The sequence below is a fragment of the Tasmannia lanceolata genome, unplaced genomic scaffold (assembly GCF_043159265.1).
Source record: "Tasmannia lanceolata isolate RefF3 unplaced genomic scaffold, GAP_Taslan_0.1 ptg000013l, whole genome shotgun sequence".
Taxonomy (NCBI): Eukaryota; Viridiplantae; Streptophyta; class Magnoliopsida; order Canellales; family Winteraceae; genus Tasmannia; species Tasmannia lanceolata.
This window is the reverse complement of record NW_027518690.1, coordinates 46,230,976-46,375,154: the sequence shown is the minus strand read 5'-3', so window position 1 is coordinate 46,375,154 and position 144,179 is coordinate 46,230,976. Positions and strand designations below refer to the sequence as shown.

The window sequence follows — 144,179 nt, the reverse complement described above, 5'->3', positions numbered from 1 at the left end:
CGTCGATCGTACGATGGAGATCAGGACACGTTTCGGCATTATTTTCTTGTGGCAGGAAGCTTTTTCCTTGCTTTTCTCATCCACACGACTGTTTTACCTTCGGAGAGGTGATTTATGAGTTCAATTTTTCTTTAGGGTTTTGATACGTGTCTTAACTCTTTTTCTACCCTTGATCTTTTAGATTCAGTAGTTACTTATGGATACGTATTTATCTCTTTATTTCTTTATGTGTTAGATTTAGTTGGTTAGAATGAGATAGCTATTAGTTAGGATGAGATAGCTATCACAAGTGATTGAGTTGTTATGGGAATCTCTTGGGTGTTGGTGATTTCCTTATTAATTTTGTAACAGACGTTGGGGTGGAAGAAGAACAGACAACTTTGTTTCGTATTGTATTTGGAGGTTGGGTTCCCCTCGAAGTGAACCACACTATCAATCTTTTATTTTATCTTCTACTTAAGCTCGGTATCAGTGGAATCAGAGCCGGTTCTGTCACCATGTCCGACCGAGCAGACAAGGATGACCGCTTTCAGGAGATGATGGCTCGTCAGGAAGAGATTCTCGAGAAGCTCTCTGCGTTGGATGTTAAGTATGAGCAACTGTCTCAGTCAATCCAGAAAGAGAAGGGAGAACAATCCGAGATTCGTTCCGATTTTCGTCAAGCTCGCACAGATGGTGGAGATCCATCCCATACGGGATCTGTTGGGTCCATCCAATCGAGGACGATCAAGCTAAACTTTCCAGCCTTTGATGGAGGGGATCCGTCTGGCTGGATCTATTGTGCGGAACAATTCTTTTCCTACCACAGAACACCCCGAAATGAATGGCTAACCGTTGCATCCTTCCACTTACAGGGCGAAGCTTTGCAGTGGTATCGTTGGTTCTAGAAGACATCGGTTTGCATATCTTGGGGAGGAATAAGGAGCTTTGGCTTGGTCGAATGATGCCGTCCTGCAGCATGGTTCGGACTATCTTCTCGATTTCATTCTTTTGATAGTGTTGGTACCGATAAGGCCGTAGAAACGCGGGCTTGCTATCTTTATGAAGTGGGATTCGATGATGCTGTGTCCGAACTAGCGGTAACCCCTGGGGCTCTGAAAAGACATCCTTGAATTGATCAAGCAAACTCTTCATATTTGGTTCCATCACAGGTTCTTCGCGGGTTGTCTCTAATCCAATTAGTTGAAGTAGAAATCCTTGCTTGCCTTTTCTCATGCTATGACCAACTTCCTCTTTTCCAATCCCTTTCATATCAGTAACCTTCTTGCTTTGTAGTGTGTATCTCTTTCCGTCATGAGAAAACTCCATAGATAATTTGGAGAAGTCCCACATAATCGGTCCTAGAGTTCTCAACCAATATGCTCCGAGAACCACATCGCAACCCCCTAAGGGAAGGATGAAGAAGTCAGTACAAGCCTTAAAACCTTGGACACAAAGAATCAGGTTGGAACACTTCCCTTTGCTCATCAGCCGTTCTCCATTGGCCACCATAACCTCCAGATTCCCTCTGTTTTTTGGGTTCAGTCCAGTCTTCATGAGCACCCGTGGGTCTAAGAAATTATGGGTACTACCCGAGTCTATGAGTATAGTGATTCGGGCCTTACCAATAACACCTTGGCCACGCATGGTTTGGGTGCTTCTGCTCCAGCAATAGCACATACAGAAATCTCTGGCGTTGGGCCACCACCTTCTTCGATCGGGTTCGACTCGTCATCCCCAAGCTCATGGTCTAATTCGTCTTCATCTCCACGTTCAATAAGAAATAATTTTTGTACTTTGCAGCGATGCCCTGGGTAGTACTTCTCATCGCAATTGTAACAAAGTCCTCGATCACGCCTTTCCTTTGCCTCTGCAGGTGTTAACCTTTTAATAGGAGGCAAAGTAGTCCTTGTATCTGAAGGGCCTTGCATGGGCATGGGTTTAATGGGCTCTTCCCGATTCTGCCAACGCCGTGCGACTATTTTTTCGTCTTGCAATCGGGCTAAGCCGATTGCTGCTGTTAACGTTGTGGGCTTGAACATTTGGACATCCAAGCAAATCTCCTCACGTAGACCCCATACGAAACAACTAGTAAGGAAACCTTCAGTCTACTTGTCAAGAAACGTGATGGAAGTTGGCGTTTCTGTGTCGATTCTCGATCCCTCAATCGAGACACCATTAAAGATAAGTACCCTATCCCCGTTATTGATGAATTCATTGATGAATTACACGGGGCTGGTTGGTTCTCTAAGTTAGATTTACGATCTGGTTATCATCAGATCCGGATGAATCCCTTAGATATTCACAAAACAGCTTTTCGAACCCATGAGGGTCATTATGAGTTTTTGGTAATGCCCTTTGGGCTTACTAATGCACCCTCCACTTTTCAATGCCTCATGAATGATATATTTCGACCTTTTCTTAGAAGGTTCATACTTGTCTTCTTTGATGATATACTGGTCTATAGTAAGACACATGAGGAGCATTTGGACCATCTTAAAATAGCTCTTGACACTCTACGAGATCATCATCTTTTGCTAAGAGGTCGAAATGCAGGTTTGGACAGACAAGTGTTGACTATCTTGGGCATATCATTTCAATCGAAGGTGTTGCACCAGATCCTGATAAAATTTCTTGTATTCAGTCATGGCCCAAGCCAACAACACCCAAGGCCCTACGAGGTTTCCTAGGTCTCACCGGATATTATCAGAAATTTATAAAGAAATATGGTGAGATCGCAGCCCCCCTTACAAGCCCTTTTGCGTAAGAACGCATTTTCTTGGAGTGCTGCAGCTGACGTTGCCTTCACACGACTACAGCAAGTCATGATTTCTCCCCCTGTTCTTGCTCTGCCAGATTTCAATAAAGAGTTCGTGGTAGAATGTGATGCTTCTGGAAATGGGCTTGGAGGTGTGCTCATGCAAGAGGAGAAGCCCATAGCCTTTATAAGCCAAGCTCTTAAAGGAAAAAGCCGCTCATTATCGACGTACAAAAAGGAATTATTGGCCCTTGTGGTTTGTGTTCAGAAGTGGCGTCCCTACTTGAGAGGATAGCGCTTCATTGTTCGTACCGATCAGCGTAGTTTGAAATTCCTTTTGGAGCAGCGGATCACCACCCCAGCACAAGAGAAATGGCTTGTTAAGCTACTTGGCTATAACTACGAGGTCGTGTACAAGAGGGGCCGCGAAAATATGGTTGCCGATTCCGTATCCCGGCGTGAAGAAGAGGTCCAATCTCATGCCATGTCAGTCGCTATTCCGATTTGGTTGGACCAAGTCCGATTGGAATATGAAACAGATGGATATCTTCAAGAAAAGCTTAAACAATGGCAGCAAGGAGAGTTAGATTCAAATCGCTATCAACTTCTTCAAGGAGTGCTTATTATAAAGATTGGCTACTTATTGGACCATCTTCTGCTCTTATAGATGCTATTCTCAAGGACTTTCACACGACTCCTACAGGGGGTCATTCGGGCTTCCACCCCACCCTACAAAGGATTAGAGCCGCATTCTACTGGCCTAAAATGCATTCTCAGGTTCGTCGTTACATACGGGAGTGCGATATTTGCCAAATGACCAAGAACGAGAATACGGCCCCAGCCGGTTTGCTACAACCATTGCCCATTCCTAACCGCATTTGGATCGACATTTCTATGGATTTCGTGGAGGGTCTTCCTACCTCACAAGGTAAAAATGCTATCTTTGTGGTGGTTGATCGATTGTCCAAATATGCCCATTTTATTACATTGTCACATCCTTACACTACAACAACAGTTGCTCAACTCTTCATCGAGCATGTTTTTAAGTTGCATGGAATGCCACGAACCATTGTGAGTGATCGTGGAGCCACTTTCATCAGTACTTTCTGGCAAGAGCTCTTCAGGAGCCCATCTCAACATGAGCACCGCCTACCATCCCCAAACTGATGGCCAGACGGAGGTAGTAAATCGGTGTCTTGAAAATTATTTAAGGTGCTTCACGGGTTTCAAGCCTAAGGACTGGGTGAAATGGATTCCATGGGCCGAGTGGTGGTACAATACATCTTACCATTCGGCTATACGAATGAGCCCTTTCGAAGCCGTATACGGAATCACGACTCCAAACATCCTCACCTATGTGCCAGGCACCACAAAGGTCGAAGCCGTCGACAAATTATTACGTGAAAGGGATACTGTTTTGAGTATGTTAAAGGAGAATCTGTTAATGGCACAAGAACGGATGAAGCGTAATGCTGACCGCCATCACACGGAACGCGAGTTTAAAGTGGGGGACTGGGTTTACCTGCGGCTCCAACCTTGTCGCCAAATGTCTGTTGCAACTCGACAATCCTTGAAATTATCCCCAAGGTACTATGGGCCTTTTCAAGTTATTGAAAAAGTCAGTCCAGTTGCATACAAGCTCGATTTGCCGGCATCTTCGCTTATTCACCCGGTGTTTCATGTCTCAAACATGAAGCCAAAGCTAGGGTCGCACATTCAATCAAACCGTGACCTACCCCCTGTCAAGGATGATGGAGTCATTCAGCCCCCGCTACATGCCATACTTGATCGTCGGATGGTTCGCCGAGGTAACCGCGCTGGCACTGAAGTTTTGATTCAATGGGAAGGCGCCAATACAGACGATGCAACGTGGGAGCGATTTGATAATCTGGTGGCCAAATTTCCAAATGGCCAAATTTCCAAAGGTGAACCTTGTGGACAAGGTTCCTCATTAAGGGGGAAGGAGTGATACATGTCTTAACTCTTTTTCTACCCTTGATCTTTTAGATTCAGCAGTTATGGATACGTATTTATCTCTTTATTTCTTTTTCTGTTAGATTTAGTTGGTTAGGATGAGACAGCTATTAGTTAGGATGACTTTTTTTGTTTGTTTTTTTAATGGTACTAGTTATGACTTGTTACTTCTGATAAAACAAGGAGCCAAGAATTGGAAGAAAAAAAATGAACACTACTTTGGCACTTCTGATAAAACAAGGAACCAAGAATGAAAAAAATGGACAAGTGATGACTTGTTACTTCTTTTGGTTTATTTTTATTTGGAAAATTCATTGTATTTTGAATGTCAACTGCTTATGTTTGCATCCACTACTTTGGCACTTCAATTTCCAGTAGTATAGCTGTTGTTTCTATCATAGCCCTTTTCTTCTATCGTAGGTAAGGTGGGTTTTGGAGGACCAATTTCAATTTATTAATGAAAAATGAATAATCAATTAATCATTACATCCTTGTGTTTTCTTTACCTAGGCTGGGTTTTGGCAGACCCATTTCGGTTTTTTAATGAAAATGAATAAGAAATTAATATTACATCCTTGTGTTTTGTTTTCTATCACAACCATCTACAACAAGCAATTTAAAATCACCAGGAAAAGGACTAGGGTCAACACTAGAAGAATAATAAAGAAAATCTTGCTTACAGAGTCGAAGCTGAAGTCGCCTGTCTCCATGTGGGTGATTCTCTATGAATAATATTTCCTATTTTCCTTTAAACATTTTGAAATCAAGCATAACTAAGGCCTGCAATTCGAGTCAATTTTTCAGAATGCGGCTTGAGCTTTTACCTTAAAATGGGGTCTGGTTTGGGTTGATTCCAATTCATTTTTTACCAAAAGCGCAACCCGACCCGACCCAAGTTGCACGTAAGTCCTCCAGGTTTTCAGGGGCTGTGGGTGGCACCTGACACCCTGTCATTGCTGCTTTTCCAGCTGTTGAATACCGTGGCTGAGCCATTTGTATGATATACAATCTGTTAAATAGAAAAGATAGCTCTTTCTCACACTCTAGTCTCTAACATCACTCTGTTAACCCCAGTCCCAATGTAGGATTTTTAATGCAATTCGCATTTAAGGTTGTATGACATAAATCAAGTAACCAACCTAGAACTACTAGATTCAAACAAAAGGATTCTTTTTTTTTGAAGCATGAATCGATGGATCGAAGTTGAATTCACAAAATTTTTGGATTTTTTGTTCAAGGTTAACTCTATTTCTTCCTCTTTTTGTCGCTTTCTCTCTCCCCCTTTGATGGATTACTTGTAGTACACTAGAAACATGCATGATTTGTTGGATATACATGTTCGCAACATGATTTGAGGGGGGGATTTAGATGTTATTTAAGAAGATCTTGTTGTTATGTCTATTCTTTTATTTTATTTTTCCTTTTTATAATATTTCATTTTCTCTTCCTCTTTTATGGATTAGTTTTGATACATACAAAACATGCATGATTCGTTGGATATTCTTTTTTGAAACAAGATTTGTGAAAATTTCGGTGTTACGGTCTTTTCTTCTTCTTTTTTTGAAAAAAAGGTAACAGGTTGTATTGAAAAAATAAAGATTACAAGTGCCTGTCAACTTGGCAAGGCCCAGAATAAAATGAAGATTACAAGTGCACGTCAATGGGCAAGGGACGGCCCGGAATACAAAAGTGGTCTTGTGGAACCCGACTTGGAAAGGCAATTGACCAATTATTTTTTTTGCAAGGGATATGAGAAAAGAAAAATTCTCTCCCGGTAATCAAGTTGTTTATGTTTTCAATGTACTTGCCCAATTTCCAGAGACCTCCCTCTTTGCCCTTTATCCAGGAGATAACATTGGAAGAGTCACTTTCGAAATATAAAGTCCTTCAATGTTATCTCTGCCTCCATCGAGTGCACTGGTGTCAATGGGGCCAGAAAAGGAATGGATGATGGTGCCACTACTATTCTTGAAAACTCTTACAATATCAACTAGATTGGGGTCACCGAGGGAGCTACCATTGGCATTACGCTTAAGAACATCAGGTGGAGGGGTTTGGTAGCGGGGGCAAGCTTTCAATTTCTGAATTCTTCCCATCATAACAATTTTCCAATTTCTGAGGATGTTGTCAATAGACTAATCCAGTAATCTTTTGTAGCTAAAGTCCAATTTGCAATATTAACTCGAATGCTCCATGAAACCCAATAGAATGAACATGCATTCAAGTTTTCCGTTGGACGATTATGTTAAGGAAAACTGGAAAAGCAATACTCATCACATGTCTGGAAAAGCTCCAAATTCCACGATCCAGTCGCAACTGCGAAATGTTCCACCCCTCCAAAATAGATATTATATTAATAAAACACAGGATTTTTACTCTGGGTTTTATATAAAAAGTACCCCCAAAAAATAAAAAATAAAAATAAAAATAATAATAGCACACACTCTCTCTCTCTTTCTCACACACACACACACAAATCTATTCGTAGCATTAAAAAACATTGGCATTCTTATACCTATCTGGTAACTAACCAACTTCTCCAAAAGCTTAAGCTGTTGGAGAAAGGCGTTATTTATCTTTTATACTTTAACACTCCCTTGCACGTGTGGCCCACTTGGCAAACACGTGGCACATGTGGTCCCACTTTGGGCCGACTATCACATGTGGATTTTTGCTATCCGGGAGGTTTGAACTCGAGACCTTTAGCTCTGATATCATCTTAACCATTACATCGAAGAGAGAGAGAGAGAGAGAGAGAGAGAGAGAGAGAGAGAGAGAGAGAGAGAGAGAGAGAGAAGTTGGAGAAAGACTTGCGTGAATGAGTGAATGCCTCATTCACCGAACACAATTTGTATATTTATGTATAAGTAGGTTATACATAGTAAAAGACTGAAATACCCCTATGGAGGGGTGTGCACATATAAACCATATATACTCAACACTCCCCCTCAAGCTGGAGTATGTATATCATACATTCCCAGCTTGTTACATAGATCGTTCAATCTAGCCCTGCTCAATGGCTTTGTAAACATGACCGCTAGTTGATCATTTGATATTGTAAACACTGTGCAAATCTCCTTTCCTTGAATCTGATGACGAATAAAATGGCAATTATCCGCTCATGAAAGACTGGATTCATGGCTATATGAATGACAGACTTGTTGTCACAATGAAGCAATGCAGGTGACGAGTAGGGTAGCCCAATCTCTGACATGAATGACCTTAACCAGATCAACTCACAACCTGTATACGCCATGGCTCTATACTCAACTTCTGCACTTGATCTTGATACAACTTCACGCTTCTTGCTTTTCCAAGACACTAAGTTACCTCCAACAAACGTACAATAGCCATTTATAGACCTCCTGTCTCCTGGAGATCCTGCCCAGTCTGCATATGAATATCCCCCAATCCTCACGTGATTCTATTTTCTGAAGAGAAGTCCTTTACCAGGAGCTTTCTTTAGATATTTTACAATCCTAATAACTGCCGACCAATGAGATGTTCGTGGTGTACTCATATACTGACTAGCCACACCAACTGCATAAGCGATATCCAGACGTGTGACAGTGAGGTAAATTAGCCTCCCAACCAAACGCCTGTACCTGCTCGGATCCTCATGTAACTCCCCCTGATCAGGTGAAAGCTTGACATTTGGGTCCATGAGAGTCTCAGCTGGCTTTGCTCCTAGAAGACCAGTCCCCTCTAATATATCCAGTGCATACTTCCATTGTGATAGGGATATCCCTATACTACAATATGCTACTTATATCCCTAAAATGTATCTCAGACGGCCAAGATCTTTTGTGCAGAATTCCTTCTGAAGAAAGTCCTTCAACCTTTGGTTCCCTACACTGTCACTCCCTATAATGATGATATCGTCGACATATACAATCAAAAAGATCCTACCGTCTTTGCCTTGGGAGCTGAACACTGAATGATCTACAACATACTGTTTCATTCCAAAACGTATCACTGCCTCATTAAATTTGCCAAACCAAGCACGAGGAGATTGCTTAAGACCATATATTGCCTTGTGTAACTTGCAAACTCTTCATCTCCCCCTGAGCAACAAAGCCCGGAGGTTGCTCCATATACACCTCTTCTTGCAGATCACCATGCAAGAAGGCATTCTTGACATCGAACTGATAGAGAGGCCACGAGCTGTTGACTGCAAGAGATAAAAACTCTGATGGAAGGAATCTTTGCCACAGGAGAAAATGTATCTGTGTAATCGATGCCATATGTATGTGTATATCCCTTTGCAACCAATCGAGCTTTCAAACTTTCTATTGTCCCATCTGGTAGATATTTCATTGTGAATACCCTCTTACAGCCAACAACCTGAGTACCTGGAGGAAGAGGGACCAACTGCCATGTGTGATTCTCCTTCATAGCCACTATTTCTGCATCCACAGCTGCTCGCCAACCTGGATTAGCCAAAGCCTCGAGTGTTTGGGTGCATCTGCTTTGTCCATGATCTTACTCCTGGACTCGATAACTTGGAGCCTCGAGCGATTAAGTGTATTTTTCTAAGCTATTCTCGCACACAAAAGGGCTATCGGTGTTATAGTCCTCAGCTTCGTCGTGCTTATGTGTCTGCTGATGTTTCTTTTTTTGAGGATAAGCCTTATTATATTGGACCTATTTCTACGCAGGTTCCAGACCCTGAGGTTTCGTTACCTGTCCCAGTCCCTATCTCAGTACCGATTTCATCACCTGTCCTCCAACCCAAACCTTCACAGGTTTATTCTCGTCGTCATTGTCAACCTACAGGTCAAGGTGCCACTTTATGTCCTCCACCTCCCTCACAGCTCGTTGGACCACCCACTACTCCTTAGGTAAGTGATTCTCCTGTTGAAGCTCCAATTGCATCTCGTACCCAATCTCGTACCACTCATCATCCTATCTCTGATGTTGTTTCTTATGCTCATATGTCACCTTCGTATAGTTCCTTTTTATCATCTCTATCTTCCGTTTCTATTCGTCACTCTATTGTCAAGACCTATGGCTCTGATACCATCTTAACCATTATATCGAAGAGAGAGAGAGAGAGAGAGAGAGAGAGAGAGAGAGAGAGAGAGAGAGAGACTTGCGTGAATGAGTGAATGCCCCATTCACCGAACACAATTTGTATATATATGTATAAGTAGGTTATACATAGTAAAAGACTGAAATACCCCTATCGAAGGGTGTGCACATATAAACCATATATACTCCCCTGCACGTGTGTCCCACTTAGCAAACACGTGGCACATGTGGTCCCACTTTGGGCGGACTATCGCATGTGGATTTTTGCTATCCGGGATGCTTGAACTCGAGACCTTCGGCTTTGATACCATGTTAACTGACCAACTTCTCCAAAAGCTTAAGTTGTTGGAGAGGGGCGTTATTTATCTTTTATACTTTAACACTTTAACACTATCAATCCCATGGAGGCTCAAAAAGGTATGTGACAAAGGACCTCACCAAAATAAAGTAAATGAATTTCCATTTTCCTAGCCTTGACCGCCTAATCTACCAATATTTCACCCTGGTGGATGAGAGGACCATGTCAGCTTTGGTGGTGGAAGGGGACTCCATCAATGTCATTAGGTGGCTACTAAGGAACCACTCCTCCCCGTCGAGGTTTGCGCATCTGATGGACAAGATCCAGGACCAAGTAGGGTCTCACCTCGTCTCCTTTTGTCATGTCAAAAGGTCGGGTAATAGTGAGGCAGATGCTCGTGTCCAAGTGAGGGTGAGTATTTCCCGCTTGGAGGTTTTTATTTGTTCATATTTTCTCCTTTTAGTATATTCCTTTTACCATTCAAAAAACAAGGTCCTCGACACTTTTGTGGACAACACATTGGTTTGGAATTTGATTTTCTTCTTTTAGAGGATTGGAGAGGATTGATACACATCTCAACTTTATAAAATCTTTGAATCTAGGGACATTTGCTTTTTTTTTTTGTGTAAAATGAGAAGCAATATTTATCTCTTCCTTGGGAATTATGTCTTTCACTGGTTCTATTTTTTCATCATCATAGATTTCTGGCATACATAGAAAGGGGCATGCCATGTTTTTTTGTAGGTAAAGGGGCATACTATCTTGCAGACAAGTTTCTTGATTTTGGTGTTTCCATTGTCACCACTGATGATGCTATTCTTGGAGATTTCATCAGGGATGCTACTCTTGGAGATTGCTCTTCTATGCAGATCATTGTTTATGGGAAATTGATTTTTTTTCCTGAATCCCTCAATTTAAATCAATTTGTTACCTTGCCTATGAAAAAGATATCTCGTAAAAAGTATTATTCCATAACCCTTTAGGAGACTGGGAACCATTTTATGAGAATTAATTTTATTTTCTTGTCTTTTGATGAAGTACTTGGATTTACAAGCGAATGTGAAACTCATTTGTGGTTGTTGTAATTCATTATCTTCGAGATCTTTTGGGCATTTTCTATATACCTGGAGGCAGTGGCAATTCTTCCCCAGTTAGTTTTGCTGCAAAGAAGCGGAAATGTTGGCAATCTAACCTGACAATATGTTTTATTTCTTGGATATGATATGTCCTATCGTGTCTCACTCTACCAACTTGATAATTTGTTTCAGTATCTATGTTTCTTGTAGGGAGAAATGATGTGGATAGACAAGGATGAGATGTTAGTAATTTTGTCCCACTCCTTAAAATGGAGATGCACTGCGAGTGTTACTTGGTATCCTAACATCCAATGTTATGACTGTAATGAAGCTTGAACTTCATCAATTAATTTTTGGAGTCTGTTAGATTGCAGTAACCTGGTTCAATGATCTCAATACGCATACGACGCTGAAGTAACCCATGCCATACTCCTAGGAAAAGCTTGAACGACCTTGAACAATAGGGTATCTGTACTCGAAATCGACACAGATGGGTAGGTAGAGAATACCTAGGGGCACGAGACAACTCTCTCTCCTAACATCCAATGTTCTCTCCTAACATCCAATGTTGTGACTGTAATGAAGCTTGAGCTTTGTCAATTAATTTTTGGAGTCTGTTAGATTGCAATAACCTGGTTCAATGATCTCAATACGCATGCGGCACTGAAGTAACCCATGCCATACTCCCAGGAAAAGCTTGAATGACTTTGAACAAAAGGGTATCTGTACTCGAAACCGACACAGATGGGTAGGTAGAGAATACCTAGGGGCACGAGACAACTCTTTCTAAGGAACTCGGTAAACGCATGGTTGTCCACATGTAACAAATGGAAACTTGTGGACTCACACCAATATGTGGGGTTAGGTCTTGCTGGTTTAGTTTTTGGAATATTTGCATTCACTTGGTTTGCTCTGGTTAATATTTTATACTATAGTTTGTTAACCTAAAAAAAAACTTCGTGACTATTATATTTTCCTGTGTTATGCCGTATTAAGTGGTCCATGTGGCATTGTGTGTCCCATAGCATTGAGAGAATACTCAATTCAACAAAGGCTTGGTAGCATTGAGAGAATGTGATTGAAAGATATAGTTCTTACAATTTGGGGAAAGCATCGTTGCAAGTGACAACGAAGAGATGGGTCTAGTGGAGGTGTACAATGATGAGATCGAGATGAAGAAGCATAAGAAATTTGCCCACCTAATGTTGGTGTGGGAAATGGTGAGTGAGGATGGTGACAATGCTTTGGATTTTGATCGGCATGGTAATGGCGGGGATGGGACTTTCCTAGATGATGATAGGGGACCCTCTTGCTTGTGGGGTGTGGACAACGGTCCGAGAGCCGCGCTGGGGGAAGAACGAATTCCAGCGGCCTATGGACCTCCACGTGTGAAGGAGAGCTCTACCAAGAAACTCTCGAAATAAAAAACAGCCGTATGATGATATAAATGAGATACCTCTTGATCCGAAGCCAGTGCTCGAAACCAAGACGTACCTAAATATAACTCAGAGTCGCTATTCATGGTATACAGCCATGGATCCATATACAAATATGCTCTGTATACCATGGATAATCAGAAATAAATGGGCTCGTGCCTGATTACGAAGGGAGAAGGTCTGAAGAGCACCCCCCATTCGCCCGAGTGCAAGCACCTGGACTCTTATGCCATTTGTTATTATTTTCAAATAATTTTGGGCAAAATCATATGAAATGGGAACAGATATCCCCGAGAAGACGTCTACCTAAGCATGCATGCCCCGGGGATGGGCAAAAGAAAATAAACATCCAAGTCCTAAAGAGATTCAATATCAGTGTCATCTAATATTAGAAAAGACACTAGAGTCCATCGTCTCTCAGGGAGGCAACGAAGACTAATGCTAATCCAATACCGGATAACCCTGCTACTCATCTCCATACATCATATCTAACATCCACACCTAAAGAGAGCTGGTACCAGTGTCATCTGTCATTAGAAAAGACACTAGAATCCATCGTCTCTCAGGGAGGCGAAGAAGACTAGTGCTGATCCAATAACAGATAACCCTGTTACCAATATCTAAATATACATCTAATCCTAACTTAACACATCTACGAAAGCGGATAATACCGGCCCCTTCATCATCTGGCAAATTTTAAGAGAAAAGTCTTTCTTACCACTCACCTTTTTAATTTAAAAAAAAAAAATCATCAGGCAAATTTTAATGTTTTGCCAAGAGAAGCTAAAATGTCGACTTATGTAGAAACGTATCTTACCGATGGTGTCCCCGTTGGGCATGTGAATATGACCATGTATGGCATCTAATGGTTTCCACTAAATCAAGTATCCCAATATTGTTTAGGATTAGTTGAATGATACTAGAATGTTGATCAACGAGGGATGTTATGGGTCCCGCCAAGAGAAGCTAACACTGTTGATTTTTCTTTATATGCATTGATTTTATGGATGGGGGGATCCATGTGGAATGGGACTAGGGCCATGACAAATGATTTCAAGTTTTATAAAAGCACATTATTTTTTACTGAATCGTGTTCACGCATAGCACTTACTATTACAAAGTTAAAAATTAGATGGATATGTATCTTCTTGCTGCCTTTTGTTATTCATTATCTTTCCATTTGTTTGGTCATCATTATGTGGTCCATTTTTGTTCTATCATTTCTACTCATATTTTTACTCGAGAGGATTTCGGTATGATGAATATTTGTGCTTGTTTTCCTATGCAGCTGCTGTCCCAAATCTTGATATGGTCGAAAGTGTGGACAATGAGAAGGTAAAATTTCATGTAATGAAATATCTGCCCATACAGTAACTAGGTACATTTCATGGTCTTTATGCATATAATGTATTTCAACAACAGACATTACAAAAGTAAATCCATTCCACGCTTTCCACAGGGGATTATGTAGTAGAATACTACCTGTAGTCAATCCATTTTCATCTCACACTGGTAATTCTGAATGGGCATTCTTAATTTGGCTTTTAACCTCTTTTTACCGAGTCTCTTTGGCAGCGTGATTTTATCCTGGTATATCTGCTGTTATCTATGTGTAGCTTGCGGTTTCCAATCTGTAATTGCTATTCATTGACTATCTGGGCATGCTTGAGTCATTATTAATAAAAAGGAGCATCTACTAAAACGAAAATCCCACTGGCATTTCAACATTGTGCCCATTTTTTTTATCTTCCATTTGTCATCACTCACCGTGGTAATTTTCCATTCCTTGTGTGCTGTACAGATTGCAAATCGTCTTGATCGTGCAGTTGCAAGCATTGGAAGAAACCCTCTGAAGGTTTTGGTCCAAGTTAATACTAGTGGGGAAGAATGTGAGTAGAAAAATAAAATGCTTAGATAAATAATAAACTGCACAAAAAAGATAAAAAAATAAAAATAATTCAGTAACTTTTTTCATTTTAGATAGATCCACAGAGATGTTCAGTTGATATTAAAACAATAATAAACATAGAATTTATTGTAAAGACAGGTAGTCAGTGCGGAGTTTTAGTTTGCCCACTCCCATTGGTGAAAGAGATGGGATCTTCGAGAAATTGTGCAGGGTCCCCTGTTTGCTGGCATTATTACCAGTGACAGCACCAATAGGAGTGGTGGATGCCTAATCTTTTCCACCCCTTTCTCTATTTGCTCTTGACTCTTTCCGTTCTTATGTTTCAAACTCATTTAGCTTCTTTTTTGTGCTCCTTACCTTTTTACTTGCTTTATTTCAACATGATTACTCTATCAGTCTGGTTTATCAACTGAGCACAAGTTTCCCTTAATTTGTGGACAGAGTAATGATTAAACTAGTTTAGACATAATTTTTCATATGAACTAGAGTGAGAGTTCAACTCTAAGGTGGTTCCTGTTTGAGTGAGTTGATTTAATAGCTCCAATAACATTGTTACAATTAAATTAGGGTTGTTGCCTTACATCCGCACCATGCCACAGATGTGCAGATTGATCAATTAATAAACCTATGTCCTTCCATTGCAGCAAAAGCTGGTGTTGAGCCCTCAGGTTGTGTAGAACTGGCTAAGCATGTTAAGCTGTGTTGTCCAAATCTCGTGTTTTCTGGCCTAATGACAATAGGGATGCCTGACTACTCATCAACTCCAGAGAATTTCAAGGTGATCGATCTGGAACTGCTATATGTTATTGTTGTTGGTTAACCGATATTTCTATTTTCTAACGGGTCGTGTGTGTTGGAATGAAACAGACATTGTCTAACTGTAGGATGGAGGTCTGCAAGGCACTTGGAATTGCAGAAGACCAGTGTGAGCTATCAATGGGCATGTCTGGTGACTTTGAGCAAGCAGTAAGGAATATAATTACAAGTTCGAATTTAGCTGTAAGGCTGTACAAGTAACAGCAATTGATGTCTAGTGGAATGGGTTTCTGCAGATTGAAATGGGCAGTACAAATGTCAGAATCGGTTCAACCATATTTGGAGCTAGGGAGTACCCTAAGAAATAGTAAAGCTTGTCATCTTCATCTTAGTGCATCTTGGTGCGCACCCCTCTACTTATGTGATGATGCAGAATCTTGCAGATCAATGTTAATATATATATTTTTTCTCACCCTTTCATAGCTTATGACCTTACTAGAGAGAATGATTTCTCCAATGCTTGTGGCTCTAAATCCTAATATCCTGTGATTATTTATGTAATGCATTTTATTTCTTAGCATGATGAGTAATGCATGCAGTGCAAGAGCAGGTAGTAAGCTACAAGTGCTTGACATTTCTTGAACCAATTGATGAACTATATATAGTGTGTAAAGACAAACTTTCTAAAATTTTATTATTACAACCATAGTATGAATGCTTGGACTATTAACTTCTGAAATAATGACTGGTGATGTTGGGCAGAAATCAGAGCTGGGTAGGCCAATCAGTGTTTTATTCAGCTTGAAGTTCCATGGGTGGAACTAGAAGTTGAGTCTTTGGCCTGGTGTTGATGTCCCCTCAAGCGTCTAACATGTAGGTCAGGATCTCATGTTGGCCCCATTGCTTGCACCAGTGAGAGTGGATAATTCTCCAGTGAGACTACAGTTCAAATGCTTCTTTCTGATTGCCAAAATATCTTAGAACCATGCTTTTGCTTCTTTTGCGGCATGATATACAGCAAACTATGTGTATTAAGATGAGGATGGTCAGACCATACCTAAGCCATCCATCACGTTGGCTGTTGAGTGGTGGGGTCCACTGTACAAAACACTCAAATATATTTTATTTTCTTTCTGGTAAGCCATATTTAACAAAAGGGATTGCCACTTAATTAACCTAATGTATGTGGTAAGTTTAGAAATAGGGACATAATACCTGCCCTCAATTGTTTTGATATTGCAACTCTCTTTATTTAGCTTCTCTGTTTAGATGTCGATAGCTTTTAGGAAGGGAAATGATAGTGACACTGCACTGCACTTATATTAAACGCTTTTTTAATTGATTGTGGATATATTCTTTTGCGGAATTATAACAGGCTTTGACAATTAACTAGAGAATTTTTATAAATAAAGGTGAACATGTGTCGTAAAGCCCAAGATGTGACTATGAATCTAATTTTCCATATCAGCCAACTTGGGGTGGGGCCTTTATCAAAAATAAATAAAATAAATAATCCCTTCCCATCCAAAAATACTTGAATTCCTCTCCAATCTCTTAACTCTAAAGCTCTGTTCACTTGCGTTCCCGGGAAAGCAAATCCGTGGAAACATCCTCCTTTTTCCTTGACAAGACCTTGACAAGACATAATTCTGGTGTTCACTTGCTTTCCTGAGAAAGTAACAAGCCTGGGTGGAATATGTCAAATAATGACATGGGAACTGCCAAAAATGATGTAGAAATGTCTCTTTTCTCACTAGTGTGGGAAACCAAATCTCACTATTTTGGTAGGATTTGCTTTCCCGGGAAAACTAGTGATAAAAGGTGGGCAAGCAGTTTCTCGGGAAACATTTTCCTGCACAGATCCTGCGCACGTGAACAGGCGCGGGAAACCTTTTCCTACACAGTTTCCCTGGATTTCTTTTCCTAATGCCACGTCAGAATCCCGGGAAACCTTTCTTTTCCTTTCCCGGGAAAACAAGTGAACAGATCCTAATGGCAGACTTGCACATGTGAGAAATGTAGCTCGCAAGGGACGTCCCCTCAACTTCCATCTGATACTCACCCACTGTTCACTCAAAATATTTCTACAATGGTAATGGTAGCTTACAACTAACACACTGCTAGCTTACAACTACCCATTGCAGATTAGATAATTATGACAGTTCCTCCTTTTGGGGCTCTGTCTCTCAGCTGCGACCCATGTTCAAAGATCCACAGATCAACTGATAGTTAAGGATGGAATTCTCTTTTCATCTCAATTGAGTGTATCCCCTGATGATCTTAAGAAACCAAGCAGAAACTTTCAGGGGATGGAAAGTGATGTCGATTACCAAAATACAGACAGGAAATACCCTCATCAGTAAGAGAAGTTAAGGATGTTTCATGAAATTTTTTCATTCTTAACTTTTTACATGGAACATTTTTATTGGAAATTTTTTTCTTGCTTTTAAGCAGAATTGTTTTTTTTTTTTTTTTTGAGAAGGTAACGAATTAAATTGCAAAAATAGAAACAGTACAAAGGGACCAAAACAAATGCGCAAGGCAAAGAGCCAAGAAAGGAAAGAAAGGAGAAAAATTACAAGAGGAGTTTTTTTTTTTTTTTTGAAAATTAACAGAATCTTATAAATTCAAAAGAGTGGGACAAGATGTCCCATTACATCCACATAGGTTAGCGGTAGGCATAATAAGCAATTACATCCAAGCAGGTATAGAAGCCTATGTTGGATCCAACAAATTACAAAAATTTACAGTTGTTTCTGTTGCAAAGACCTCCTCTTTAGCCGGTGTGTCCGCCTCAGAGTTGGCTGTCTTCCTCCGGTGAATAAGTTGGGGATTAATACTTAATACCAAATCCCAAATCTCATCTAGAACGTGGTGTAATCGCCAGGGCCCACCTCTAGTGTTACAAGCCCAGGATATAACATACAAGATAGGAGTTTCAACCACCATAGAGTCACGGTCCACCCCAAGATTGGCGAGTTCATCAGCAAGGATATTAGCGGTACACCGCCTATGAGTCAGCACAAAGTGGATAATGGAGACGAAATCCCTGTTCTCAACGCGCCATGGGCCACCGCCTTTTGCCATAGCCCAATCCATGATATTTGAGGAATCTCCTTCAATGATGAGAGGCCCCAAATCATGATCAGCATACCACCGTAGCCCAAATAGGAGAGCTGACACCTCCGCCTCATTCGCATCACAAACGCCCATGTTTTAAGTACTTAAATCATGATTACACAGTCGAACATAGTCATGAAAACATGTTTTAAGTACTTAAATCATGATTATAACAAAATTAGCCATTCAATTAGTTTGAAACTTCAACCTCATTTATATCATTTGTACTTTACTAATCCCTGCAATCTTCTTGATTCCTGCCTTCAGCATCACTTCCCTCAACTTAGCAGCATCCCCCCATCTTCCTACATCTGCATACACATTCGACAACACCACATACCGCCCAGAATGTCTCGGTTACAACATAAGCAACTTCCTCCCTACTTCGTCCCCTAATTCGACATTTCCATGAACCTCACAGGCGCCCAAAAGAGCCCCCAAAACCGAACCTTCTGCCTCCACCGGCATCCTCGTAATAAACTCGGCCCTGCCCTGCCCAGCAGATCAACCACACACCCATAGTGTTCCATCCTAGGAACAATGTCAAAATCTCGCTTCATCGACTCAAACCACCTTAACCCCAATTCAACCAGCCCAGCACGAGCGCACGCTGTCAGCACGCCAACATTAGTGAGCTCAGTTGGACGCAGTCCGGTCATTTTGTCAGATGTGTCTAAGGCCTCTATTTCCCTATCATTAGAAGCCTTGGTGCTATTTAGTTATATATACTTCAACGACAACACTCCCTCTCATGTGGCCCCTCTTTTTTGGGGTGCTTGAATTAGCCGCAAATATGTATTTTTAATATCAAGGAGTTATGGGGTTTTGAATGTTGCTAGGCAATAAATTTGATACATGTGAAACAACAATTAGTCAATTACCCTAAAAGTTTAAGAGGAAGTCTAAATTGAAGGGAGCCCTTCCAAAAAAGAAGTGAAAAGGCTCCCCCATTGGCTGCACATCACCATCATGTTTGACTTTTCAGCCGATATTAATGCATGATTGTGATGCGTAGCCAATGGGAGAGGCCTTTCATCTCTTTTTTGCAAGGGCTCCCTTCAGTCTAGAATTCCTCAAAGTGTAATTGGTTAGAGTTAGTGTTATTTAATCATTTATACTTCAACAAAAGCATTTAAGTAAAATACCTCAGGTTCTTGGTGGGTTTCACTTTTCTGAGTCTGCTGTTGCATAAATGAAGCTAGATGCATCTGAAGTGAGTGCCCTCATCTGAAGTGTTGATCCTAACCCTCTATAGATCGAAGGGTTAGGATCAACCTATGGAAATGGGGCACAACCTATTTAGGCTGTGGCCCATCTAATGGACGGTTTGGATCATCGTATGGTGCGGGCCATACCGTACTTTTAATAAAGTGAGAGTGCCCTCATCAAAATACAGTAGTTCTGATAACATTTCCCAAATTGAATCCCAATCAAAACCCAACTCCCAAAATGCAATTTCTTAATTTCATCTTTTTACCTGAGCTTCCCCATCTTTCCCATCCAAATCAGGTGAGATCCCATCGTCGATCGTTGACGTCAAATCACGTTAAACGGGGGGCGAATGCATACTGTAGGGGGTTGAAAATATCATCGCCCTAAAAACAAGGTAAAAACTAAAAAGGTTGCTCCCTCTCGTCCTCAGCACTGGATCGTTTTTCCTGTGGAAGCCCAAAGGTGAGACCATTCTGCTTTGATTTCTGTTTTTATAGATTGTTTTGATTCCATTATATTTATATCCAATGCTTGTAAACTGTAAAAAAATATCATATAGACTAAAGTTCCCATTAGATTTGTATCTAATCCTTCTAAAATGCTCAAGAAAATGATTTTCTGGTTAATTAGTTCATTAATTTTGGGTAATTTATTGTTATTCAAGAACCCTAATTTTTCAAGAATCTTATTCATGAACCCTAATTTCTTGTAATTTACAGTAAATAATTTCATCTATTAATGGTTGCTTTCATCATCATCTAGTGTTATAGTTGGTGATCTGAGATTTTTTCGCCTCCCTGATTAGCAAGTGTACTTTATTGATTATTAGGTTTTGTTAAGTCTTATTTTAAAAAAATCGCTCTTGGTCTTTCTGGAAACATAGAAATTTCTCGTTTATTTTTTAAAGATTCAGACTTGATCAAATTTGTCCTTTAATATCATCAGATTATCTGTATATAAACCCAAAAGTGGCCACATTTTTTTTTTTTTTTGAAAAACAATGGACAAAAGCGAACCTTTTCTCGTGAATTATTTATACTTGTAATGTTTATGTTCACAGTAATGTTGAAGCGTGTGACCAAGCCCACAAAGCCATGGCATGGAGTACAGAAAAATCGAGCCGCAGTTCTTATAGCTCTTGTCCTAATTCTTATGGTGTTGGTATTTCTTTTAAAAAATGAAGTTAAACATGATGCTTCGTTTACTCTTCCACAGCTAAAATGGAATAGTTTTCGTTCTTCTGTTCAATTCCAACCTTCTTTAGAATTCATGAATGCAACAGACGTGATATGGCAAATACCCAAATCTGCTAAGGCGGTTCTTTTTCTAGCTCACGGGTGCAATGGTAGAGCCGCAAACTTTTGGGATAGATCCCCCAGTTGCCCGAATTGTGTTGGGTTGCCTGAAGAAAGGCTCATCGTTCTTCATGCACTTGAGCGAAAATTTGCTGTCCTTACGATATCTAGTACCGGAAAATGCTGGACTTTTGGTAAGGAAAAGAAAAATGTTAAAGGAATTATCAAATGGTGGATTGCGAAACATAAGCTCGAAAAGCTTCCTCTTACGGCTCTAGGGGCATCCTCAGGTGGGCATTTTGTTTCTGCACTTGCCACTGAAATGAGATTTAGTAGCATTGCGCTAATGATTGCAGAAGGGGTTTTTGATGCTATGGATATCCCCAGAGACTACCCACCTACCCTTTTTGTACACATGCCCAAAGATCACTCTAGAATGCGACGGATAGGTGATAATATGAAAGCTCTTAAGGAGAAAGGCATCTCTGTTGCAGAGGTTAAATGTTTGGAGTTCCCCTTGACTCCAAATCTCTTGTCAGACAGAATTCCGGGTTTAGATCAAACCATTTCCATCAAGTTATTTAATTTATTCATTGAAAAAGGGTTCATTGATGAAAAAGGATACATGAAAAATGATGGGCGTGGAACTCGTTGGAAGAAAGCTGTCAAAGAAGGAGAATTATCATATGATAAACTTGAATGGATCAACCATATTCAGGAGGAGCTAAATCTTGCATTTGGGTACCATGAGATGACTAGCTTGCAGTCAGAGCAGATTCTCAACTGGTTTGAATCTCACATGAGTTGAACTGAAGTGCAATTTCATCATCTCCCTTTGGCACATATCAGTTGACATTGTTTCGGTCTATTGTCCACCATAAGAAGGATTCTGAACTGTGACTTTGGAACATATTGAGTCTTTGAATGTGGGAATGCATATTATCTAGAGATTCTCATATGCCATCACAAATAAAAAAGTTCATATGGAAAATATAGAAGAAATGGAATTAAATGTTTAATTGAAATTTTCTAATGTGAATCATGAAGAGATAGCAGGAAGCCCTTGCGAGTAAACAATGCATGAGCTATTCAAACCTACTTTATGGGGAAGGCAAAAAGGGTGTGATGTTCTGGTGTTACAGATGCCGCTTGTGATAATGATGTAAATACTTAAGTTTTCAGGTATGTTTGAAACTTAAAAGTGTTTTATGTTGTTATATTTTGCTCTTTTCAGCATTCATTATGCGCGTGGTAAATTTTGTTAGTTGTTGTGGTAACACAAGTTTACATAAAATCTCAGTGTGCAATTTATATATAAATATGTGGTTCGATGATGCAAAACTATCTCCAGTTAAGAAGTGTGCAATTTACATATAAATATGTGATTCAATGATGCAAAACTATCACTAGTTAGGAAGTGGTTATTTCAAAATGCAACTGTTATTCCCACAGTAATTTCATCAATTTACACTCAAGAACCTTTATGATTCGGGTGATTAAGAGGGAAGAAGAAGAAAGTAGAACACAATAACACAACCTAGAGGAGAAGGAAATGAGAGCAATGCTCAACCAAATCGATATATTATCAATAATATAAGTTTGTCCAAAATCCCCACCTCCATCTCATACAACACATTTTATAGGATTTTTCCATGGGAATCTCTCCACAACGTTAATATACAATATACAATATACAATATACAATAGCAGAACTTACTAAACTTACTTAAAGAAACACAACTTACTAGACTTAATGAAATACAACTTACTAGACACTAGTTAATGAAGAACAACTTACTATACATCTTAATAAAATACAACTTACTCAACTCAACTCAACAAAGTCTTTGTCCCAAACTAGTTGGGGTTGGCTAAATGAATCCCTTATAAAAAATTCATAAAGAAGGTAAAAGGAATCTACCCGGCTCTAATCCTAGTTCTAGTTGGGTTCTTCTGAAATACAACTTACTAGGAATAGTAAATGAGGTAGTTGTAGAAAAAGTCTTCCAAGCATTCATTACAAAGCAACCTTGGGTACCCCACTCAAGCCACATAGGTATGACATGGTTGCCAAGTTGGCATTCGCTCAAACTACTTCTAGGAAGGGGTATTTATCTTTGACAACAGAAATACATTCCCTGCTAATTATGTTATATTGATTCTGTAAAAGCTTCACTATACTTTGATATTTACCCTTCATATCATGGGCAAACATTTGTGTGCCCTTCCTGTGAGTCCATTTTGAGCTGGAGTTCAGGGATCTGAAATTGAGAGGATACTCCATTTTCATTATAAAGCTTATGATCTTTATCAACTATATTCTCCTCCACATAACTTCAAATATCTTCAAGTTTTCCTTGAAAATTTGTGATTTTTATCAACTTTTTCGACGAGTTGGGTGCAATTTGAACCAGCACTAACTGTTGTACCTCCCCCGGGTTACAGTTTGGTCGGCAAGTGGGTGTAGGTACAGCCGCTGAACTTGGGGCCCATGGTTTGGGTTTTGATGCTTGAGTAGGTGTTGTACTATATAAGTTTAGTTTTTAAGTTGCAGTTGGCAAGTTATAAGTTTAGTTTTTCAATTCCAGTTGACGATTTCTGATTTTTTTCTCTCAAGAGTATCGAAATTTATTAATTAAACCACCAATTACACTATGCTCCCGACTGAGGTGATCTGGCTACTGAGTTCAATCAGGCGTGGGACTTCTGAATTTCTTAAACTCTAATTGCAAATTGCATGCGCATGGAGGAATTCATCAATTGGCACTCCAAAGTAGCTGTGGGATACGGGTTTATATGTTTAGGGATAAAAAAAGGCAACAGTAAACATAGTGGTGGAGCACAAAGTTGCAACTACATCTTTTAACTATTGGAAGACGATCCAATGAACAATCTTTCCTTTGTGTTCTATCAGAAATGGGCATAGAGACTCGGCATTCAGAGGTTTACTCAAGGGTCCCCTTCGCTCCTCATCAAACCGCTCATGATCATTGCAATACTGAGCCGAAGCCCCACGAAAATGTAAAGAGACATGCTGAGTAGGAATCAGTGAACTCATCCTCATTGTATGTATTCTCATTATCCGGATCTCCTTCATGGGTGACTCCACCACCACTGTTCGCTGATCCAGTCGTATCACTTGGTATATCACTTCCTCAATGTGGTCAATCCTCTCATGAGGATCAGGTGAAGTCTGCTTGCCATGCTAATGTGCCTTGGATGATCCACATCTCCAGGTCAGGCACTGATGAGCACATTGAACTATCCATGTGGTTGAGAGCCCTTACAGCCCAGGCAGAACGACGCAATTATCAGGCGCACACTCTACCACTGAGCTAATCCGAATTCAAAGAAAAAATTTCGACCCAGGAAGAAACAATTCTAGGCTTATTGATAATCCATGATCAACTTCCTTTCATAGTACCCTATCCCCAGGGAAATCGAATCCCCGCTGCCTCCTTGAAAGAGAGATGTCATGAACCACTAGACGATAGGGGCTTGCTACTAAAGGGGCTTCATTGATATTCCCCAATTTGGAAAATATCCATTTCAGAGTAATTGGATCCTTTTCCTCATTCAAGAATCTCCTCCCTTCTTCTACTCTGCCCCGAAGAGTAACTAGGACCAATTCAGTTACACTTTCCTGTTCCAATTGCACACTTTCCATTTTTTATTATGATCAAAGGAGAAGATTATTCTTTTTATCAAAATATGCGGATCAACCTGCTCTAAAACCAAACTGATTCAAACCAGGGATTGCATATTTACAACCACAAGCTTGCTCTACAACCGCCCAATAAAGTAACAGCACCCTTCGTGTTTTTGCACGCATTTGTGTAGGAGACTCATATTTCTGGATACATGATTGGAATTTACCCAGAAATAGTGGTTGCTGAAATTTCGGAGTCATGAATTCCGGCCACTTGTTATATCCAGCACCAACTAGTTGAAGCCTGCAGAAAAGAGCTACAACTTGAAAACTCCACCACCTTCACAATCAGAAGGTATTAATGGCCAAAGCAAGAGAGGAGAGCTAATGCAGCAAAGCACTCAAACTGTTGAGGAAGAAAGCTGAAAGACAATTCAACTCGGGAAATTCCTGCAGGAAACAGATAAATATCCAATAACATTTGTGTCTTTCTTGGGCAGCCTCCCAGTCGATATTTATAGCTGATTTGCTCCTCTTATGGGAAGGTCGGGAAGTCTACCCACACACACAGCCGCACACTTAAACAAGCGATTGTAATCACACTCTTATTAAACCCAAAAATTGCAAATATCCTTCAAATTAATTCGTATCCAAACAAGACTCCTAAAGCTTATTTGAAACTACCCAAACTCCTAATCAAACTCCAAATTTTTGTGTTACAGCCCAACCCATCCTAAGGAATCTTCAAATATCAGTGAAACACTTGCTTAATTTTCTGGCCACATGGTTGTATTGATTGAGATTCTCTAAATCCCCCTTTTAATAGTGTTTATTGATGATGCGATGGATTTCTCTTGATGCCTCAGGAGTATGCTCTTGGTCATAATGCTATGTAAATGCAAGACGTGACCCCTGGTCCCCAATGTAATTTTCATGGTATAAATATACTTTGTCAACTTTCAAAAAAAAAAAGTGATGATGCGGTGGATGACTTGAAGGCTTTGTTGAGGCCCTATAGAGATGGGTGGGAGGTGACAGGCAGTGGTGATGCTACCGAAAAGTTCTTTGTGTAAGGAACAACAATTGGTGCCTCACAACCCTCCATCTATCATCTCTCGTCTTTGGCATGAGCTTTGGTCGTAAGGAATGACAGCAGCTGGGCTGGTTTTGTTTCAAGTGGCAAAGTAGAAAGGGAGGGAGAATGGAGTGTATAACGAGTTTAAAGCAATAAATCATGATTTTAAAAGCTATAGCAAACAGCAAGTGATGGACAATAGATAACATTTCATTGTAGAATTTAGTTTTTATAATGTGATACTTGATGACTAATTGAAAGATATTTTACAAAATAAGGACGTAATGGCAAAAAAAATCCAATAATAGGGGAAAAATGATAATGGCTTTCTTAGGCCTGATCAAAATTGAGAAGGGTAGGCCTTTCTTTATGGCCTCCAAATTTTCGTAGAACAGACTGGGGGTGGTTTTTTTGTTTTTTGTTTTGGAGGGGGGACTCATCCAATGTTGTTTAATGGCGTGAAGCATAATGGTACGGGACTCTGGCGGATGACTGATATCCTTGGCAGGCTTATAGATTTGGGCAGATGAACGGAATTTTACTTTCCACATCCCTTGCAGTGCTATTGAGATAGTTGACATCCTTGCTTTCAATAAATTTTTAGTTACATCTTCAAAAGAAGTGTTGTATGGTTTGTTGCCTATATGGGTATATCTTGCATTGTAGTCCAGACGTCAATGACGGTGACCAATATCACTGCTAGGTTCCTTCCAGTGTCTTGGCAGATTTGTTGGATGTATTTTTTTGTAGTGCAGGCAGCTTTCCTTAGTTATGCAAGAAAAGTTTGGTGCAATTAGAGCCTCCCAGAGTAGTGCATAACATTATCAATTTCTCACTTAATAGAATTTCCAATTAGTGTCATGAATTAGCAGTTTCATATAGGACTCACATAATAGATTATAAGATTAGACACTTTCAAGTTAATAGAAAGCATTATGGATTAAATGCCCATAGATACCTTTCAAGAACAACCAAAAACAAGTGCCCAGAATGCCGGTCTTGGTGCAAGGGAAATGTTGACATTTTGTCAAACAATATACACAACTCACGGATTTTTCAAGGGGGAATATTGTGAACCCTTAATGAATCACAGTTTCTTATGATATAAATAAATAGGAATAGGGGGGTTCCAATTGAGCTTTGGGAATTTGGCTTGTACTCCGAAGTCCCAACCATGAACAAGGAATGATAAAGAGGGTGCCATGTGGCACCTAATACTTCAAAGAGGAGGTGAAGAAGTATCAGTCAAACCATTGAAAAGAAAACAAAGAAGTATCAGTCAACCCCTTGGAACCCTAGGTTCAACATGGAATCCCTACTAGAATCATACATTTTTGGTATTTGGATTTTTGGATGAAACTATTTTTTTTTTGTGGATGAAACTTAGGAGACAGGAAAAGACAAAAAGAAAGGACACAATCTTCAATTGGACCTTGTTTCTAGGGTCTAAGAGAAACTGATATACAAGTAAGGTTTGGAGAAATTTTGAAATACAGGACTGGAGGCATAAAGGAGTAAATAAGCTTCCTTTTGTAGTTTTTTCACCATTATTGAAAGAAAATCAAGCCTTGATATTGGTGAGATTTGAAAGACAATGTTCTTTTGATATAGAAGTCCATTGCAGGTTTTTGGTTTGGCTTGCTTGAGTGCTGCAACTACTAAGAAATCAAGGTTCCTAGTTTCGTTTATAAAGATTGTGAATTATATATTTCTTGCCGCCTATTTCTAATTCCCAGAAGGAAGGTTTGAAATTTCGGTTTTGGTCCGTGCAAGTATGTGGTTACGGGTATCAGTATTGTCCCGTGTCGCACACAATTCCTTGGGTATTCGGTAGTAGTACTGATATATTTGACTGTCACAGCACATATATAGAACCCATTCGTCTTTCTAGTACTATGTGGTTGAAAAATATCCAAATCTTGCTGGAAGGAAGAAAATGAATCTTTTGTTTAAGTCTTGTGAATTTTCACATCAATTTTTTTCTTTGTTTGAATGATTTGGAGATTCATTAATATAAGTGAATTTTCACATCAATATTCTACACGCGGAAATGAAATGGCTTTGCTGGAAGGGAGACAATGACTTTGGACTTTGCTCTCTTGATTAGAAGTTAATAGCTGAATTGAGCCTTTGCCTTAGTGGGGATGTCCTCAAATGGGTGTTCAAACTTCATACTTACCTATCAATCAAATTACAGCCGAGTTGCTTCTTATGACAGCATTAAACCTCAGTGTTCATTGAAGATTTTAACTGAAGTCATAGATTGGATTATGATGAAATATTTGGCTTCATTTCAACCTGAAACTACAACCTGATATTAACACCTCTCCTGTTGGGCTTTTTAAGAGAATCGTAGTGTTATGTACAAGATTTAATCTCTAAGTGCGCCCATTTGTATTGGTTGCCGAATACATCTTAAAGCAAGGGAGAATCCTATTCCTAAAAAAGCTCAAGTTAAGATTCTTGAGAATGTGACAGCCAGTTTTATAAAAGTTTTGAATTGAGGGATCACCAAAATACCCTATTGCTGTGCCTTGACCCTATTGTTGTGCCATTCTCAAAATTATGGAATTCTGTTAGACAGGAGCATAAAGTGTTGGCTCAGCAACTGTCTTTTAGAAAGGAGCATAAAGTGTTGGCTCAGCAAGTGTCTTTTAGAAAGTAGCATAAAAGTAACTTTCTTTTTGATATTTTCCTTTACTTTATTACAAAGTAATCCTTGTCCTTCCTTTATCGTATCCTTTTCCTTTGTGGAGTGAATGAGTGAGGATACAGAGAAGAAGTTGGGTGTACCCAAAGGCACATCACTTTAGGCTCATAAAGAGACACTAAGGCTCCACTCACTTCTTTTCCCCGGAAAGGAAAGGAAAGGATTTCATTTTCCTTTCCTTTCCAGGTGACATGGCAGAAGGGAAAGGAATGAAGAGGAAAATGCTTCGTTTTCCATTGAAAGCCTCTTTCCGATATATTTAATCGGAAAGCAAATCTCAAGTAACAGGAAAAAAGATAATTTCCACGTCATTTTTAGCCTTTAAATAAGAAATTCCACATCTGAACACAGAAATTCTGTCTTGTCAAGGTCTTGTCAGGGAAAAAAAAGGCTGTTTTCCGGGAAAAACAGCACCAGGGAAAAGAAGTGAACAAAGCCTAAGAAGACATCGACATTAGTTTTAATTTTCAGAGTATACACAATCATCAATCAATAATATAATGACTTGGTAGTTCTTTTTAATCATCAAAGGGCGGCATTAAGTACAAAAAATGGGATCAAATATCCATCTATAATAGTGTCTTATAGTTAAAAGTGTTGTGCATTTTAGGTAAGCATGGTGTAAAAGTTAGGGGTGCAACTCTGGTCGAGCTTTTACCATAAAATCGGATCGGGTTCAGGTTGATTCCTATTCATTTTTTAGCAATAGCTCAACCCGACCGGACCCAAGTTGCACCCGTAGTAAAAGTGTCCTATGGTTGGAATGCTTACTATGTAATGGGTGAAGTATTATACAATATTTAATGGAAATGCAATCCTGATAATCATTGTTAGAACATTAACCATACTATCTTTGCCTTTTTAACTGCATAGATTTAGATCGATCAGTGGCAGGACCCATTTGAATGCATGATGACATTGTAAAGAAAGGTGGTACAATAATCTGTAGTAAGTTTGAGAGATGATATAATACCTAAAACAAGCGGAAATTTTATAATCTAATGAGAGTGCATATCTGGAATAATGAATATAAATCTGGCTAAACAACTGTGAAAGTTATGATTGAAGGGCATTTTAGAGGAAAATGGTTAGGTTTGCAATGATGGATTTAGGGTTGATTTTAATTTCTCTTTATCTATGTGAAACGACCACCATGTGAAACAACCAGTTACTCCAAAAGCTTAAGCTGATGGAGATGGCGTTGTTTAATCTTTTATACTTTAAAAATCTATACTCATATCTAGACCAAGATTTCTCCTTTTTAGGTGGAGAGGGATTGCTTGCTAAAATCCATTTCCTAAGTTGAGGGTGGACTGATGGAAAGAAACTTTAATCAGATACTTTCCATACCAAAAGAAAAAAAGAAGCACCACCCGCAAAACGCCTTTCCCTGATATCAAAAAGAAAAGGACAAAAAAGAGGCTGAATTTTGCACTGCAGATTCAGCCTCTAGGTCACCACTCACCACACACAATGGCACCATAAGTCCACAGTTAGATGCCAAATTTTAAGGGTTTTTTTTCATCCACACAGGTAGGCTCTAGGGGTGCAATTTGGGTTGGGCTCAACCCGAAGCCGGGTTCAACCCGATTTTGGATGAGGTTGGTTCGCATTTCCTCGGGTTGGGTTGGGAAAAGCCAACCTGATTTAATTTCGGGTTGGGCTAGGGTTGAGACCTTGGAAACCCGACCTGAACCTGACCTCCATCCTCTAATTTTATCGTGATTTCTTAGGGTTATGTTTTTACTGTGTTTTTGGTTGGCCCTAGGTTAACCCAACCTGATTTAAGAAAAAAACAAATTAGCTGGGTTGGGTTAGGGTTGAGAGAATTAGAAACGGGTTGGGTTAGGATTGACCATCCTCGACCTGAGGCTCAGGTGGGGTCGGGTTAGGGTTGAGGGAATGCTATCTTATGTTGGGCTAGGGTTTGGCCTCAACCCGAGCAAACCCGACCCGAGTCGCACTCCTAGTAGGTTCTTCAGGGGCAATGTGAAAGACGTTTATTTCCTAAGGTTTTGTTTGGATGCAGGTATCTACCTCGTAGAGTAGACAAGCCTTGGATTTTCTTGGAACTTACCTAATAAAATAGGGGCAAGTAGTGTTTGGTTGCTAATCTCAGAGGGCTTTGGGGTGTGGTTTGCATGCATGGAAAATTTGTCCAAGGAAACCCTTTTTCCATGGCAAATGAATTTCCAGCATTTTGTAATCTCATTTTCCATTGAAATGTTTTCCAAAATAATTTTTTTTCTTGTTTCAAAGGAAAATTACAAAGTTGCTGGACCTTTGAATTTATTTTCATGGAATACTTATTATCCATGGAAGTTTTCCCCTTGACTGTCTAATTTTTTGAGACTTTTGTAACACTAGTAAAAATGCACGTGAACGCACGTGCGAGCCATTTAGATTGTCCTTTAGTATTTAAAGGGCTTGTTAGAGCGTTTTGGGAAATGTGAGAAATCCAAATTACAATGCAAAAAGGGCTTCAAATGTGAGAAATCCAAATCAAAATCTTCTTGGCATCCAAACGGGCCCTAGTAGGATTTCATTTTTTCAAGGATAACTGAAGATTTATTACAGAATCTTTATATTGGTTTGAATTTGGTCTGAGAATCACCCATTTCCATTATTGCGAGTTTTTCCTACTCATAAAGCATCCTTGTCTGTCGTCAAAGCTTCTAATTTCTACAATGTCATTGATGAAATAAACCCATCGAGAAAACTGCACTTAAAACGCCTTTGGGAGAAGCTTCCGCTTGACGCTAGCATTCCTCTTTGATCTTTTCCGGATAAGTGAAATAAAGCTTACTGTCAGAACAAACAAAACAAACATAAGGCAGTGCTATTAAAGCCTACATCTAAAATATGTGCATTCAAAAAATAAGAGAGAGTAAAATGTAAGCTAAGTTTAGGTGATGAAATATTTTAAGAACAAAAATAGGTCATCATGTAGAAGAAATAGAGAGAGTAATTAGTCACAAAAAAGACAAGTTTATGCAACGATGACGTTATTGAATATTTTATTATTTCTCACATCTCTTTTGGCTCAGAACGGCTACGTTATTGAATATTTTATTATTTCTCACGTCTTTTTTGGCTCAGAATGCCGTTGGAATATCAAGTACGCTGTAGAATTTTCTGAGTTCAAACATGTGTTCCAAATGTATCGAGTACGCCGTCGGAATATCAAGTACGCTGTCGGATGTTCTGGGTTCAAACATGTGTTCCAAACGTATCGAGTAAGCCGACGGGATATTGAGAACGACACCGGAATATCAAGTACACTGTTGAATTTTTTAGGTTCAAAGATGTGTTCCAAACATATCGAGTATGCCGCCGGATTCTGGAGTACGCCTAAAAATACTTTCACTTGTCAAGGATCTAACAGTCTCTGCTTATTGTAGACGACAATGATTAAAACGAACCCAACACTTTTTTAGTTTCAAACATATGTTCAAACGAACGAAAACGATGACAGCTAAGATCAAATGCATTAAATCTAACTTTAAGATAATGATTGACGTTATTGTCATCATGTCAGAAGGGTATTGGGGTTTTTTTCCCACCCATTTTTTGAAGAATCATCTTTGCTAAAAAGATCTTGGGTGTGTACAACAACACTTATCATCCTCCCCTATAGAATCGGGTAGAAATGAATCTATGATAATCGAAGTAAGCAACTCCTAGTCGTGCCTCAGATTCTCATCATTTTTTTTAAAAAAAATGGCTTGAATGTCATCCTTTATACATGTTAAAAGTAGAGTTTGGAGAAATGGGCTTGGCGGGTCTAGTTTGCAAATTGCAGAACTACCTTTTTTGGATTTTATTGCGTTGCATTTGAGCACCTACAAAATGGGCAGAAGCCATTTAAATTATGGTTGCGAACACGCCCTTTACTTATTGGAAATTGTTTCCAGTAAGTTATGATGCTACTACAAAAGCAAAAGGTATAATCAAAGAAAAGGATAAACATATCATTTAAGCACTCTATAAAATAATAAATTTAGTTCAAACACTTAGTTTTCATATCGAAACTTTCAACTAATTTTGATGTGAGACGCATTAATATTGAGTTTCATAAGAGAATAAAACTTAGCATTAGATCAATTGTCTCACGGATATGATCGGTTCAGCCAAGCATATCAGCATGCGTTCATAATGTTCAGTGGTTGGTCAATCTTAGAGAATTTTGGCCCTGTTTGGATTATAAGAAAGACATTGTCGACGGGATTTTTTTTTTTAGAATTTTTTTCTTCCCACAATTTTTAGGAAAATGATATGATTATAGTTGATCAAAAGGAAATCATCATACATTGAAACTCTTCCTAATTGAAAATTAGGATCGGTTCGAGTTATCTTTTCTGTGCATACAAAGAAGTCATAGCTTTTATAAATATTTTTCATTTCCAAAAAATTTCCAATAATCCAAAAGCCCCAATAATGAGCTTTCGTGAAAATCAACCTGTGGATTCGGTGTATAACCTGAAATCATCGTTGTCCAAGTGTTTACATTCCAATGAGGGATTTCATAAAACACTGACAGGAATCCGATGAGGAATTTCATAAAACACTAACTCACATTACCTTGAAATGGGTTTGGGAAGGAGATGAAGGGTTGCAGTATGTTTTTTTAGGTTTTGCTTGGTGACAACTGGCAGGGCATAACGAAGAAATTGATGAAAGACTCTAGAGATCTATTTAAATAAAAGACCTTGTTCGGGGAAACTGAAGAAAAGAACATCCAGAACCAAAATTTGTGATAGGAAAAAGCCAAAAAGAACCGAAAAATCGAAATCCTCTTTTAGAAGAGAAAAATGCACAATCAAAATCCTCCTACAACAAAAGAATTAATAATCCCTGTTTGAAGAAATTCCCTAAAATTTGGTCATCCTAAAAACTAAAACAAAACTCAGGATCCCTATTTAAAATCCATCCATTTAAAGGGGAAAAATGTAAAACAAAAAGAAGCAAGAAAACTCATCTTTGGTTCGTTTGCCGGAGGGAGAATAGCCCAGTTCGGAATCTATATATAGTTCTTACCAGTCTCCTTCATTAATGAATGAAAAATAAAAATAAAATATATTTATGTTCAAAGAGAAAACGATACCCAAAGCAGGACATAGAAGAGAAGTAAAAATAAAAACTTGTGACGAGACTTTAAGAGGAGAGGCGGTGAGAAGGAGGCGGTCGAGAGCAGGAAGGGAATCCAGCGAATGCCAAACGGGCAGATAATAGGGTTTCATTTGGAGTCTTTGGACAGACATGTAAGGGTCATTGACATTAGAATTAACAAAAACAGCCATCAGAAATTGGATACACAGGGAACTTTTCCCAAAATAAAATTGGATGTAGAAAGAATTTAAGCAAAAGTTGGGAACGAAAGCGATAACTTTTGGATGTTCTCTAGGGGCAAAGTGACTGAGATGACAAATATACTCCTGCAAAATTGAGCAGGGTGGAGACAAATGTACGGTATGGCCCGTACCATAGGATGATCCAAACTGTCCATTAGATTGGCTACTGCCTATATAGGTTGTGCCCCAAAAATAATTTTCATAGGTTAATCCGAACCCTCCGATCTATAGAGGGTTATAGGTTGATCCAAACCATCCATGTGATGGAACTATGGTTTTAAATTTCGGTCCGAAATTTCGATTAAATGCCATTATTTATTTAAAAAAAATTGTTACAAAATTTCGGCAAAAATTCTGGAATTCGGAATTTCGGTTCAGTCCGAAATTTCGAAAATTCGGTCCAGAATTTCGAACCAAATTACCAAATTTTGGACTGAAATTTCAAATGCCATTATTTATTAAAAAAAAAGTGTTACAAAATTTTGGAATTCAGAATTTCGAACCAAATTACCAAATTTCGGACCAAAATTTTGGATTTCGCCGAAATTTCAGTTTTCGGTGGGATCCGAAACGGTTACCGAAACTAAAATTTTAAACCATGGATGGAACACAACATCAATCAGTTGTGCCCATAAAATCATTTCCATAGGTTGATCGTAGCCCTCCAATCGATACAGCTTTGCATAATTGTTGTTCCTCTTTAGGTGCCCGGAATCCGTCATTATTTTGCAAGTGTCCTTCATGCGTAATAAAACTAGTTCTTTCGTCATTGTCATATGACTTTACCTCTTCTTGGTAGTTTCTCATAGAGATAGATGTTAAATATCAGCAAAGGAGTTAATGGTAAAAAGAAAAGTTAAGGGCATTATTTTTTGACGAATCCTTAAACAAAATCAGAAATGTCAATGCAAAGGGTATTGTGCTGTGCGACATGAACGGAAATAATGAAAAAGTGAGGACGACTTTAACCCCTAATTCACACTTTATATAGTATATAGATTGTCAACAATTTGGGTCGTCTATTTTACTCCCACACAGTAATAAGAATGGCTAGGATGGTCCAATGGAGAAGATGTTTTTATTTTTGGATAGGGCAGAGGCCTATCTACGGCAAAGACCAACAAACGAACGATAGCATTGAAAAAATGTTGTCCACATCTTACTTTCTACGTGATACACGTTGCCTTTGTTTTTTATCCAGAAAGATGTGATACACGTTGCTTCCCTGAATTTCCCATCCGTGGTGGGCCACTATTGGGGTTTGCATATCTCACAAAAAAGCTATTTCTCCTATCAAATGCCTACAAATTCCTAATGAAAAATGAAAAATGAAAAATTTAGCTTCAATGGCCAAAACTTACACCAACTGGATGGTTAGGATTGTCTTGACACTCTGTTTTGAGCTTTGCCAAACATACAAGATGGCCACAAATGGTCCTGCTGTGCCAGCACCCGTGGTGGGGCCATTCAGGGAATGACTCACAATTCAATGGATGGCACGCCCCTTTGATCCGATTTTTTTATTTCCTTAATATTGACTCCTTAGCTACTTCTATCCTGTTTATGATTAAAATGTAGTAGTTTTTAGGGAATAAGTATGTGATATAGGTGGAATGAGATAAACTAATTTAATCCGCACATGAGTCCTTGAGAACAAGATGTTTCCACCCTTAAAAGTTAGCCATTAAAGGGAGGGTGCCCAAATTCTTATAAGCTCAAATTAAGCTTTTGAATTTTTTTCATGGAATATTTATTATCTATGTTTTTTTTTTCCTTACTGCTTTTTGTTGGGACCTGGGTAGAATTACCCTCAAAAGCTAGCCATTAAGGAGAGGCTGCCCAAATCCTTATAAGCCCATCACATCCCTTCACTTCACCGATGTGGGATATTTTGCTTTTGCGTGGAAACCACAACAATCTCCCCCTCCACGCGTAGGGCTGGCAACGGGGCGGGTTGGGGCTGGATGTTGGGGTCCTCTACTCCTTCCCCTCTGTGGGGAATTTCTCCCCTCCCCTTCCCCTCCCCACTGCGGGGATGGTGGGGAATCCCCCTCCCCTCCCCACGGGGAATATCTAATCCCCATCCCCTCCCCTTCCCCGCATCCTTCAGGGACAATCACTTTACTTTCTTTTTTTTTCGGATAGGGAGCAGGCCTATCTACGGCGGAGACCAACAAATGAACAATAGCATTGAAAAAATCGTCCAAACCTTACAGCGTGATCCACGTTGCTTCCCTGAATATCCCATCAGCACCCTCTACAGTGGTGGGCCACCATTGGGATAATGCATTTCTTATAAAAAATCTATTCTCCAATCAAATGCCTACAAATGTCTAATGAAAAAATGAACAAAAATTTAGCTTCAATGGCCAAAATTTACACCAATTGGATTGTCTTGAAAAAAATAGAAACCGTTGAATTAAAAAGAAAAAAACTTAGAATTCAACAAATAAAATGATAATAAAAATTAACAATTAAAATGAATAAAATTCTGTGTTTACAATATTTTTATAGAAAAAGAGACAAAATATCCAAAATTCAGCAATGAAAAAATTTTTTTTTAAGGAAAAGGAAAAATTATGAGTTTTTTTAAAGATGAATTGTGTATGTTTCTAATATTTTTCTATGAAACATGAGAAAAATCAGATTTAAAAGACCAATTAAATAAGGAAAATAATAAAAGAGCAATTTAAATTAAAATGGGAAAAAATTTATTTTTCGATATAAATTGGGTATTTTTCTGGATTTTGTATATGTGACATGTATTTTTTGACATCATGGTCCCACCATAGTTGTACACATCTTGGGATTTTTTTCCAAGCATTGAAGGTGATTTTTCACTAGTATAATAACAATGGTTTACAATTGATATCGATGAGGATCATGTACTCTTCGCCCGTAAAAGTAATATTTAAAACACCTTTTGTATGTGTGATGTTTGCAAATAAGAATTAGAAGGCTTATGCGTAGATGTTTGTGACGTGTTTTTTGTTTCTTTCTCGTTTTGCTCTGGACTATTTGCAAATATGCCTTACCGACATGCTCAAAATACATCCGCTACGTAGATATTTAAATCCAAAAGCTGATTTAAATGTTAGATAATGATAGTGACTGGGTATAATTTGAATTGACATTGCCCCCTACATTTTATTTAAACACTTCCACCAATGTTCTATTAGAATTCTCGCGTTTTACATATGACACAAAGTGGTATGGCTGAAACTGCTAATTTCAAGGGAAACCAACCCAATTCCCACAAGTAAAGAATCTTAATATGTGACATGCTCTATCTATACATCATGATAAACCATTAACCTTTTAGGCCTTGTTTAAGGTTATGTCAAGAGCTAAAGCATCAGTTTTGTAGGCCTTAATCTTACGGGTGAGGTGTGTCTGTTCAGCATGGGACCCATAATTGATGAGTAAGATTGATAACATTAGCTTAGTCACTTAGTCAGACTCTTTTGTAGGGGTCTCAACAATTCTAATTCGAAACGAATCCCAATTGGGCTATGGTCCGTTCCAACCCTTACATGTCGGATCATATTCACTGTGCTCTTTGGTTCTTACTTTAAGTGTATGGGTCACGATCCATTTCGAATCGGACAGCCCATTGGAGTGTGCCAGCCACTACCTACATTGTATGTAGTTAGGATGAGAGAGAGAGAGAGAGAGAGAGAGAGAGAGAGTGAGTGTGTGAGTTTTGATTGGGCTCTACGTTAATGATTTATATGACAAAAATGCACTTTGAATTAATCATACTTGTACAATGCCAGAGGTATCTTCGTACATTAGTAGCCTCAAATGGGACCTATGACAACGAAATGTGTGGCTAGGGTGTGATCCAGCCACTGTGCTCAACTCATGTACAATTTAAGTTCAGACCGTTTGGATTCATCTGACCGTTAGGTCAATTAACACCCCCTACATTCGCCCCTCTTCCTCCTTTTTCTTAGTGTTGACGAGATTTTACGTTAGGCACCCCACCCATTTTCCTACATAGAAAGAAAGAAGGATACCAATTTTCAAATATAGATTGAATATAGGAACACCAATTAATCACCCCGTCTAATAAAAGTAAGAAACTAAATACACATGAACCCAAACTAAATACACATAACCGTTGATGAGTCCTCCGTTCAAAATCAAAAGGTCAGAAGAAAGCTCAGGCATTTCCAAACGGGAAATGATATATTCGCCCCATTTCCTTACTTGGGACAGCCCCCTCTAGTCTATTTATGAATTATGGCTACTCTTTTAGACTAGAGGTGGGTGACCCAAGTGAAAAAAAAAGGGCTTGAATATATCATTTCCCCTTTTACAAAATCGATAAATATGGAAATGAAATGGGCCCTTCACTTGGCTTTTAAACTTTAATGCCTTCTCTTTATCTGAGACACCTGAGTACGGTTACAATTCCCAACGAGCTGTATAAACCAAATAGAAAGGTTCAAAATGAAGAAAATGGGTGGAAGGTACCAATATAGAGGGGAAAAATTCAAACGTTAGGTTCATAAACTTTAACGTCAACATAGAGACTGGCACATTCTAAAAATAACATGAAAAATTATTACACGTATCTGAGTAGGATTCTAATTTCCTCCTTTCTCCTTCCAACGGTAAGATCTTTCATGGATATATAAAGACCAATGTGGCTTTAGTTTTTTCCACTGTACCTTAGCTATCTCAATTCCTCTCTACTTTCTAAAATACTCTGTTTTTTTGTATTCTTCTTTCTTTATCCTCTCTCTTTCTCTAGTCTATTTTCTTAAGTTTCTCACTCCCACAACACTATCTCTTCATCACCCATTCCACATATTTCAATTTTCTTCTTCTTCTACCTTTTGGGCTCTGTATTAAGATGGAATTTAAAGGATTGCTTAGCTTTTTGCTGGTAATATTGATGGGTTTGATGAAAACTCACGCTTATAATTTCTATGTTGGGGGAAAAAATGGTTGGGTGTTAAACCCATCTGAGAATTTCAATAATTGGGCTGAAAGAAATAGATTCCAAGTGAAGGATTCTCTAGGTAAATTTGCTTCTTTCTTAATCATCTATGTCAACAAAAAAAGGGTTTGATTTATTTTAGCTTCATTGATATGATTTTGGGTTCTAATATGAGGTTTTTGGATGCTATTTTGCAGTTTTTAAGTATAAGAAGGGAGAGGACTCTGTTTTGGTTGTGAACAAAGAAGACTATGACAAATGCAATAAAACAAATCCAATCAAGAGCTTCAACGATGGAAACTCAGTATTTGATTTTGATCGATCAGGTCATTTCTATTTCATCAGTGGAGCTCCAGGCAATTGCGAGAAGGGACAAAAACTGATAATAGTTGTCTTGGCAGTGAGAAATAAAACCCCTGTTCAATCTCCCCCACCTTCTTCCTCCCCATCTTTATCTCCAAAATCATCCCCCCCTTTTCCTCCAAAATCCGCCCCCTCCCCATCTTTGTCTCCAAAATCATCCCCATCCCCATCACCTTCTCCATCATCTTTATCTCCTTATTCTCCTCAATTCTCACCTTCTCCATCATCTCTATCTCCTTATTCTCCTCAACTCTCACCTTCTCCATCTTCATCTCCTTCTTATTCTCCAGAATTCTCTCCTTCTCTATCTCCATCTTCAATTGCATCTCCCTCTCCTTCGGCCGAATCGATCTCCCCCTCACCCACCTCTTCTCCTACCTCTGAATCACCTTCTTCTTCCCCTTCATCTAGTTCATCTGGCTTGAATGCACCTGGACCATCTCATCCCTCATCTGCTCCTCTTTCCATTGCCTCAGTTTCAGGGGTTTCTCTTGGAGTAATGACTCTGGTGTTGGGTTTCTTTGGGGCAGCTTTTTAGTTTGATTACTGATATGGGTTTGTGTGAATGAAATGTGTCTTTCAATTCTTTTGGGTTTACTTTTTTTATTTTTGTTTTCCAGTAATGTAAGTAGATAAGAGAACTCTGTACTACTTGATTTTAAGGATGTATTAGTATAGTTATAGAGGTCTCAAATTTTAGACTGATTGTGTTTGGACTTTGGATGGCTTTTTCTTAATAAGAGAACATTATAGTTGTTTTGATTCATTGGGATTTTGAGTGATTCCTAGGTTTTTATGGTTTATTTTAAAGATGTGTGTTACTTTCTTTTATTCTCTTTCTCTCTCATGGATTAATTCCTAAATGGAGGAGTCATGTGGATGATGAATGTAAAGAATGAGTCACTTCTGCTTAGATAAAAAATCAACACAATGATGCCTTCATTCCATGAAAAAAAGTATTCATTGTTCTCGGTCTTTATTTAGAAAGGTTCATCTAAGGTATTCATCGGTTGCATGTTTTGATTAAAACTACTATGAGCTACTGGTCTTGTCTCTCCTCGTCAGCTTGTCCCCCAACAAATTACTTTGAAAAAAGGTTTCTTTTGCTTTTAGTCTTGGGATTTAGCACTCTTTTTCTCTCCTTTCCTTGGTTGCGCATGTTTTGATTAAAACTACTGTGAGCTACTACTGGTCTTGTCTCTCCTCATCAGCTTGTCCCCCAACAAATTACTTTGAAAAAAGGTTTCTTTTGCTTTTAGTCTTGGGATTTAGCACTCTTTTTCTCTCCGCATTCTTTTTCTCTCCTTTCTATATTTCTAATGACACCCCTAGTACTCCTTATTTTGGCAATGACGCTTTTCACCAAGGGAATCAGCATTGTTTTGCTTTTGTTTCTTTCATCAAAATAAAACAAACAGCAAATTTAAGAATAAAATTATATTTTTAGTCCAACTAATTTCTTCTATTTTGATAATAATCAATATCTTAAAAGATTTAAAACAGAACATTAAAGATTAAAAATAGATGCCCATCAAGGCAATGAACTAGACAAAATAAGATGAGAGAATCATATTCCACCCATTTTTTCAAAGCTTGAGGGGAGTTATTCTGTGATTCTCAAGTTTCCACTGTTTATTCCGTGAGAATTATTCGTTACATCCTCAGATGTCAATATTCTTTTATAAATTATGAATTTAGCATACACCCCCCCCCCCCCCCCCCCCCCAAGCCACGCCAACCATGACCATGACTATGACTAAAAAAAAAAGAGAAAAAAAAAAAAGTATCCATTAGGGCCCGTTTGGATACCTCAGATTCTGTATTTATATTTGGAATTGAGTTTTGAATACAAAATGAATAGATCCGGCAGCTCATGTAGAGGGAGACAGAGAGGGAAGGGGGTACTTCTTAGTGGAGGGGGGAGAGGTTGAGGAGCAAAGATGGTGAAGGGAACTGCCACAGCTGTGGATTTCCAATTACTTATTTACACAGCATATTTGGAAATCTGATTTTTTTCACTGTGAGTCGCTGATTTGGAATCAAAGGATTTGATCCGGATACAAATTACAACACAAAAAGGGCTGCATGCCTGCAAATGTGAGAAATCCAAATCAAAATCTTCTCGGCATCCAAGTGGGCACTTTCTGTATTCTTTTCTCCAAGGGTAAATTGGGGCCTCATTTCATGGGACAGGCTCCCCTTCAACCATTTTATAACATAGGGAGTGCCCTTCCATTATGACCTGATCAAGAATGTTGGGGCCAATCAACCTTATTCCTTGATAGACCACACTAATGTTCCCCTCATTGGAGTCTGTAATTCTAATGGAGCCTGAGAAAACCACCATGGTCACGAAATTCAGATTAAAGTATCCCCCTAGGAGGGTTTCATGCATGAGCCATCATCGATCTCTGCTCACTACCGATTCGTACTACAGACCAACCCCGCCATAAATTATCCGCCGAGACAAATCTGAAATTGGGGAGAGCCCTAACCCAAGCTTAGGGCATCATTGGATAGCTCTGCTTTTGAAGTTAAATATGATTAGTTAAAAATAATGGTTATAATATTTTAGAAATGATATACTTAATGGAAACAAAAAGTTTTGTCGAGTAAGCACATTACAAGTGAAGTGTAAGGGTAACTTGGACCTTTTCGGATACCTCAGAAAATTATTTGTATATAATTTTATATGCAAATGTTTTTTTAAGTTGAATATGATTAGTAGAAAATAATGGTTATAATAATTTTTAGAAATGATAACTTCCTTCCTTCAATAGAGGCATTAATATACCATTTGTAAACAAGATTAGATTAAGAGTCGATTTCACCTTGACTAATTGTGTTGCCCAAAATCAGCCCATTCACTCCCCCTTGAATAGCTGAGATATAAAAAATGATTGACTGGGTGGGCCCTGCAATCAAAATCGAATTCAATAACTATTCGAAATCCGAGGTGGACCCGACCAGTTGGAAGATCTAGATGACCTCAGGTGTCACTACATCCAAGGTTTTAAATTTCGGTTTCGGTACCCATTTCGGACCCCACCGAAATCCAAAATTTGGTATTTTGGCTCGAAATTTCGGACCGGCCGAAATTTGGAATTTCGCAAAATTTCAAATTTCTGGAAATTTCGGTTTCGGTCCCCACCGAAATCCGATACATACAAACACGTGTGCCAGACATTGCATTATAATTTGAAGTGGGGCCATAGTGGGTTTTGAGGTGTTTAAATGGAAATGATATATCCACCCCTTTTTTTACTTGGGACAGCCCCCTTTAGTGTAAAAGAGCCGTCATAAAAATACACTAGATAGGGCTGTCTTAAGTAAAAAAAGGGGTGGTGAATTTTTGTTTTGGGTAAGTAAGCGGGGTTGTCCAAACATAGCAACAAGGAACAGTGAAATGGTGTTTAAAACCAAAACGGGTGATAACAGAAGTGTGACAGGGAAATGATATATTCGTCCCTCTTCTTTTTTTTACTTGTCCCATTGTGAAATTGTGATTGTAGTGGGGCCCTGTTTGTAGTTATTAATAGCACAAACTATATATAAACAAAGCTAAGGGAAGGAAGGAAGGAAGATAGAAAAGGAAAATGAGATTGGAAGGTTGTAATGAATGCGATGGTTATGGAGTGGGTGTGGTTAACAATCTTCCAAAGCTAACGGCAAGCAAAAGGCCCAAAAGCTCCAACCACAAGCCAATAAAACAAGCAACAAGAAACGGGCACTTCCCCACAGGTGTAACCTCCAACGTGAAATTCGTAAAACACAAAAACAACCATTAGTCCAAAAACTCCCCACCACCCTCCAATCTCTCTCCCTCTCTCTGTCTCTCCTACTCTCTTTTTTCTTTCCCGTCCTTTCTAAGGAAGGGCAAGGACTAGGCAATCAATAAAATAACAGCCTCTTGAATCCCTCTCTTTTTTTATTTCCTCTCTTATTACTACTCATTAGAGGCCTTGAGGTTGAAATTTGTGGGATGGTCTACCAATCCTGCATGGCTCTACGGGTTGCTTTTCTCCTCCTCCTATTGGCAGTTGTCTTCGTGGCCGAGTCATCGGCCGGTGACTCGGGAGCCTATTGGGGTCTGACCCATTTCGGCAGTAGGGGTGATGGGCTCGGGCAGACGTGCAATGGGCTCGTCGGTGATTGTATCGACGAGTCAGAGGAGATGATGATGGAATCTGAAACAAGCCGGCGAGGGCTCGCAGCGAGAAGGAGGTACTGTTGGATATTTTCAAAAATGTTTTGATTTTTAAAATAAAAAAATGAATTTTTTCAAAGAACCATGTTTCTTTTGTGAATTGGCATTCAAAAGACACTTATGTTGTGTAAGGGTATTTTAATCATTCAAAAGAGTTCTTTTAAACGAAATGGTACTTCCATTTGAAAGGGTGCCTTCATGTCTTTTTATCTTCTATAAAAGAAGGCTTAGGATCTCATTTCAACAAGTTTCTCTCCTCTTTCACTCTTCTCATTTTTTCTCTAAGTGCAGCTTACTAGTTGTCTTGAACTTAGGGTGGAGCACTTGTTCTTGGCGTAGGCATTGTATCCTCGCGACTTATTTTCTAGTAGCCACTGCATGAATGGGGAAATTAAAGTCTATAATAGAAAGCTTAAGCTTGTGTTGCCTGCCTCCCATTATTCCGACCATCTTTCTATTTTTCTCTTTCTGTTTCTTACTTTGATTATTTTCATCTCCATCATTTGATAACCGATCACACCAATTTGTCCCACAGGTACATCAGTTATGGTGCACTCGCACGAAACAGAGTCCCATGCAATCGTCGTGGTCAGTCCTACTACAATTGCAAGAGAAGCGGGAGGGCCAATCCTTACAGGCGTGGTTGCAGCATCATCACAAGGTGTGCTAGGATCGTTCAATAAAAAAAGAAAAAGGAGAGAAAAACAGAAGCAAGCACATTTTTTAGTATTAATAAGTGGGAATCGTAAATCTCTTATCTCAATCTTTGCCATTGTATCTCCTCTCAATCTCTATGCTACTTCTATTTTTTTCATATTGCAATGTGTTATTTGATTTGGGTGCAATAAGACCCTGAGCTAGACTTTTGGGTGTGTGTACGCTGTGGAGGAAATAAAAAGGTTTAGGCAATGTGTGTTACGAATATATCAAGAAAGTATTTATTAGGGGTTGGTTTCTGCGGATTTTCATTGCAGGATCCACCTGCAATCTCGCAGATGATGACTCTCTTTTTCTACTTCCTCTTTGTGTTCTTATTGGTTTTGTTGTTCACCCATTTCATTTCTCACTACAGAGAGAAAAAATAGAAATCTTATAGAATGGTGGATAATTATGTTACTTTTAATTTATCATATATGCTTATATGTGCATGTTTTGGGTCCTCTATTTATCTTTTTCATGACGATCTTTCCCTATATTTTTTGTTTAATTTGGGCTGTTGCGACCTTTAATGATTTATAACATTTCACTAACATTGCTAATCTTGTTAATACCTTCTTTTAAATGCGAGAAATTGTCTTTCCTCAGAACTTGGCTTGTACAAATTATTTTCAAACAATTATCCTTAGCAGGCATGGAGGCAAGGGGGTGGGGGCATGGCCCCCCAAGGACATGCAAAATCTCTTTTATGGTGCATGGCTGTACATGCATCCTTAGCTAGTTTAGTGGCCATGGCCCCCAATGACCAATGCAGGCAAGTGTAAGATAGTACGGCCCCTGCAAGTGTAAATTTTCTGGCTCCGCCCCTAATCCTTAGCCAGTTTTGTCAAATTATCTCCATTGTTACCGGTAATTCATGTCTAAAGTTCCCGGTCAATGTTCAAAATTCTTCAAAAACAAACATTAGCAACTATATTTTCACTTGTTGTACCTTTTAGAAACTCTGCACAAGAGTAGCCAAAATCAGCATTTCAAAATGTGGCCAAAGTAAATTCTAGTAGACTCGGCATAACACAATCGGGTGCTCGGTTAACGCGAGAGTACTTACTTGACACAGGCATAACTCATAAGAGAAAAGAGTTTTGATTTACTATTTATAGCAAAATGCGGCATAACTCATGAGAGAAAAAAGAGTTTCGATTTACTATTTATAGCAAAATGCGGACCATAACTATAACACGGCAGATGTAAAAGGGAGTAGACTCGTGCGAGTCAACAATGACAGGGGGGAGTTTCTTTTCTGCCTTCTAAAGCCCATATAATGATCTGATCTTACTAGAATAATTTTCTCTAACATTTGGCTAATTGCTTTTGTAAAGGAATACAATGCATCACAAGGATGTTTAATGTAAGATTTATCGATGGGAATTCTCTAGATAACAAATATATAAACCAACTTCGTTAGTAACATACATAGAAGAGCCCAATATCCAGAGCTCTAACGAGTGAGTCGTTATATGATGCCTCCATAAATACAAGTGGGGACCACGGTTCATTAATCCAAACCATTCTTCTGCTAGAACTTGATATGGGTGGACCCAGCGACAAAATCCATGCCATTGGACAGTTCTAACCCTCCATTTTGTGAACTTTAAATGGACAAAAACATGACCTTAGTGTTACGCCTTGGCCCCACTGTGTAGATATTGTTCGGTTCTGGTTCTCAACCCGTCCCGGTTTTGTTTTCTAGCAGCACTAACCATTCTCCCCGACCCATTGTGTAATTATTGTCTAGTTTTGGGTCTCATTCAGTCCCAGTTTTGTATTTTAGCAGCACTAACCGTGCCCGACCCACTCCACAGGGATGCTAAAAATGCGTCTACACATGGAGAAGGAGAGTTCACATATATAGCACATGAACTTTCTCTCTCTCCGTTTCTGATGTGGGATCTTACATGTAGTAACCCACGCTTTATTGGATAGAGGCTACTCGAAGATTTTATTAAGGGCGCTACATTAATAAGTACATAAGGAGGGATTAATTGGCTTTTCCTACTTGTTCCTTCTTTGATATCTAACATAAGGGATCTCATGCAAAAGTCAGCTGCAAAAATGGCTTTTCGCATCAGTGCATAGCAAATTCCCTTAATATAATATAATTTAATATGCATCCACTTATCTCGGCGGCATTTTGTTTCCGACTGTCCATCCAAGATTTCATCTGACATCTCTCTCCGGCAGTTGAGAACGATTGTCTTTTCGGATAATTTCTTGGGATCGTTGAGTCCTAACTCCATGAGGATCCATTGTCCTGCAAAACCTTAGTTAACATCGAGAGGAACACTAAACTGAAGGGCCCCTTGCAAAAAATCAGCTACAAGTGCACCCACATTGGACCATCTCACCAATGTACATTTATTATTCCAGCATTTTCCAAAAAAGTACTGTAAGGTCCACACCATAGGATGATCCAAACCGTCTATTTGATTCGCCACAACTTAAATAGGTCGTGGCCCAAAAATAATTTCCATATGATGATCCAACCCACCCACCTACAAAGGTTTCCATAATTTGTAGTTCCTCTCTTGATCCGAGGGCTAAGATCATCCTATGAATTGATTTTTCAGGCACAACCTATTTACATTGTAGCCTATCAATAGACGGTTCGGATCATCCTATGGTTTGGTCGGTACAGTACTTTGTGAAAAATACTTATAAAAGCTTTTTAGGGGCTAAATCGAATTGATTCCCTTTTATGAGTTATGGCTATGGGACTGAAAGCATCATGAATAACAGGGAGATGATAAATTTGCACCCATGTAGGATAATTCGCACCCCTTATAATGTGAGTTGTGCCAAGAATTTAACGTTTTTTTACGCCAAATCACGTTAAAAAGGAAGAAAGAGGGTTGTATCTCCGGAAAGCCTCCTAAGTGTACGGATTGTGCTCCTCTCTTCAAGAAGGGTATATTATTTTCATGTTGTTTTGCTTTTTCCTTGTTCTTGTTTGGTTTTTTCCGCATAAAATTGTGGCAGCGGATTCGGTTTTACCAGCTATTTAAATAGGACCTGTTTGTTTCGGATTCTGAGAAACGATTTTGAGTTCGAAAGTGAGATTACTGGAGTCAAAATTAAAGGGTTTTAGTGTTAATGGTAGGTGGAAGGATTGGATCACTGATACTCTTGTGGCTGTAGTTGCAACACAAACAATCACATGCTCTGGCTTTTTGATGGGTTAATTGGAACTAAATACACAATGTTTTTTTGCATAGCAAGCATCCTCTAAAAGGGTTTATCTGTCCCTTAAAGCACAAATGATGATTTTTGAATAATTCTTGGTTAATGGAAATTGAATGTGTTTCTTGAATGCTAGAATGCTCATTGAGTGTAGTAATTCTCTGATGGTACAGTCTACTGTATTTTGTAATGGGCACTAACATGGCTCTGAAGCATGTGCGGTCATCTAATGCCGATTTATTTCTTGTATTTTATTTAATCAGTATTTATCATTGGCAAAATATGAAAAATTACAATTTTTTTTTGAATGGTATGAAAAATTACATTTCGACTATCCAAAGAAACTTGATTAATTAAGAATTCTTAAAAGACTAAAACACCCTAAAGACTAAAATAACCCCATTAAATCAACTATGCCCCAAAATACCCCTAATAACATTCAAAATAAGGAAAAAATCCCTAAGAGGTACAAATCTCTACGGGGCTCCTCGAGGGCGGCCCCGCCGAGAATAAACTCGCAAGGGATGTCGATCTTCGTCATTTCCCCCTGCTGAAAATAATTCTCCTCCAAAGAGTGAAAAGTCTGGTATTGTCCAAGCTATCGGGGTTCAAACGACGAAGTTCCTCCTCTGTAAGCCAAGTAAACGTCGGAATATGGTCGACGACTAGGGGTGCAACTCGGGCGGGCTCAACCCGAACCGAATAGGTTCAACCCGGAAAAAAGTAGGGTTGGGTTAAGTTCGAGTTGGGTTCGAGTTCGGGTTGAGGGCTTGGGCAACCCGACCCAAGTGAACCCGACATTTTTAATAATTTTTTAAATATTTTAAGCTTAAAATCCCGGGTTGGATCGGGTTGGAACTCAGGTCGGGGTCAGGGTCGGGTTCAGGTTGGCCTCAATCCAACTTAACCCAACCCGAGTTGCACCATATCGACGACGCCACTTGACAAGATAACATTGAAAACCACCATGACGTGATGAAACGATCTCATCGGCAAGTATATCATCAATTTGGTTGGGAGGAAGTGGTGGAACTGGCGGAACCAATGGTACTGGGGCTGGAACAGAAGAGCTGGCAGTCCGACCTGAAGAAACATCTGTTGGCATGGTAGGAGGCTCGAAGGTACCTCGATGTGTGATAAGACCTTCAATATTGAATACATGACTAATATTCATACCAGCAAGTAAGTATATTAAATATGCATTAGGGCCATACCTACGAAGGATACGAAAAGGTCACATTGCCTCACGTTGTCCACACCGTACCCTGACTATAGAAGAGGAGCATGGTGATCCCTTTGAGGACGAAGATGACGAGCAAGAAATAGAGCAGCTTGATCTGGTCGATTCGGTAGAAGAAGATAACCTCGATGAGCATATGAGGGCCTACGTGTTGATGTAGTTGGTTGCATCTTATCCACACCTGCAGAAAAAGATGATTGCCAGCACACTAACATTTTTCACACTTATCTTGAATGAGGAGACACTGTGTAAAATCATCCCCGACGGCGGGAGTTCAATGAATGTAGTCTCCCAAGCAGGTGTTGTTAAAATGAAACTCAAACCTGAACCCTTTTGGGTTTCTGTTCTCGAGAAAGAGGGTTCATGTTCTCGGGTGTTGCTAAAATGAAACTCAAACCTGAACCCTTTTGCTTAATTAAGAAAGAGGGGGTGGGTTTCTTTCCTTTTTTTAATTTTTTTTGCTGATTTTTTTAATTTTATTCGCAAGTGTTTGTTTCTTCTATTTCCCTTCTTGACTTTTACAGTGTTTGTTAAAATCATATCGATGATGGAGATCGACGTCCCTTGCGAGTTTATTCTCAGCAGGGCCGCCCTCAAGGAGCCCGGTAGAGATCTTTTATTCTTATTTGTGCCCCTTAGGGATATTTTTGTTATTTTTAGTGTTGTTAGGGGTATTTTGGGGCATAGTTGATTTATTATGATTATTTTAGTCTTTAGGGTGTTTTAGTCGTTTAAGAATTCTTAATTAAGCAAGTTTCTTTCTTGAGGAATGATAGATACAAGGGAGCCCTTGCATAAAGAGCAAAAAAAGGGCTCTTGATTGAATCAACGTCAACAAATGTAACTGATTTTACTTTTTTCAACCGATTTAAAAATGTAACTGAAAATGACGTGGATCCAATGAAAAGCCCTTTTGCGGCTCGTTATGCAAGGGCTCCCTTGTATTTATCATTGCTCTTCTTTCTTTTAGGGCATGTTCAGTTGCGTGCAGGAAACAGAAAGAAAAAGGAAATGACGTGGCAGAAGGAAACGGAAAGGAAAAGAAACTGTTAAGAAAGCAGTAAGAGTGCGCATTCAGTTGCCAGGAAACGGAAAAGAAACAGTAAAGAAACAACAGGAATGTGCATTCAGTTGCCAGGGAAACGGAAAAGAAACATGACAGAGGTAGAAAAATGTAAAAAAGAAAAGAAAAAAGGGTGAAACGAGACGGCGGACAAGATGAGTAAATAATGGGCTATCACTGTTAAAATAGGCATACCTTTAAACCAAAACACAATATCAAGGCTATATCAGGTATTATCAAAATTGGGAACACATGTAGAAAGGATAAGCCATTATTTTTTATGAAAATTCATTATCATTATTCCTCAAAGCCCTATCAGTTCTTAAAACTATAAGAGGTGGTAATGTGTAATCACACAATTGCTCAAAGATAAACCAAAATTTAACCTCAAGAAAACCCCAACACAACCTATAAAAGTAACTGCTAATCATTTTTAAGTATTGATTCTGCAGAATAATGATTCATGCGTGACTAAAGGAACAAGTAATTTACTATACCCATGCCTTAGATATTGACACCCCGATGCAAATGCCGTGTTTGGCAGCCAAAAGTTTTTTCCAAGGAATATTAGTTTATAAAGTGGTTGGAGAGGGGCTGGGAGGGTAGGAGATGAAGAGAACTGTCCTGAGACTTTGCATTATTCATGCCCTCTCAATTCTCTCCCTCTCCCACTCTCCCTACCCCTCTCTCAACACTCAGTAGGCTAAAATTCCATGAAAATAAATTTCACAGTTGCCAAATATGACCTTAATTTTGAGCCCAATAATTAGTTTTGGACTCAAAATCGGTTCTAAAAATCCAAAACAAATAAGGCCTAAACAATCTCGTAAGCTTCAAGGAATTAAATACAGTAATGTGCTGTTATGAAGATAGTATACAATTTATCACAAATATGAATCATAAAACCATCCACATCAGAAAATCAAATGGTAGTATGGTAGTATGATATCTTAGAATCTCTTACCAAGCCCATCCCATATCCAAAGAAGGAAAGAACAACAATAAATTACAAAAAGAGAAAAATTATCAAAAAGGAAGTCCATTGATTCATATACGACACATGCAGTGATCAATCCAATGATAAGGAAAACTATATCTTCTGTAAACATTTAACCACAATGCCCTCACTGTACAACATATTAGACAATGATATCTATTTTATTCAGGAAAATACCAAAACAGTGCTGAAATTTATCTACAAGGCTATGCATATGCATTCAAGAAGGCAACCATTGCACAACAAAAGCAGATCATAATACCCTCAGAACAGATAATAAGAGAGATCCAGCAAACCCAAAAAGAAACCAACAAGGACATGCACCTCAACACTATTACATGGCTTAAAAATGTACATATACTGTGAAAGATAGCAGCCCCATCAACACTAAGAACAAAGATACATCAAAGGACAATACAATCAAAACAAATACAAACCCCAATAACAACAGTACTTTTCATTGATCTTATCACCTCCAATTACAAATGAAGAGGAGAACCCTCCTTACAATGTGTAAGTATGTCATAACCCTGGAGCATATCTTATCTGTATGAACTTATAGAAGGCCACTGCTGGCAGAGAAGAACCTATACAAAGCCAAATGCCTACTACATGTTTCTACACAAGCTCCTACAGAAAAAAAAAAGTTCCATATAAAACACTATCATTCTTTACACGGTGGATATCAAGGACGGAACTTCAACATCTCCACAATATTTGATCCTCGTCTGATGCTGTGCTGAACCATATAACTGACATAGTCTATACACCATGCCATGTTATTTTACAACCCTGGACCCACAAAACTCGGCACCATATGTGCTTTTATCCACTATATATGCTGCATTAGGAAGATGGGACGATGCATCTGATATTAGGAGATTGATGAGTGATGGCGGTGTTGTAAAGAACCCAGGTTATAGCTGGATTGAATTTAAGAATGGGGTTCAAGCATTTCTGGTTGATGATGATTTGAGGATGGTCGAAAATGAAGTAACGAAATAATAAATCATTGGATGTTCCCTGCCTCAGGGATGGAAATCAAACATCAGAAGAGATGAAAATTTTGATGCTTTACGGGGGATTCATTTGCAATTTGAAGCATCTTGGCTAAGATGAAACAGTTTTTGCTGACTATGATCTACATCCACTCTGTCACAGAAGCAAATTTCTAGCATTTGCTTGCTAGATTTGTTTTTACATAAATCAGAGTCAGCACTGTGGTTCTTTTTCATTCAAATAATACACAATGTTAGACCTATCAACAGCAAAAAATGAGCATAATCAGGGCAGAGCCCTTCATTTTTTATCCAAGGACAGCAGATTTTTTATTTTTGAACAGGTTGTTGTTGGACGAAATATCAAGGGGACTTTACAGTTGATTAAAAAGAAAAAAAAATCCCATGTTATGTTTTTGCAAAACCAGAAACCCATAAACCAAAAAAAACAATCCCATGTTATGTTTTTTAACAGGTTGTTGGGGGGGTTTTGCAAAACCAGAAACCCATCCACAATCTAAATAAAAATTTAAAACAATGGCAGACAAAGATTGGGATTTTTTTGCAAAACCAAAAACCCTAACCCCAATCTAAATAAAAATTGCAAACAATGGCAGACAAAGATTGGGGGTTTCTTGCAAAACCAGAAACTCTAACCCCAATCTAAACAAAAAAAAAATCAAAACAATGGAAGACAATCAGATTGGGGGTTTTTGAAAAAATAGAAAAGAAAACATGGCAGAGAGGGAGAGGGAGCAAGAGAGTAGAGAGAGCAAGAGAGGAGGCGGGAGGAGAGAGTACCGGCGAGGGACGGCTGCCGGCGACGAGCGAGAGGGGAGAGAACCAGCAGAGACGAAGAAGAGGGGAGAGAACAGCAGATACGAGCTTCTAGGGCTTCCTTTTCTCTTTTTTTCGTTTGAAAAAAAAAGGGGATGCGTCAGTCGCGGAAAATGCTTCGAATCCGTGTGTTTTGGTCTGATTTTTTTTCTCGGAAAGGGTTTAGACACATAGATATTACGGATTCCACGTAATGCATATATTTTCCGTGCGCCTTCCGAATCCGCCCAACAAAACGTCGCTTTTTGAGTGAATCCACGGAAAATGGGCTCATTTACTTTTCCATTTCCGAATCCATGCTCAACTGAACAGGCCCTTAGGGATAGTTAATAGCCTATATATAAGCCATGCTACAGCTTTTACGATTAACTTTGAATGATTAAGTGAATTGAGACTAATTGAGTGATCTTGCCTTCCCTTCTTGAGCTCTTCTTCTATTTCTCCCTAAGTTTCCCTCTTCTAGTTCTAATTTTCCCTTCTTCTTCTTCTTCTAATTTCTCCTCCCAGCCTACATCACATATGCTCGACAGCTTACGGCGCCCAACTGAGTAGTCATAATAAATAAGGGAATAAAAGTGGAGAGTCGCTATTTGACATCTGATTACTAGGAATTATGGAACATACCTCATCATCGTTTCAGAATGGATTTTTGTGCCACTAATGCACATTACCCTTGTGATGACCTTATTTTAGGCTTCAACAATGACAGAACATACCTCATCATCGTTTCAGAATGGATTTTTGTGCCACTAATGCACAATACCCTTGTGATGACCTTAGTTTAGGCTTCAACAATGACACTATTATTTGGACCAGCCTTGATCATCTTAGCACGTTAGCAACACATCTTATTCTTGGATTTATCTTCTTCTATCCATGGTGTTGCACCTGCTTTGGAAAATACGTTAACAATACCTTGGCTTTTTTTGACGGGAAAATACTTCTTTTCCAAAATTGGGACCCTACTTAGCCCTATGGAAACGGCATTTTTCTTTCGCCCATCTGAACTGACCTTAACTGATTCTCATTCCATCTAGCATCCTGATTTATTCGTGCATGGGCCGTGATTTCTTTGCAGCCATGGTGGTGAAAACTTCTTATCAACTCTACAAGCATTTTTTGTGGAGTTCCGAAAATGTGGAATGTATACACTTTAATCAAAAGAAGAAAATACTGAAACTAAAGAATGTTGGAGGCTTTGAAGTATGGTTTTGTCCCTAAATGGCTATGGAGAAAAGATAATTCAGAAGCTGTGACTTAGCATGTTTTTCTTCTATCCATATATTTCCACATAAGATTAAACCATTGGTCTTGGAGGACAAGTCCCCTCTAAAATTCAAACCATCATATTTTGTGAAATATTCTTGGAATTAGAAGGAGGGCATGTCCAGTGGCTAATCAATCCTATTTTCAGTCGGATTGATATCCCTAATTCCTAATTTAGCCTTTTCGTTTTCAATATCTTCGCTTGAATGTGTAAAATTGACTTGTTTATCATGCTGTTGTGAATGTTAGTTGCTAAGGGTAATGGTTCAGAAGGTTGTTTTAAAACATTAGCATTACAAGCCTCTTCAAAATCGAGATAATATTGGTATGCTAATTTTTAGGTTGAGGGATGTCTACATATTTTATTTGAAATTCTTTTTACAGCTAATTTAGAAGTGCTCCTTTCACCTTCTAGTATTTTATTTTGATATTCTTTTTGGGTAAATTTTTTATGTTAGTTATGCTTTTCTGCCTTTATCTGGCTGCATCTTTCATGTTGTGTGTTTGAAATGGTGGATATTTTATTAAAGATTAAGACAGCCCACGACTGAGATGGTGGGAGCAATACAAAGGAAATAAAATAATACAGAAAATCGCAATCGCAAAATAAAGGAGGAAGCCCGTCGAGGATCATGACTTTCGAGCTATCAACACCATTACGGGCAAACGATCTGCCTCCCCGTTTTGCTGATCTCCGTATGTGCTGAAAGCAAACAGGGAACCCTCCATCCAACCACCTTATATGGTCGACTGCCATCCATCCATCTCATAACATTAAGGGTATCCCCCTCCATAATAAGTCTGCCCAATACACTACTATCAGAAAGCCTTGTACCCTATTAGCAAGGCCCTTACTTCCACCTTGTTTCATTCCTTCATCCCAATTGGACCTGAGAAATCCCATCTAACTGACGCAACCTCTTCTCTCAACAGGCCCCACACCAGCTGGCCCAGGATTACTAATGCTTGATCCATCAAGAATACGCTTTAGCCAACCAAGCTCATGAGGGGTGCAGAAATATTTTGTGTGTGTGTCGGTTTTTTTTTTTTTTTTTTTGGTGTGTGTGTGTAGTGGGGGTCCACTCAGAAAGTTTTACATATTTCATCTTTCAACATGAGTGCAAGGCCTCGGAAAGTTTTACACGTTTTATCTATCCTTTCTAGAGTTATCTGTGACTGGCCAACTGGTGACTAACTGTTACCATACAAGTCTTCTATACTTGTTAATTATTATAGCCTCTGTTTCTTCCATAATTCAGCTTAGAGTTTCAACTTTTCTTAGGTCTCGCTTTGTATTTGTTTACCTAGATCATCATATGCACCATATGACTGATCAATCAGTTCGTTACAGGAGTGTTATGTATCCCTTTGCTCCATCTTTATACAAAGAATTGATACAGAAAAGTCTGATATTTGAACTTAAAATCTCTTACTATAACTTGATATATCGACATTTTCCTTCACCTATTTTATTTCAAGTTTTCATATTTTTCATGGAAAAATTGCTTTGGAGTGAGGTTATTATCATTAATTAATTTTCTGAATCCCTATGTTTCAGGTCTGGAAGTGATAATTTCCATCAAGCATGGAAATCGCCCACACCCAGAGAACCACGGGTTTCAAACAGTCCAACTCCTTTCTCAAATCCGAGCATATGTATTCAGTATCTCTTCCACAGTTACATTTTTATGATAATTTATTGTATGTAAATTTAGTTGTCTCAATAAATTTCGTTTAGAGTTATAAAGGTTAATTGATTTTGTTGGTAACTTGATTCCCTTTGGTGAACGAATGATCCATAACCAAAATTGGGTTACTATGATGTATGCATGGATAGGGTAAAATGCCACATTTTCAGAAAATTCAGTGGACATTGGTATCCTGTCCAACAAAGATATTTGGGTCTGGAAAAATCCCAGATGTGGATTGGACCAATCCTGCAGAGAAGTGTTCTTTTTTTCTTAAAATTTCCCGACTGGGTAAAAAAAGGTGGAGTTCATACAACATTTGAGGACATTTTTTTTTAATTTGCAGCATTTCCACCTCATTTTGTTTGTCTTTTCATGATAAGTTAAATAAAATAGAGTGGAAATGTCATCATTTTTAGGAATTAACAAGCACAGGGGGTTGGAAATGCTGAAAAAATGGGTGTAAATATCATTTTCCTTTCATTAAACAGGGAAGAATATAGAAGAATAAATAAAATTCAAAGAACTATCCAATCAGCATATGGCTGATTGGATAGTAATTGTGTTCCAACTTCCAACCTTGAAAGCTTGAGTTTCAAATCCCATCAGAAAAGCTATGAAAGCCCACTTTGTTGTCTTGCTCATTACATTTCAGAATCCTCTCAAAAGATGAGTTAGATCTCAGACTTTCTGGTCTTGGTCCTTTAAAATTCATAAACCCATATTGCCTGCCTGGCCATACCCAGATGGAAGACAAAAAAAAACTCAAGATTCCCTGCACACCAATTGCCTTGTCCTCCAATTACCTTCTGACAGCTGAGTGTTGTTGCTATGTTAGAAACCACACAACCCACTAGTAGCAGTGCAATCTTTCTATGAGCCTCTTTACTTTTAAGTTTCAACGATCCTTTCATGGTAAGTGAGGGGCCTCTCTCTCTCTCTCTCTCTCTCTCTCTCTCTCTCTCTCTCTGTATTTATTCTATGTTGGCCTATGTTTAATGACTGTCAAAGGTCGAAGTTATTTTCAAAATGCCTCCTTTTCATCATCTAATAACAGCAAAAGGAGAGATTTACCATATGCACGACATGATAATTTAGTAAGAATCTGCACAGGGATTTTGTCCACAGATTCTTACAACATCTTTCCCATCTGAATTACCCATTTGAACTGAAAAGGAAATGCATAAGCCCAATAGCAATTTTCCCTTTGTTTTGCACTTAAAATCCATATCATGTTAAAGAAAGTTCCAACTGCAACTAATGAATACAAAAATAAACGAAAAGAAAAGCCCATGCCTAAGATCTTTAATCTCATGTTGATCTCCATGAGAAACAAGCAAAATAAGAAACCACCAAAAAGAGAGGAAAAAGAGATCAATTATACAATTAGACCAAGATCTCCCCAAACAATTCACAACCCATCTTCACCAATTCAAAATTTCAAATCTCAAGAAGAAGAACCTGAAACCTTGGGCGACGTCACCGGGAAGAGTGGCAGTAGCCTGGGTTCCACATCTCGTGGTGTCGGTATCTTTGGTGGATGCAAATAAAATCCTTTCTCCGCGATTGCTCTCTTCTCCGCCGATAAGCCAGAATTCATCGGTCGGTTGAACGGGTCTGGTATCAATGGCGTGACCGGGCTTAGGACAAGCGAAGGGAGATTGAGCATGCTTGGGGACAGGATCTCGGGTTTGCGCGGTGAGAACCCGGCGTTGTTGTGGAATAATCCAGGCATGAGGGGATTGATCTTGAGGTTCTTGAGGCTGTTTCTCCTCTCATAGAGTTTGAAACTTGGCTTCTTGGGACCTGTTTTGATGGGTGGAATTGAAGTTTTCGGCGGGTCGGCGGCGGATTTGGTAATCTGATTTGTGGTTTCAGAGGAGCCTGTGAGCATTTGAACCAAATGCTTAAAGGAAGAGGTGTCTGCTTGGATGAAGGTTGTTGGGTAAGGATTGGGTTCAGATCTTGAGATGGTTTTTGGAGTCAATGGAACTCCATTGTTACTTTTGTTTGGAGAGGTTTGGTGAGATGGGTTCTCTTGTTCTTGAGATTTTGGAGAGTTTTCCATTGATGGGTAGTCAGTAAATGAATCAAAGATATGGGATTAGAAAGAAAACAAAGAAAGAAAAAAACAGAGATGGAGAAGAAAAGAGAAGAGGTGTGTTGGGTTGGGTGAGGAAAAATGAGGTGGAATAAAGTCTTTTCTATCTCTTGGTGTTATTTCTTTCTAGTGTTAAAAAAGGACCAACGGTTTCAAGGCAAATAAATTATGTAAAAATTTTAATAAATTTCATCCTTGTAAAAGTCGTCACCAGATTGAACATGTCATTGACTTTGGTTCTGACAGTCTGTTCCTCTGCCCCTGGAGCTGACTCTTAAGTAGATGATACAATCTTCTCACATCTAGCCTTTTCTTGCGTTTCCAACAGGGAACTGATTTATTCCCCCCTTTTCCTCCCCGAGCCACACCCTATAGTTTATTGACGACTGCTCTTTTTTACACTAAAGAGGGTGGTGGTCCGGGAAGAAATGGGAGTATATATCATTTCCCTTCCAATACAATCAAACCATCAAATCACATCCATCCTTTTAAAACCATCTTGTCACATCATCATTGTAGAGGTCGTCACCAGTTTCAAAGAGTTCTCTTTCTCATCATCTCTTTTTACAGTAGAGGAGGGGGTGGCCCGGGGAAGAAACGGGGTCGAATATATCACTTCCCTTATAAAAGGCCCTCTTACGGAGAAATGACATAATATAATAAATTGATGGTCATTTTAAATAAAAAATGAAAACCATCGGTTCAAGTTTTCATAATTTGTGTAAAAAAATGTAGGGAATTCTATAAATATGAGATTTGCTAGGGACCATCGCAGAAGGCATTTCGAGGAGCGCCTGTTGCATGAGAGTGCAGCCACATAGGCTCAGATTTTGTCTCATTCATGCAATTCATCTGAGGTGGCTGCTCTCTCATGCAACAACCCTTCCACATTGCGATGGTCCCTAGCAAATCACTACTAATATTTTTCCTTTCAAAACTTTTCTAGAACAGCGCCTTGAGAATAATAAAAATGCTTCGACGACGTGGATTCAATGGGATGCCCTTGTCGCTGGGTTTTGCAAGGGCGCCCTTCAGTTTAGCATTCCCCATATAACTAGGGGGAATACTAAACTGAAGGGCGCCGTTGTACAAAACAGCCGCAAGGGCACTCTCATTGGATCCTCGTCATTAAAGCACATTTATTAGTCCTTTACTTTTACATTTTTTGCTATATAAATTCACTTTGATGGCGTAGTTCCAATGGGGGCGTCCCAGGGCGGGTTTCTGCAAGGGCTTACTTCATTTTAGCATTCCTATATAACTAAAACATATAGATTTACAAAAGGGAAATGATATCACCACTACCATATTTTGATGACCGAAGAGTTAGAATCACCCTCCTAATATTCAGTCCCCTCTATAGATCAAAGGGTTAGGATCAACCTATGGAAATGAGTTTTGGGGCACAACCTATTCAGGCTATGGCCCATCTAATTGACGGTTTGGATCATCCTATGGTGTGGGACATACCGTACGTTTTAATAAAGTGAGGAGTGCGGTCATCAAAATACGTTAGTGGTGATCATGGTTTAAAATTTCGACCCAAATCCGAAATTTCGGATACCGGTGGGGACCGAAACCGAAAATTTCCAAAATTCAATTTTTCGTCATTTGGTCCGAAATTTAGGTTTAATGACATTATTTATTAAAAAATAAAGTGTTACAAAATTTCGGCCGAAATTTCAAAATTTGGGTCAGAAATTTGGAACCAAATTACCAAATTTCGGACCGAAATTTCAGTTTTTGGTGGGGTCTGAAACGGTTACCGAAACCGAAATTTTAAACCTCGGTGGTGATATCATTTCCCGTAAATGCAGAATGACAAATCCATCCCTTAACTTATTGTGTATTCTTCAATATGAAAATCAGAATTTGATATCCATGGGCTTCCGTCAACAGTCCACATCAATGACAATTTGACAAAGATCAAATTGATCAAACAATAAGCAACGTCCATTTTTTTTTTTTGTACTTTTGTATCCAGTAGGGCCCACTGTATGGACGTTCTAGATCTTCCTGCCAAAGACTATTTAGAGGGTCGGTTTCTGTCGAGTTCATAAAAGCTTAGAAGAAAAGAACAGTCACACCATGACACCATTTTGAACGCAACGACTAGATTTTGACAGTCGAACAATGATCTTTGATATTGCCACCCCAATCCCCATTTTTTTTTATTGCTTCTTGTTCTTGGGTTGTTTAGTAGTCCTTGGCCTACCAAATTTGGTACTCCACCCCAATCTCAGCCATTGATCTATCTCATTTATAATGATACTAGCCAACCACCATCCGTGGGTGGGCCACGCTCTAAAAATCTAGCTTATTTTATAATCTAACCATCCAATTATTCTCCTAGCAAATATCTCCTTTAATCTAGTTTGATTGAGTCATTAGGGATCCTTCATACATAAATTAAAGAGTAATCATCAAGGGTATCATTTATACTTCACACTCAGATTTCAACGTGATGTATTAACTTCAGACCCATCTGGGAATGGACGGTGGAATGCTGATTCCAACATATCATCCCTGGGCCGATGAGCAGTGTAAATAAGCCATTTTTGTTTTATTCATCCATTTTCGGAATGTTGATCGGATGGCTAGGATACTCTGGTTTGGTGGGATTTTTGGATTTTGGTCGATCCATTGTGGGACCCAATAGATGACAAGAGACAACCACTGTACAATATCATGTGTACATTAGACTAGCAATCCAGGTAGTCAAAGGACCAGTAAGGTCTTTTTTGTTTTCCTTCTTAAAGATGACCAATTAGTAAAGGGAAAATTATGTCATTTTACTTTCCTTGGAAAACACTATTTCAGTAGTAACCAAAGGTTTCAGGATTTCCATTTGAGTAATTACCAAACCATTGGGTTTTATCTGTGATTTTTGCACCCCTTGTATCAATACTCATAGAGACACCTTTATCTCTCAACATATGCACTTTCTTGATAGCTCATTTGGTAATGACATTTATCTTGTTGAGATTAGAATAAAAAACAATAGCCAGAGTGTACTGTTTCAATTTTTTTAAAAGATAATGCATTTCTTATGTATTACATAACCTGTCTAACCCTTCCATTGTTAGGGAACTTTGGACCACTTCCATGCTTTGGCTATTGGGATTGCTAAGCAGGGCAGACATTGTTGCTGTCTTCTCTTCTTTTGTGTTTTCTTGTTCTTGAAGTCGTAATCTCGTTATTATAATACAGGGATTCCACCCACGAAGTTGAAGACCTCCTTGTGAAGAAAAGGGGGACCAATAAATTTGAAAACTAACGCCCTGTTTGGATTGCAAGCATTTTTTGTAGAAGTTTGGAAAGGAAAAATATTTCTAAAATCCCTACTTATTTTTACACACAAAAAGATAAACCTGAACCAACTCTATTCACTATTTAGAGGGACCTTCAATTTGTGATAATACCGTTCTAAATTAATCGTACTCATATTATTTCCTTGTAAGTGCGTGTTTGGTGTACCGTTTAAAACACCGTTTGGCGTTTGAAACACCGTTTTGTAGCCAAACGGCCGTTTCGTGGCCAAACGGCCGTTTCGGAGTGTTTGGGTGCGCATCCACCGTTTGAAACGCCGTTTGAAACACCGTTTTGAACCCTCAAAACAGCGTTTTGCAAACGGAGGGGGGAAGTCCGTTTGCAAAACGCCGTTTTGAACGGAGATTTTGGGCTATGGTTTTTTACGTGTTTGCCCTCACCAAAACCCATTTTTACATATATATATATATGCGTGCGACTTTATGCGTTACGTCAAATACCAAAAAAGTGGGGGTATTAATATCATTCTTGATGACACAAATTTGTTAAATTGTTAATATTTAATTCAAAACAATGGAGCTGCTGATATCATTATATGATCTCTTAATTTTGTTTTTTTTAAGACAAAAGAATTAAAAAAAACCCTACATTTTTACTTTCTTCATCTACTTTGCAAAGTTGCAAACCCACTCGTCTGCCTCACTGCCTCAGCGCCTCCACTCATCCGTCAAATCCGGCCGTTAAGAAGAAGAAGGAGAAGAACCCCAAAGGTATAGCCATTATTTATTTATTTTTGTAATGATGTTTAATTTTAATAGTGTTTGAATGAGATCCTAATGACCTTTTAATATTGGGCCTAATGAGAGAGTAGTTGAGTTACATTGAGGCCAACCAAACAATGCCCTTTTTGGTCATTTTACCACTAAAACTCCGTTTTGGGGCATTTGCAGCCAAACACACAATACCTCCGTTTGCCATTTAAAATGTCGTTTTGATCTGGCGAACCAAACATGAAAACGCCGTTCGGCAAAATGCCGTTTTGAACCAAAACACCATTTTGCAAAATGGCGTTTTAAACGCTATTTCAAATGGTACGCCAAACACACCCTAAATGGTGGAAAGGAAAAATCTTTGGAAAAAAGGGAGAGGGGTGCAGAGAATGACTGATACGAACCTTTTGCTCATTTTCCTTGTATAAATGTGTAAATTATACCATTTGTTCTCTAAACTCATGCAATTTCATTAGGGAAATGATATTACCACCCTCTTTTGTTTTCCTTTTCTCAAAAAATAACTGCATTTCTCAAACAATTATGTTCCAGTTTTCTTGTACATTGGAAGAAATAGAGCAAACAATGCCACTGACAAACTAAAGAAAAATAGTTGAGATCTAGTATTTCTCTAGATGAAATTTTAACAAGCACAAGAAAGAAAAGGACTCTGCACTGATAGTTGTAGTTTGATCACTTAACAAGTAGATAATGTACATGTTTTTTCCACTTCAAAAAAAAAAAAAACCCCAAGTAGATAAAGGAGAAATTGGTAGAGCAATGACAAAAATTAATAATCAACAAAAACATGCCAATATTGATACCATACTAGTCATGGATGGTGGATAAGAATGAAACAAAAAGAATATTTCTATCTTTTTCTTCGTCGGCTGGTGGATAAGAATGAAGATATTCTAGATTGGTAGAGCAATGACAAACATTAATCAGCAACAAAAACGTGCCAATATTGATACCATACTAGTCATGGATGTTAGAGACACCAATTGTTACCAGAAGCTTTCTAGTTGGGATAGAAGCTCACTTCCACGAAAGCTCGCTGCAGATTGCTAAATTCTTTTTGCTTCCAAAAGTGTGGGAAAAAAAACTTCCTGCACGCTTCCTCATAATTAAGAGTACACTTTCTATTTCGGTGATTATTTTTTCCTAAAAGATAACTTAATAAGCACTTTGTTATAGTCTACTCAAGAGTCATGTAGAAATTTGGGACTTACTTAAAAACAATTTTAAAATTACTTGTCTTGTGGCTTTTGAAGATAATGAAAGTAGTGAAAATGTGTTTGAATCTCAAAATGAAAATGAACTTCTAGAATTATGTGAAAAATTAAAAAATAATCTTAATCTTGAAGTTTCTAAAAATGAAAAACTCAAACACTCCCTTGCATCTATCTCCAATAAATTCTTATAATCGGAAAAAGATTATCAGAATTTATTAGATGAAGAAAAAGAGTTAATTGAAAACAATAGGAAATTGGAGAAGGAAATAGAGGAACTGAAATTAAAAGAAGAAGAGCTTAAGATAAACTCATCTTATGAATTAAATGTTTTAAAAGAAGAAATTAATGAGATGAAATTAGAAAATGAAGAACTTATTTTGAAAAATCAAAAACTACAAGAAGAAAAAGATAAACATGTGCATTCACATTTACATTATTGTAGTTCTATTTGCTCTTCATCTACCAACTCTTATTCTTGTACTTACTGTGTTAGATTAGGACATCATAAATCTAAATGTAGGTTTGGATTTGTGAAATCTTGCAAGTTTTTGTGGGTAGAAAAGATTTATTACATCACACAAACTTGGTTGAACCCAAGTTGGTTTGGGTTCTAAAATCCCTTATTTGATCTACTATTGATTCTAGTAGACTTAGGGTTTGTGCTTAAATGTCAAATCTTTTGAAAATTGATTGCTAAATACAACTTACTAATGTTGATTAATCATCTTGTATCTAGTTTATACTTGTGCTTGAAAGTTACATCTTTTATAATCTTGCATCCTAGATGCTATACATTGAAAGTAGGTTGATCTCTTTGCATCTAGTTATTTGTGCTTATAATTGTAATATCTATTGAAAAAGGTTTTATAGATACTTCACTCCTTGTATTTAGAGTATACTTGTGCTTAATGGTAATATCATGATTGATGAGTTTTTGATACTTACGGAATGAACCATTAGGATTGATGAGTTTTTGCATGGTGCCACTTTTTAAGAGGTTGTTGTTGGATCAAATATCAAGAGTGGTACTTTTATCATACCACCCGAAAGTGACTTGATGCTCGGGCACCATATAATTTTTCAGGATTGCCACCCTATCTTCGTTGCCTTTATTTTTTTTCTTCGAATGGTGAAGCGTTTTATCAGAGTAAGAAGAAAAGAAAAATACACTTGGCGATCTAGATGGTCAGTATAATGAGGAAGGGGATAAAACATAAATACAAAAGCAAAAAACAATAGGACGTAAGGAGGGAGATAATAAAAAAAAGCCTTCTCTTTGACTCCAGCCCACGCAGTATAATGAGGAAGGGGATAAAACATAAATACAAAAGCAAAAAACAATAGGACGTAAGGAGGGAGATAATAAAAAAAAGCCTTCTCTTTGACTCCAGCCCACGCTAACCTATTGGCCTTACCATTGGCTTATCTCCTTACATGCCTATGGGATAAAGAAGTACCCCAATTTCATCAAACCAATGCGAAAACGTCCATGGATAGGGAGTTATCCCCTCCAGCCATCTGATGACATTCAGTAATCTCCTTCTACTATTTGTTTGTTCATGATTGAACGATGTATAATCCCTATATATGCCCTTCGTCTCATTGGAATCTGTGGTTCTAATAGGGCCTGAGAAAGCCCGCCTCATGACTCCTTACTCATCTCTCAATAGTCCCTTCCTCTATGCCAGTCGGTCCTACGTCACCAGTGGTGGATCCATCAAAGTTGGATTTTGGTTTCTTAGGATCTGGTGGTTCTCTTTATGGTGATGGATTCAGCTTCTTGTCAGTACTGAAGCAAATCTCTCTTCACTCATGCTACAAATCATGAGCTGATACAAAGCTAAAGCTTGAGAAGATTTTGACCCAAGTAATGATTAGTGCGATCACATTTATATTGACAAAATGTGAAGACTCAATCAGGCCCATAAACACTTGTGCGTTTCTTTCTTTCCAAAGGACCCATGAGGTGGCTAGCAATACCACTTTCTACGAAGTCTCTCCTTTTCACTGCTAGGGAGCAAAGGACTATTCCTCCAAGAGGGTCAATTAGTCTAGCTGGGAAGACCCACATCACGCCAACTCTTCTCAAAATCTTATCACATACTTCTCTTGCCATCTTATAATGGAGAAATGTGTGGTCCACGGTTTCACTCAATGCCAAACAAAAGGCGCAATAGTCCACTATCAGCATGTTTCAATTTCACAAATGATCTACTGTGAAGATCTTATCAAGAAAAGTAGTCCACCCAAAAGCACATGCCCTGGGGCATAGGAGCGCTCCATACCCCAGCGAAGGGGCAAGGCTCATAGCCAGTCTGAGATACAAAGACTTAACACTAAAAGGCATAGATGAGCACCATTTCTAAACCCTTTTATCCTCTATAGGCCCTCTTCCTTGTCTTCTTGCACATCTGTCACGATAACGTGAACCCCTGTTTTTTACCAAAACATATTCCTAGCTGCCCTCAGTGTTTGAAAGCCAATAATCAATTTAAAATTGATCAAATCATCAAATCAATTTCACCATCTTCTTTATTTTATAAATGGGATCCCGTTTTAGAAGTGTTTTCCAAATAATAAAATGTCAAAACTCATCCTCTTTATAAGTTAATCAGCTACCAAAAGCTATTACAATTCCAAAAAAGCTCTCAACAGCTAAGTAAAAAAGAAAAAACAAGGTGAGTTCGGCCCATTATCAAAACATTGCCACGCCAATATCATAGTCTTTATTTAATGGTGAAAAGAGTCAACAATGCTCAACTCCGGTTGGATTACATATTGAGAGAGAGAGAGAGAGAGAGAGAGAGAGAGAGAGAGAGAGAGAGAGAGAGAGAGAGACATGGGTGGTCCAACACATGAGGCCAACATGAAGATTTGTGCACTCCTGATTTGTCTATATCGTAACTGAGAAGCATTGGATCCAAACTCCGGCATGGATTCCGGCATTGCGAGAAGTGTGACCTTTCACTTTCTCTATCTCTCTCTCTTTCTCTTTCTTTGTACGCTTTTCTCCATCCCCATGCTTACAGGAAGCTTCACCTTCAAGCAAAATTTCACAATAATAATTAATATCAATAATAATAATGGCAAAAATGAGAAAAAATATCAGCAACTTACAGCTAAAAGGCCAATGGACATACAACAGTAGCATGGTCTAGACCGTATATATTTGATTGGCCTTATGATGAAGATATTCGAGCCCTGAAGTCACTGATTGGGCAATCTTTAACTCTGGATGCCGGAATTCTGTGCATTGAATCTTGACTGTTAGTCCATTTCATTTTTTTCAGCCGTTCATTTTCTGGATTGCCAATATTGATACCATAATAGTCATGGATGTTGGATAAGAATGAAGCTAAAAGAATATTTCTATCTTTTTTTTTCGTGGGCTGGTGAAGCTAAACATGAGTTTTGTTGTACTGATGAGACTTTGGATTTTTTTTTTTTCGAATGGTTGTCTAGAGAGTTAGAGACACCAATTGTTACCAGAAGCTTTCTAGTTGGGATAGAAGCTCACTTCCACGAAAGCTCGCTTCAGATTGCTAAATTCTTTTTGCTTCCCAGAGTTTGGGAAAGAAAACTTCCTGCACGCTTCCTCATAATTAAGAGTACACTTTCTATTTTGGTGATTATTTTTTCCTAAAAGATAACTTAATAAGCAATTGAAACATGCTAATATTGTTACCATACAAGTCATGGATGTTGGATAAGGATGAAGCTAAAAGAATATGCCTATTTTTTTCTTCACCAGCTGGTGAACCTAAACAAGAACTTTGTTATAGTTTACTCAAAAGTCATGTAGAATATCCATGGTTTTAAATTTCGACAGAAATCCGAAATTTTGGACCGAAATCGACCGACACCGAAACTACACAAAACCAAAATGGTCATTTATTTCGGCCGAAATTTCGGAATTTCGGTTTTTCCGAAATTAGGCAAAAAAATCTGTTTCTTTAAATATTAATTTAATATTTCACCCAAATTTCTGAAATTTTGATAATTTTGGCCGAAATTTAATAATGAATAAAATATATTTTTTTTGTACCAGATTTCGACTGAAAATTTGAAATTTCAAGGACCGAAACCGGTGCCGAAACCGAAATTTTAAACCTTGGATATACCCATAGTTACCAGCTGGTGAAGCTAAATAAGAACTTTGTTATAGTCTACTCAAGAGTCATGTAGATATACCCATAGTTACGGAAGTTTCCTAATAGGGAGATAAGCTCTGTTCGGAAGCTAAATTCTTCTTGCTTCGCAGATGTAAAGGAAGAATGATTCTTCTTAAATAAGTAAAGCAAAGATGAAATTTATTTAATTTTAATTTCCCAGTGGTAAAACCATCAACCGATATTGTAATTGGTAGAGGTAGCCATCTAGCATTTATTGGGAGAGAAGCCCATGATAGAGTGGTCGAGATCAAAGTTGACACGTGTCCCTTGCTGCTGTACGTTCCCGATTATCGACAACGAGGACGACGTCGGCGCAAAGGCAAGGCAAAAAGTTCCCGACGAGTCCACCGGAATCACGTAGTTCGTAGCTGGAAGTTGCAGCGACTTCCCCTGCGAGAATTGGAAGGCGACAGTGGGAACCTCAACGCTAGTCTTCGACGACAGATCAAAACATGTGTCGAACAACGCAACCCCTGACGTTGGCGGAAGGTCTTGTGCGCCACGTAGGAATGCGTCACGGAGGACGTCGTAGGCCTCGGTCTGGAGGCGTGTCACGGCCGTTCCCGAATCAACGATGACGCCGCCGTTCCCGTTCTCGTCCAAGGCGAATGAAGATGACGGGATGGAGAGAAGCTGGCCGCCGACGCTGATTCCAGTGAGATCCAAATAGTAGAAAGTGTCGAGTTTCTGATTCCGGAGGAGCGGTGCGGTGACAGCGTCGGGGGTGGAGACAGGGCCAAACTGGAGGGTTGAAGACGCGGTGGAGTCACGGTCGACGAGACAGTAAGAGAAGGAGGTGGCGGAGATTTGTGAAGGAAATGAGAGGTTTCCGCGGCCGAGGCTGAGCAAGCCGGCAGCTCCGACGAAGAGGCCTTCGTTGTCGTGGCCGCAGCCGAGGGCGATGTTGTTGACGGAGGATGAGCCGAAGGTGAGGGTTTCGGTGACGAAGTCGCCGACGGTGTAGGAGCCGTCGGCGTAGGAGACCTGGTAGAGACAGGTTTCATTCCGACAAGAGGACATGTCGAGGGATTTACATTGGTGAGAGTTACAACTGAGTGGCGAGTAGGAAGAGGAAGCGGAGGGATTAAAGACGGGATCGGCCTGGTGGTAGCAGTCACTGCAAGGCTGGCATTGGAGCCACGTAACGTCGCTACCGGTGTCGAGAATCATATAGGCGGGTTTAGGTGGGTGACCGATTCCGACTCGGGAGAAATACTCTCCACTCCCTTGACTCGTCCCGGATATGACAGGTCCTTCAATATCTTTTGCATCCATGGGTTTGAGATCGGATATGTCTCCCCATCCTTTGATGGCTACATCTAATTTCGTGTTGAGGGCATCTACCCGCGCCGAGTCACGAGCGAGTCGGGATAAGGTTAGTGTTTTGTAGTCTTTATGTGATGTTTTTAGAGAGTCCCTGGAATGGAGGTGGAGGGTGAAGGAAGATGAAATTATTTTCTCTTCCGCTTCTTCTCTTTGGAGGGTGGTTTTTTGTGGGTCAGTGGAGATGATGTCCATAGTCTTTTGCAGGGAAGCAAGGACATCTAAGGTTGTGGTTTCTGGCCTCCTCTGCGGCGAGTTTCGGCAGAAAACAGGAACCCAAAAGAATAGGATGAATAAGGAGAAGGCAAAAATGTGAGACTTCGGTCCGTTTTCCGCCATTTTGGCCACAAAGATGAGGTGAGGAGAAAGGGAAAGAGTGGGACATTTTATGTTGAAAGAAAGAGAGAAAGATGGGTAACGTGAGAGTATTCAGAGAGCTCACGTCAGTAGCGTTGCTTGGAAAACAAATGCTAAAGCGAGAAAGGGGCTTTGAACCTAATTTTTTCAACCAAGAGTCTTTTGGAAATCTTTGCCTCAAAAACACCAAGATTGTGGTTAGATGTTTTGAAAACGTCTCAAATCTTTCTCAAAGTCACCTCATTTTCGTGGGCATTTGTTCTGTTCCAATTGCGAAAGCAACCTACTGCTGTTCACAAGAAACGCGTGAATAACATATTTCGGCCATCGAGTTTAGGGTAATTTCCCATGTGTCTTATGTTAACAGCAACATCATTAACCTCAAAATAAGGAAGTAAAATACAGTGAATTGTAGGCAAATTTCTCAAATGCAAGGCTAAGTATACACACAGAAAATAAAGCCTAAGTATAATGATGGATATGAAAGAGAAGAAGGAGAATCAACCTGAATTAGAGAATCGATACCTCCAGCAAAACCCTAAAGCATTAAAATACAGTCCGCAAACAAGAATCGTAGGCAAATCCCTAAAATACAACCCTAATTCTACCAACCAAAAATACACCCAAAGTATAATGCCGAAGATGAAAGAAGAATGAGAATCAAACGGAATTGATAGAATCCATAGCTCCACCAAAACCCCACCCCTCTAGTCCTCTACAGCCGGTACAACACTCCAAACTGGTATCTCTCTGTTGGTGGGCCCACCAAGTAATTTGGTGAAATCTTTGAACAAGGTAGGCCCCACCCATATTTTTCGAAATGAACTGCTGTACGAACCGTGATCCAAACCGTCCATTTGACAGGCCACAACGTAATTAGGTTGCGCCCCAAAATCTCATTTACTTAGGATGATCTTGGCCCTCCAATCTAAAGAGAAACAGCATATAATGGAAACCTCTACCGAAATGAGATTTTGGGGCGCAAACCTATTTACATTGTGGCGCATCAAATGGATGGTTTGGATCATCCTATGTAGGGTTGCAACTTGGGTCGGTTCCGACCCGCATCAGCTTGACCCAAAAAAACATAGCCCGGGTTTAGGAATCTCGAATTTTTTAAAAAATAACCCGACCTGAGATGGCTTCTAGGGTAGGGTAGGGTTTTGGAAAGCCCAACCCGAGTTGCAACTCCCGTTCTTGTAATCCTAATAAGTGGAGTGATGCCTGATATAAAACTACAGGGTGATTAAATTTTGATGTTGTTTATTGGATACTGGGTGCTATTGTTGTTCTAATTTATAAATCACTTTTTTTTTTTTTGAAAATTTTATAAACCACGTATTATTAATCTGCGTCTACTAATTACATGTTCTGTGCTAGAGTGAGGCTTGCAAATGTTTCACATAAAACATAAGGGAGATGATATTTTCACACCCCCCTGCAGTACGCATTCGCCCCCCTTATAACGTGAACAGTGGGCAACTTTTGTGCGGCGGATGCTTACTGCAGAGGGTTAAAATATCATCACCTAAACATAAAAATCTGCTGCTAATGTTGATGTAAGTAACTGAGTTCTGACTGGATGACTAATGTTTTTTTTTTTGGGCAAATTTACAACTTTGTTGTTTGGGTTATCAGGAAGAATATTTTCATACTTTAATATTCACCTCTTTTTTGTTTGTAAAAAGACAAGACCTTGGTCTTAACAAATAAGAATTTATTAAATGAATTGAGTGTAGCTAGGCCTAATGTTTGCTTGTACTTGTGACAGATTTAATATTCAACTTTACGGTCTGCTAATTCCAGAGAAAAAAAAAATGTGGCTAAGGCGATAATGTTGAAAAACCCGACCCGGCCCGGCCCTACCTGAGAAACTATCTCGGGTAGGGCCGGGTTTATGAATCGTGGTTTTTTCAAAAATAAACCCGACCCGACCCGAGATAGTTTCTCAGGTAGGGTAGGGTTCTTGAAAACCCGACCCGCCCGACCTGAGTTGCAACCATAATCCTATGGTCTGGGCCACCCATATATTTCAGAATGAAGTGCACCGTCCACGCCATAGGATGATCCAAGACATCCATTTGATGGGCCGCAAGGTAAATAGGTTACGCCCCAAAATCAACATGTGGAGATGATTTTTTGAAACACAACTTATTTACGATGTGGCCCATCAAATGGACAGATTGGATCATCCTAATGTGTGGGCCATAGAGTTCATTTTGAAAAACATACGTGTGGCCTACCTTGCTCAAAGATTTAAACAAAGGAGCTGATATATACGCCCCTTTTAATTCTGCGGACACCTTTTTAAAATCATCTGCCCAGCGAAAGCAACTGGCCCATTACACGTAGGGGTTATTTTAGAAAATGTCCAAAACACCCGTGTAGGCATCCAATATCCCATCTCAACCCATAATCCCTAACCTTCGTTTCTGTCTCTCTCACTCACCTCTCGCCTAAATGCAGAGCCCAACTTCAGAAACCAACTCCAGCGCCGGAGCCTCTCTCATTATTCATTGGTGGACATGGGTGTTGGAACCAAATGTGATATAGAAACTAAGCATAAAAATGGTATTCTTATGACATGGGGCCATCAGATTTCTGTATCTAGAAAATCAGAGAAGTTTTCTCTCTACAAAGTTCCTTAGCTGCCTCATGCTTGTTGACAATGGTGGTAAAAGGATAAGTTAAATTTTAATTTAGGGAAATGTTATCAGCTCTACTGTATTTTGATGAGGGCACTCCTCACTTTATTAAAATGTAAAGTATGGCCCGCACCATAGGATGATCCAAACCGTCCATTAGATGGGCCGTAGCCTAAATAGATTGTGCCCCAAAAATTATTTCCGTAGGTTGATCCTAACCCTCCGATCTATAAGGGTTAGGATCAACCCTCTAACATTCAGATCGGAGGGTTATGATCAACCTACGAAAATGATTTTTTGGGCACAACCTATTTAGGTTGTGCCCATCTAATGGACGGTTTGGAGCCCTCATCAAAATACAGTAGTGCTGGTAACATTTCCCTTAATTTATGCAGAAAAACTTGTGAATCATATATTGTGAATCATTCACAAGTTCTCTATAGATCAAAGGGTTTCGAAAGAGAAATCCATCTGTTTCCAGAAATTGCCCAAAACTGCCTCCGAGCTAATGTTTGTTATAAATCTTGGGTGGCAGTGAGAAGAGTTTCAAGAGAGAAAAGCTTCTTCTCCTAAGCAGCAATGGTATCTATATTCCTCTTTTTGTTGGTGGGATACAACAAATTAAGATGCTCTAAGAGAACAAAATTTCCAGAGTTGTTGATTTCTAAAGAGTGAGAGAGGGAGGGAGGGAGGGAGGGAGAGGGAGAGAGAGGGACCTAGGGTGTTTCTGCACTTTCTGGGGCATCATCTCTGGACTTGGGCGACTCCGGATTTGGGCGAGAGTAATGGGCATAGAGGTGGGACTAGGGGTGGACATGGTTCCGGTTCGAACCGAGGAACCGAACCGAACCGGCACATATGGTTCGGTTCGGTTCGGTTCCATATTTATATGGTTCGGTTCCGGTTCTGATTTCCTGGAACAGATGGAAATTCGGTTCGGTTCTGGGTTTGGGATCCCGGAACCGAAAACCGAACAGAGAACCGACCCTCACCTTAAAACCCAATGCCTCATCGCTTGATAAAATCACCCCACCCCCTTTTAATTCACTCCTCTTTAACGTGTTGCTTTGCCTTTAAAATTTTAATTCACCCCCCAAATTTGTGCTTGATTATTCCAAATTTGTGCATGTTTGCAGGTCATATATAATTTGTGCAAATTTGTGCCTGATTATTCCAAATTCATGCATGTTAGTCTTTGTAGTTCATAAATAAACAGGACCGAACCGATTATAAATACGTTTAGGCAAAATATCTACATTTGGTGAAGGTCGGGTAAACCCAGAACCGAACTGATTATATATGGTTCGGTTCGGTTTGGTTCCAAACATATATGGTTCGGTTCTGGTTCCAATTTCAGGGAACCGATTATATATGGTTCGGTTCTGGGTATACCCCAAAACCGAACCGAACCGAACCATGTCCACCCCTAGGTGGGATGAGTGTTGGCTGGGCATTTTGGTCATTTCCTAAAGGATTAAGTATGTCTAATCGGAAATTTTCATTAGCCAGTCAGGAGGTTTTGAATTGGGTGTCCCTAGTAATGAAAAGGGGCGAATATATCAACTCCCTCAAACAAATTAATTGTTGGCCCACCAACCGTTAATGTTGGGGAGAGAGAGGGAGAGAGACCGGCTTGGTATGTGTTGTTTTTTTTTCCTTTTTCTTTTTTTTTTTTTTGTGGGGGGGGGGGGGGGGGGGGAGTGATTTTTCCCTATAAGGGGTATCACTGCCCTAAACATAACCCTAAGATGGGGATGAACCTGGAATCGGCATCTGGGCTCCAATGCGGACGGATGGTGATCCATCTGGATGAGCGGCCGTCGTGTCTCCATCTCCACCTCTCGGACATTGTATCCAATCGCGATCTGAAATCAGAGGTGGAAGACGGGCTAGTAGAGTCCGAGGAGTTTTGTGGCCTTTTGGAAGAGGCCGAAGAGTGTGATTTTGGGTTTGGGGTTTTGACCGGTGTGATATGACTTATGAATGGTGTTGGCTGCCATGGAGAGAGAGAGAGAGAGAGAGAGAGAGAGATTTAGCCGTTTGAACTCCCCACGCCCTGGACATTCGAATTCAAATGCTAAAATAGGCCACATGGGAAATTATGCGCACCCGACCCCACGGCCCCACACATTTTCCCCTTTTCCAGCCACCCCCTTTTGTTTGTCTCTTCCTGACAAAAAAATTGATACTTACGGAATGACCCATTAGGATTGATGAGTTTTTGCATGGTGCCCAGAGGGATGTTTGATCCAATAGCAGCTCACTTTTTAAGAGGTTGTTGTTGGATCAAATGTCAAGAGTAGTACTTTTATCGTACCACCCGAAAGGGACTTGATGCTCGGGCACCAAATAATTTCTCAGGATTGCCACCCTCTCTTCCCTTTTTTTTAAAGGTGAAGCGTTTTATCAGAGTAAGAAAAATAAACTTGGCGATCTAGATGGTCAGTATAATGAGGAAGGGGATAAAACTTAAAATGCAAAAGCAGAAAACAATAGGACGTAAGGAGGGAGATAATAATAAAAAAAAAGCCTTCTCTTGTGACTCCAGCCCACGCTAACCTATTGGCCTTACCATTGGCTGATATCCATACATGCCTATGGGATAAAGAAGTACCCTCTTCCTGCTCATGAATTTCATCAAACCAATGCAAAAACGTCCATGGATAGGGATAACTCCCCTCCAGCCATCTGATGACATTCAGTAATCTCCTTCTACTATTAGTTTGTTCATGATTGAACGATGTATAATCCCTATGACCTTCGTCTCATTGGAATCTGTGGTTCTAATAGGGCCTGAGAAAGCCCACCTCGTGACTTCTTATTCATCTCTCAATAGTCCCTTCCTCTATGCTAGTCGATCCTAGGTTACCAATGGTGGATCCATCAAAGTTGGATTTTGGTTTCTTAGAATCTGGTGGTTCTCTTTATGGTGATGGATTCAGCTTCTTGTCACTACTGAAGCGAATCTCTCTTCACTCATGCTACAAATCATGAGCTGATACAAACCTAAAACTTGAGAAGGTTTTGACCCTAGTAATGGTTGGTGCGATCACTTTTATATAAACAAAATGTGAAGACTCAATCAGGCCCATAAATACTCGTGCGTTTCTTTCTTTCCAAAGAGCCCATAAGGTGGCTAGCAATACCACCTTCTACGTAGTCTCCCCTTTTGTCTGCTAGGGAGAAAAGGACTATTCCTCTAAGAGGGTCAATTAGTCTAGCTGAGAAGACTCACATCACGCCAACTCTTCTCAAAATCTTATTACATACTTCTCTTGCCATCTTATAATGGAGAAATGCATAGTCCACGGTTTCACTCAATGCTAAACAAAAGACACAATGGTCCACTATCAGCATGTTTCGATTTCACAAATGATCTACTGTGAAAATCTTATCAAGAAAAGTAGTCCACCCAAAAGCACATGCCCTGGGGCATAGGAGCGCTACATACCCCAGCAAGAAGCGAAGGGGCAAGGCTCAACATACCCCAGCAAGAAGCGAAGGGGCAAGGCTCATAGCCAGTCTGAGATACAAAGACTTAGCACTAAAAGTCCTAGATGAGCACCATTTCTAAACCCTTTTATCCTCTCTAGGCCCTCTTCCTTGTCTTCTTGCACATCTGTCACGATAACGTGAACCCCTGTTTTTTACCAAAACATATTCCAAGCTGCCCTTATTATTTGAAAGCCAATAATCAATTTAAAATTGATCAAATCATCAAATCAATTTCACCATCTTCTTTATTTTATAAATGGGATCCCGTTTTAGAAGTGTTTTCCAAATAATAAAATGTCAAAACTCATCCTCTTTATAAGTTAATCAGCTGCCAAAAGCTATTACAATTCCAAAAAAGCTCTCAACAGCTAAGTAAAAAAGAAAAAACGAGGTGAGTTCGGCCCATTATCAAAACATTGCCACGCCAATATCATAGTCTTTATTTAATGGTGAAAAGAGTCAGCAATGCTCAACTCCGGTTGGATTACATATTGAGAGAGAGAGAGAGAGAGAGAGAGAGAGAGAGAGAGAGAGAGAGAGAGAGAGAGAGAGAGATTGGTTGAGTGACACATGGGTGGTCCAACACATGAGGCCAACATGAAGGTTTGTGCACTCCTGATTTGTCTATATCGTAACTGAGAAGCATTGGATCCAAACTCCGGCATGGATTCCGGCATTGCGAGAAGTGTGACCTTTCACTTTCTCTATCTCTCTCTCTTTCTTTGTACGCTTTTCTCCATCCCCATGCTTACAGGAAGCTTCACCTTCAAGCAAAATTTCACAATAATAATTAATTTCAATAATAATAATAATGTTAAAAATGAGAAAAAATATCACTTTAAAATTGATCAAATCATCAAATCAATTTCACCATCTTCTTTATTTTATAAATGGGATCCCGTTTTAGAAGTGTTTTCCAAATAATAAAATGTCAAAACTCATCCTCTTTATAAGTTAATCAGCTGCCAAAAGCTATTACAATTCCAAAAAAGCTCTCAACAGCTAAGTAAAAAAGAAAAAACGAGGTGAGTTCGGCCCATTATCAAAACATTGCCACGCCAATATCATAGTCTTTATTTAATGGTGAAAAGAGTCAGCAATGCTCAACTCCGGTTGGATTACATATTGAGAGAGAGAGAGAGAGAGAGAGAGAGAGAGAGAGAGAGAGAGAGAGAGAGAGATTGGTTGAATGACACATGGGTGGTCCAACACATGAGGCCAACATGAAGGTTTGTGCACTCCTGATTTGTCTATATCGTAACTGAGAAGCATTGGATCCAAACTCCGGCATGGATTCCGGCATTGCGAGAAGTGTGACCTTTCACTTTCTCTATCTCTCTCTCTTTCTTTGTACGCTTTTCTCCATCCCCATGCTTACAGGAAGCTTCACCTTCAAGCAAAATTTCACAATAATAATTAATTTCAATAATAATAATAATGTTAAAAATGAGAAAAAATATCACTTTAAAATTGATCAAATCATCAAATCAATTTCACCATCTTCTTTATTTTCTAAATGGGATCCCGTTTTAGAAGTGTTTTCCAAATAATAAAATGTCAAAACTCATCCTCTTTATAAGTTAATCAGCTGTCAAAAGCAATTACAATTCCTAAAAAGCTCTCAACAGCTAATTAAAAAAGAAACAACAAGGTGAGTTTGGCCCATTATCAAAACATTGCCATGCCAATATCATAGTCTTTATTTAATGGTGAAAAGAGTCAACAATGCTCTACTGCGGTTGGATTACATATTGAGAGAGAGAGAGAGAGAGATTAGTTGAATGACACATGGGTGGTCCAACACATGAAAATTTGTGCACTTCTGATTTGTCTATATCGTAACCGAGAAGCATTGGATCCAAACTCCGGCATGGATTCCGGCATTGGGAGAAGTGTGACCTTTCAGTTTCTCTATCTCCCTCTCTCTTTATTTGTACGCTTTTCTCGCCGGGAAAGAAGATCCCCCATGCTTACAGGAAGCTTCACCTTCAAGCAAAATTTCACAATAATAATTAGGGAAATGATATATCAGCCCCTTTTGATCACCAGGAACACCCCCCTGTCAGTGTATCAATGACTAAAGAGGAGCTGTTGTACTTATGTTAGAAGAATTCAATGCCCCTCATTGCCACAGACACTGACAAAGGGGTATTCTTGGTGATCAAAAGGGGCGGATATATCACTTCCCTAATAATTAATATCAATAATAATAATGGCAAAAATGAGAAAAAATACCATCAACTTACAGCTAAAATGACATACAACAGTAGCATGGTCTAGACCGTATAAATTTTATTGGCCCTATGATGAAGATATTCGAGCCCTGAAGTCACTGATTGGGCAATCCTTAACTCTGGATGCCGGAATTCTGTGTACGGGTGAAAATGAGCCGAGCCGAGCCGAGCTTGGTCCAGCTCGGCTCGGCTCGTTAAGGGCAAAACTTGGGCTCGGCTCGGGCTCGGGCTCGCGAGCCTTAACGAGCTTGTTAGTGGACCTGGAATCAGTCTGATCTGTTTAATTTTTTCCCATAAATTGGAGCTCAATAATCAGTTTTGGACTCACAAATGGTTTTCAAAATTAAATAAACAATGACTCAATGAGATATTTCATATTTAGGATGTCTTTTGATTAGAATCATACAATTATACAAAAAGACAAAATCCTGAATAAAGACAAAATCCCAAATTGATTTTGATACTTTTAGTGGAAAATCAGAAACTTTTTTTAATGTTTGGTCCCACTTGGAAAGCCAATGGAAAGTTGGAAACCTCTTAATTAAATTAGAAATTTCTCAAATTACTAAACTAAAAGTCTAATATAGTAATATCTAATTATCTATGGTTTTAGACTTTTAGCCCTAAACGAGCTTTTACGAGCCGAGCCCGAGCCAAAATTGACACCCTTAATTCTGTGCATTGAATCTTGACTGTTAGTCCATTTCATTTTTTTAGCCGTTCATTTTTAGGCCACATTGTATAGTGATTTTCTGGATTGTATCATCTTGAAATGGTGGGGCCCACAATATGAACACTCCAAATGATGTCAATGTCGGGTGATGGGTGGGTCCAACCCAACTACTGCATCTCATGCCAAGATCCTTATATTCTGTAATTTTTCTTGTTTTTTATTTGTATATATATATAGAGAGAGATGTAGGGAATTGTTTGCACAGAAAATGAATTGTCCAATGTTTGGTAAACTCATTTTCATGGAAATATTTTTCCAAAATTAGAATTTTTCCTTGATTTTCAAGAAAACTGAAAGCCTACCAGACCCTTGAATTTTATCGTCCATGGGATTTTTTATTTTTTTTTCTATGGAAGGTAATATTTTCCATAATTTTCTTTTCCCTAGATCAGGGAGAGAAATGAAATTCCAAGATTGTTATGGTCGACCCCATTTTACTCATCATTTATAGACCCAAAAAGATGGTCAACACCCATCTGATAAGGTTGTAAATTAATGGAACAAAGAAAAACCCAATAAAAAATAGTTAAGAGGATTAACTAATCACAAGTTAATCAATTAAAACTTAAAAATTTTGGCGTGTAATTAACTCTTGTACACGAGGTCTCTTTCTAGACTATTAGATCTTTCCAAACCTTTCCTCAACCACCTAAAATCAAGGAATATTTTATTACTATCCAACACTTCAAATACCCACTCCCTCTCTAGCCCTCTCCCCCCGGGGGTACATTCTACAGTGAAAATGGCTACCACCCTCCCTTTGATCAAACTTGTCACAATTCTCTCTATCTTCATCATCCCCATGACCCTCATCGCCCATTCCAGCCTCACTTCCGACGTGGAGGACGAAGAGGACGAATGGGTGATGGACGATCAATTCCTAAGCCAGATTGTCCGGCCTGGAAGTCGATTCTTCGCAAGTAAGATCAAGAAGGGAGTGCGCTGTCACGAAGTCACTAACAATATTTGCCCGGGGATTTCGGTGAACAAAGGTAATGGGCTTCTCCAATGTTGCAAGAAGCATTGTAGGAACGTACTCTCCGACCGCAATAACTGTGGAAGTTGCCACCAGAAGTGCGGATTCGGAGAGCTTTGTTGCAATGGGCTTTGCACCAACATTGCCCATAATGTTGATCACTGTGGTGATTGTGATCAAAAGTGCCCTTCTGGTGTTAAATGTGAGAATGGTTCTTGTGGGTATGCTTGATTATGGAGAGAGACTACGGGAGCAAGAGAGTGCAATTAGTACTAGTTCAATAGAGATGAGCAGATAAAACTACAGTCAATAGTTGGGGATGTTTTAATAGGAAATGGGAGTTTCATATCCTCATAGAAGTCTTCCATATTCTTCCATGGGTATAACAGGACTGTAAACAAGCTCTGTCATCAATAAAAGAAAAAGAATGTGCATGTCATAATTTTCTAGTTACATAAGATGTTGGACATCACTTCTAGTTGGAAATTGTTATACAGCGTTCTTCTTCTTTCTTTTTTGAGTTTTTATGTGTTTTTTCTTATCTCTCTTTTTTTTCTTTTTTTTTGAAAAAGGGGTTCATAAATTTGATCCAAACAAACTTCTTTAAATTGCCTCGCAAGCAAAATCCTAAACATGTTTTATTATTCAGTTCCTACTGAAACTTCAATCTTCTTATTGTGTTGTGTACATCCCATACAATTCCCACACTCAGAAAACCAAAATAGTTACTTGCAAAAAAAATGGTGGGGACCCACCTGTTATTTCGCATAGTCCCCACTCAAACATAAGTAGGCCTGTCAATCAGGATGGGCAAGCTCGAAGCCCGCCCGTTCGGCCCGCTAAAAGCCCGCCCATAATTAAAATGAGAACAAGCCAAATCAAGCTTGGTCAAAAGTTGAAGCCCGAACTCTAATTTCGGCTGAGTTTGATCAAGGGTCGTCCAGCGTTATAGGCCCAAGCCCGATAATATATTTACTATATAATTTTTCAGGATTTTTTATGCCCTCAAAAATAATAGTAAATATTAACTAAATAGGTACTTAAACATTCTTTGTTAATCTTTATGATATTAAATGGTTTTCTAGTTCAACACTTAAATAGGAATACGTTCAACAGGTTTTTTTTTTATGGAATGTTCAACAGGTTTTTGGTTGTTAACTTGTCTTTGAGCTGGTACCTGGTCTCTTTACTCTGTGCTTGCCTTAGAGTCTTTTCTCGTGCAGAAAATAAGAGGTGATGGGCAAGCCCGAACTCGGCTCGAAGCCCGTTGTGGAGTTTGGGCTGAGTTTGAGCAAGCAAATTTTCTAATTTAATCAGGCCCGAACTTGGCTCGTAGCCCGTTGTATAGACATGGACTGAGCTTGAGCACCTCAGGCCTGCCCAAGCTCGGCCCGATTGACAGTCCTAAACATAAGTGGTACTCTAGTTAAAACGCACTATCGTTAACAAAAACCGTATTCTTAGGTCCTGTTCATTTTGGATTATGAGAATTGATTTTGAGTCCAAACGTACTGATTATGAAACACAAAATTGAACGGAATTTTGAGTCCTATAATCAGTCTTGGACTCAAAATCAATTCTCAAAATCCAAAACTATCAGGCCCTATAGTTAAAATTTGGGACATGTATCGATGTTAGAATTGGAAGTTGACACTACGCCTGAATAGGCTTTAGATATAATTCACCCCATATAACTGATATTTCACCCTCATCATTTTGATAATTCCAAACTTCTAACTTTGCTAATTGGCTGTTACAGTTCACAACAAGCTGGCAATAGTAAACCACAGAAATTTAAAATAAACAGAGAGGATCGTATGTACAAGTGAAAGGTAACAACGGGGGCAGATATATGAGTTGAAATTCAATTTATTTTGCTCAAAAGGGATCCTTCATGTGTGTTTTAAGGCCCACCATGGGTGAGGAATTAATAAAAGTTGCTCTGATTATATGATCCCAACCGTCTTCACAACTTTGAGGGCACGATTCATGAGTTTGTTTCGAGCTTATTTAGCTTAGAGCTTGCACACTTGAATAACCGTTGTCATATTTATTAGGATTTAGGAATTAAGAATGCAACAAGATAATGATGTGCAAAAGATAAACGAAAATTCACACACACAAATTTACGTGGTTCACCTAGTATGATATGGGCCACGTCCACGGCAGAGCTATAAGCCAATGATTCCACTGAAGAAGAGATTACAAAAGTCCTCACAACTCTCATAAGGCGGCTCCTGATATCACACCCTATATATGGCGTTCTAAGATGCGTTACAATAAAGGGAAAAACCCTATTAATTCATGAAAGTACAAAACTACCACAGTATAAAAATACCTAAAAAAACTTGGGACTGCCGCAGTTGGGGAAAAGTGTATAGTACTTTTCAGATTAGACTGAGATCAAGCTTCACTAATAACAATATCCCACTTGAAGACTGATAAGCGACACTAGAAATCAAAAATGACTTAGTCACATCAAGTCAAGGGGAGTTTGTTGGGTTTAGAAACATGTAACAATGTTTCTATATATGCATCACGTTTCAATTCATAAAATAGTCAATTATATTTTATGTTACTAGAGTTTAGGAGCTTGAATAATTGAGTCCATGTGGACTTAGAAATTTAGTTCAATTAGAAATGGATAGTTGAGTCTAAATTGAATTGGCTTCAAGTAGTTTTAGGAATTAGAGTTATTCTTGGAAAGGAAGTTTATTAACTTTGGAAGAGAAGACTTCATAAAACCTACGTGCAAGGATTGTTTTCACCGTTCATAATATTTTGCAGAAATTTAAAGGAAATCTCCTTTTCTCTAGAGAAAGTTTGGTTTTATTTATTCTTGTGGATTCACAGAACAATCCTTAATGGATTCAAAGGATTACGCTATCGGTATCGACGTAGATCAACCTCGACTCATTCTTCTTGCTTCCGACTACGCCAGGTGGTATCAGAGCCCTGCTACGCTTCATTGCTTCGCATGGAGAACAAGAAAATCAATCGATCGTGAAAATGGAGATGCTCAACGCTCTACAAGCTACCGCTAATCAAATAGCCGAGCAATTGGCACAGTTGAATCCTTTCAAGCGTGAACAACACCATATCGTCCATGATGATCGGCGATGACATGCCAAAGCTCTAAATCGAGCTCCACAATGATCAGAACGCCCAACCCAACCTGAGCCGAAATCGAGTTGAACCCACCGAGTTGGGGTTAGCCCGGCCCAAGTTGCACCCTAATTTATATCCTAAGGTAGTGATTGGGTCCTACTAAAACTAGAGTCTAGAACTGTAAATCCAATTCTTCTACCCTATGTTTATTGTAAGTGAGGGAAGGACTTAAGGAATCGAGCCATATACTTGGTCTAATGTGGCCCACTCTCAACCACGGCTTTATTTCCTGAATCCATAATGATGTCTCCCACTACAAAGAAAATAGGGAGTCCAAAATTCTTTTGCGCTCTCAAGGAATGTTAGTTGTAGACGCAATTATGCACTTCAAACACAGAGACACGAGTCAAATATCGCATCCTTTCCTTGAACTAAATAATCCAATCAACGGTCCAAAATAAATCTCACAACTTAATAGCAAAAGTTGTTTACTTATTAGAGTAGCAGAAATTGCGAAAGAGCCGAAGAAAGAAGATCAGATCTTCTTACTGTTAGAATATATCAGATCTGACCGTTGAATTGGGTTGAGATGATCTCACCATAGGATCACCTTAACTGGTGGTAAATTAGGCAGGTTGGTTAGATGAGGTAACTTAGATAAATTTGGCAACTAGGTTGGATAAGGATAGTCTATTTTCATAGTTATCTAGATTTGATTATATGCTTATAACCTCAATGCTCTATATAAGCACTTACTCCTTTTGTCCTTTGCGAAATATCCACTCCAACATTGATAATGGGACCCTTACATTCCGTTTTCACTTTTCTCTGCTTCATTTGTGACTTACTTCATTTTACCCGAACACCCATCTATTCATCTTATGTGACTGGCAAATTTGAAATTTGCAACCTTGAGAAATGAGATCTTTGAATTGACGTGTTTTTTCCACTGATATTTGACATCAAAATCCGCAATGGCTAGCTGTTCTTTTTCTTACTCGTCATTCTCTCCAGCTCTTCTTATGTTCTTTCTTTAGTCTATTTTACTTGAAGTGTACGTCTGAAATAAGAACTCTTTTAAGTTGGGGTCTCTTTTTCTTGAGGTGCGGGCTTTAAAGAGTTTTCCATCTTCCATAAAGGTTGGTACTTAAAACCTACACATGATGAGCACTACAGTCGATTTGCCCATTGAGGCACTGCCCCGTAAGAAGATCGGATAGACCTGCTTGAGTCTTATCCAGCCCATTGAGACAATGATACGTTATGATCCATTGGCTTTTATAGGCCCCGTTTGTACCACATAAACAAGCAGCACATTCCTCGACAACCAACATCTATCATCAGTTGGCATTGGACGATGACGACAATCACCATAATCAATCTTCATCAAATTGATAGTTTTTAATTGGAGATTATATCAATTTTCAATCAATGTGCATTTGAGAAGACATGTTAGAATATACGAGATCATACCATCAGATTGGTTTGAGATCTTACCATTGGATCATCTTGGTGGTTAATTAAGCAAATTGATTAGGTAACTCGGTCAGATTAGGATAGTATCCTTTCATAGTTATCTAGACTTGATTCTATGTTTAATACCTAAATGCTCTGTGTAACGAGATGATTGCTTGTTTTAATATTTAACTCTTTGAATTATTATTTTTCCCTAATGACAACGATTTCATTAAAAAAAAGAGACCAAGTAGGTCAAGATAAGCTAAAGAAATGAGAAAAAAAAAAGTGATGAACTCGCATGCTTTATATTACATTATTAAACACACTTTAATGACCTTTTCTAACTCACTCATTGTCACTCGAATTTAAGTTTTACTAAAATGACACAACAATGATCCATCAAAACCGATTGCATGATTAGTTGCAAAATCAACGGCTACGATGGGGGTGATTCTATCACTCCCTTAATCTTATTATGAAGTTGCTCTTTTTTCTTTTCTTTGTTTGTAGCCTTTCCTTTGTAGATCTTTCTCCTTTGCTATAAAGTAGTACAAACAAGTCTCATTATATAGTTTATCTTCCTCTCCATCCACTTCTCCCTTTTCTCCTGGGAAATGATTTTAGCACTCCACTCTTTTCAAAGGTGGTGAAAGCTTCATGTCTTTTAATGTTTAAAAGGCGGTCAAAAGGTTATTTACAGTTCCCAAAAAGTTCTGAGAAGGCCAATTACAAACAAAAAGACATGTTACTTTAAGCGGAGTGCTAAAATCATTTTCCTTTCTTTACTACATCTGGATGATCCACACGTGCTACACAAGCGTATTTATATATATATATATTAAAAAAAAAACTCAAGCTTCACACTACTTGGACCGCATTGCAATGCAAATTCGGCAGTTTCCCCAATAAGTCGAACGTCAACATTGACGCCCTAAGCTTCGGCTGCCGGTCGGAAAAGCTCGCCGAGAAAACCCGTCCGGGCTCCATCCTCTCACATGTGCCAAACCACTTAGCTTCCATGTACTTGTGTTTCCTCCACGGCGCCATATGCATTTTGTTCTCTTTCATGCACTTCCTCGCGGCCGTGCACAATATCTTAATTAAGCTCCTTAACCTCTCCTCCTTTCCGATAAACACTTGGGGGAGATGACTAATTAACTCGTTGTACTCTGTATTTGCTCTCGCCATCTCAAATTCCGATCGGAAGTCTAATTCGATCACCACTCTGACCACGGCTTTCTTACCAATCGCGGCGTCTATAACATCCACATAGGTGTGTTCCCCTGCGTGTATTGAACGATAAATGTCACATAAGTTACTCAATTAAATTAATTAATCAAATTAAGAAAGAGGGGCCACATGTAGATCAACACTAAAAAGAGGGGCCACACGTGAGGGGGAGTGTTAAAGTATAAAAGATTAAATAACGCCATCTCCAACTGCTTAAGCTTCTGGAGTAATTGGTTGTTTTCACAAAATGTACTTAGTTGATTGAGCTAATTCAATCATTAGCCTTTCTTTCTTTGAGTGGCACTAGTAATTAAGGACATCAAATAATTGAGGGTATAATGGTCATTTGGAACCACCACTTAATAGCAAAATAGAAAAGTGTGAGAGGGCTGAAGGAGTGTCATTATCAAATTAGGGTTTGCAGATCTCATTTCTTTGGTTTGGGATACAGTAAATGAGGTTGTCCAATTTTGTAGAGGATAGAAAGTATGAAAAACAGATCGAGGGCGCAGTCAACGCATGCTTATAAGACCTACATAAATTTTTAAAATGACCAAACTACGCTCTCACTCGACGTGTCAGGTAGGGCGAGCTGAGGGCAATTTGGTCATTTACAACAAGGAATCAAAGTCCAAGCATAGTTTCTTGATAGACGGGGCGATCGACAACGTGAGGGCAGTTTTGTCATTTCGAAAAGGCCAAACCGACCAAGAAAGCAAAAGTAGGGGGAAAAGAAACAAAGGAAACAAAAAAAAGACGGAATATTCTGTTTACCTGACGGAATATCCGGCGACCTCCGCCACTTGGACGTGCATAGGGCGCTGTTGTAACCAGAGTTTCGGAGCCGATCCGATACGTCTCTCAGCAAGCAGTTTCGGCACCCTCCTCTCGTAATGGTTTTAAGGCAGACACAGATCGGGCCCACCGACTGCGAATCTTTCAAGGCCTGCTCTGTATCGTGTCGGATCCTCGCCTCCAAAGAGTTCCTCCGGTACAAGGTCTCCTGAACAAACGGCCAAATGGGAATAAAATTACGGAATTACCCTCATTAATCTCTATAATGCCGGTATCATCAAGTATAATGATCTCGATAGGGTTGTTTCAGGTAGAATGAAAGAAAATAAGCCCTCCTGTGAACATATCATATTCATTAAAGAGCAATATGGTCATTTACCATGTTCTGATAATTGCACAAACTCATCTCGTCTTTTCTCATTTAATTGCCTTCTGAGAGATTTTTGGGAATTGAAATAAGTTTTGACATCCGGTTAAATTAGAAAAGACAAGAAGAATTTATGCAATTATCAAAACTTGATAAAAACAATATCAGTAGCCTCAACATTAATGGGCATTTTTTAGTAGGCAAATGATATCACCACAACTATGTTTTGTTAAAATGGCTTGTAAAAGGCAAAATGTAATGACCTTTTGACAGCTCTTTAGATACTAAAAGACAAGATACTTGAGCCTCTATAACAAAACATGGTTGTGTTGATATCATTTCCCTATTTAGTATATCAAGTGCAATAGTCTAATTCCCATCTCCAAATGACCAAAACACCCTCATCTACCAAAAAAATGACAATCAAATTCTACTGAGTATAAGGAAGAGAATTCCAAAACAACTTACTTTGAGGAGCTTTTGCTGGGTCTCCCAGAACTCCGTCCGTTCAGAAACCCTGCCGGAATTTCCATCACCTTCCTCGCAATCTCCGTCGCTGCTACTAATCTCCGGCGACCCTTCTCCCTCCACAAAAAACCCTAGCACCATATCGGCGAGACTCGTCCCTCCTCCGGAATATTCCATCTCATCAACCCCACCTTCCTCATTCCGGCCACTTGCCGGAATTTTCCTGATCACCGACCAATCTCCCATCAACCCCACCTTCCTCACTCACGTAGACTCCTATTTCTTACTCTCACCGAGATCCGAGCCTATGATTATATAGTGGAAATATTATATTCGCCCCCTTTTCTTCCCTGCCACCCCCTTTAGTGTAAAACGAGTAGTTATAATCAAGGTTTAAAATTTCGGTTTCGGTACGGGTTTCGGACCTTGAAATTTCGGTCGAAATCTGGTACAAAAAATAATAATATTTTATTCAATATTAAATTTCGGCCGAAATTTTGGTGAAATATTAAATTAATATTTTAAAAAAAACAGATTTTTGTGTCAAATTTTGGAAAAACCGAAATTTCAGCCGAAATAAATGACCATTTCAGTTTTGTGTGGTTTCGGTGTCGGTCTCCACCGAAATTTCAAATTTCGGTCGAAATTTAAAACCATGGTTATAATGAACTAATAATTTATTTATAAAGGGAAATGATTTTAACACAAACATGTTTTGATACATGAAGCTCATGTTTCTTGTCTTTTGGTATATAAAGAGCTGTAAAAGGGGTTTTTTACAGTTCCCAAAAAGCACTTACGTGACAATTAAATGCTAAAAGACAAGATACATAAGGACATGAATCAAAACATAGTTGTGCTGAAATCATTTCTCTACAAAACATATTATAGGATGATACAAACTGTCAATGTGAATAGGTTGTGCCCCAAAAATCATTTCCATAGGGTGATCCTAGCCCTATGATCTATTGAGATTCCGTAATATGCAATTCCTCTATAGAATGGAGGGCTGGGATCATCCTATAGAAATGATTTTTTGAGGAGAACCTATCAAATGGACGGACTGGATCATCCTGTAGTGTGGTCCGTAGAGTAATTTTTGAAAAATACAGGACTAGAAGGGCTTACACCATATAATAAAAATTAAATAATACACTACAGTTGTGGGGGCGGACAGGGAAGAGAAGGGGGAGAATAAATCTCTTCATCATAAGGCCCGTGGGGCCCCCTTGCCAACGTGGACGAACGAGCCGCCGCGAACATGCAGAATCCACGTGGAAACACGGATTAGGTTGTCCGCGTCCCGACTCGCGCCGTAGAAATGGATGAGACTTAGCTACAGCGAGGAGCCACGTCAGGTCTGGGGCCAATAATTCGAGTGTCCGGACATGGATCCGGATATGCCCGAATATTATATTCAGATATTATGAATATATTATGGGCGATGATATTGTCACCCCCCCTGCTATATTATTTATATTTATTTTTTCATCATTAAATATTATATTATATAAATTGTTTTGTTGGAAATAAAAAAAATGTGAAAGATTAAAAGGGGATATGCTCATTTCATATGCTTTATCCTAATCTTGATTGACCCAGACAAAGGACGAGAGAGCTATCATGGCAGGTGGAAATTTTATGACTTGGAAGGCACGTGGCCTTATCTGAGGGACGACGTGGATCGTTCGATTATATGTGATCAGAATGGGCCCCACACTAATCAAGGGACTTTATTGCCACCTAAGCAACTCAACAAAGTAAATTAAAAACGTTGTGCAGTTTTTTAAATGGACCAAATTATCCTCGTCAGGGAGTCTATTTCAATTTCGTTTTGGATGGGGATCGGAGAGTGTTTCTGTCATTTGAAGGTGGTGGGTGTTTATCACATTGGTAGACCGCAAGTAATATAGGTGTAACCATGGTTTAAAATTTCGGTTTCGGTAACCGTTTCGGACCCCACCGAAAACCGAAATTTCCGCGAAATCCGAAATTTGGTAATTTGATTCGAAATTCCGGACCGAAATTTTGTAACACTTTTAAAAAAAAAATTAAAATAGGCATGTAATCGAAATTTCGGACCGAAATTTCCAAAATTTGGTAAATGGCGAAATAATGAATTTCGGCATATTTCGGTTTATGTCCCACCGAAATTCGACGGTCGAAATTTAAAACCATGGATGTAACATAATGTATGATGTATGATATAAAATAACAAGTTGTCGGAAGGTGAAGTTAGGCATCCCTTTCAACAATCTCACTGAAACCAGCAATATCAAGGACATACACAGCACGTTCGGTGTAAAGTGAATTGGTCTCTACATAGAGGCGGTGAACGAGCGGGGCCCAGATTTTTAGAAGGTCAGCTCCCCACTGAGTGCAGATTAATAATCACCCATCACCCACCCATAGATCAAATCCCATATCAGAATTTGCTAGCGGGGCCCAGATTTTTAGAAGGTCAGCTCCCCACTGAGTGCAGATTAATAATCACCCGTCACCCACGCATAGAGCAAATCCCATATCAGAATTTGCTAGCGGGGCCCAGATTTTTAGAAGGTCACCTCCCCACTGAGTGCAGATTAATAATCACCCGTCACCCACCCAGAGAGCAAGTCCCATATCAGAATTTGCTCGCAATAGGCATTTCGCAGATGATTTGTTGCATGTTAGTCTAGCCACCTAGTGAATGAAGACAAAAGCTGTTGAAAAGTGAGGCCGTGCGGCTGGTCTGACATGCAACAGACCATCTATGAAATGCCTTTTGCGATCGATGGTAGCAAATCCCATATCAAAATAGCTTTGAAGATAAATATGACTATTTTCCAAAAAAAAAAAAAAAAAAAAAAAGTGTCATGCGGTGCGATGTTTTATAACTAGTTTTTAGAGGTAAAAATACAAATGGTAAGAATGGAGAGCTTAAAGTCATGGATTTAGATTATATTATAATTAGGTTTTTCCATTGTATTATATAGCTAAGTTTTCTTCACTTTACGAGATTCTGTAGACTGTTTGAACTATTTGCACATATTTAAACCACATTATACGGATTTATTCTCATATTATATAGCATGTATATATAGATAAGGAATTTAATAGCTATTGGGAAATTTACATTCATATTTAACAGTAACAAAAGGAATTTACATTTGTAAGATATGTAATAGCTAAAGAAAAGTTTCCATTTTAAAGTTGGGATTTGCAAGGGACTTTCACAGAAAGGCATTTCAACGCTGGCTGTTGCATGAGAGAGAAGCTACACGAGCTCACTTTTAAGCAGATTTTGTCTTATTCATCTAATTCATCTGAGGTGGCTGCTCTCTCATGCAATAGCAAACAGCGAAATGCCTTTCTGCATAAGTCCCTAGTAAATACCTTTAAAATATTTAAATAGCCTCGAATGGTTATTTAAACTATGGAGGCAAAAAATGGACTAATTTGTGAAGGTTTATACACGTCCATTTTACCTCCATAAATCGTAGGGTTGGGATGATCCTATGGATCTGACTTTTTGTGGACACCCTATCTCTGTGAGGACCATTCAAATGAATGGTTTGGATCACCCAAACAATGTGGGCCGCCACTGTATTTTAAGCTAGTGTGTAGGTAACTTACCTACACAAGTGTGTAGGAAATGTTTTCTCATATATATATATATATATATGAGGAAAAGGATTGTACGCTCGAGTGTACCAACCTTATGGTACGCTCGAGTGCCCAATCACATTTGGGCCCACATTTTTAGGATGATCCAAAGCATTCATTTAAAAGGCCCTTATATAGATGGGGTGTGAACCAAAAATCAGCTCCATAGGATCATCCTAACCCATCCATTTGTGGAGGTCAAAATGGACAGACACTGTTTGTCCACAAATCTGCCCATTTTTGCCCTCCACTTTGGAGGGGTTAGGATGATTTATTTGAGCTTATTTTTGGGACACACCCTATCTATGATAGAGTCTTGCAAATGAATGCTTTGGATCACCACAAAAAAATGTGAGACCCATGTGATTGGGCACTCAAGCGTACAATAAGGTTGGTACGCTAGAGCTTACAATCCTCTCTCTCTCTCTCTCTCTCTCTCTCTCTCTCTCTCTCTCTATATATATATATATATATATATATATATATATATATATATATATATATATATATATGAGAAAATGGTTCCTACACATATGTGTAGAGAGTTCTCTACACACTAGCTTAAAATACAGTGGGGGCCCACATTGTTTGGGTGATCCAAGCCATCCATTTTAAAGGCCCTCACATAGATAGGGTGTCTACAAAAAATCAGATCCATAGGATCATCCCAACCCTACGATTTGTGGAGGTAAAATGGATGTCTTTAAACCTTCACAAATTAGTCTATTTTTAACCTCCAAAAATCGAAGGGTTAGGATGATCCTATGGAGCTTATTTTTTGCGCACACCCTATCTATGAGAGGGCCTTAAATATGAATGGTTTGGATCACCCAAATAATGTGGCCCCCACTGTATTTTAAGCTAGTGTGTAGATAACTTATCTACACATGTGTGTAGGAACCGTTCTCTCTCTCTCTCTCTCTCTCTCTCTCTCTATATATATATATATATATATATATATATATATATATATATATATATATATATATAAGAGCTAAAGAGACGTTTATGTTTTTAAGGTTTTTAATAACCCCGGGTGGGACCCAAGGTTTTCCTGTCAGTACAGATTTAAAAGTCTGCTACATACCCTCCTTTAAAGGGGTGCGAATTATCCTAGAGGCGGTGGGGATTTATCATCACCCTATATTTAACAGGTAAAAAAAAATGATCCATGTAGACGAACCCAACTAGTGTTAGGATTATACATTGCTTTCTAAGAAATAAAAAAATGTTGAAGATTAAAGAGGATATGCGTTATGACAGGTGGAGATTTTATGACTTGGAAGGCACGTGGCCTTATCTGAGGACGTGGATCGTTGGATGGGAAGTGGAGGGTATTTCTGTCATTTGATGGAGGTGATTTTGGTATTGGCAGCCCTCAAGTGATATAGATGTAACATAATGTATAATATTAAATGAGTTGTTGGATGGTGAAGTTAGGAATCCCTTTGATTTACTACATTGGGTTTACCCAAACAAGCTATATCACGGGCATACACAGCACGTTCGGTGTAAAGAAAATTTGTATCTATCTAGTGGTGGTTAATATGCAGGGCCCACCTTTTTAGAGAGTCAGGTCCCCACCGAGTGAAGATTAATGTACACCCAGAAAGTTCGGTATATGTACGCATTTCATTTGCACGAAATGCGAGGATAAGTTTTAAAACTAAAGTTTTTATGCGGTAAAAATAGAGATGTAAAAATTGAGAGCTTAAAATCATGGATTTAGATTATAATATAATTAGGTTTTTTCATTGTTTTATATACCTTAGTTTTCTTCATTTTAAGATATTTTGTTCGCTGTTTAAAATATTTTCACATATTTAAGCCACATTATATGGATTTATTCCCATCTTATGTAGCATAGATATAAATCAGGAATTTAATAGCTATTGGGAAATTTACATTCATATTTAATAATTATAAGAGGAAGTCTAAATTGAAGGGAGGCCTTGCAAAAAAGAGGTGAAAGGGCTCTCCTATTGGCTGCACATCACCATCATGCATTAATAACGGCCCTTTCAAACATGATGGTGATGTTCAGCCAATGGGGTAGCCCTTTCACCTTTTTTTTGCAAGGGCTCCCTTCAGTCTAGAATTCCTCTAGTTATAAAGGAATTTACATTTGTAAGATATTTAATAGGTAAAGAAAAGTTTACATTTTTAAGTTTTTAAATAACCTCGAACGGGACTCAAGTTTTCAAATCTTATAAATGAAATATAATTATAAGTAAATTTACGTTTATAAGATATTTAATAGCTAGAGGAAGTTTATATTTATAAATTTTAAATAACCTTCGCTGACGCCCAAGACATTAAAAATAATGTTAGCAATGAAGAATTTATATTTGTTTGATATTTAATCTGAAATAAGAAATTTTATATTTATAAAATATGTAAGAGCTAAAGAGAAGTTTATGTTTATAAGGTTTTTAATAACTTTGGGTGTGGCACCAAAGTTTTCCCGTCACATATGGTATGTACGTCACATTTTTATTTTTATTTTTTTGATGACATAGGGTGTCCCCACCCCACGTTGTAGAGCGGGACTAATTCCATATAGTGCAGAATAAAAAACTTTACATTTATAAAGTAGTTGATAGCTAAGGCTCTGTTCACTTCTTTTCCCCGGAAAGAAAAGGAAAGGATTTCGTTTTCCTTTCCTTTCCAGGTGACGTGACAGAAGGAAAAATAATCCAGGGAAACTGTCAAGGAAAAGGTTTCGTTTTCCTTGGAAAGCCTCTTTCCGATATATTTAATCGGAAACCAAATCTTGAGTAGCAGGGAAAAAGTTAATTTCCACGTCATTTTCAGCTTTTAAATAAAAAATTTCACATCTGCTTATATTTTTCCCTGGAAAAGAAGTGAACAGAGAAATTCTGTCTTGTCAAGGTCTTGTCAGATAAAAAAAGGCTGTTTTCCTGAAAAACAGCACCAGGGAAAAGAAGTGAACAGAGCCTAAAGGAAATTTTGGCTTGTAACTCAATGGTTGAGGCTTTGTTTCTCAGTTCGTAGTTTCGATCCCAGGTTACCTACCAAAAAAAAAGCTAAAGGAAATTTTACATTAACTAGTTTTTCCATTATATAAGGTATTTCATACCAATTTTACATTTGTAAGATGTATTACATTTGCAAGAAAAATTACCTCTGCAGCCCACTTTTGCAAGAGGTAACAGCCACCACATACGAAATAATAAATCAATAAGACAATTTGCTACGAGGTGGCTGTTCTCTCCTGCAAAAGAGAGCCGTGAAATGACTTTCCATGAAATGTCCTAGTAAATCCCTCAGGCTCTGTTTTGTTGCATTTAATGTCCAGATTCCAAGCCGAAAAAACCTTTTTCATGTGTACTGTTGCCGTTAGTGTTAGTTTTCTTGTCTTTTCCCTGTCAGCCCATGTGAGACTGGCTCTTTTCTGCGGCAAACTTTGATATGTTCTCCTGGAAAAAGGCTCTCTCTTCCTTTGATATTTCTCGTGTAAAAGTCTCCCTCTCTCTCTCTCTCTCTCTCTCTCTCTCTCTCTCTGCCCACCATTTATACACAGGATATGGACAACAAGAACCAGTGAGGTATCTCTCTCTCTCTGCCCACCATTTATACACAGGATATGGACAACAAGAACCAGGGAGGTAAAACGAATACCATAAGCAGTAGTCCTGGTTTTCGTTTGCTGGTTTTGTCATTTGCAGTGATTAAACATAGGGGTTTTCCTTCCTCAAAAAACCTCCTTACGTCATTTATAGTTTTGTCATTTGTGGTTTTGTCATTTGCAGCATGTTCTTAGTCATTTGCAGCAAGTTATTTCGTCATTTGCAACATGTTATTGCATGTTCTTGATCAGCAGCTGCTTTCACCAATCACCCCCTAGTTTTGGGTTCTTCATCCACCACCCTCTTTTCTTTTCCTTCACTCAACAACAGAAATTTTCTGTTCTTTTCTTTTTCACCGTGACATTTCTGAGGGATTCCAACCCAAATAACGCAACAGAACAGACCCAGTAAATAAATTAAAATAAGAAAACACAGTACACATACATAAACTAGAGACGGTAACAACAAAGAGCTTACATTCATGATTTTGTGGAAAACTGATGGACTATATATAAGGATCACGTGTGTTAGAAGAGTGATATTTATAGATATATATTTCTTTTCTTCTTTTTTCTTTCTTTTTCTTTTTTTTTACAGTACCTCTGTACTCAATAAGACCTCCCCCCTTAATCTCACCTTGAAAAGCTCCTCCAAAATCCAATGCCAGCCATTTAACCGCAGATTCCGACAGGTCTGCTTGGTTGGAATCATCGCGGCTTCTGAATTTCTGTTTGGCGGGCTCTGTTGGTTCTGAAATTCTTCTTGTGAACACCCCATTTGGGACTGAAAAAAATGTTGGGACGGTGAAATCAAACCATCTCAAGAAGTTTAATGTTTCCGGTGGAATTGGCGGCAACTAAGGTAGAGGATTGACCACGCCAGCACACGCAGGAGATGAATTGGGAGGCATCGCCGACGTCCTGGCCAGATAATGGGTCTGTGTTGTTGAATTTGAATGACAAAACTGGCATGGGGAAAGCTTTGTGATAGACGAAAACCTATTCCATAAAATAATGTGGATAAGAAATACATGAGAAAAAAGGGAGATGGAATGTCATGTATATATCCCATGTATCCTTGCTCAATATTGGGGTAGTAAGGAAAGAAGCACAACTATTCCAAGATTCAGATAAACATAATTATAACATTTAACAGATTTAACACCATCCACGGTAATAAACATATATCTCAATCATCAAAGATATAATATATAGGTGCCACCTTGAATAAACAAATAATGGAATATTACTTTAAGAAAAATGAACATGGGTATTGATGCAATCTACGATATTTTTTATTTTTTTTTATGATATAAGGTATCCCCATGCCATTTACGGCAGGACTAATCCTAACGGAAGCTCCCAGGATGATTCGAACTCGAGTCTATGGGGAGCAAACCCACAATGCCAGCCGACATGCCAACCCCGTACGGGTTATGCAATCTATGATTTAACTAAATGTACAATTAAATCGCCTCAAAATTTACAATTTGATGCCATGTCAGTAGTTCTCCAGCAGCTTGAGATGGGTACCTTCATGTAGCCATGTTCACAGGTTTTTAAAAAAATTGCAAGTTGAGTGATACTTGGAAGATGAATACAATGTCTTCATCATTAGGAAAACAAACGGTGCTACTGCTATCATAGTGCATGTCCATAGAAAGAAGTGCAAGTAAACTGCAATATTCTAAGGGAACTCGTCTAGATAACAAGGTGTAGCAACAGTAGCGCATTTGCTTGAGATCTAGACATTGATACAATGCCTTGTTCTTTTCTTAAAGATTAAGCCATCTCAAAAAACTCAAAAAAAAATAATAATAATAATAACAACAATAGATTATGCACCAACTGTTCACAACAATCTTCGTAACTGCTGTTTCCGTGACATGGCATTATTATCATGAATTTAACAAAAAATAAAAGATCTTCACGGTTGGATCTTAAAGAGTATTCTGAAATAGATATATGTGGTCTTTGTACCAAGTGTCTCTCAAAAGAGATCGTCTTGAATTGGCAGGAATTTTATAAAGATCTTCACAGTTGGATCACGGTTGGATCATAGTGTTCTAAAAGTGATACGTGTCGTGATTGTACCATTGGATCCTCACAAGTGTCTCACAAAAGAGATCGTCTTGAATTGGCAGAATCTTTATCAAGGGTCTCGCGAAAGATTGGATGATTGACTATCATTATTGGATCTTGAGAAGTTTCTCTCAAAAGATATAATCTTTGATCCATGCATTACGACAACAAGGGTCACCGGAAGACATTATCTTTGAGCCTTGGTGTTTCCACCCTTGGGTCTTGAGGAGTTTCTCCTAGGAGAGATCATCTTTTATATGTGATTCTCTATCTCTTGATCCATGGTGATGGATATTAGAGTTGTCGTTGTGTTAGTTTCGACTTTGTTTTTTTTTTTTAATTAACAAAATTTTATTCCAATAATCCAGCAATTACAAAAAGGGGACAAGAGGTCCCCCTAATAAATTACAAGGATTACTGTAGGAGGGAGAAGCATCTATTCTCCCAAATTTGCAGGCATGCCCACGTATGAGATGACAATCTCCGACGAGGTAGTACCCGCCTTTGCCAATTCATCTACTCTGGAGTTAGCCGAACGTCGTTGATGGCAGTCTTGGTCAAATGATGCGAATTAGGTAGTGGATCTCGTCAAGGACACAAGAAATACGCCATGGACCCGATGATCTATTCGCAGCCCAAGCCAAAGCATTGGTCGAATCACCCTCCATGATGAAAGGGCCCAAATTGTTGTATGCATACCATTTGAGTCCAAACAATAACGCTTTTGCCTCCGCAGTATTAATTTTAGAAGCCCTTGTCATTAGGAAAGGGTTCTGCTAAGTTTGGGTTAGGTAAGTTTATATTCATGTAGGATCTCTCAAAAATTTTAGAGGGTTTTAGTTGCAATTGGATTTTTATATGATTTTCTCATTTTATGTAAACAATTTAGGAACTGTTTTCCAGAAGCTAATAAACTGGTTTCCAACAAATAGGAAATGGGTTTTCTAAATTTACCAAAGGGGTTTCAGTATCATTTTTGGAAATACTCTTACTTGTGGTTGAAACAATTGTTCAGAAACGGGTACAATGACTCAAAGATATTCCCTGGTAGCTATGGTTTGGTATTTATAAAGGGTCGCGCTGAACAGAACCATTGGTCCTTGGTGCTTTCAACACTAGATCTGGAGAAGTGCATCTTGGAAGAGATGACCTTCTACCCAAGCAATTTTTCCATATATTGGATAATCATCATTGAGTCCCTAAAAGAGAAAACCAAAGTATTTCTATGCTGGACTGTTGTAGAGAGCCCTCCTAAAAGAGAGCTCTGATCTGTGTAGTTTTTCTATTGTATCATCATAAATAGTTTTTTCAGAAGAGAAATCTCTCTATGAATGCTCTAGAGATCAGCCAATTGGAGTCATCCATTGAATCGATTAGCTGAATAGGTCAAGAGGAGCTACAATTCGTATTTAAGCAGATGCAATGATCTAGAGATTGATCACCATTGCTACTCCTTAAACTATTCTGTGTGATGACTTGAAGGATAATCAGGGATATGATATGAAATTTGATTGAAATTCGTTGATTTACAATAACATTGAGACTAAAGGCACGATTCCAAGATTGATTGTAGCATGAATATCGATATGGATTGGCATTGTGATCTTGAGATCAAAAGGCATAACAATGTGTAGATTTACCATAAGAGCCACTCAAAGATCAAACGGACTTATGGTTTGGAGGATGACGGGTGCATCGATTTAGAGATCAATCAATAACATTGAAAATTTTCTCTTCCCATGGAGGTCCATTTTCTTTTCTTGCTGAAGGAAACACTGTTCTCTCTCTTTCCAGTGGATATGTGTTCTTCCTCTTCCAAGAGAGGTGATGAGCTTTCTTCTTCTCGAAGTTCAATTTCTCCTCCCATTTTAAACTTAAAAACTCCTACAAAGATCTATTTTTATCTCGAATCTCTTCCCAAAAATCCTTTAAAAGCTCCTTTCATCTTGGCAACTTGAAATCTCGGAGTATTTCTTCAGGGAGAGAAATTGACTTTGATATGGAGTCATATTGGTAGTCAGTGAGTGTCCCTATGCCCAACCACTTAATGCTTTTAAGCAAATAAGTTGGGAGTTGGCTAAAATGAGGGCTTTGATTGGCCCACATAACACATCATTCAGTTACTATAACTATTAGGTGACAAAAAATCAAGGTTCTCTAGGGATGGGTGGGACGGGATTGTAGTCCTACCACTTGATTTTTAAAATCATATAGTGAATAGCGGGGCAAAAGTACTATAGAAATTATAAAACGATAGCCTCGCCATTACCATCTCATAAATTAAGGGTAGAGATAAAAAGGTAGCCCCACCATTGCTACCTCATCAATTATGGGTGGAGCTAAAGATAGCCTAACAATTACCACACCATCAATTGTAGGATGTAGCCAAAAATAGCTCCACTACTGCCACCTAAGAAATTGCAAAGTGGGGTTAGAAAATGGCCCCACCACTACCACATCATCAATTGTTGGGTGCTAAAAAGTTGCACTGCGCCCTTTTTTTTAACTTGGGTTGTCCAACAATTTGAGCGAGAATAACTTCAAAATTCTCAAAAACCCCCTACTAGGTCGGGCAAAACACGACCAGGCACACTTCTTTATATAATAATAATAATAGATGCAGCTGTCAACATAATGGTAGGAACATTCCTGTTAATGAATGATCGATGAAACAACCACATCTCCTGGTATTTCCCACGAAGAATTCAAGTGTGCAATGTGGGATTTGGAAGATCATGGTCACTGCATATGCCTAAAATCTGTATCATGAGAAGTTCAATGCACATTCAAAATGTATTGACCTCCAACCCAAATTCCAATCCAAGATTTAGTATGCCTTCACATCCTGTCACATTCTGCCCACAGAACAAGGAATATTCTAATATGCTACAATGCAATCTTATTTTGATGATTACTTCTCTGAACTGGGATCTGGATGCCAGTTCACTGACCATAGTGATCCTTTGATTATATATAACCCATTGTCTACCTATATGAGGAAACAATTATAGAACCGTGTCCCATGCTAGAAATTGAGTAATTCACCTCAACAAAGCCATTTCCAACTACTGATGAAAATATTTTCCAGCTTATAATGACCTGGAATTACCATTGTCCTCTCCATATTCATGGTACTAAAAGAGGATGCCTAGCTTGATGCCTCAACTTCCAATCAAAGAAAAGAATAGTAAGATCACATAACCAATCATAGTTTGCTTATAGAACAAAGAGTATTCTATGGAATCTTGCTTTGATGTACTTTCAGCCATGATCTAGATGTCTGGTTCATCACCAATAGGCTTATGTTCATTTATAACCTAAGGTTTACCTATGAGGATAGGACTATTTTTTTTTCTGAAAGGTGCGAGGATAGGACTATAGAACCCTGAATTCATGTTGGACTGAGGAAAATAATTTCCAGCTTATGACAGACATGAAAGGACCCTTGTTACTTGGTCTTCTTGAACAGTTTCAAACAGTTTATAACCCTTCTCACTTGGACTGAAGAAAACAATTTTCAGCTTATAACTCTCATTTGCCCAAACAGTTTGATTGTCAAGTTTTGGATTTGGTAGAGTCAGGTAAGTGTTTTGTTAGAGTTGAGGAGAACGAGCTAACTATGGGCTTTGGGGTCGAGGATCCAAGAAAAACCCTGTGTTCTAAACCTTTTTTCTGGAATCTGATGACCAGAATATTGACCTGCAATATGCTGATGAAGATACGGGTTTGCAATCTGCTGATGGAGGTTTGGGTCAGCAGTATGGATTGTTCCCTAATAGATAAGCAGACGAGATGGCATTGGCGGTGATTGAACCCAATGTGGAGCATATTTTATGGGCCCCTAGCCCCTTGGTAACCTGACCAAAATCAAATTGGCCTAGAAGGTGGGCCTTTTGTTTACGGGCCTAGAAAAAAAAAAAAAAGAAACTGAAAAATAAGCTTGGACTTTTTTTTTTTGCTATGGAAATGTGAGATTGACATGAAAACTTATCACCAAATGATCCAAAAGCTGCTCTATTTATCTTAGGGATCGAGAGATGCTGAGATTAGACCATGGTATTAACCCTCAATTTTTTAATCATCCTAGAAACCTGATCTTGAAGTGAGCGACCTCTGATTTGATGGTAATCCTAATGTCTTTTTAGCTTGAGTAGGACGTGTTTTTGTTTGCTTCATGATTGAGATGTTTTCTTGACGTAGAGCAGACCCTGGCCAAAGACACTTGGGCTTAGAGTAGTATAGATAGGTCTTTCTTTATAGAATAACGAGAGGGGAAACTACTCTAAAAGGCTTCAAAATACCCTCAAAAGGCTCGCAATAAGAAGGCTTTCTAGAGGTACTTGCACTTGCATACAAAGGGCACACTTGATATGTCACTAAGGAAAAGCATGAAAAGCGATATGAAGACAAACTTGAAGCTTCACAAGCTTGGGCATGTGGAAGCACCTTACTCTCTTTATATTGATGATGCATATGTTGTATGAGAACATGCAAGTGTAGTGTCGAGTGTGTATGTGGCTGAAAATTATGTAAGTGATGTAGAGTGTGTCTCATGGGCTGCCTTGCATGTAGTGAGTTGCCACGTCACCAACTTAAGTGGGGACCACTTCTAACCTTGCCACATCACCACATGTGAGTGGGGTACAGCCGTCACATGACACCTAGCAAGGCCTAGAAGGTTCTAAGAGGCCTATAAATAGGACCTAGGGGCTGGGATTTTACTTAGACTTGGATATTTTTAGCAGAGTTGTGAGTTGGAGCTTGAGAGCTCTTGTAGGGAGAAATCCATATTTTTTAGTTGAGTTGTGAGCTGGAGCTTGAGAGCTCCTGTAGGGAGAAATCCTCGGGTATTCTCTTGAGGATTGTGAAGCTAGAGAAGACTGAGGATCTTGGAGTGAGCTTTCCTCTTCTTCTTCTCCTTCCTTCCTCGTATCTTCTTGTGTTAGTGCAAGATTTTTCCTATCCTTTTCCCATTCATGTTCTTCTTTCCATGAATTCTCTTTCATTTCCAATTTTATTTTCCCTTTCGATTTTCTGAGGTGATTCTCTTGATTTATTCATGAAGATTTCACAGATTTAAAGTTCCTTTAACGCTCATTGCATTCTAGATCTAATTGAGAATCGAAACTCCATCCGATTGAATCAAATTGTCAAATCTGAAACTGTTATGAGTGTAACAGATTTGTTCACTGCAGATCTGTAATTGTTACTGACATTTCAGATATGAAATAAATCAGATCTCGCACATTACTTGAATTACAATTCAGTTTTTCATAGATCTGAAACAGATTTGCAAGATTTAAGGTTGTTAATCCTTGGATCTATAACAGATCCCATGATTTTTGTGACTGCCTACTAAAATTGACCCTCATTTCGGATATGAGATTTGTCCATGCTTCTGCTCCGTTCCGCTCTACATCATCTCTCACACACTTTTTTTTTATTTGTTCTCACACACAATTTCAGTCAAGAGACATACAAAATACAAGGTTTGCATTCTCAAATGTGTGAATGAGTGATCTGTGTGTGCTCTGAAATGTGGGGCATGCAATAGCCATTAAATAATTTTATCATTAAGGAGTAGATCAATGAGCACAAAAGAACATAACACACGCACCTCGTTTGTTTCTGAGCCTGTAGCAATGTACCCATCAGATATAGATAAACCTACAAAATTCTGGAATCACGTTGAAAAATATCAGTAAGATTGAAAAATCAAGCCATCAAATGATGCAAATATTACTAAAGAAAAATATAACAGATATTATTAGGATACAAAGAAACCACATAAGCAGCAGAAGCTCAAATATATGTGCGGAAAAAATATGACAGATACTAATACGACACATAGAAACATCATAAGCAGTAGTGACTTTTTCATGATTCTTATGGAAGAATTTATTTTCCTTAATCCCAATGCATTTAAATCGTGTATATGATGAGTATTTCATACAATCAACCATGAACCTAGGTTTTCCTGAAAAGCCAAATTCAAGAAATTTTGAATACTAGTTTTAGACATCGTATTATCATGGATACCTTCCAGGACCCAGAACACTAGGTAGCAGCCACAGGAAAAGGAAACAACAATTTAGGGACTTAGAATTCTTAAGGACTATGATGATAGAAAATATTTATAAAGAAATATGGAAGCCTCTCAAAAGCCTATACAGCTTCCAGCTATCAAGGAGTTTCAGATAGTTTATATCACTGTTCAAACTTGCCGAGTCGATTTCCTTTTACCTCGGCCAAGGTCTCTGTAGACACCCCATTTTGACCGGACCATTTTTCCCGAAGTCAAATAAATTCCCGAAAATCGAATAAGAGTCCCGAAACCGAATAAAATTCCGAAACCGAATCCCAAAAGTTCCCGAAGGAGTAGGCCCTAAATGCCAAGAAAATCTAAAACTTTGTCAACTTTGTTGTGTTCATGGAGGAGTACAAGGTTCCCAGAAGATGGCCATTGTTCCAAGCTCCAAGCAGAATGCTTGCAAATTTTCAGCAAAATCGGAGAAGAATTGCCAAATAGAACGAACGGAGTAAGTGCAAGAATCAAAATATGGTTGTATGAATGTTATTTTCTCTAGTCATGGCAGTAGGGGAGTGAAATATCCTAGAATAGGTTGTTTAAGATGAGAAAAGGGAATCAAAAATTTAATGTATGTTTATTTCCCCCTCTTTTTGCCCAAACCACCCCTTTAGTTGCAAAAATAATAATATAGAATACATTAGATGGGGGCTGCCCATGAGAGAGAAGGGGGGCATAATATATCATTTCCCATTTACAAGAGGGTATTCTTGGAATTTTCTATTGCTTCCTCTACAAGCAATGAGTAGGGGCCATTAGATCAAATTAGAGGGTTGAGATCATGTTGAGAGAAGGGAGTCTTGGCCCCATTTTTTACCCTAGCCACCCCCTATAGGGTTAAAAAGGGTAGTCATAATACACTTGAGAGGGGCTGCCCATGAGAGAGAAGGGGGGTGCAAATCTATCACTTTCCCTTTACAAAAGGCCCATCGACTAGGGTTTTAGAAGAGCCCCCATTTTCTTAAAAAAAAAGAGAGAGGGGCAGCTGCAAGAGAGAAAAAGGGAGAGGCATAGAGGCCATCTCCATGACCATCACCCCACCATGATAGCCTCCTCACCACCATCCCTACCCAAACCTCAACTCCATCACTGCTAGCTACCCCTTTCTCCTTCCCTTCCACCATTGATTCCGGCCATCTCGCCGGAATCCGGCACCGCCACCATCGGACCTCATTCAAGCCCTACCCAACCACCATCCACCTCTACAAATTCGACCCACCTCCATTCCTATCACAGCCACCACTATCCCTTCAAGCCACCACCTCCATCATTAAACCCTCTTCCATCTCACCATCTCTACCCTCATCTCCCCCACTCCAACCTTCACTCCTACCATTAAAACTACCTTTCTTCACTCTCATTTCCCAAACCCACTTCAAAAATCTATCTCTAACCCTCTTCTCCCACAGTCATCTCCTCCACCTCTTGCCATCACCACCACCACCATCTTTCTAAAACCCTAACCATATTCTCCACCTACTCCTAGCAGCCCCTACCCCCACCATTTTCAGCACCAAAACCCATTTCATTCACCTCAACCTCCATTGATTCCGGCGATTTTGCCGGAATCCGACCAACCTTGCCGGAGATCCAATCCAACCCTCCACCATTAGCCACCTCTACAAATTCTGGCAATCTCGCGACTTCGATCCATCCTGTTAGCTCCATCGACCTTGGATCAAAGCTCCCTCAGAGAGGGGTGAGAATAAGGAGCGATAGAAGAGCCGTATCATCGTTCAGAGAAGGTTTTCTTCCTCATTATCTTCTTCTCTTCTTTGGTTTCATCATCTGAATGTTTGTTTCATTTCTATGGTAGTCTTTAGGATCTATTCCTTTCTATGCTGGCGAGCATTTTGGTTTTAGCATATTCATTTGAATCAGATTTGTTAGTGGGCAAGTTCTCTAGTGTGTGTTTTAATGATTACCATTTTTGAAAAGATCAGCATGGATTTATTTTTATTATTCTTGGTCCCCATCTCAATTTTGGAGTTTTGGTCTCATACTCTCGGAAGAACACAGAGGTGGACATGTTGTTAAGATCTAGGATTCCCTCTTGATCTCAATTCCTCTGATTTTGTCTAAAAGGAAAAATAAATAGTAGGTGAGTATTTTGTCAAGTCCAATGCCATCTACTTGAGGTTTCGAAGTCTGTAATTGAGGAAGAAGCACAAGGAGCTTTGAATGGAATTTCCAGTTATTTGCTTTGTGTTGGAGTCCCTAGATTGATAGCTTTCCTGTGAGAATCCACCCTTCTCCTCTGAGAATGATGTTGGCCCAACTTGGTACTAATAATTGCCAAATCTCAGCCTGTCTTCTCCCTTTAACTGGCTGGTAGGGAAACTTTTGTGAGTTATGACAGCACTTTGACAAATTCTTTAAGGGAAGTGTTATCAATATGACCATATTTCACTAGTAGCACTAACACATCTTATCTAAGGTGTTATCAAAGTCATTACTGTTCCAAAAGAAAAGAAAAGAGAAAAGTTGAAACTTCAAGTCATGATTACTTCTTAATCCTTCTGCAGGTCTTCGAGTTGTATTCACAGTTGATATTCTTCCTTCTTTTCCTTGGCTTTTGTGTTAATATTTAGGTGCTGTTCAGAATTTTAGGAGCTCCTCTACAACCATGAAATTTTCATTGGCACTTTAGATTGCCACCACTGTTTGATCTTTTCAACGGCTTTCAGGAATTTCTTTGGGTCAAGGCGATGACGGAATATTTCTTGAGCCACCCCTTGCCCTTTATGTCTCTTCTCCTTATCTAGGACCTCTTACGAGACTTAGGGGTCCCTTCTCTTTCGAAATTAGCACTTCTTATGGGCCTTGAGGGGTTTTCTTTTCCTTTTGTTTCTTTATTTCCTGTGGAGCTTATGGGTTTCCATCTCGTTAGGTTTATTACATCATTCAGGATTCGGGATTTCTTCTCTTTTCGGGTACATCCTTTGCATATTCCTTGGGATACTCTTTGCATTTCGGGATCCCATCGATTCTTGGGAACACTTGTTCCGGTTTAGGCGATGACGGACGGCAACCTCTTGAGCCAAAACCCTCTTTCGATCAAAAGGGATAAAAATACATAAAAATCAAATAACAAAAATCCAAAAAACATCAAAAGACACTCAAAGCGTATTTCGAAATGCTGTTTCGAACTACGTTGGCTTGATCCCTTTTCACAGGGTACGTAGGCAGCTTAGGACCGTCATCCCAAGTTCAGTCAAACTTTTCAATAAAATCATTTAAACCCTTCAAAAAATCATTCAAACTTTTCAATAAAATCATTTAAACCCTTCAAAAAATCATTCAAACATTTTCTAAAAAATCTTTCAAACCTTTCAAAACAAAAACCAAAATGGGCAAGGATGGTGATTGCCAGGTCACTCGGAGCCTTCTTTTCATTCCATTTCCGATCTTGATCGTGGTTTTTCGATTTTCATCGATTTTCCGACGTTTTATCGGGTTTTGGAACGGGTGACGACGTAGCATGGCCCCTCCACAGGGATCATCCTCGCTGAGCCCAACGATAGGTCGTGATGATCACGAGACTTATCTGATCGTCAGCAGATTAGGATCGCTGGGCTTGATTCATTAGAATCGCTCCCTAAGTCTATCGTATGCCCCCCGTTCTTTTCCCTGGCATTTTTTGTTCTCGCATATCGTCGATTTTCCGATCCCTTTCTTTCCTTGCATCTTTTAGCTCATGGTGTGTATATCTTGGGTTTCTCATGTGTTACTTTTAGCTTGTTTACCCTTTCTAGCATGTGATTGATTATTATTTTCTTAGCATTATCTCTTACATAGGCTCGCATGCTAGTGTGTTTATATACTGCTTTGGCTGTTTACTACTATGTTTGTCTGTCCATTCACATGCTTAGCTGTAGTTATTTACTGCTTTCCTGTTTGTCGTATATGAGATACTACTTGCTTAACTGTAGCTGTGCATGCGGACGTTACTGCTTTCCTAGATGTGATGGGTTATGATTAGATGCGGTGAGTTAGGATTTGGATGTTTATTTTCTTTTGCCCATCCCCGGGTCATGCATGCTTAGATAGACGTTTTCTCGGGGATACTCGATCCCATTTCACATTATTTTCGCCCAAAACTCTTCCAACTTAATTAAAAAATGGCATAAGAGACCAGGTGCTTGCACTTGGGCGAATTGGGGGCGCTTAACACCTTCCCCATTCGTCACCAGGCACGGACTTTTGTATCCCTAGTTATCCGTTGCAACAGAGTATTTCATGGGATCCAGGGCCCATTTCCTTGGATGGCAACTCTTCTTTGTTATAGGTACGCCTTCGTTCCGAGCTAGTCCTTGAATCAGGAGGTATCTCATTTATATAGCCACCCATACTGTGAGTGGCATCATTTCGAGAGTTCCTTGGTAGAGCTCTCCTTCACATTGTGGAGATCTTAGAGGATTGACGTGGGATCTCGTGTCCCTCGCTCACTGTCCTCGAGATCGGGGTCCACAGTCTCATTTGAGTCTGAGTTTTCCCTTGACACCCGAATTAATGAAAAGTTAACCACATCAATCATTGACTCACCCGAGTCGTCTCTTTTTTACTCTGGCGGAGTTCTCATCCAAGTCCCAATTTTTTAACACTGGTTTATATGCATTCTCCATGTTATTTTACCTTTTCTGTGATTTTTGCCCCAATATTGCTTAAAATATTATATAATATTTCAAGCTATTCTAACATTTGTATGTTCTGGTGATAATGAAATGCAAAAAAACAACTATGCTTGCCATTCAAAAAGAAAAAAAACAACTATGCTCTGAAACAAAAAAAAATGCAGCTTCAGTCAACAGATGCAAATATATAAAAAATGCATCAGGTACATTTTTGATGAACTCATGCCACACAAGCTGCTTCTGTTGGTGATAGCAGACAAGGCTGAGTGGATACAAAGCAATAGGAGGGTAAAATGTTAATAGATACTAGAATGGGAATCAGAAAATCTATTTGCTTAAAGATTGAATACAAGGAGACCAAAAGAAATATTACAAAAAGATTGAATACAAGGAGACTAAAAGAAATATTTTAATTTTCAGCCATCCAAACAGAGATCCAATTGCCAAAAGCACCCCAAAATTACAATTACATAAGGCCACGTTTGGATACCCACAAGATTTAGATTTGGATTTCTCACATTTGCAGTTGAGATTTGGAACTGGATCAGATCCTTCAATTTTCAAACCAGCTACAACAGTGAAAAAAAATCTGATTTTCAAATCTTTTCTGCGAGTCATTATTTGGAAATCCATATTTGTGGCAATTACCTTCACCGTCGCTGCTCCTCGACCTTGCTGCAGCAACAGCAAGACGCCCCTCCCTCCCTCCCTCCTTGTACAACATGACCAAGAGGATGATTGATGTATTTTGTATCCAAAACTCAAACACAAATACAAATACAAAAACAGGAGCTATCCAAACGTGGCCTAAGAGAGAATAAACTTTGTAATGCATCAGCAGAGAACTAAAAAAATGGCGTAGCAGGAGACGTGTCAATCCAACAATTCACACAATGTTATAATACTAAAAATATCCATACTGGAAGCATATGACCTTCAAGCTAGAACCAAATCATTACAAAAATATAACAGAATGATTAAGGTAATTGGGCAGTCTTTGCTTGTAGAATGTGACACTGATTATAAGCATCAAGCAAGCATAATTTAATATGGTGAGAGGCTTCACCTTTACATTTGTGTGCCCTGTGAATGTCTGAATAGGACTCTCAAGTACCCTTGATGTATTCATTGTCAAATCCCAAAGTCTCAACGAGTTGTCGGTGGATGCAGAGATGAGAGTTGTTGAATCTACAAATTTAACATAGCTGACAGTCTTGGTGTGACCAACCAATGTGCACCAAGGTATTCTTGTGTTACGGAGATCATAGCAATAGATATTATGATCAGCTGAGCCAATTGCAAGTGAGTGAGCAGAATCCGGAGGGAACTGAACACAACACACATTTGCATTTGTTCTTATAGTACCAACACTTCCGGCCTGCAGTAACAGCCCATGTAAGAGAAACAACTCATTACCAAGGATTTAAATTTCGGTTTTTGTTTTCGGTTTTAGACATAGCCGAAATTCGGTAAAAAAAAGTATATTTCATTAATGTACCGAAATTTCGGCCGAAATTACCAAAATTTTAAATTACAGAAATTTTGGAAAAAAAACTTGAAAAATCACAGTTTCCGCCGAAATTGCCAAAATTTTCAAATTTTCGGATTTTGGTGGTTTCGATTCGGTCCCAACCGAAATCCAATATTTCGTATTTTGGCCAAATTTTAAAACCATGCTCACTACACATCCACACTTGAAATCAACATGATAACGGTAATTAGATGACAGCAGTACGTTTAGTTTCAAAGCTGACATCCACCAAGTGCAAGAATAGAATTGCCTGATTGATATTCCATAGCTTAACAGCACCATCATCACTTCCGCTAGCCAACTTTGTTGGATCTGCCACTGAAAAGTCAACAGACCAAACACGCCTCTCATGCTCCCTCATTTCCACAAAAACTTGGCCTTTAGTTACATCCCACACCTAAAACATGATTAAGGAGCCATTCAATTATTATGCAAGTCAGTGAGACACTAAAAGAGGGACTGAAAATGAAACACTAGAATACCTGTACAACACCTTCAAAGTCACTTGAAGCAATCTGGCTTTTGATATAACTATTCCAACAAATACTGGTAAGTTTTGATCTACTAGCCATCTCAGTTACAGGATAATGAATGTCACGTTCTTCATTTAAAATCGTGTCACATTCAAAAATTTTAATTTTCCTATTTACACCAGCGGTGGCGAAAAATTCCTTGTCGCGATCAAAACTCAATGAGCATACTAAGTTCGATGAATTTAATAGATCACCTTGCTTTAGGTTTGCCCGAACTTTTAACTTGCTGAATGACAGATATTTGCACAAACCCTCAAGGAATGGATTTATCCAGCCACTTCTTAGTCCTTCACTTTGGCCCTCCTTAGGTGCGAAATTATCGACTGAACTTCCATCTGTTCTTGTAATCGACCCTCTACCAACACTACCAACTATAGAACTTCTATTTAGTAGTTTCCCTTTTGGCTTGATGAGCCTGCATCTTGTAGAAAAATAAGCCAACTCCAGTTTCTTGAAGTTTTTCATCAATCGAGAACTTTTAGACTGAATAGTTTTTTCCTGATTTTCAGATCGGGACTCTGACCTTTGACTCTCAGCTACCTCATTAGATTCCTCCTCCCTAAGTACACAAAGTCCTGGTCTGACACGCTTTCGGGAACCAAAGCTAGTTGGGTCCTCTTTTCTGGTAGGACCCACTGACGGTTGATCAACCTTTTCCACTGAAGAGTGCTCATCCTTGCTTAATTCTGGGTACGGGCTTCCTTGTTTTTTGATAATTGATTGTTGTTTCAGAACTTCTTCAATGTCAGAAGTTAAAAAACATATTGTATCCTGCAATTTAACAGCAATTTCTTGTTTTTTGTGTTTCATATGCAGAAGGAATTCCAGCAGCAACTCCTGCTCTTCTATTTCCTCTCGTAGCTCTATTGCTGCCTCATGCTCCACCAAATTATCCTTTGGTTCATTGAGGAACTCACTTTGCAATACCTCGCTATCAAATATCATACCCAAGAAAAAATTTCAGGCTCAAAATCTTATCCTAGACAAAGATGAGATTCTAAAAAAATGCATAAGGTATGTTAGTGTCAATCTGGTTAACATTTCCAAACATAAGAATTTGAAAACAGAGGCATAAGACAAGGGTGAAGTTCTTATAATATAATCCAATTATCATGACAACTGCAAACTGGATCAGAATAAAAAAAACATGTATTCATGACCATTCAAAAAAAAAAGATAGCACGCATGCATATTTAGGCGTCTGTGATTTTTATATAAAAAAATTATTTAGGCTTGTGTTGGCATTCTGAGACCCATTTAAAATTTTGAATATAGAAGCTGATTCTAAAGAAAATGGAGAAATGTGTAGAAGCAAGCAAATATAAAGGGTATCCAATAAAAATGTCAATTCAACATGTGCATGTTTCATTTTCGTTATTAAACTTTAATAAGACGGGAAGAATGCAAGAGAAAATGCAAGTGTTGATGTTTGATAGGGTATAGCTAGGACATGGTTGCAAAAATTGCATATATACTTTAATCTCAATCCTATGGACGTAGAGGCAGTCTCCAACTCGCTCTCTTTACCTCAAATGTGCTTCTTATGATTCGTTGTTCTATGGGCAGATGGCACCGTGCTATGGAGCTGTTGCACCTTTGACAATTTCAATCATAGGATGTTAGACGGATTTGAAAGAAGGAACGAGGAAGAATATTTCCAAAACTTGTCCATTCTCAAGTAGACAACCACATTGGAGAATTATGTTTAAGAATTTTAGAAAATTTCTGTAATGGTTCCAAATATTTAGGAGGGAAGATTCGCATTCCTTTTTAAGGAGGTACTTATGTAACCATTGAGGGGATTAGTAAAAAAATTTGCCCATTCCACCATGCGATGGATCTCTAATTTTCTAGTGGCTCCACAAACCCAAGCCTTTCTCCTCTTGAGTTCAATATTTTGAGAAATGAATGAGCTGGAGATTCATCTCCACCTCACCATCAAATAAAATAGGTACAATGTCTATAGTGCCCTAATGCTTACTACATACATCTAACACTCCCCCTCAAGCTAGAATGTATATATTATACATTCCTAGCTTGTTACAAATGTCATTGAGTTTAGCTTTGCTTAAGGGCTTTGTAAACACATCCGCTAGCTGATCTACGCTAGTTGATCTACATATCGAGTGAAGGCAACTTAAACTTCGCCCCTCTATATCCTCCGGCGAATGAAATGACAGTCCACCTTGATATGCCTAGTCCTCTCATGAAACACGGGATTGGTAGCAATGTAAATGGCAGATTTATTATCACAATAAAGTTGTGCTTGAGATGACGATGGAAATCCAATCTCAGATAGGAGAGATCGTAGGCAGAGAAGTTCTCCACTAGTGTGTGACATAGCATGATATTATGCTTCTGCACTAGACTTGGAAACTAAATCATGCTTTTTACTTCGCCATGATACAAGGCTGCCCCCAACAAAGGTATAGTAGCCCACGGTGGATTTCCTATCTGCTGGAGATCATGCCCAATCTGCATCACAAAATCCTTCCACTCAATCATGTCCATGTTTCTTGAACAGGAGACCTCTCCGGTTGCCCCTTTTAGATAACGAAAGATGTGAACTACTGCTGCCCAGTGAGAAGAGCGTGGTGCATTCATAAACTGACTAACCACCCTACCCCAACTGCTTACGAAATGTCTAGGCGAGTAACAGTGAGGTAGATAAGCTTCCCTACTAGTCGGTGATATCTACCAGGATCATCCATCAAGTCCCTTCTTCTGCCATGAGTTTAGTTTAGTATTAGAGTCCATATGTACAGTAGCCGGTTTCATCACTGTGGAACCAGTCTCCTCCAATAAATCTAGGACATATTTCCTCTGTGAGAGAGATAAACTAGTACCAGAGTATGCAACCTCAATCCCCAAGAAATATCCAAGGCAACCAAGATCCTTAGTAACAAATTCTTTTCGTAGGAACACTTTCAACCTCCAGTAGTATCACTCCCTGTAATGATTATATCGTCTACATAAACAATGAATAGAACATTTTTTTGAAATATGACATATTATATTATAAATCATACGAAATTTACATAAGATAGGGACCAAGAGTCCCCCTATGCTTTACATCGTATGAATAGAAACAAGGAAAAACCCAAAAAAATCCTTGAACCATTCCACTATCACCCCATCCTTCGAGTTAGTACCTCCTGAGACTGCCGCTAACCAAAAGAGTCAATCAGTCTCTTCTCCAAAAACCTTAAAAACCTTGCAAAACCCTGATAGATACTCATCAAAAAACCTTGCAATCTTCCATTGAAGATTTTGAATAAACTTCCCTTTAAGATGAGCATTTTCCTAGTTCCAATAAGAGTCGCTCAACCTCGAATGCAAAGGCCTCCTCATCCGACACGATGGCCGAGAGTTCCGCATCATTTGGTTCTCTTTCTTCGAATGCCCTTAACCTCCAGCTTCTGAATCCCCACCGCCTTATCCGCTTCCCATCGGAGAAGCCTCAGGTTCATTTCATCTTCTAGGGACTTGTTGAAAAAGGGGTGCTTATGCATTGGCGAGTGGGTTTCTTTGACATTATAGGTCCCGGTTATGCTAAAGAAGACTTTAACCTCATGTTAGCTGCCTCTTTGAAGAGCTTTCATTGCCTCTTCAGGAAGTCCCTAATGATCTCTCTAGGCGTTGGCGATAACCTGGAGGCCAACTCTTCATTATAGGCCAAGGCTGGCCAAGGGTTTCATTCTGCACAGAGCTTCCTCCATCTCTATTAGGTCCAAGGACCGCTTCCTTTTTTGTCCCGAAACTGGAGCAATCGAGGAAGAGGAAGGGACTGAGGAAATATCATTTTGATTCTCCATCTTATCTTTTTTGTCTTTTTTCTTTTCCTCTTTTCTCTCTTTTTTACGAAGGAAGTGAAAGGTCAAGAGAGTAGCTATTTCCAAATCTCCTGAAAGATCCCGATATCTCCTCCTACCTTTTGATATTTGGGTCACCGCCTCGATATGGCCACTGACCAATGACCAAATGCCATCCTCACACTCATTAAAGCATGCAAAGATCTCTTCTTACAATAAATGAGCATTTATGGAGCCGTAGTACTCATTCGCTCTGACCCAAATCGAGGAGACCTCATCAATTTCCAATGATACAAAAATAGTGATGAAGTGAATACTATAATCAAAGGGTAAAAACTTTTATGGGGCTCAGATCCTGGTCCTGACAGATCTCTTAATTCTTCCTTCCCTCAAACGATTATTGACATTTCCCCAGGTAGTGCCATCTCTACATTACCAATGTCAGGGGTCCTCAAAGACTTAAGTTTTAACCTTTCTCGATAATATCCCCAATCCCGCGCGCCATCTAGCTTCTGCCTTGCCAGAGGCTAGAGTGATCCCAATGAACCTTTATCCAAAAGCAGCACAGGCCTTGGGTAGCGAGGAGGGCCAGGCATGACTACTAGGGATCCTGACAACTTTTTCATTTTTATCCTTCGGTCCTTCTGAAGGTAACTTTATGGAGATTTCCGGCTTTCTTTTGCGTATTTTTCGTCGAGGGTACCCCCCGTAATGAAATTCGGATACGTCCGCTTCTAAGCCTCACACCCAAACTAAGCCAGAGTTAAGCTTTCGAGACCTGAACTTTGACCCAAAAAGCCGTAACCTAGGAGTCCCAGGTTTAGTGATTCCCAACACCTTCCTTGGCTTCAGAGACCTTCCCGCCGAGGTCAAAAGTCTAGCAGATCTATTACGCTTAGATGTTTGTTTGAGAGAGGGACCCTACAACTTAAAACCTCCTTTTGTGGTACCATATCCAATAGGTAAAAGGCAAACTTGTCCAAGTTGCTTGCTTGATGATCCCAAAGCACATCTATCAAACATAGGGGGTAACGGAGGAAGGGGAAGCATAGGAGGGGGATTTTTGGGAAGAGCACCCTACGCTTTTCTTGCCGTTGCAACTGAAGAATGACATTTGAAATTTGAATTCAAGAGGGTGGGCCCCAAAGGATCATCGGGCCTCTTGCCCTGGATTCCCCAAGAAGACAATGGAGGGCTCACTGCCTGGGTCATCAGCTAACTTTCCAAAACCGGATTATGATCCACCAATGGGGCCACCATCGAGGAGGTCAGTAGCCCCGTGTTGTGCGAGGGCTCGCAATGAACAGCATCGGAGCCCGATTGAGGCCGAAGAATGTCCTGGATTTCGATTCCAACTGTGTAACAATGATCTGAGATCCATAACTTAACAAAGGAAGAAGACAACTTCCAGCGAGGAGCAAGGATTTTAGGTGACACAAAGCTCATACACTGGTTGTGGCTCCCTTCCATTTTCACCTCCAATACCGGACCAAATAGATTCCATAAAGCTTTGACCGTTGAGGTAGCCCATACATGAACTGGGATGCGGTAAAATTTGACCCAAAGTGCTTCTGTGCCCTGAACATATTCTTGATTCTAGCCAGACAGATAAAGCAAATCATTTCCCCAGGCCTCAGCTCCCTTCGCCAGGATCTTAGAAGCCAACTCCTCTGATTCAAACATAAACAGGACTTCATCTTTTGACAAAGTACAGGGACAAGGGAGGGAAGGAATGTCCCAAAATCTTTTAGCCCAAAGCCAAAGATCATCTAGGGTTCCGATTGTATCCTTTTTTCCTGCCGACCAAACACGCTCTTAGGGTGTCCAATCTCATTTCCACCTCCTTACCTGAAATAGATAAGGACAGGATCCCCTCCCTCGACAGATGAGGAGATCATCCCAGAATCAGGCCACCGATCAACCTCCTTACTAACATTAGCCAAAGAGGCTTCTGGATTGATGGGACTCACACCAAAAGGGGAAACACCTTCCTTTTTGTCCAGGTAACACCACCGACATCTACCCCACCATTTGAAGTTAAAGTAATCGTAGGTTGAGCAAAGCCAGTCCTCAAGCCTCCAACTCGACTCCTCCTTCTTCCCTTCAGAGCACCCCCGACCGGAGAAGAGGTTGTGACTCTGATTGGGTGATTCTTTTTCTTCTGTTGACACTGTCGACATCTACTCCGCCATTTAAAATTGCAATAATCACAAGATGAGCATAACCACTCCCCCAGCCGCCTTTTCGGTCTTTTGCTCGACATCTACACTTGACTGAACACCGAGTGATCCACAACACACTGTTGCATACAAAATCTCATAATCGCATCACTGAAGCATCCAAATCATGCCATTGGGATTGTTTTAGTCCATATAAAGACTTATGAAGTCTGCAAACTGAGGAGGACATCTCCCCCTAAGCAACATACCCAGGAGGTTGCTCCATATGCACCTCCTCAGTCAAGTGCCCATGAAGGAAGGCATTCGTTATATCCAGCTAATATAGTGGTCAGCCTCATCTGACAGCGAGGGAAATAAGAACTCTGACAGATGGAATTTTGGCCACTGGAGAGAAGGTCTCTGTGTAGTCAAGTCCATATGTCTGTGTGTGGCCCTTAGCGACAAGGCGCGCCTTCAGTTGCTCAATGGTCCCATCTGGCAAGTGTTTTATGGTAAATACCCAACGACGGCTAACAGCCTAAGCTCCAGAAGGAAGAGGAACCGAATCCCAGGTATGACTAGTCTTAGGGGTGTCGATGGACCCAAACGGTCCAATGGATAGTCCGGATTCGAACCTTAATAGACAAGATCTAAGCAGAATGGAAGGATCCATGGACATGTTTTGGATTCTCTTCATAAGATCCGAAAAATTCCAGATCGTGATCAAGACATGGCAAAAAAATCTGATGGATAGTCACGATCTGAAGTCCTTTTACTAAATACCCTTAAAATATTTCTTATATTAAGTCTTAAAGGAGGGGTATTTTCATAATAATGAAGTAAATATTGCTTAGCTTACTACTTTCGACTGTCCTCCTTTTCCAGACATCTTTTTCTCTTCCATTCCTCAATCGGTTTATCTTCCTGTAAACTTGCCACTCACCCTCAACAAGGATTAGTTACTAGAAAGTTTTATTGTCACGCACCCTCGAACATTGGAGTTCTTTTCAACAATCAAATCCGTTTCTTCATCAAAATCATAGGTTGTTATTAGATGTAGTGACTAATTCTTTTATGAATTAAGGAAGTTTTGGAGTTCATTTCAAATGAAGAAAGTTGAGATTTTTTGTTGTTTTGAAAGTAGGACCTACAGGACACTCCGATGGACGGTCTGATTTGAAATGGATCATGACCGAGACATAAGAAGTAGGATCCGAAGAACACTCCAAATCCGATCCGACCGATAAGGGATTTGAATGGATCATGACTAAGATATAGGGGGATCCGATTCGAAGTGGATCCATTGACACCCCTAATTAGTCTGAAGTGCAGCCATTTCAGCATCCATAGCAGCACGCCAGCTAGGGTGAGAAAACTGGCGCAGGGCAGGATGGACAAGAAAAGCGGCGAGGCCGAGAAGGAGACAAACAGAGGGAGGAAGGGGGACCTCTTTCTATTGCCTAATGTAAAGACCAAATGAAGAGAGAGAGAGAGAGAGAGAGAGAGAGAGAGAGAGAAAGAGAGAGATGAGTTTACGTTCTTATTTTTCTAACAAGTATCAAGGCCTTTTCACCAGATACTTCGTTGAGGTCGGTACCAAGTATGCACGTGAGTGGTATTCGTGCCTCCAACCAATCGTATAAGTCAGTCTAAGGAAGCGCCTTAAAGGTGATTCAGCCCAGCATTTCTCATATAGAAAATCATGGTAACCTCCAACAACAAGACATTTACTTGTAGATGGAACGAAGTGCATATCCACCGCTCAAAGCATTTTATTCCTTGTAGCTTTACCTCAACGGCTCCATGGCAGGTGTAACACAATGCATGTATAGATCATTGTTTAAAAGTGTGTATGCAGATCAAAACGTGGCCAAAGAAAATCCTAGTCAACTCGGAACGACGAGGCCGAGTACTCGGTTGGCGCGGTCGAGTACTCGCGCGATCATAACTTGGGAGAGTCAAAGGAGTTTCATTGACTTTGTACGGCAAAACGTGGAACGCATCCTATGCAAAACGTGGAACACGGCCACGACAAAAGGGAGTCGACTCAGGGGAGTCCACGATGACGCAGGGGGGTTATGAAACTATGGTATAGATAGGGTTGATATCACTGGTTGACTAATTGCAATATTTACTTAAACATCAGATGATCACCATAAAGTGAGTTTTTATTACCAACTCTTTATCAGGGAATTTGATCACCATGAGTGCAAAGTTTTGCTGGGAAGCACGAGATCTCCCTATCAACTCATGACTACGACTAAAGTTAATCAGTTCAGTTGCAAGCCAGTAACTAAGTACAGCCAGCTTAACATCAATTTAACAGGGAAAGTGAAAAACATTACTGTTCCTAATTTTATGCGAAAAACCATAATCTATGTCATTCATGTATCTGGAGACTATTAGCCAAGTCAATGTACCGAGCAAATTTGAATATCTATTTAATTGAAGTCGGAAATAGCAGGACAAACACATAATTACCATGCATAAAAGTAACCCAGAGGAAATACCTAAAGTAGATCAATGAATTTTAGATGCAGCTGTATTTCAGCATAAAGTGAACTCACCTCATTTTTGGTCGAGTGTTTGGCTGAGGATGCAACAACCACAGGCAAAATGAAGCTTCCTTTGGCCACTTCAATAGCAACTGAGGAGGTAGAACTCGATGCTGTAGGTTGGACATGGTTCCAAGCTTTTCTTCCATAGAGCTAAATGTGCGGAATAGCTGACAAAAGAAAAAAAATAGTACTGGTAAATTAAAAATACTCACACTCCAACTCAGAAGAGTAGTGAAAGATAAAGCTTAATTTGGCTACAAACCTCGAAAAGAAGAACCCCCAGTCGATAAATATCTGAAGAAAATGAACTTGGAGCACCAGCAACTTCTTCTGGACTTGTATACCAATTAAGCTCCATAAGCATTATCTGTTTTAATGGGAAGGTTTTTCTTCTTTTATCCATTTCTTGCACATTGCTGCTGTCCTCAATTTGTTTTTCTCCTATTCCCTCTATGGACGATAGATGTGCCACATAAACTGAACTTGACCGCAAGCAACTAACTTCCGATGCCCTCTTGGAAGCACCTGTTGGGGATACCTCCGGTACGGAGTCTACACTTCTGGGTCTGCCCCTTTGCTGAGTCGTACTGTAGAGGAATGGCGAGAAGGAGCTTTGGTCTCCCTGTATTTTGCCATTCAGGCCATCTGTGATCGAATCAGAACTCGAACTAGAACATGAGGCAGACTCTATAAAGGAGATGCGGTTGAAAGAGGACATGACAAAGCAGGAAGGGCGAACATTATGAACAACTATCCCCAACAAATGTGCCTGGTTTACAGTTTCTACAATCTGTCTAAATATGTGCAAACACTCCAAGAAGTCAACGGATCTCTCCGGTTTGTCCAACCATTGCCTCAAGCTAACATCACCCGTTTCTAAGAGAGGCGGGCCTGGGCCCGCCTCTTCATTGTCGCATACCCCAGAAGAACCTATCCGGTTATCAAAATTATCAGTACAAGATAACACCTGGTCTCTCTCCTTAGCTATGGGAATGCACCCAGTGTCATTTGATGCGTTTCTCGAGACGCCAAGAGACGCATTACGTCCTCTTAAACTATCTGTTTTCTCCCAGTCTGATTCGTCTGAGCCCTCCATTCCTACCTATTTATCGTCGCATAGATTGAAGAACAGAAATAAAGGAACCCAACACTCACATTTATACATCTCCCGCAGCGCACTCTCTTTTCATCCATCATCAAAACCCACCACAGAATCACAGTAAACAACTTCCCAAACACCCAATTACTTAAATAAACTCAGAACCCACCACAGACTCCCAGTCAAGAATTTCTCAAACACCCAATTACTTAAATAAACTCAGCTACATGTGATAGATAAACCACCCCATCATCTCCATTCAAACAGTATTTCCTCCCATTCATATACATAAAATCTATAAAATTCACACTGAGCTTGATTTTCTCAGCACACCTAACCCACAAAACCCTAGAACAGCCCCTCCCCACAAAAACCCACTTGAAAAGAAACCCATTTACGCAGTAAACTAAAGAAAATTTCACAAAATTGAGAGTAAGAGATAACCCATTTTCAAGCCAAATTACAAAGAGTAAGAGATAACCAAAAGCCAAACGATGAAGACGATAATCTCCTGCTCATACCTGACAAGCTGAGCCATTCATTTTTGCCTTTTCAGCTCTCATAGAAACACCTCCACCGCATAAAATACATTTCATTGGCAAGTGCAAAAATCTTACAGGCAGAAAACAAGCCACCTATAAAATATACATTGTTTTACTTGTTTATAATTTTTTGATGTTTCTCTTTTCTTTCTTTATAGTTTCTTTTCAAGAACATCGTTATCTTCGCCCACCCTTTCCCGCTTTATTCCAGGCTCTGGTATCCTAACAGACGTGGCACAAGCAGATCCTCTAGTTTTCTTGTGGTCCACGTTTCCCCATGTGAATAAAAAATTAGATTAAAATATAGGCTCCAAACTGCAAAACTCAGTATTTTATTCCAACAGGCAAAAAAATATCAGCTTTCTTCATCACTTTTACTGTTCAAAGAAAAAAAACCCTAAAAAAGCTTTTTGAATCTTAACTACTCAAGAATTGATCTCCAGATTCTCAGCTTTTTCGAATCAAAGTTACCGATTCCAAGCTTTTTTTTCAACCAGAAAACTGATTTCAGATCTTCTTAGCCTTTTCTTTGGAGATATCATAGCTCTTGAGCTTCTTTGATAACAAAACCCTAAATTTCAGATCTCAAACAGCTTTCTAAGATCAATGGTTTCAGCTATTTCTAGTCTAAGAGAGAATTGAAATTTTCATCTTTTACTAACCCTAAAATGTAATAACCTAAGATTCAGGTATTGAAGAGTAGTGAACTACATGAAATCGCATCTGTATAATTCGAAAATCGAAATTCAGCTCCTCTTAAACTCGATTTGAGATTTTAAATCAGATTCAAACTCAAAAAAAAATAGAACATTTAGCAGCTCCAGTATGTAAAATTACCAGTTGCATCTTACAAATCCATGAATTCACTTCCATGTAGCCATCTCAAACAGATCGAATCGCCAAAATCACTATCAAAAACTCAATCAATCTCACTCAAAAAAGTAATAGAAATAGGAACGAAGGGAAAATGAGAGGAAAAGCTTAATAGCGAATTGTCACTAATCGCATTGTATCAACAACTAATAATTCTCTTTTTGATTGGTGATGGGGTGTGAAAACACCAGCCTTTCACAGGCTGCCACCTGTCCCAGGGTAGGTGAGACCCAGCCTCTCACAGGCTGCCACCTGTCCCAGAGTAGGTGAGACCCAGCCTCTCACAGGCTGCCACCTGTCCCAGAGTAGTTGAGACTCAGCCTCTCACAGGCTGCCACCTGTTCAGAGTAGGTGAGATCCAGCCTCTCACAGGCCGCCACCTGTCCTGGACACCTGTCCAGGACACCTCAACAGATTTTCCTTATAAATAGGGGACTAAAGCTCAGACTAATGGGTAATGCGAAAATCCCTTCTCTTCCTAAACTCTTAGACATCTCCCCTTCACTCCTGCTCATACTGACTTGAGTGTCGAAGGGCCTGTCCGGAGTAAAACCCGGTCTGGTCTTCTGACCTCGCTTGCCTTGTGCAGGACTCAGCCCTCACAGCAGGACTCATACTCAACCTCCCTCGTCACTCGCTCTCAGTTCTTACGCCACTGCTGTACCTGTTACCGATTTTAGGTCTAACAGATTGGCGCCATCCGTGGGACCAAGAACTAAAAGCTGTTCTTACATATCTCACTTACAAAAATGGCAGGGCGCAAGAGTGCGCGGTTAGCTTCTGCGCAGAACGACCAAGCCGCGCTACCTCGCAGGACCCGGAGCGGTCGAATCGCCTCGATGGTAGTGGCAGCATCTGCCGACCAAAGCCTTTCTCGCTCGGAGCATCACAATCCCGTGCCCACCTCGGAGCAAGTCCAAGCCCTCTTCCAGCAGATGACGGCCCTTGTTGGTCAGTACCAACAACTACTTCAAGCACCCCCTCCACCTCCTCCAGAGGCCCCGCGATCTGCCCAAGGAGTCCACAGGGGAGAGTCATCACGTCACGGGGAGGGCAGAACTCATCACTCCGCTAGACAAGTTTATCGCCCCATAGTGAGGCACGCCCAGACAGAACCTCATCACCGCGAAAGATCGCGGTCTCGCTCCACGCAGAGGCGCCGGCCTCACGAAGATCGTTTGCCACCGGCAAAATCTCGGCCTCGTCGTAGGAGTCCGGAAAGTCAGTCCGGTTCTGCGGCAAGCCCATTTGTGGGAAGAATCAGGTCCCCAGACCGCAGAACGGATCCGCTGCTACAGAGAATGGAGGAGATGAACCACCGAATAGAGGAATTGGCGAAGGATCAGAGCCGGCCCGCCTCCAGAGCGTTCTCAAGCAGAACGCCGTTCACTAGTGATGTCCTGAGTGCTCCAGCACCCAGAGGATTTAAAATGCCTGCCGTCCCTCAGTACGACGGCACCACCGATCCCGTGGATCATTTGGAGACATTTAGAACAATGATGCTCCTCCACGGCGCCTCCGACGGCTTCATCTGCAGAGCCTTCCCAACGACGCTCACTGGCGCGGCAAGAGACTGGTACTCCAGAATCAAACCAAACTCCATCAACAATTTCGACGATTTTGGAGAGGATCTGGTCCGCCATTTCATGAGTAGCCGTAGGCCGAAGAAAACGACTGCATCCCTGATGGCCTTGCGACAGGATGATAATGAACCCCTGAAGGTGTTCGTCCGCCGCTTCAACAGGGAGGCACTACAGGTGCCCAATTTAGATCCCTCAGCGGCTATGAACGCACTCCTCACCGGTGCAAGATCTGATGATTTTCGTCGAGCGGTGGCTCGGCAAAATCCGCACTCACTGGCGGATCTCATGGCCGGGGCAGAAGAGTACATAACAGTGGAAGAAACACTGGCAGCCCTTAATTCAAACCGGAGGATAACCTCTGAAGAGAAGAATCTGCCTAAACAGCGTAGGGAGGATAAACCTCCCAGGAAAGAGAAGTCTCCACCCCCTCAGAGAAGAGAAGAGAACTTCACACCTCTCAATACCTCTAGAAAGCACATACTGGCGGCGATCAGTGAGGAGGAGTTTGTGAAGTGGCCGCCTAGAATGATCTCCAAGGGAAACAGAAGAGATCCTTCAAAGTACTGTCGGTTCCACAAGGACCACGGCCATGACACAGAGGATTGCTGGCAGCTCAAGGGAGAAATTGAGCAGCTGATCAGCCGGGGTTATTTGAAAAAATACATCCAGAGTGACGGCCGCACCCAAGAGCGCAAAGGAAAGAGTCCCCAGGGCCGTAGCCCTCGAAGATCACAGCAGCCCCCTCCTCAGGATAAGACTTCTCAGGTCACCGACGCACAGCCTGAGGCACCCCGCTCTCAACCAAGGGGGGTTATCAATACAATCATGGGCGGACCAGCCGCTGGGGGCACCTCCTCCGCTGCTCGAAAAGCATATGCACGGCAAGTTAACGCCGTTCACACAACCAGCAAAAAGTCAAGAACGGAGAATGAGATCTCCTTCTCGGACGCAGATCTGGACAGCCTTATTTTGCCCCATGACGATGCATTGGTATTAACCATGCTCGTTGCTAACTGGGAGGTAAAGAAAATTCTTGTGGACAACGGGAGCTCAGCGGATATTCTATACTACCATGCCTTCGAGAAAATGATGATAGGCGACGACCGTCTAAGGCCGGCGAACTCAGATTTGTTCGGCTTCTCCGGAGAGGTCGTAAAAGTGGTAGGACAGATCGAGCTCCCTGTTCTTGTCGGAGATTCACCATGTCAAGCGTTCGCCATGGTTAACTTCCTGGTAGTGAAGGCCACCTCGGTCTATAATGCTATCTTGGGACGGCCTGGCCAGAATCTGATCCGAGCAGTCGCCTCAGCCTACCACCAAAAAATGAAATTTATAACCCCTAATGGCGTGGGGGAAGTTCGCGGAGATCAGCCTCAATCAAGGGAGTGCTATGCAATGGCACTGAAAGGAAAAAACGCAGTGGAATCACTGCCAATCGAACTGCTTGATGTAAGGGACGAACTCAGGGGTACCCAACCCGCTGAGGACCTACTCTCCATCCCACTGTGCCCGGAGGACGGTGAGAAAGTCGCTCTGATCGGTTCCTCCCTTAGTAGTAGCATTCAACATCAACTCACCGAGTTTCTCCAGGGCAATGCAGATGTCTTTGCATGGGTTCCTGCCGATATGCCCGGCATCGATCCAGAGATCAGCACTCATAGGCTTGGTGTCGATTCAACCTGCAGACCGGTGAAACAGAAAAGGAGACACTTTGCTTTTGAAAGGCGACAGGCAATAAAAGAAGAAGTGGAGAGGCTTCTGAAGGCTGACTTCATTCGTGAGATTCGATATCCGGACTGGCTAGCAAACGTAGTCCTAGTCAAGAAGACTAATGGAAAGTGGAGAACCTGCGTCGACTTTACTTATCTGAATAAGGCTTGTCCCAAGGACAGTTATCCGCTTCCGAAGATCGATCAGCTCATCGACGCCACAGCGGGTCATGAACTGTTGAGCTTCATGGACGCCTTCTCCGGATATAACCAGATCAGGATGTACGAATCGGATATACCAAAGACCTCATTCGTCACAGATCAAGGGACTTATTGCTACCGAGTCATGCCCTTCGGCCTCAAAAACGCTGGAGCTACTTACCAAAGGCTGGTGAACAGACTGTTTCAGAACCAGATCGGCCGAAACATGAAAGTTTATGTGGACGATATGCTGGTCAAAAGTCGAAGTGCACAAGACCACGTGTCTGATCTCAGAGAAACATTTCAGGTCCTAAAGAAGCACAACATGAAACTCAACCCCACCAAGTGCACTTTTGGTGTCAGTTCGGGGAAGTTCTTAGGATTCATGGTGAGCCAGCGAGGAATAGAAGCAAACCCAGAAAAGATCAGAGCCGTGATGGAGCTAATCGCCCCAAAAACCATCAGAGAAGTTCAGCGGCTCACGGGAATGATAGCGGCGTTGGGTCGCTTCATCTCCAAATCGGCGGAGAGATGCCTGCCTTTTTTCAGTGCGGTTAAGGGCCTCAAAATTGCGCCCTGGACGGAAGAATGCCAGATTGCCTTCGACGAGCTGAAAAGGTATCTGTCCTCCCCGCCATTATTAACAAAGCCGGAGCCAGGTGAGGAGTTATTTCTATATCTCTCCGTTAGCTCCACGGCACTGGCAGCTGTCCTCGTCCGCGAAGAGCACCGCCAGCAAAAACCAGTCTATTATGTCAGCAAGGTTCTTCACGACGCAGAAACAAGGTACCAGCGGGTCGAGAAATTGGCTTACGCGCTGGTAATGGCTGCAAGAAAATTAAGACCGTACTTTCAAGCTCATACTGTAAAGGTCTTGACTGACCAGCCGCTTCGGCAAGTACTCCATCGACCAGACATCTCCGGACGACTTGTGAAATGGGCCGTAGAGCTGAGCGAGTTCGACATCCAGTACGCTCCAAGGCCAGCCATCAAGGCCCAAGTACTGGCAGATTTCGTAGCAGAGTGCACCATCCCCCAGCAAGTCGCCGACCCTGAAACGGTACTACTCCCAGTTGCAGAGAAAGCGGTTCCTGACGAATGCATAGCAGAAACTCAGACAGAAATCTTGCAACCGCCGGCAGAGCAGGACTCCATGACCAGCACACCAACTTGGGAAGTATATGTCGACGGTTCTTCAAATAAAAACGGCTGTGGAGCAGGCCTCATCCTCACTGGGCCTGAGGGGTTCACTGCGGATTATGCTCTGAGATTCGGATTCCGTGCGTCCAACAATGAGGCAGAATATGAAGCCCTCCTTGCCGGAATGAACCTAGCAATTCAGACCGGCGCCCGGAAATTAAAAGCATACTGCGACTCACAGCTGGTAGCAAATCAGATCCAAGGGGTCTACGAAGCACGAGATGAGCGTATGGTTAAGTATCTTGCCAAGGTTCATCAACTCTCCAGCCGGTTTGCCAGTTTCGAGGTCATCAGAGTACCACGAACAGAAAATGCCAAAGCAGATGTACTGTCGAAGCTGGCTGCTTCTGGATACACCACTCTTGGAAGCATACGTATGGAATTCCTACAAAGATCTAGCATCGAAAGAGAAGCCGCAGATATAATGCAGGTGGAGAACGAGCCGTGCTGGATGGATGAGATCATTCATTACTTACGGGACGGGCGAAACTTCCCGAAGATAAGAAGGAAGCCCGTAAGGTGATACAGAGAGCCGCCCGATTCTCCCTCAGCAGTGACATTTTGTATAAAAGGTCCTACACTCTCCCGTACCTGAAGTGCCTGGGACCAAGTAACGCCGCGTACGCATTGCAAGAGACTCATGAAGGAATCTGTGGAGAACATCTGGGGGGCAAAGCCCTGGCGATCAAGGTACTCCTCAGAGGATTGTATTGGCCCACCATACGACAAGACGCGCTGAATATGGTTAAAAAGTGTGAGAGGTGCCAGAAATTCTCCCCCACCATCCACCAGCCTGCTGTGGCGATGGCCCCAATTATCAGTCCACTCCCTTTTGCAGTATGGGGGATGGACATTCTGGGTCCTTTTCCACCGGCTTCCGGAAAGCGCATATTCGTAGTAGTGGCAATCGACTACTTCACCAAGTGGGTGGAGGCAGAACCCCTAGCCCAGATCACTGAGCAGAATATACAGAATTTCTTCTGGAAGGCAGTGGTCTGCAGATTTGGGATTCCCCGTGCCTTAATCACAGATAACGGCAAACAGTTCGACTGCCGGAACTTTCGGAAGTTCTGCTCTGACCTAAAGATTGAACAGAGATTCACTTCGGTTGCTCACCCCCAGACCAATGGGCAAACGGAAGTAACTAATAGGATCTTGCTTCAAGGGATAAAGAAGAGGCTGGATGAAAAAGCTGGCCGATGGGCAGATGAGCTCTACCATGTTCTGTGGGCTTACCGCACCACTCCTCGCACGACGACTGGTGAATCACCATTCAACCTCTCTTTTGGAACCGAAGCCGTGATACCTGTTGATATAGGCACCCCATCTCCCAGAGTCATCAGTTTCCATGAGCAACTAAACAGCGACGGACTCCGCGCCAATCTCGACTTACTAGAAGAAATCCGGGAGGAATCTCGAATCCGGGTCGCCGCTTATAAGCAGAAGGTGTCGAATTATCACGACTCCAAAATTCGCCCCAGAGAATTCAGGACAGGGGATCTGGTCCTGAGAAAGGCAGCCGTCTCCCAGCCGACGAAAGTAGGGAAACTTTCCCCAACTTGGGAGGGACCCTATCGAGTGAAGGAAGTTATCCGGCCAGGAAGCTACAAGCTAGAGACACTGGAGGAGCACCTATTACCCCACGCATGGAACTCCAAAAACCTCAGGAAATATTATCAGTAGTCGAATTATCCGGCGTGAAAAGGTGATCTTGTAAATTTGTATATTTGTTGTTATGAATAAATAATCTTCTTGCAAATTCAGTGTCACTTTTATATCTGGAAACCCAGTTCTTAAACTTGGGTACTCACTGGAAACCCAGTTCTTAAACTTGGGTACTCACTGGAAATCCAGTTCTTAAACTCGGGTACGCACTGGAAACCCAGTTCACAAAACTTGGGTACTCACTGGAAACCCAGTTCACAAAACTCGGGTACGCACTGGAAACCCAGTTCACAAAACTTGGGTACTCACTGGAAACCCAGTTCACAAAACTTGGGTACTCACTGGAAACCCAGTTCTTAAACTTGGGTACTCACTGGAAACCCAGTTCACAAAACTTGGGTACTCACTGGAAACCCAGTTCACAAAACTTGGGTACTCACTGGAAACCCAGTTCTTAAACTTGGGTACTCACTGGAAACCCAGTTCTTAAACTTGGGTACTCACTAGAAACCCAGTTCACAAAACTTGGGTACTTGTTAAAAAACCAGTTCGTCACAATTCGACTATCAACAGCCTCATTCACAGGCAATCAAAATTAAAAAGACAAAGTCAAGCAAATCACTCAGTTGAGAAGTATCAGAGACAGACAAATGTGATTTCATTGATCAGAATATGTGGGGCATCGAGGGCCATTACAAAATTCACTTTAAAAATGCGGGTAAGAGCTGTAGGGTCTCAAGGACCATTACAAAAAGAGGTCAAAACAAAAACAAAAAAAAATTCTAAGCATCTGGAAGAGAGGTGATGTCAGCAGGAGCATCAGCAGGAGTATCTGGCTCCTCATCAGTAATCTTCGGCCTGGCAGGGAGAGTCATGTTCTGCATCAATAGGTTTGGATTGCAGGCCTGGAGCTCCTGGAGGCAGTCGTAGTATCCAAGACTATAAGCCTCGCTCGACAGGCTGAAAAGTTCAGCCTCCTTTGCCTCTGTGGCCTCTTTCACTGCCTTCTCCTGCCTTTCAGTAGCTCTTCCTCTTTGAGCCTCCATGGCTTCAGCAGCCTTGGCCAGTTTCCTCTTCTCTGCGGCCAGATCCTCTTTCAACAACCTCTTCTCCTCCTCTATTCGCCCGATGCTCGTTTGAAGCTCCTGCACCTCAGCGGCCAACTTTCCGTTCACCTCTTCAGATGCAGTAATGGCTTGGGAGAAATTCTTACTCTTCTCCTTGAGGTCATTATAGTAGAGCAAGATCTGAAGAAAGAAACAGAAAGAAACAGGCATCAGTATGGTGAAAGGAAGAAATGGGCAGAAAGTTAGCAAATCGAAGCACCACTTCCTTACCTGGTAGGCTGAGGATAACACAGCCTCCTCTCCTGTAGCTGGCGGCTCGTAAAGGACCTGTTGCTTGTCCTTCCGCAGCAAACACTTGCTCATGAGCTCTGCTGCTACTCGGCTCTCGCCTAGGGCAGTGTCATCCTTCAAAACGGCCCAATTGGGTCGAAAGACATGCTCACTAAGTCCCGTAGGAGGACGAGCCCCAGAACCGGCTCCGGTAGAAGCACCACCGGATTTAGAAGAGCCACCGCCCTGAGCAAAGGGGCCTATTAGCTTCACCGTAGTCTTGGGCCTCTGAGATGGGGGTGGAGTGCCCCGTGACGGGGCCGGACTCCCCAGTACAGTCGCCTTTCTCTTCTGGCGCTCCTGTTGTGCCTGTGCAGCACCCTCCTGTGCCCGTGGCTGGGCTCCTTGCCAGATTTTCTCGACGGTTGATTGTTTCTTCATCTCTGCAAGACAAATGAGCAGCCAACGGTCAGAAGCAAGTATATAAAAAATAAACAGATTGCATAGACAAGTCTAGCTACATACGTTCTGGAGTCGCGGCACTCACGCCCAGCCCGACCAGAATCGCCTCTTCAGAAAACTCCTTACAACGGATGAGGCCCGATTGCTCGATCTCCTTCCGCATCAAGGCGAATGTTATCCTGTCCTCACCTTCGAGGAGCGGCTTTCGACTCAGTTTTGAGGTATCTGGAGTGTCCCACACTAGAGGGACGGACCAGGGCTCACTGGCCTCCTGATCCACAACATAGAAGAATCTATTCTTCCACGAGTGAATCGACGAAGGAATGCCAGTGATTATCTTCCGTTCAGGGCGCTGGCTAATGTAGATCCAGCCCCCTTCTTTATGCTTCTTCAGGTGTGCACAAGCACGGAATAGTGACAAAGTCACGCTCCTCTCTAACCGACCGTGGACGAGGTATAAAAACCCAACTAATAATCTCCATGAGTTCGGAGCTACCTGGGCCGGGGCTAGTCCGTAGTATCGCAGCACCGCTGAGAAAAAGGGGTGCAACGGAAATCGGAGTCCTGCCCTCAGTGACTCCTCATAAATACAGAGATCCTGGCTCTCGTTGCAGGCTCTGTCTCCCTCTATAGCTGCCCTCAGCTCAAATCTCGGGGGCACACAGTATTTATCCCTGATATCTCCCAGCATAGACCTGGTGAGGTAGTTCTCCTCGACTAGAGCTCGCAAGTTGTATTTTGGATCGGCATCCATCCGCGCTCTAGCGATCACCTCCACCGCCCGGCCAGGAAGGAATGTTGTGGACGCTTCAGCAACGTCGCTCTCAACACTCCCTCCTGCTCGCGGGAGACTGCCAGTCAAGGGTGGAGTGGCATTCAGATCTAAGATCACTTCATCCCTATCCCCTCCGTCGTCACTATCTACAAGGTCTATCCTATCAGACGCCCTAGCCACTACAGGCTCCTGAGGCATCCTAAACTCCGAACTACTGCTAGTGGAGGACCCCGTACCGGACTCGGAAGTGGAAGTACTACCAGACATAGTAAAAGGAAGGGCTGAGAGGAATACCGGTGAGTGGAGCTCGTAAAGACCTTGGAACGCGACTGCGAGCTACGGGCTGCGAACTGCGATCTGCGATCTGCGGACTGCGAGCTGCGAACTGAGAAGTGGAAACTCCCAGAGCAAGAAGAAAAAAAAAAGATGAAAAGTAAAAAGTAAAAAGTGAAGGGGGGTAAACCTCCTTATATAGTTTTTAAGAGGCGGTGGGGCAATAAATGCGATGCACGCATCTCGAGGTCATCCGGATTGCGCCACGTGTCCCCTATTTATGACGGACACATTCTCCCACCATCAATACGATCAAGCACGCGCGTAAGCATTCACGTCCCAAGAATGGATCTCCGCACTCCGCACTCCGCACTCCGTACTCCGCATTCAGTCCGGAAAAAACCGTACTGGATATAACGCGATCTTACAAGACGACAAAAATCAGTCCGGTCCGCACCGAACTGGCCGCTAGACGATAAAATTCAGTCCGGAAAAAACCGTACTGGATATAACGCGATCTTACAAGACGACAAAAATCAGTCCGGTCCGCACCGAACTTGCCGCTAGACGACAAAATTCAGTCCGGAAAAAACCGTACTGGATATAACGCGATCTTACAAGACGACAAAAATCAGTCCGGTCCGCACCGAACTGGCCGCTAGACGACAAAATTCAGTCCGGAAAAAACCGTACTGGATATAACGCGATCTTACAAGACGACAAAAATCAGTCCGGTCCGCACCGAACTGGCCGCTAGACGACAAAATTCAGTCCGGAAAAAACCGTACTGGATATAACGCGATCTTACAAGACGACAAAAATCAGTCCGGTCCGCACCGAACTGGCCGCTAGACGACAAAATTCAGTCCGGAAAAAACCGTACTGGATATAACGCGTTCTCACAAGATGACAAAAAACAGTCCGGTCCGAACCGAACTGGCCTTGAAGCCGTACTCCGGACTGGATATGATGTATTATGTAAAGCGCCAGGAGCCAGTCCGGTGGAAGCCGTACTCCGGACTGCGTACTGCGGACTCCGAACTGCGAACTCCGGACTCCGGATATGATGTATTCTGTAAAGCATCAGAACCCAGTCCGGTTGAAGCCGTACTCCGGATATGATGTATTCTGTAAAGCATCAGAACCCAGTCCGGTTGAAGCCGTACTCCGGACTGCGTACTGCGAACTCCGGACTCCGGATATGATGTATTCTGTAAAGCATCAGAACCCAGTCCGGTTGAAGCCGTACTCCGAACTGCGAACTGCGGACTCCGAACTGCGAACTCCGGACTGCGAACTCCGGACTCCGTGCTAAATTCTTCGATTCACCTCCGAACAACGTCTACCCATCCAGAAAAACGAGTGATCACACTTTCCCAAGCCCTTCAATGACTTGGAAAACTGGGGGGCAACTGATGGGGTGTGAAAACACCAGCCTTTCACAGGCTGCCACCTGTCCCAGGGTAGGTGAGACCCAGCCTCTCACAGGCTGCCACCTGTCCCAGAGTAGGTGAGACCCAGCCTCTCACAGGCTGCCACCTGTCCCAGAGTAGTTGAGACTCAGCCTCTCACAGGCTGCCACCTGTTCAGAGTAGGTGAGATCCAGCCTCTCACAGGCCGCCACCTGTCCTGGACACCTGTCCAGGACACCTCAACAGATTTTCCTTATAAATAGGGGACTAAAGCTCAGACTAATGGGTAATGCGAAAATCCCTTCTCTTCCTAAACTCTTAGACATCTCCCCTTCACTCCTGCTCATACTGACTTGAGTGTCGAAGGGCCTGTCCGGAGTAAAACCCGGTCTGGTCTTCTGACCTCGCTTGCCTTATGCAGGACTCAGCCCTCACAGCAGGACTCATACTCAACCTCCCTCGTCACTCGCTCTCAGTTCTTACGCCACTGCTGTACCTGTTACCGATTTTAGGTCTAACAATTGGTAAGAGAAAACTCATCGAGGTCAGACGTGGCATCCTCTAAAAGAAAGATTGGAAAGACTGGAGGTCTTTTTTCAATCGTTAATTTATCTTATCTTAAAAGAATCAAGATGATCTTAATACGTATTACTTAATAGTATCCTCGTCTTAGCGCGAGCTCCACACGAATTACTAAGATAATGTCACGTGCGAGGGCGATATTGGTTAATTAATGGGAAATGATATATTCTCCCCTTTTCTTTTTTTTTACTGGGGAGAGCCCCCTCTAGTGCAAAAGAGTAGTAATACACAAGGTTTTAAATTTTTAAATTTCGGTTTCGGTACCGATTTCGGCCCCCACCGAAATCCAAAATTTCGGCTTTCGGGCGAAATTTTGTATAAAAAATGGCATTTTCTTGAAGTTTCGGACCGAAATTTGGAATGCTGTCCTAAGTAAAAAAAGGGCTGAATATATCACTACCATAATCTATATGTAATTATTAATTAGGAGGGATTTGCTAGGGTCCATCGCAAAAGGCTTTTATGCGGCTGGTCTGTTGCACGTCAGACCAGCCACCTTGTGAATGGAGACAAAAGTTTTGGTCTCCATTCACGAGGTGGCTGGTCTGATCAGCGACAGATAGGGGTGGACATGGTTCGGTTCGGTTCGGTTTGGGCTAAACCCAGAACCGAACCATATATAATCGGTTCCCTGAAATTGGAACCAGAACCGAACCATATATGTATGTAGACCTGGCAAACGGGTGGGTCGGGCCGGGTCAACCCGCGGGTGCGGGTCACACGGGTCGGGTCAAGATATGACCCGCATTTTTGCGGGTCAGAATTTTGGTGACCGGCGCGGCCCGCGGGTGGGCCGGGTCAACCCGCGGGTCACCCGCAAATATAATATGATATAATATGGGATTGTAATTCTCTTGATTTGACGTGATTTGAGCGCACCGCAAAAGTTTTTCCCGTAATTGTAATAACTCTATACATGTTGTTGTTGTATTTTTCTCGTAATTTTATAACTTCATAACCATTTATCCGTAATTTTTCATTTCAAACTTTATAAACTCAGTTATTTTACTTTTGTTTTGTAATGATTACTTTTTTTTGTTTTTTACTTTTGCTAGAAACCTTCGCCATTTGCTCATCTTTGCACAGAGTATTACCACCTATGAAAAAAAAAAAAAAAACGAAATGTTATCAACACTACTGAGGGCACTCTCACTTTATTAAAAGTATGGTATGGCCCACACCATTGGATGATCCAAACCGTCCATTAGATGGGCCATAGCGTAAATAGGTTATGCTCCAAAAATCATTTCCATAGGATGATTTCCCAAGTGCTGATAACATTCTCCGAGAAATTCTTAAAAATTACTGTAAAAATGCAGGTGCCCGCGGGTTGACCCGACCCGGCCCGTGTTTTTGCTGGTTGGGTCAACCCGCGGGTTACATTTGACGGGTCACTAAAAGTCAGACCCGTGCCCGCAAATTTGCGGGTGGGTCAGGTCGACCCGCGGGCACGGGTTGCTTTTGCCAGGTCTATATGTATGGAACCGAACCGAACCAGAACCATATATAATCAGTTCAATTCGGTTCGGTTCTGGGTTTACCCAACCTTCACCAATGGCCCTGTTTATATATGAATAATGAATTACAAGCACTAACAATAACAGTAACAGGCACAAATTTGGGCAATGCAAAACTTATATGAAGTATGAAGAAGAAGAAGTACAAACAGGTGGGATAATCATGCATAAATTTTGGCCATGCATGAAGCCATGAACTACAAATTTGGGAAATAATCAAGCCCTAATATCCAAAGCAAACAGGCCCTAATATCCAAAGCAAAAATCACATTAAACCAATCCCTCAACCTGCATATAAAAGTCAAGTTCCACAAGAACCTATCTTTAAGGGAAATAATCAGGCACAAATTTGGGATAGAGTTAACTTATAGCAAAAGCATAGCCTTTGGCCCTTGGGTCAGTCCCAAGCTGTAGAGTTCAAAACTTCAAATAATAGTTCAAACCACAAAAGGATGTAACATAACATAACATCCAAGCATCCCAAGCCATAAAACATCCAAATAGAAAGGAAAAGTAAATAAAAATGAATGCCATCAAATGATTCAAATCCTCCATTCCAATGTCCAAGTTCACGTTTCTTTGCATCATCCTCTTCAACATGAGTGAAGTGACAGTTGGACTTTCAAGGTCAATCAAGAGAAGTAACAACTGCAAAAGTATACAACAATTAATGTGGGCATACAAGTTACAACAATTAATTATAACAAAAGAATTAAGACAACAATAAAAATAAAAAAAAATGTTACGTGATTCAAATTCTTCAAGTTCATCTAGCTTTTCTTCTACTTCAATAGGGAGTGGCGAAGCCCGTAACCAATCTTGTCCACAAATCAAGCACTCTACTAATTTAGGGGTTAGAGAACTACGAAACTGATCAAGAATAAGACCCCCGGTGCTAAAAGTGGACTCTGAGGCAACAGTAGAGACGGGAATAGCTAGAACATCTCTTGCTATTTTGGAAAGAATTGTGTATCTAGAATTATTCACTTTCCATCAACCCAATATTTCAAATTTTGGGTCTTGCTTTTCACATCCTTCTTCTAAGTACTTATCCACCTCAGACTTAGTATCCACGCTCTCCTCTTCTTCTAAAAATGCAGCAAAGTCCGAATCAACAAGATCTATAGTTTGCTTACAAGCGTCTAGGTTTTGCTTGTCAACCTCCATCTCATCTAAGTTTTGAACTTTATTGGGAGACGATGTGGAAAGAGATTGGTAATGCACAAAAAGACGATGAAATACTCCATATACTCTATTAGTGAGTACACTAACCTTTTCCAAAGCATACAGTTTAGAGTAACAAAATTTAATATACTTTAACTTAAAGCGAGGATCCAACACCACGGCAAGTAATAACATCATATTAATTTTATCGATGTTCCCCCAATACTTGTCAAATTTTTCCTTCATTTCCAACGCCATAATGCTCAAATAAACACCTCCACTTTTTGACGACTCATGCAAAAGACGTTCAATCTTGAAAACTTCATGAAAATACGAGTTAGAGGTAACATATAAAGATCCGGATAACCGTAGAGTAGCCTCATAGAAAGATTTCAAAAATTGAGTCAATACTCGAGCATTATCCCAATCATCATCATTAGGGCACCCATCTTTCAACTCTGTCATAAAAAGTACATCTTCCTCTCCAAACCGTTCAAAAGCTTTTCGAAATTTCAATGCAATTTCCAACATAAGATAAGTAGAGTTCCATCTAGTTGGAACATCTAGGCAAAGTAAACTCTTACATATAATTCTCTCTTTCTCCACACAAAACTTAAATCTTTGTGCTCTTGATGGAGAACTCCTATTGTACCTCACAGCCCCACGAATTCGAAAAATCGAATCGATGACCTCACTTATCCCGTCTTTGACAATCAAATTTAATATATGTGCACAACACCTCATATGAAAAAACTCCCCATCTAAAATGAAACCGTTCCTATTAGAAATTTTTTTCTTCAAGTATCCAACAGCAGTATCGTTTGAACTTGCATTATCTACTGTAATTGTGCACACCTTTTCTATACCTCATTCTATCATGCATGACTCGACGGCTTGTCCAATTGTCTCACCCTTATGACTAGGAATCACACAAAAGTTTATTATTCTTTTATGTAATTTCCAACCATGATCAATAAAGTGAGCTGTAAGGCACATATAAGAAAGGTTTTGTAAAGATGTCCATGCATATGTTGTTAGGGAAATTCTTTGGTCTGTTTTATGCAACAAATCCTTTAATTTTTTTTCTCAATTGCATACATTGCCAAACAATCCTTAGCCACTGTACGCCGCCCAATCAACTTAAATCTAGGTTGCATGACACTACAAAAATGTCGAAAACCCTCTCGTTCTACAAACTTGAAAGGCAATTCATCGATGATAATCATCCTATTAAGCGCTTCCCTACACAACTCTTGGTCAAATTTCCATGCCACAAGACTACTATCCCCTTCTTGTGACAATGATTGATATGAAGAAAGGAGTATTTGCCTCGTGTCTTGAAAATTGGGATACTTAGTACAATTTTTAATATGCTTCCATAACGTACTAGTACCATAAGAACTGCTATAAGTATAAGAATTTTGGCAATAATTGCATGTTGCCTTTTCAAGTTTCCCCCCTTCCGGATTTTTAAGTCTAGCAAAATGCTCCCACACCCCAGATGTAAAAGACCTTTTCTTAGTTTGGTATACCTTTGCTTTACTTTGAGACATGCCTTCCTCAATAGGACTTAAACCTCCAACAGGTACGTCATAAGGAATGTTGATGTCTCCCGTGCTCGACATCTAACAAGATAAACAAGATATGGAATATGGATGGTTAGATGCCTAGATGGTGTGACAAGAAATTCTAAGACAAGCTGCAACAATAAGATTAATTGAACTCAAATTCTAATAGTAATAAATCTTGAGAGATGCATCAGAGCAGCATGTCAGAATATGATTTGAACTCAGACAAGCTGCCAACAAGAATATCTAAATGCCTCAAGAAAACGTGCAATGTGGTTTCAGAAGAAAATACCCTAATTAATTATGCCCTTTCACAAAATATAAGAATTCTAAGAAAATAAAGTTATCTAAGATTAATGTTGCAAAGGACAAAATCACAAACCCTAATCTTTAAGTTTAAACCCTAACAAAGCTAAATTGATCAAAATTTGTAACAAGGAAAAACTACTCAACAGAGTCAAAAATACTAATCTAAGTATCTAACAGATACCCCTCTTTCTAAAACCAATCTGCAAAACAGAAACCCCCAAAAAAATTCTAAAATCTATAAATCTGTACAAAAATATAGAAATCAAGGTCACGAGAAATAAAAACCCAACAATCTAATAAGTAATAACATGTATAAAAAACAGATGGTAGAGGGTTAGAAACTTAGAACCATAAAGTTTCAGGAAAATAAAAACCCTAAATCTAGGGTTTCAATGTTTCATACACAGATCACAATGAGAGAGAGAGAGAGAGAGGAATTGAGGGAAAATGAAACCCGAAATAGGGTTTTTGCCCCAAAAAATATAAATAAAAAAACATGAAATGGGGTTTTTGAAGGGTCTTTGGTTAGAGATAATGGAAGAGAGAGAGAGAGCGAGGGAGGGAGGGAGGGAGGGAGAAATTAATCTGATAGAAAAAAGAAGAAAATAGAGAGAGAGAGGGATAAAACCCAAGAGAGAGAGAGAGAGGAAGAAGATGGAGAGGAGAATCATACCTTGCGGTTTGCAGAGACTGAGAGAGTCGGAGAGAAGGAGCGGCGAGAGACCGAGAGAGACGGCGAGAGACCGAGAGAGACAGAGAGAAGGAGGGAGCGGCGGGAGTGGAGAAAAGTAAAACTAGGGTTTTTGTCTTTTTTTTGTGTTTTGATTTGTGAATTTCTGATTTTGGTTTTTTAACTTTTTAGTTTTTACAACTTAAAAGTTTAGACAAATAATTAAAACTTATAAGGTGGTGAATTAAAATGGGCATGGGGTGATTTTATCAAATGAGGAGGTATGGCACTTAAGGACTTAAGGTGAGGGTCGGTTCTCGGTTCCGGGATCCCAAACCCAGAACCGAACCGAATTTGCACCGGTTCCCGGATTTCTGAACCGGAACCAAACCATATAGAAATGGAACCGAACCGAACTGAACCAAATGTGCCGGTTCGGTTCGGTTCCTCGGTTCGAACCGAAACCATGTCCACCCCTAGTGACAGACCAACCGCGAAAAGCCTTTTGCAATGGACGCTAGCAATTCCCTAATTAGGAACATGCATGCCTAGGGGTGCAAACGAGCCGAACCGAGCCGAGCTTGGCCAGGCTCGGCTCGGCTCGTTATGCTTAAAAGCTCGGCTCGGGCTCGAACCAGGCTCGGCCAGGCTCGCGAGCCTTATCGAGCTCGGATTATATTAAATTCACACCCCTCATGTTCCCTGGACAGCCCTATCTAGTGTAATTTGACTACTCTTTTTACACTACGGGGGGTGGTCCAAGTAACAAATGGGGTTCCAAAAAAGAAGTGACATATTTTGCCTCCCCCTTTCACTCCCTGGACAACCCTTTTAGTGTATATATTAATATATAATATATATTTAAATATATTAAATTCTTAACGAGCCTTAACGAGCCAAGCCTGGCCGAACTCAGGCTCGGCTCGTTAAGCTTAACGAGCCTGGCCAACCGGCTCGGCTCGCCTCATTAAGGATTCGAGCCGAGCTCGAGCGAGCTTCCGAGCCCGAGCCAAAATTGACACCCTTATGCATGCCAAAGCGGGGAGTGCAGGCGTTTGAATTTATTTAATGTGGATTCTAATTTTAACGAAAGAAAAACTTTCTTTAAAAAAAAAATAGTTAAATGCATGCCTCAACCAGTGTTTTCCGTGAGACCATTTGCTCCCACCGTTTCTGTCCCCTCTACATTGTCCATCACCGCCCGAACCACCAACCACAAACCAGTACTTTAGACCTGGCAAAAAGTGACCCGGACCTGCGGGTCCACCCGGCCCGCCCGTAAATTACGGGTCCGGGTCACCAATCATAGACTCGTTTGAGATTGACCCGTAGGTCCACCCGGCCCTTCAAAACTGGGCCGGGGCAGGTGTAACCGGGGTGCTCGTAGAGAAGTGAAGTGCAGAAGGTTTTATTTTGGCTCTTTTGACTTTTTCCCGTAATTGTCATATTTTTTGCTTTCTCCTTGTAGTTTTTTCAATAATTGTCATATCTTACTACATTCTTTTGGTTTTCTTTTTCTTAATTTTTCACTTTGCTACCATTTTTCTGTAATTTCTCATTTAAAACTTAGTAACTCATGATTCTTATTTATTACTAGCTAACTTTTCAGAAATCGTACTTCTGCGAATCGTTGCAGTTTCCACCGGGTAGAAAATAAGACAAATAAATGGTCGGCAAAGGTGGCTAGCAAATCCCTGTACCAACAAAAAGATCTTAAAAAATATGTCAAAAACCCGGGTGACCCGCGGTCGACCAGGCCCGTACGGGCTGGGTGCGGGTCCAAGCTTGACTCGTAAAATTTTCAGGGTCATTTTTACCCGGCCCGTTTGACCTAGACTCGTACGGGCCGGGTCAAACCCTACCCTGCCCGCCTCCACCAGTACTAACTGTGGGACGAGTGGGGCCTACATAGGTAGGCGACTGGCTGGGACCTAGCATGGTATGGGACAAATTTAAAGTGCCCAGTCCAACGCGTTCCATCAACTCCGGAGCGTTCGTCGTATTGGTTAGGTATTATCCATCATGTCCTCTGGTGTTCGAATCACGGAAAAAGTGACTTATTAAGGACTACCAAGAAAGGGGTACCGAGTAAAAAGATTAGCGTGAAAGCTACCAGTGAAGTTGCCACAAAATGGGCCGCCGCAGAAGGGGCGACCTGCTACTTGGAAAAAAGGTTCGACCTGTGTAATTAATGAGCTACTTGGAAAAAAGGTTAGAGTGAAAGTCATCACGGAATAAGCCACCGAGGACAGCCTACCTAGGTATGCGACTAGTGGGGCCCACTATGGTATGTGACAGGCTTAAAGGGCCTGACCTAACGTGTTCCATTAGCTCAGAGCTTGTCCTATTGGTTAGTACTTAACATGCACCTTGGTGTAGACTTTGTGGGGCTTGAGGGATGCCATCTCAAAGGTACGAGTTGTGTGCCTCCATTCTTTAACTATCTCATCAATCTCTGTTGCGCCATCTCTGATTATTGGAATTTTTCCGGACCTGTTCCCGTTTCATTGTTGTTAGGACTCGTACAAATTTGGGTATTTCAGGAGCTGAGGCGCCTGGTTTTGCTAAGAAAATCTAGGTTTCGCTTCCATTGCGAAGATCTATACCTTTTTTCTTCATTTTTAAGATTTATTTTGGAATATAAATGAAGGGATCATTCCGAAAGATAATGCTGAACCCAAATTCTCATACATCTCTGAAATAATTCCACTAATGGGATCATGAGTTGTTTGTGTGAAACTTAGGATCACAAATTCAATCATACATACAGATATGTCATGATCATAAACACAATAGATCTAATAAATACAATATCATTATCTAACCATGCAAATAAACTTGAATACAACAAAAAGATTAAGAAACTTAACTCGGTCGGTCATGGCAGTGATCGATCGGATCGGACTACATCTTCTACTGCCTCTGGTTTGCCCGGTCTTTGGTGCAGGAGATCTCCTTTGGTTAGTCAGATGGAGGCAGAGACGAACTCCTTTATTTATAGAAAAAGAACTCATAGAGTTTCACCCGATAGTACTCTAATTGGTTTAATCCTTCTAACCAACTACACTATCTAAACCTACTTGTTGTAGTTGAATCTAGCACCATAGTAATCAGTCAAGTCTCAATAAGGATGTATTGATCATCCTCGTACCCGATCACTTTGGTCAGTGGGTAACACCACCCTTAATCTTATTCTTAAATCTAGTCCATCGATCAATGATTGCCCGCATAAGATCTTACAGTTTGCATTTGTGGTTTAGTTGATTTGGCTGCCTTTTGTCTTTGTTGATTTGTAATGTGAGTTGTTAATGTTGTGAAGAATTCAGTCGGTTTCTATTGATATCGTCTAATGATTTTTACTATTATACTCTCGCTTGATCTGAGTTGGTTTTTCAAGAATCTGTGTTTGTTCTTTTCCATGTATTTGGTTCAATTTCTGTAGGAAATGCCCAGGCCTGTTGCAGTTCACATTTTTTTTTTTTTACTCTGGATATCATGTATCATGTATGTGATCATTACATTGACTATTCCAAAGCCAAGATCTTCAAAACCCACAAGCGCAAATCCTCGTAATTGGAATTCTTCTCATCTTCTTAGAAGAAACCAATGATGGCAGGTCGATTCTCTCATATTACACCATCCATCGTATTAATGGCAGTCTCACTTTTATTGCCACCTATCAGTTTTGATAATAGCACCCTCACTACCCTTTACTTTTCTACGTGCATTAGCTGTTTTATACGACTCACGCATTCTCTTCCTTCAAAGTCAATCTTGAAATGGTTAGGGTATGTCCAGGGCTCCACTTCTGCCTCTACCGACATGTAACGAATGAAAAAAAAGGATATGAAAACGGATTTTCTTCTCTTCTTGGAAAGTCAAATTCATAATCTCATACCTCATCCTTCTTTGCCAAGTATAAAAACCACACAACAAAGTATAAGTCAATGTACATATGAACACTGCATTTTCTCTCTCTCAAAATTGTTTAATTGACAAACACATATACACCAAAAATAGATAAATGAACTAAATCAAACAAAATTCAAGCTAAGCATATGTCATCTACCCTCAACGATGAGATCGGAATCAGAAATTGACGCCGAAGATGAGAGCGATTGCTTGAGCGCCTCGAACGTGGGATGCCCTTTGTGCCCAGGTGTACGATATTTGGACCAAAGAGACACCGATTTCATCTTGTTGAGCAAATAAGTATCCATGCCTTCGCTACCCGGCTCCTCCACCTCACCTGTCCCTTCCAACACCTTCACAACTTGTCTCATACTCGGCCGAGTTTGTGGGTCCGGGTATGTACACAACAACCCCAAATGTAGGACCCTCTCCACCTCTTCCTTGTCGAAACCACCCATAGCTCTCAATCGTGGGTCGAGCCCGAGAGCCAACTCGTCCCGTTCCAATAGTCCCCACACCCACTCAATCAGAAGAGGCTTCCCCTCCTCCACTGGCCTTCTCCCGCATATTACCTCTAATATCAAGACCCCAAAACCGAACACATCGGTCTTAATAGATGCCTTACCTGTTGAAAAAACATGAAGTTTAGGGTAAAAACATGAGGATGTGTTTGGATTGCAAGAAAAACATTTATGATGGAAAGCTTTTTATAATTTACGAGGAAATGATATGATTATGGTTAATTTAAAGGGATACCATTGTAAATTTAAGGTTCCTTCAAGCAAAAATTGAATTGGGTTGGTTGAAGTTATCATTTTTTTAGGTAAGCTGGCATTGAACTAAGGTTGAAGTATAAATGATTAAATGACACCAACTCTAATAGCTTAGACATTTGGAGTGGTTGGTTGTTTCACATGGTATTAGAGCTAATGCCACGTGGCAGGTCCAAAAAAAAAAGAAAGAGGGGGCATAGTGTTGAAGTATTGAATAAGCGCAACTCTAACTCTAACACCTAATAGATGAATCAATTGTTTCACACCTACAACCTCCAAGTTGAAGAACAGAGCCTTGACCATTGACCATTCAGCTTAAGGCTAAATCCTATAAGTTATCTATGTTAGTGTGTAAACAAGTGGGAACTTTTCCAAATATCTTTCCTTTCCAAATCATTCTAGAAAAATGTCAACAATCCAAAGAGTGCCCAAAAAAATTTAGACGTAAAAACAAGCTTTCTTAAAGCAAAAGTGAAATATACCAAAATATCCTTAAGAAGCTTCCTTAAAGCAACCGCATGCCATTATTAGTGCAGCCGCCCTTGATATGTGATCAATGGCATCTTGATCCTTGGATCAAATATCAAGGGTGGCTAGCATGTCCGCCGAACAGAATATAATTTCTCTCAAGTAAAAACCAAATAAAAAAAAATGAGGAATGCTAAACTAGGGGCGCCCTTGTAAAAATGGGCTGAAAGGGCTGCCCTACGCAAAAGGCATTTCGCAGCTGGTCTGTGGCATGTCGGCATGTCAGACCAGCCACCTTGTGAATGGAGACAAAAAGTTGTCTCCGTTCACGAGGTGGCTGGCTGGTATGACATGACCAGCTGCGAAATGCCTTATGCGATTAAATCCCTCTTAAAATTTCATTCAAAAAAAAATAAAAAAAAATAGAACCGTTCGAACATTACCGCTCTTAATCACCTCGGGAGCCATGTATCCAACAGTTCCCACCACACGTGTGGTACTCGAAGCCTCCCCGTGCCGATGCATACGTGCCAAACCAAAATCCCCTAACTTCCCAACCATATCTTTATCCAACATCACATTACCAGCTTTAATATCCCTATGCAAAACACACCTCTCCCACCCCTCATGTAAATACAAAACCCCATCACCCACATCTTTCAAAACCCTAACCCTATCTTCCCAACGCAAAATCAACTCATCTTCACATTCAAAAATCATCTTTTCCAAACTCCCATTTTCCATAAAATCATAAACCAATATCAAACTCCCTTTCTCTCTCTTACACCAACCTCTTAAACCCACTAAATTCCTATGCTTCAAACGTCCTAAACTCGAAACCTCAGCCAAAAACTCCTTCATCCCATCTTCATTCTCATTAAAAATACGTTTCACTGCCACGTCAGCACCTCCAATCAAAACCCCTTTGTACACTTTCCCATTCCCACCAATTCCAATCACATTTTCCTCGGAAAATGAATTCGTTGCTACGGAAATCTCATTATAACTTATCCGATGTGGCCAGTATTGCAATTCCCATTCCTCCATCTTTTCTTCTTCCATTCCTCTCTTCTTTTGATTCCGAACCCAAAACAAATACATGGTAAAGATAAAACCCATAAAAACAACCGAACCCACCAAAAATCCGGCAATAAATCCCGGTGATCGGGAAACGGATTCCTTCGCCGGAATAAAAGATGGCAAATTTGAAGTAATGAGAGATTTATAAGCCGAAGAATTCGAATTGCTGAAACTCCAAGCTAAAACCCTATGACTTGCTACCAATTTTCCAGTCGAGGAACAAAACCCTAAATACATTTCATCAAGAAATACATCAGAGAGATTGAGAAAAGTCGAAATTAGAGGTTTTTGGGGTTTTTTCAAGCCAGCAGGAGCCATGGTTACATTGAGACGAAAATCAGAGTAATCAATCCAAGCTTGGTAATTAACCCCAGTTTTTAGGGTTAGATTTACAAACGAATTAGGGTTTTCATCCGGCCAGTAACCAGCAGATTGGGATTCAACAGAAGTGAGGGAATTGACATCGATTCCGACATGATTTGCATCGGGATCTTTGAATTCAGGGTTTTGAAACAAATCAAATTCAACCCCAAAAACGTGATTTTTAGGGTTTCCGTTACCTGTGAAGTTAAAAAGGCCGAGATTTTGGGCGTTGGCGGCATCGAGATTGGTTGAGGGGGCGAAAAGGAAGACGAAACCGTGGCCAGGTCGGTAGTGTTTGTAAGGAGAGATTGAGAAGAGAAAAGAGGTGTAAAAAGGGAGAATAGGGGGGTTAGAATTTACGGTTTTTGTTGGGATTTTTGTTTTGTAGAGAGCTCGGCCTATGGAGAATGTGGAGTCGTTGGTTAGAGTGAGGATACGGGATTGGATTGTGGCATCGTGGTAGAGATTGAGATCGGAATGATCGAAGCCGTTGAGGATGAATTCGACCGCTGAGGTTGAGCGGAGGATTAGGGTTAGGGTTAGAAGATTGGAGAGGAAGAATAAGGGTTTTGCCATGGCCAGAAGATTTTTCTACCGCTGAAGGGGATTAGGATTTAGTAGAGGTGTGATTCAGCTTTCAGTGAATACGTGTGGATACAAGGAAGGTGAGGTTTAACTTAGGACCCTGTGATGTGAGAGAATTACGATTATACCATCGCAAGTGTGTCAATCCAATCCAGTCAAGTGGGGGAAATCATTATGGGGGATTTGCTAGGGACCATCGCGGAATACATTTCGCGGATGTTCTCTTATAGGAGAGAGCAGCCACCTAATTAGTCCCTAGCAAATCCCTAATTAGGGATAGACTCTTGATTTTTTTTAGTAAAATGTGAGCCTGAGTGAGCATATGGGCTGCTCTCACATGCAACAGGCCATCAGCGAAATTCCTTTTTGATTTTATATTAATACAGTGGGTAGGGTCCTTCCTAACCCCAGCTTACCTATAAAAAAAAAGAAATTTGCTGGGCAATTTCGTGGAAAGTCATTTGCGGCTCACTTTTGCAGGAGAGAACAGCCATGCAGCCTCACGTTTTAGCCGATTCTGTCTTATTCATTTAGTTCATCTCATGTGGCTGTTCTATCCTGCAAAAGTGAGCAGTTAAATGGCTTTCCGCAAAATTGCCTTACAAATCCCGTATAATTAATATCTCTTTTGTAAAGTAATCTTATACTCTGCTTGTGAGAGAGACCGATTCCATAACCATTCGTAAAGTCCCTGGGAAACGAGGGGGGGAGAAAGAAAACGGTTGACACTCTCCGAACAAAGAAAAGAAATCCCACCATATAATTTCATGATTTTAAATCACTACTCTTTTAACTTGAGTAGTGTTCACGACATTTACCTAAACCAATATAATCAATCAACATCATATTAAGTTGCACCTGATCCCACCTTCTAGGCTTGCACAAGATAGCATATACATTATACTATTGTGTGGTAACCATCACATACCATAACTTCATGTTTGTAACTATGGTGGGGTTGGGCATTTAGCTCAATGTTTGAGGCTTTGTATTTCAACCTACCAAAAAAAAAACTATGGTGTGTACATGTTATTAATTGAAAGAAAAGACTTAAAATGGATCCGTTTTGGTAATAAAAGTGATGATTAAAAGAGAAAAATACCCTTATTGAAGGGTTCAATTTTTAAACAAATGCTATCACCATTAAAGCTGCCATGGCGGTCCATTGCAACCAATGTGGCTAGACTCTCCTCCAATGCCGAATTGACTGGGTCGATAGGACCTGGTTAGAGTTGACCAAACATACAGAAAAGGGCAGTTCATTCTCGTTTCCAACAACTCTCTAAATTAAAATCAAGATATTGAATTCCAGTTTAGTCTTGGTCGGCATTGAAATGAAACACATTTTGGTTTCAGTGAGAACCTTATAAAATCACGGAAACGTATGCAAGTGATAAAATTTTAACAGGAAACTTTTGAAAAATGCTAAAATAAGTATAGATACACACTTAGAAACCATCACATAAGTAAGAAAAATATTCATAATGGCTTAATCACATTGAAAACCTAGTGGCATACGTTGTCGCACATGTCTAGAACAGTAAAGTCAATAAAGAAGT

General features: G+C 40.2%; 7 protein-coding genes, 1 long non-coding RNA gene and 2 pseudogenes across 11 annotated transcripts in view; 4 read left to right on the top strand and 6 right to left on the bottom strand.

Annotated features, from left to right (window-relative positions):
* The window catches only part of LOC143890310 (uncharacterized), a 21,566-nt gene extending 5,184 nt beyond the window's left edge, over positions 1–16,382 (top strand). Inside the window, exons 3-9 of one of the 3 annotated variants that reach the window (XM_077394946.1) lie at positions 1–107; positions 13,841–13,887; positions 14,354–14,441; positions 15,106–15,239; positions 15,329–15,427; positions 15,514–15,618; positions 15,980–16,382. The exon at positions 1–107 is cut by the window's left edge and continues 147 nt beyond it. In XM_077394946.1, the coding sequence (XP_077251061.1) occupies positions 14–107; positions 13,841–13,887; positions 14,354–14,441; positions 15,106–15,239; positions 15,329–15,427; positions 15,514–15,585 (534 nt within the window). In that variant the 5' untranslated portion in view covers positions 1–13 and the 3' untranslated portion in view covers positions 15,586–15,618; positions 15,980–16,382. Of the gene's footprint in view, positions 108–13,840; positions 13,888–14,353; positions 14,442–15,105; positions 15,240–15,328; positions 15,428–15,513; positions 15,796–15,979 lie in introns of those variants that run through there. The other 2 variants (XM_077394945.1, XM_077394947.1) reach the window with 2 other exon arrangements.
* A 3,364-nt stretch (positions 16,383–19,746) lies between these two features.
* LOC143890309 (secretion-regulating guanine nucleotide exchange factor) lies at positions 19,747–22,084 on the top strand. Its single transcript, XM_077394944.1, has 2 exons — positions 19,747–20,011; positions 20,610–22,084. The coding sequence occupies exon 2, from the start codon at positions 20,612–20,614 to the stop codon at positions 21,650–21,652; it is 1,041 nt and encodes a 346-aa protein (XP_077251059.1). The 5' UTR covers positions 19,747–20,011; positions 20,610–20,611; the 3' UTR covers positions 21,653–22,084.
* A 16,206-nt stretch (positions 22,085–38,290) lies between these two features.
* LOC143889262 (uncharacterized) lies at positions 38,291–39,700 on the top strand. The gene is made up of 2 exons (XM_077393436.1): positions 38,291–38,659; positions 38,775–39,700. The coding sequence occupies exons 1-2, from the start codon at positions 38,491–38,493 to the stop codon at positions 39,476–39,478; spliced, it is 873 nt and encodes a 290-aa protein (XP_077249551.1). The 5' UTR covers positions 38,291–38,490; the 3' UTR covers positions 39,479–39,700.
* Positions 39,701–56,314: 16,614 nt separating this feature from the next.
* Positions 56,315–57,365, bottom strand: LOC143889261 (VQ motif-containing protein 4 pseudogene; annotated as a pseudogene).
* Positions 57,366–65,190: 7,825 nt separating this feature from the next.
* On the bottom strand, positions 65,191–69,050 carry LOC143890308 (uncharacterized). The gene is made up of 3 exons (XR_013255158.1): positions 68,864–69,050; positions 65,624–65,752; positions 65,191–65,545 (listed from the first exon to the last, which is right to left on the bottom strand). It is a non-coding gene; the product is annotated as an uncharacterized LOC143890308 (long non-coding RNA).
* On the bottom strand, positions 66,796–68,377 carry LOC143890307 (protein ASPARTIC PROTEASE IN GUARD CELL 1 pseudogene; annotated as a pseudogene).
* Positions 69,051–78,137: 9,087 nt separating the features above from the next.
* GRI (Stigma-specific Stig1 family protein) lies at positions 78,138–78,940 on the top strand. Its single transcript, XM_077393435.1, has one exon. The coding sequence runs from the start codon at positions 78,208–78,210 to the stop codon at positions 78,670–78,672; it is 465 nt and encodes a 154-aa protein (XP_077249550.1). The 5' UTR covers positions 78,138–78,207; the 3' UTR covers positions 78,673–78,940.
* Positions 78,941–83,651: 4,711 nt separating this feature from the next.
* LOC143890306 (uncharacterized) lies at positions 83,652–86,162 on the bottom strand. Its single transcript, XM_077394943.1, has 3 exons — positions 85,868–86,162; positions 85,012–85,240; positions 83,652–84,290 (listed from the first exon to the last, which is right to left on the bottom strand). Exons 1-3 carry the CDS (start codon positions 86,111–86,113, stop codon positions 83,866–83,868), a joined length of 900 nt encoding a protein of 299 aa, XP_077251058.1. The 5' UTR covers positions 86,114–86,162; the 3' UTR covers positions 83,652–83,865.
* A 7,331-nt stretch (positions 86,163–93,493) lies between these two features.
* On the bottom strand, positions 93,494–119,099 carry LOC143890305 (protein SPA1-RELATED 3-like). Of its 2 annotated transcripts, XM_077394941.1 has the most exons (7): positions 116,761–119,079; positions 116,508–116,665; positions 107,919–108,900; positions 107,687–107,833; positions 106,972–107,283; positions 100,801–100,860; positions 93,494–94,100 (listed from the first exon to the last, which is right to left on the bottom strand). In XM_077394941.1, exons 1-7 carry the CDS (start codon positions 117,592–117,594, stop codon positions 93,912–93,914), a joined length of 2,682 nt encoding a protein of 893 aa, XP_077251056.1. In that variant the 5' UTR covers positions 117,595–119,079; the 3' UTR covers positions 93,494–93,911. The 2 variants fall into 2 exon arrangements, with proteins under 2 accessions (XP_077251056.1, XP_077251057.1); XM_077394942.1 differs by lacking the exons at positions 93,494–94,100; positions 100,801–100,860 and having other exon boundaries at positions 107,057–107,283; positions 107,641–107,833; positions 116,761–119,099.
* A 20,222-nt stretch (positions 119,100–139,321) lies between these two features.
* On the bottom strand, positions 139,322–142,681 carry LOC143890304 (Concanavalin A-like lectin protein kinase family protein). The gene is made up of 2 exons (XM_077394940.1): positions 141,036–142,681; positions 139,322–139,976 (listed from the first exon to the last, which is right to left on the bottom strand). Exons 1-2 carry the CDS (start codon positions 142,609–142,611, stop codon positions 139,501–139,503), a joined length of 2,052 nt encoding a protein of 683 aa, XP_077251055.1. The 5' UTR covers positions 142,612–142,681; the 3' UTR covers positions 139,322–139,500.
* Between the last annotated feature and the right edge of the window lie 1,498 nt (positions 142,682–144,179).

What these genes read in the sequence shown, in the direction of transcription:
- LOC143889262 (XM_077393436.1), top strand. Translation starts at nt 38,491, where the DNA reads ATGGAATTTAAAGGATTGCTTAGCTTTTTGCTGGTAATATTGATGGGT. An exon ending in CCAAGTGAAGGATTCTCTAG is followed by an intron (nt 38,660 to 38,774) that starts GTAAATTTGCTT and finishes GCTATTTTGCAG; the next exon opens with TTTTTAAGTATAAGAAGGGA.
- LOC143890305 (XM_077394941.1), bottom strand. Translation starts at nt 117,594, where the DNA reads ATGGAGGGCTCAGACGAATCAGACTGGGAGAAAACAGATAGTTTAAGA. An exon ending in AACACTCGACCAAAAATGAG is followed by an intron (nt 108,901 to 116,507) that starts GTGAGTTCACTT and finishes GATATTTGATAG; the next exon opens with CGAGGTATTGCAAAGTGAGT. An exon ending in CAGGCTCAGAAACAAACGAG is followed by an intron (nt 94,101 to 100,800) that starts GTGCGTGTGTTA and finishes TTTATGGAATAG; the next exon opens with GTTTTCGTCTATCACAAAGC.
- LOC143890304 (XM_077394940.1), bottom strand. Translation starts at nt 142,611, where the DNA reads ATGGCAAAACCCTTATTCTTCCTCTCCAATCTTCTAACCCTAACCCTA. An exon ending in TCCCGAGGTGATTAAGAGCG is followed by an intron (nt 139,977 to 141,035) that starts GTAATGTTCGAA and finishes TTTTTTCAACAG; the next exon opens with GTAAGGCATCTATTAAGACC.
- LOC143890306 (XM_077394943.1), bottom strand. Translation starts at nt 86,113, where the DNA reads ATGGGAGATTGGTCGGTGATCAGGAAAATTCCGGCAAGTGGCCGGAAT. An exon ending in CCCAGCAAAAGCTCCTCAAA is followed by an intron (nt 85,241 to 85,867) that starts GTAAGTTGTTTT and finishes CCGTTTGTTCAG; the next exon opens with GAGACCTTGTACCGGAGGAA. An exon ending in GTCGCCGGATATTCCGTCAG is followed by an intron (nt 84,291 to 85,011) that starts GTAAACAGAATA and finishes CAATACACGCAG; the next exon opens with GGGAACACACCTATGTGGAT.
- LOC143890309 (XM_077394944.1), top strand. Translation starts at nt 20,612, where the DNA reads ATGTTGAAGCGTGTGACCAAGCCCACAAAGCCATGGCATGGAGTACAG.
- GRI (XM_077393435.1), top strand. Translation starts at nt 78,208, where the DNA reads ATGGCTACCACCCTCCCTTTGATCAAACTTGTCACAATTCTCTCTATC.